The 144,179-nt window shown below is 43.6% G+C and overlaps 2 long non-coding RNA genes across 3 annotated transcripts; one reads left to right on the forward strand and one right to left on the reverse strand.

Annotated features, from left to right (window-relative positions):
- The first annotated feature begins 46,092 nt into the window (after positions 1–46,092).
- Positions 46,093–57,367, forward strand: LOC128325327 (uncharacterized). 2 transcript variants are annotated; one of them, XR_008307383.1, is made up of 5 exons: positions 46,093–46,214; positions 49,856–50,058; positions 53,895–53,963; positions 55,753–55,796; positions 57,089–57,367. It is a non-coding gene; the product is annotated as an uncharacterized LOC128325327 (long non-coding RNA). The 2 variants fall into 2 exon arrangements; XR_008307384.1 differs by lacking the exon at positions 55,753–55,796.
- Positions 57,368–74,378: 17,011 nt separating this feature from the next.
- On the reverse strand, positions 74,379–107,583 carry LOC128325328 (uncharacterized). The gene is made up of 6 exons (XR_008307385.1): positions 107,478–107,583; positions 104,708–104,821; positions 102,233–102,302; positions 79,208–79,343; positions 77,457–77,650; positions 74,379–75,437 (listed from the first exon to the last, which is right to left on the reverse strand). It is a non-coding gene; the product is annotated as an uncharacterized LOC128325328 (long non-coding RNA).
- Between the last annotated feature and the right edge of the window lie 36,596 nt (positions 107,584–144,179).

The following is a 144,179-nucleotide window of genomic DNA, read 5'->3' on the forward strand; positions in this document are numbered from 1 at the left end:
TAGGCTAGATGGACCAAGGGTCTGACTCAGTGTAATACAGCTTCCTAAGTTCATATGTTGCTACTCCTATTAAAATTAATGGGACCAGTTATGTGTGACTAATGTGTCCCATTAATTTCAATGGGATTACTCAAGAGTAATTTCACCTAGCTGTCAGCCACTGATTCCTGAACCCAGAACATGATTCCAGTTGCTTATTTCCTTGCTGTGGCTCCCATTATTTGAAAATCACTGAGGCAAAATGCCCACTGTATCCTCCAGTTGCTGAATGAATGCACTGCTTGCTTTCTCCTTCAGTTCTGCAACTGTGCCTTTCTAATCATTTCCCTTATTTGAAATTCAGCAGGACCGTGTCCTTTCCCCCCGCCCCCTTCAGGGAACATTTCAATGCAGTAATATTTTTGCAAAACAGAAAAAGGAGGAAGAAAATCATAAGGGAAAAAAAAAGGTAGGCCACTGAGTTCAAATGCATAAGGAGAATTTTCCCCCTAGGTGCTTAAAGAAAATTTGCTCCATTATTAATGGTGTGACTTACACTCTTTCAAAGTAGGGTGTATTATTTGACACAAAACATTGGTTATTTTCCAGAAATTTGGTGTCAACTATTTAGTTCACATCCTTGCCATAATGTGGCATTGTTTGTATTTTGACTGCTGTTTTGACTTAAACAGAATCATTCTCCATTTAATGGCCAACAAATGTTGAATTTGGAGATAGAATTACATACATTGGAGAAAGACACAGCATACAAATAAATACAGTGTGCTGCTATTTAAGTACTGCTGGTGCAATCTGTTGCCAATTCTTGGAAACATTAAATCCTGCTACTTTACTAAATAATAACATAGGCAAGAGGTACAAGGGGGGAAGGAGGGTGATGTAGCAATTGGAATCAATAGAAATCAAGCATCTAGTCACCAATTTGTGCTGGAAAGTTGCCAGAGTATATTTTAGGGTCTTTTTTTCCTAAACTGCTGTAAAAATCGGCAGATCTTTTTAAAATAAAAAGAGAAAGAGTGTCTAATGCTACATATTACAATAAATCCTAACTGGGTAGTTTTATAGACTTTAGTTTCCACCCCATCCTCGGACAGAATATTATATAGTCATTTCCATCCACACACTGATCATTCTAGTTGCATGCATCCTAGAAGCCCTATTCACACATTAGGGGAGTGCATGGAACTGGTTTGGCTGGTTCTGTTTGAAGCTGAACTGGATTTGAACCGACCTGGCTCGGTCCGGTTCCGTGTCTGCCCATTCTGGGTCCAGTCCGGTTCAACCATCGAACCAGCTGAACCAGTTCAGGGGATATACTTGTAAAGGGGAATCCGGTGAGGATACAGACAGTAGGGGACCTTTTCAGGGGTAAAAATGGGGGAGTGCACTGATTGGGGCCGCAGGGAGGCAGAGTGTTGGAGAGTGGCCATGCCGGCAGCTGCACCAGCCAAGTAAACAGCTTACTTACTTGCCACCCACATTGAGCCCCCTCATTGTGCCAAACCAGTTTGCCTGTGCTACCAAAACGGCCCTGGAGTGATTGGCTAGGCATTCCAGCTATGTTTTCAGGCTGAAGTGGGGAAGTTAGCTTGGATTGGGGGTGCAGTTGTGACATAGTATCACTTTAGCAATTCCGGTGTATTGGAAAGAATGTGGGGAAGCAGGTACAGTTTCAGGGCTTTATTAAGGGTAAAAGTGGGGAGTTAGAGAAGGCAAAAAGAGAGTTTGGTTAGGCATTTCAATAATTTGGCTAAAGCGTTCTGAAAGAGAGTCTTGGTTAGAGGCTTGCAATATAAAGTGCTGGGAGAGTGGGGAAGGAAGCAGGGAAAAGCAGGAAGAGAATTTAGGGAGAGAGGAGAGATTAGTATTACCTGTCCTTCCTGGGCATGATGATTGTATCATGGCTGGGCAAAGGGGCCTCCTCTAGGGTAAAGCATGGGATGAAGCAGGGATGAAGTGCATGGGGCAGCAGCCACAGCTCACAGCATGTGAGTGTCCATAGGATTGCAGGATCCAAACAGAGTCTGAGGCCATGTGGCTCTCTTGAGACAAATATACTGCAAAACATGCCCTGAGGCAACTATTGATTCAATCAGGCGGCTATCCCATCCTGTTTGGTAAGGAGTTTCTTTGCAAAGCAAAAGTGTCCATTTCTAGATGGACTTAGTAACTTTAGGTGGGTCCTTCTTGACAAAAGGTGACAGCAAGCTATGCAAATGTGGCTGTGTGAGGATAATAAAGCAGCATTTGCTTACAATCTCAGACTGCTGTGCTAGCCAGCTTTAATGGGGTGAGAAATGGCCATTTCTGTGCTACTTCTGAGGAGCATTCCAATGGTTATCTCTGAGCAGGAGTGTCTCCTCCCTTAGCATTTGGCTTCTGATGGGGGCCTATTCAGTTAGCTTTCCTCCTTAAGGAGAGGTGGCCGTGTCCTGTTTCGGTTTGCTGACTCTTTTACCTGAAGGCATGCTGCCAACCTTAGCTTGTGCTTAATGGCCAGCTCGTGCCAACCCACAAGGTGAAAAGTTCATGGGGACTATGATCCCATAGCTCTGTACTATTAGTACATCTAGAGGGGTGCTCCTTGTACTAACCTAAAACATAGATCTCTGGCAACACCTGAATTGGACCTGGTTTGGTTCAATCATGGATCAAACCACCCCCAATTCTGTCCACGATGGAACCAAAAAACCAGCCTCTGTTTGAGGTGAACCGTTTCCCACCCCCTGTTACATATTATTTTAAAGAACAAACATTACAGTACAAGACACTCCCAAGAATGAAACACTTTCATATAAAGTTTTAAAATAAAAAGAGAGAAGAAAGAAAAAAAAAAGGAAAAAAGAGAAAATAAAAGAAAGGAAAAGCAAAAATCTGACAAACAATGCATATATATGTAATCACCTTCTAAAGCACATGCAATTCATTAAATTTTGACCATATAGCTTGAAACTCTTCTTCTTTGCCTAAATGGCGGGAAAAAACCAATTCAGATGTTGATAATGAACACATTTCAGTAGTCCAAAGCTGAAGTTCTGGAGTAAATCTGCTTTTCCAATGTTGAATTATAATCTTTTTGGCCACTCCCCAAGCGTGAAGAATCCATAGTAGTTGATACAGTGTTAAGTTCCATATCCTGGGAATATATCCCAGGAGAACATAGCTATCTTTAAAACACTATGATAATTGCAGTGTCTTATTTACAATTTTATGGACTTCATCCCAAAAAGATGCTATAACTGGGCATGACCAAACCATATGTGACAATGTCCCCTAATAAATATTACATCTCCAGCAAACCACGTTCTGAACCCAGCCCTTTCCGAACATCATCTCGGGAGTCCAGTAAGAGCAAAACAAAAGTTTTTGCTGGACAAGTCTTAATTTAAGATATACTGTTATCCTTAATGCTAATAACCATTGATCTACTGTAATGGTATATAAGAGATCCTGATTCCATAATACACAAATATAATCATATCAACTTTCTCTTTCTCTTTAAGTTTTAAATAAAATGAAACTGTAGGTTTAGCTTGTTCTGGTAGATGTTCCAAATCTAGTATTAATGATGGAGTTTCTGAAGCAGCAAGTGCATCATGTCCAAATAACTGTGTTAAAAGGTGCCTTAATTGTATATATTGCCAACTGGCATTCGAAAGGATATTAAATTCATTTCTCAAAGCATCAAAAGATTAAAAAACTTCTTCTGAGATAATTAATTGATCTAAAGTAATAATATTAGAAGTTGCCCAATTGGCCCAATAGAAATGTTTCTGCCCAATCTTCAAATCCGGGTTCATCCATAATGTAAGCTTTGCGTGCTTAAAAGGATCAAAACCATACTTAAGGCCTAAACTCCTCCATATACGTCTAGCTGCCTGAACTGCTGGTAGTTTACCGGAAGAGTGAATAAATAACGAACCCAATATGTGATAAGCAGATAGTGGAGCTAAATAGTAACTCTCCAGTCGTGCCCATGGGGTATCCAAAATGTGGGGCTCAGCTTTCCATCTCAATGTTGAAGAAAGAATAAAAGCCCAGTGATAAGCTTGGAAGTGGGGAAAATTAAAACCACCCTTTTCCACCGGCAATTGGAGCGTGCCAAGTGAAAATCATGGTGGATGACCTTCCCATATAAACCTGTTAATTATCTTGTAAACTTGTTTAAAATAAGATAAAGGTATAAAAACTGGGAGGCCTCTTAAGATATACATGAGTTTTCGTGTTATATTCATCTTAAGCACATTTATCTTTCCCCAAATACTCAAGGCATCGATCAAAATCATTTTTCATCTGAATCAAAAATTTAGAGAAATTTAAATTTACCAAATAATAAAGATCATTTGGAATCACCATACCTAAATACGCAAGAGAATCTGGGCACCACCTAAAACCCCATGATCTACAATTAGCAGGGAGGCTTGCAGATCCCCATGATATCAGTTCTGATTTTTCCCAATTTATAGAATAACCAGACAACTTGCCAAATTTACGTACCATTGACACCAAAGCAGGTATTGAATCCGTTGCTGTAACCACAAAACATAAAATATCATATAGAATCAATTTATGTTCAATTCCAGCCAATTTAATGCCCCCTATCTCATCTAATTCCCTAACTGCAGAAGCCATGGATTCTAATACTATATTAAAGAAGAGAGGGGAAAGGGGACAACCTTGCTGTGTCCCCTGCTTCAATTTAATCAAAGGAGATAATATACCATTAGTAATAACCCGTGAATAGGAGTCTTATAAATAAGATTAACCCAAGTCAAAAAAACTAGAAGTAAAACCAAATTTGATCAAAGCTTGCCTCAAAAATCTCATATTGACCATATCAAAAGCCTTTTTGGCATCCAAAGAAATTATAGCAGCGGGAAGATGTCTTTCTGACGATAAAGCTATTACATCAATCAATAATCTAATATTATCTGATGCTTGTCGTCCCAATATAAAACCAGTCGGAGTTGGATGTATTATAATGGGAAGCATAGTCTGTATTCTACGTGCCAGTGTAGCTGATAAAATCTTAATGTCGACATTTAGCAGAGATATAGGTCTATAACTCGAACATAATTCTAAATCTTTAGCAGGTTTAGGAAGAACTGTTATATAAGCTTCATCAAATGAGGGAGGGAACTGCTGATTTGAAAAAGCTTCATTATAGACTTCCAATAAAATTTGAGCCAGAAAATTTATATATTTCTTATAGAATTCCACTGGAAAATCATCTGGCCCAGGTGACCTGGAAGTTTTCATAGATTTAATTGTGTTCACAATTTCTTGCAAAGAGAGGGGTATAGATAATAATTTAATTTAGATTTAATTGTTGTAAAAAATTGTTTACATCCGTATCTGTTACTGAATTAAATATCTCATCACTATATAGTTTAGAGTAGAACAAGTACAACTGATGATTGATTGACTTAGAATCTGTATAAAGCTTACTTAGAGCATTGCGAATAGAGGAGATAATATAGTACATTGCTTCATCTGTTTCAATCGCGAAGCCAAAAGTTTACTAGATTTTTCTCCCCTTTCCTGTTATCTTTGCTTAGTACAATTCAAAAGAAACTCAGTTTCTAAGGAATAAAGCTTATTTAGTTCATATTTAGCTGTGAGTAAACTTCTGCATAACTCTGGAGAGGGGTGCATTGCATAAGAGGTTAATAGTTCTTTGACCCGATTTCCCAAAAATACAAATTGAGCTTTTCGCTGTTTCTTTTAAATGAAGAATAGGCTATAAGTCGACCTCACATGAACCATTCGTGCACACCCCATCACACATTATGTTTAGTGCATGTACATCGTGTACAGTATACTGATTTATTTAATCATATTTATATACCACCTGATATGTGTGTGTGTGTGTGTGTGTGTGTATGGTGTACACAATCCAAATTACAATATAAAAACAAAACAAACAAAACACTTTCACAGAATAAAAATCATTAAAAACTCATTAAATTTACTGAGTGAGACAATTAAAATAATTCCATAGGATAAAAGGATAAAAACAAACAGTTTAAAATTAATTTTAATTAGAAGCCTGAGCAAGCAGGTGTGTCTTAAGGAATCAGAGATGGAGAAGCTCTTCTTTTGACAGGGGAGTATATTCCAAAGCCCTGGGGCAGTCACAGAGAAGGCCCAGCTTCAGCCACCACCAGATGAGCCAGCGTCAATGATGATCTCCAGATGATCTTAATAGGTGACAAGGTTCATGACAAAAAGCCTTAAGTACCCTGGGCCTAAGCCCTTCAGGGCTTATGAAGGCACTTCCTATGCTTAGGAATGCACTCCCTATATGCACGGACAGATCTGTCTGCATATGTATGTATGTATGATTCCCCTCCTTTTTCTATGTAAACCGCGGCTTGGTTCTGGGTTGCCACCAAGTCAGCCACAGCAACTGGACTTCTGATGATCTCAGTTGGGGTGGGGTTCATGACGAAGGAGGCACTTTCTTAGATAACAACATGGGCCCAAAGCTGTTGTGGTATTCACATGTCATGAAAGACACATTCAGGACTACCTTTCTGATCTGTAACCTGCATTTGAGGAGGGTTTGTTTTTAAAATGAATGCATGGACAGTCATCCACACAGGAACAGACATCTTCAGTGCAATGGCTGAACAGAGCTAGAGAAAAACATGGTATAGAACTTCCTCACCAAGGCTACCTCATATGCTACTTCTGCAGCTCACCCAGAGGATCAAACAGCCTGGTGCTATTTTGCCTTCCTTCTTCTGCAGGTCATCCATTAGGGGGTTGTTGGGTGGGCTGCCATGCTGCTCCTGAGAAATGGCCCACAGTCTGCTGCTTGGAGTGGAGTGGCCTGCTTCATTGTAGGACTGGCCCTAATCTCAACAATGGTGTTGGCCTTCTAAATCTCATACACCCTGGCCAGACTGACATTAGTGAGTGCTACTTTCCAGACAGACTGGTGGTAGGCCTATGAATGGTCTGTCCCTGGAGGTCAATGGCTCCAGATGGCTCACAGCTTTTCCAGGTGGAATGACCAGTGCTTCTGTCAAAGCTCTAATTGCTTTGTGGGAGAGAGAGATGACTCAGGTGGTTGACACAATGGGGCTATTCTCACGATCAACGATCGTGTAAACCACTGGGCTTGCAGGTGAGCTTGGTGGCTTACAAGCGGGTAACCCACTCAAGTGACCCTTCCTAAAGCCCGGGTTTGCAGAGCGATCGCTCAGCAAACCTGGGCTTTCTGATCGTGAGTAGCCACGGCTCGGCTCTGCGCTGTGGCTACTCATGAGGAGACCCCCGGAGGGGACGTGAAAAGCTGCCTCCCAGCTCAAGGGTCTCACCAGCATGCCCTGCATGCTCACACAGGGCATGCTGGAGCAGCCCCCACTCCCCCCAGCCCCTAACGGCTCCATCACAGAGCCAGCAATCGTGTGGGTGGCCGATCGGTCCACCCAGGGCTCCTGCTGCGATCGTCTGCGGGGAGAGCGGGCTTAGCCCGCTCTCTCCACAGTTTCAGCAAAAGCGGGTCTCACTGATCGTGAGAACCACCTCAATGACTCCCAGGCAAGCACCTCATTTCACTTCATTGGCAACTTGGTTTTTCATGGAGCTGGGCGAGATAAAGCAGAGTTGATGATTGCTGGAACATAACTGACAGAAAGCCCAGCGTGGGTATGGCAAAATACAAACAAGAACCGATTTTAGGTCCTAATGTAGTGACAAAGAATGCAACCTTTTCTGCCACTATTGTTTATATGCAGAGACGTAAAGGCAGTTCAGACGGGTAGCCCTACTCAGGCTTGTGAAGAACTGGGGATCGAGGCTGATCCCGATGCTGCCCTGCTGGGTAGCCCAAGCAACAACAGACAGCCCAAGCAGACACAGAGTGGGGCACCTAGAGTGCCTGGCTCATGGGGAAATCCCCCAGTGTACCTTGCTCCTTGCACAGTGCATTGCAGGATTTCTGGAGGCCAGGCTTTATTTCCCAGCCTCCGGAACGCTGCACTGCTCACCGCAGTGGCGCTCATCTGGGAATGTGGTGTGGCAATGGGAGCGGCCGTGTTGCTCATGTGTGGGAAGGCAAGAGTGATCCTGCCTTCCCCCAGCCCTCCCTGGCTCCGAGAATAGGATGTTGTGTGTATGGCCTCATTATGTCTTGTGGAGGTTTTTCAAGTGGTTCAGGGTAAAACAGGAGTTACATAGGAAGTTTCCTTATACCAAGTCAGATCATTGGCTTAGTAATGTCTACACTGACTGGAAGCGGCTCTCCAAGGTTTTAGGCAGGAGTCTCTCCCAGCCCTACCTGGAGATGTCAGGGAGTGAACCTGAGACCCTCGGCATACAAGCATGCAGATGCTCTTCCACTGAGCTATGGCTCCCTCCCCTAAAGGGAATACCAAAGACCAGGAAAAGTTGCCAAGTCAAACCAATACAAAAGATCAGGAAAAGTTGCAATATGGTCCTAACCTAGGACCATATTGCAGTTTTCCCTGATCAGTTGTATTGCTTTGCTTTACCTTTTGGATCAGGTTCATATCCTACTTTGTTTTGTGTATCACAATATCTTACAGTCAACCATCCAAATGCAAACCAAGGTGGACCCTGCTTAGCAAAGGAGACAATTCATCCTGGCTATCACAAGACCAGCTCTCCTATCTGAAAAGAGACCAGTGTGTGCTGAAGGTCAATGTGGCTGGGGATGATTGGAGTTGTAGTCCAACAAAACGTGGGGACCCAAGTTTGAGAACCCTTGGGGTGAAATAATGCAAACTTGTGTAATCACATCCCAGATTATAGATCCTTAGGTTGTTTCTAGTTACTTGTGAATACCAATCAACCCTACTATTTTTCTTATTCTTTAACTTGGGCATTCTGTAGCAACGTATGAGCAATGCAAATGCTAACCTTTTTTTTTATGGGGCTGCTGTTAAAACTTTTAACATTATGAGATTCATTAAACTGAATAACACGGCTAATCCTGAAGAGTCTCTTATCCAATGAATGATTTATAACAAAAGAGTAGTCTACTTTATTAAAAGGTTCTTGTGCTCTAGAGGCTGTCATGCTCAAACAGATAAGTGGTGCCACTCTTGCAGTGGAAGAAATATGGCTTTCAGTGGTCCAAAAAAAACAACAACCCCAAATGTCAATCTTGTTTTATTCTCTTGATTTGGCATTGTTAACACTGTAAGTAGAGCTCTAACAATGGAAATATGCTCGAGCTCTGTAGAAGAGCATCTGCTTTGCATGCAGAACATCGCAGGTTCAGTCCCCTGCATCTTCTGATCAAGGTGGGAAAGAGCCACCTCTAACCCCAGCTAACTGCTGCTGGTGAGGATAGTGTAGAGATACAGGTAGTATCTTGTACTTATTCAGGGAGAGAGAGGTAGTATAGAGATACAGACGAACCTCATCATCCGTGGGGGTTCCATTCCTATAGATTACCGTGGGTAATGAAGCCACGGATAATGAATAATTGAGTCTATGGGAACACAGGGGTTAGGTTCCCAGACTAACACACACACACACACACACACACACACACACACCACCACCACCACCACCAACAGAGGCCAAATAAAGTGCCCTACCATGCTCCGTGGGTCTCCTTGCATCCAGCAATGCCCCCCAAATGCCCAAAGAAGTCAGAATGGCCCCCCAAATCATGGATTCCCCCCATTATTTGGCTGGAAAGAGCCACAAAATGGCTCCCGGGGACAAAATGGCAGCTGGAAGTGACCTCTGCAGTCTCTTCTGGCCTTCTAGGAACTGTGGATTAGTGGGTTTTAACCATTTCATATCTGCAGATATTGAAATATGTGAAACTGCAGCTATACAATCAGCATATAACCAAGTTCTCCTGTTGATGGAGCAATGGTCTGAAGGCCAGTGTAAAACTTGCTTACATGTGTTCTTAAAGAGGCATTGTTTAAGGACAGATGCACCTTTTCTTTAACAACAGCAGCAGCCACAGAGGCCCAATCCTGACTGGGATCACAGCATTCAGGGAGAGGGAAGTTAATTCTTTCTCACTGCAGCATTAGATTGCCAGAAATCCCTCTCCAAAGATGCTCTTTGACCCCAAAGTGGTTGTTTGGCAGTGTGTGTAGCAGGGGTGTAGCTAGGGGAGAGGGGGCTCGTGTTCACCCATCTCCCCAGCGGCCCATTGGAGTGAGTGAGATAATGAGAAAAATAGGAAGGGGTGGGAGCCCTCAGGAGCTGCGGGGCCCGGGTTCTTTGAACCTCAAATTATAGCTACACCCCTGGTGTGTGGAGAAACAAGTTAACCTCCCCATTCTTATGCTCTACGGTCCCAGTCAGGATGAGGCTCTCCAGTGCCTACTTTTTGTCAAAGAATTGGCACACTGGAATTTGATGGCTATCTGCTTGTTGGTACTACTGTGGCTGTTCAATGACTGTAATAAGAAAGCTATCTATATGTCTTTCAGTTTAAGCATGCCTCTTTAAAATGTGTTTAAGTGAAACATATTTCAGTCAATTTCATATGTACTTTTGTGTGTGCGTGTGTGTATGTGTGTATATAAAAATCTACACACACACACACACACAACCTTGTTGGTGATTGAAAAGAGTGGAGAGAATGGGGAGAAAGACCCATGCATCATCCCGCTTCCATCTGTGAGTACTAATTGCTTTCTTTCCTACAGTTTAGGAGCCCTGTTTTAAGAATTTACAGATGCTGCTTCTGCCTGGACTATTTTGTCTGCCTGCTTAGATAAATAAAAAGAAGAGGAGCGCCACTGCCTTGTAGGGGGTTGGAGAGAGAAGAGAGAAGACTGAGGACTAGGGATGAGCACAAATCATTTTTTAAAATTCGATTTGTACCCCAAACAATTCACCCTTGATTTGTTTTGCAATACCAGGGGATAGCAGAATGGAAGAAAAAGCAATACCAGGGGATAGCAGAATGGAAGAAAAAGAAATAGAAAAAATGACCAAATACAAAAATCTACAAATTGAAATTGAAAGGCTGTGGCAGAAAAAGACCAAAATAATCCCAGTGTTAACTGGCACCCTGGGTGCAGTTCCAAAAGACCTTGAAGAGCACCTCAACACCATAGGGGCCACAGAAATCACCACCAGCCAATTACAAAAAGCAGCTTTACTGGGAACAGCCTATATTCTGCGACAATATCTATAACAATTGACAATAAAATTCAGCCATCCCAGGTCCTTGGGAAGGACTCGATGTCTGGATAAAACAAACCAGTCAATAACACCTGTATGACTGTGTAAACAAGATAATAATAAATAAAAAGGTGACAAGTGACAACACCCCTCCAAATCCTTTGCATTTTGGATAGCTGAGATGCAGCAGTTTAAAAACAGACCCTTAAAGCTAGAAAGCAATTGTTGACTATAAGTTGTTCTTTGCCATCAGATAACATACTTATAATTCTTGATGTACCTTTAAATATTTTTAAAACTTCCAGTATATGCTGATGTTCATGGCTTATAATGGCAGAATGTTGAAACGACTCCTCATCTTAACTATACTAGGGTTGTGCGTTTTGTGTTTTTTTCTGTTTTGTTTTTGGCCCAAATCCAAAACACCCCCGTTTTGTTCTTTGTTTGAAATCAGCCAATCCGAAACACCCCAATTTTGTTCTTTGTTCGAAATTGCAAAATCCGAATCCAAAATGTTTTGGATTTTGAAAAATGGCCCCAGAGAGAAACTAGTGCATGGGGTTGGTAGTGCCCAATGGGTGGAAACTACCACCCAAATTTCAGAGGAATTGGGCAAAGGGCTGATTTTTGGTGAATTTTTGAATTATAGGATTTTTCCCATAGGGAAGAATGGAGGTTTCAGCAAAAGTATAGCCTCATGTTGGGGGGAAAGGGGTGGCCCAGAGCAGAGTAGGGTGGGTGGTAGTGCCCAGTGGGGGAAGGGAAGCTGCCAGAATTATTTCAAAGGAATTGGGCAGAGGGCTGATTTTTAAAGATGTAATGGAGTTTGGGCATCTGTAAAATTCTTCCCCATAGGGAATGATGGACCTCCATAATTCCTGCCCCATAACTGCACTTGGGGGGCACCAAGGTGGCCCAGAGCGAGTGGTGGTGTAGAGCACATAGGGTGCCAACCACCCCCAAGGGTTGCTAACCCATGGGGTACTGGGTTCTGTTGTTTCTGAGATGTTTTGAGTGTAGATTCTCTGGTAGCATATGAGAGTGGATTCATGGTTTGTCATTGAAAATCTCATATGCTACCAGAGAATCTATACTCAGAACACCTCAGAAACAACAGAACCCAGCACCCCATGGGATAGCAACCCATGGGGGTGGTTGGCACCCTGTGTGCACTACACCACCACTCATTCCCAGCTATCCCAGTGCCCCCCAGGTGGAGTTATGGGTCTTCTGAAACCTCCATTATTCCCTGGGGGGGACCTTAAAGAAGCGTTAACTTCAACAATTCCTAAGAAATCAGCCCTTTGCCCTATTCCTTTGGAATAGGGCAAGTGGCAGGCACCCCTTGGGGCACTGGCACCCAACCCACTGTTTTGCCCCTCAGGCTCCCTTTCTGCCCTAAATCTGCCCCAAAGACATGTCAACTTCAGAAATTCTTTAAAAATCAGCCCTTTTCCAATTCCTTTGGAATCTGGTGGCACCAGGCACCCATTGGGGCACTACTACCTGAACCACTATTCTGCCCCCAATGCCCCCTTTCTGCCCCATATCCACCCCAAATAACATCAACATCACACATCAACAACAGCAGAGCTTTGGAAAAAAATCAGGCAGATTTCCAAAGGTCATGCACATCCACATCCCCCCACCCCAGAAATGCAATTGATCTACACACAACAGTGTGAAACAACAACAATGAAATGCACACTGCTCCACTGGGCAATGAGGGTAAATGCACACTGCCCACTAGCCAATGAGGGTAAAATTTACCCTTAAATTTGCTTAAAAGGAATAAGGATGCAATTGCCAGCAGATCAACCCATGCTTTCACTGGCCAGTCTGCGGGCTGGAAGCGCTGGAAATTCAAACAGATGTCAAAACTCAAAATGGAGACTGAAGGAGAAAGACTTTTTGTGATTGCAAAATGGAGTTCCAAAACAGCCGAAACAACAAAACATTTTGTATCCGAAACAGGGACATTTTGTTTTGGCTACAAAATTTTCTGTTTTGAGCATTGGGTGTTTTGTTTTGGCTACAAAACAGCCGAAACAGCCTGTATTGCGCACAAAACGTTTTGTATCCGAAACGAAACGCACATCCCTAAATTATACTAGCACTACCGGGGCCAGTATAATAGCAGATAACTAGAGCACCACTTTGGAACATCTATTCTGACCTGGGCACTCCTCCTGCTCTGTTCCCTGCTCAGCTTGCCTCAGGTTCCAGGGGAGGGGATTCAAAGGCACCCAGCTCTTCCTCCCTCAGAGCCAGGCATTGCAGTAGCCTTTGAGTTTTGAAAAGTGTAGCATAGGGGTGCGGGAGAAAAAACTGGCAGATGAGAGTATGGAACTGGAAGAGTTCTCCTGGGCTTGGAGGTATTTGCATACATTATGTATGTTGTGTAGAAATAGTTACTTCAAAACTTCATAAGTATTCAGATAATCAGAGGTTCTATTTGTGGCTTGGAAAGATTTCACAGGGTTACCATAGCCAAAAGAAGCAGTTATGGGCTGGAGTAAACACCATATATAGTATAATAATTTAATGGTTCCAAATGACCTGGAAGATATCCAGAATATTCAAAATATCTCTGAAAGTGAGAATTTGGGAGTGCTGTCCCCAGGTTTATATTGGGGAAGTATAATCTTCTGTATGATGTACACTTTCCTTTCCATATAAAAATGTGGATTGATGGTTTAGCGATGTTCCATCCAACCTAAAAGCAACACAAATGCCTTTGTTTTATACATTTATGAAATATATGAAAAATAATTACTGCCATATATTACTCTGGATTTCATTCAGAAACATTTCCTGTCTATGATTACAAGGAACAGAGTGTTGCAGGAAAATACAGTGTAATAGTGATCAGATGTTCTTTCTGGAAAACTTTTGGGTATAAGGGCGCAGACACAATCTGTGTTCATGTGTTTACATAATATTCATTCTCCTGTTCTCTCCCCCCAACCCTGCATGCTTCTAGTTAAGCACAGCAGTATGATAGCAGATGTTGGTTATCTTTAGTTTGATCATTTATATATACATATAGAGCCAGTTCAGACATACAGTTTAACTGCAGTTAAAGCTAACAGAACTTTTAATTGTAGTACGCCTGGACTCGGAAAACCTCTTTTAAGGGTCTAAAGCTAACTCAATTTTGCCCCAACATACTCTGATTTGAACCTGAGCTTTTCTCCACGGTTTGCCACCAATAACTGTGGTTATGCCACCGAAGCATTACGCCCAAAGGCAGACCCGTTCCTAAACACAGTTAAGCACCCATTTCTGAACTCCAATCATAGAGGCGGCAGTGCAGACCTGCCCAAGGACGCGGCTGCTCCATGCACTTCTCACTGTCAGTCGCTTGGAAAACCAGCCCTGCCCTTCCTGTCAGCTGTGCAGCTATGGAGTTGCCAGGCTACAGGGATGCCAAAATGCCCCATCCCAGAATGGCCATCCTGTCAAGCTGTTCAGGGCGAGCAGTCATGGGTGTCCACAAGCACAAGCACACCAAGTGGAAGCACATGCAGGGGGACAAGAGGGGGAAGCTGAGAGGCAGACCCAAGCAGGGGAGCTGGAGCAGCCAAGTTATATTTTTCACAAGGAAAAAGTGGGGGATGGGGGTCCAGCCCCTTCCCGGGGGGGGGGATTTTTCTCCTGAAGTCTTACTCATGAAAAGAACCATCCAGGGGCGTGATCAGAATTCTCATGTGATGCACCTGTGGCATTTAGATATTGCCCTGCCATTACAGACCAGGACTGCTCTCTCATGAGAGTGACAGGCCATGGAGGTACACACGTGGGCCGGAGGGCTGCAGATGCCCAGCCGGGATATTATGTCCCTGAAAGCCCCAGGGAAGGGTACCCTAGCAACACCTTTCCTGGTCTCATTGGATGGTGGACTGCAGGATTACAAGCACTCACCTGCTAGTCAGATCGCCCCACAGAACATATGCATGGGTTTCTCTGCCCACCATGTCCATGTGGCTTGGCAGGGATTGCTGGAAATGCCATCTCCCCTCGCCTGGGGTTCCCCATTGTGGCTCATCTGCACATGCCGCAACAATGGCCCTGGCCCGGGAATTTTGAATGGCTGGAAGGGTCTGCTCCACAGCCCACTGCCTGCACCGTCCATGCAAATGGTTTATATGTGGGTGCCAGGGGCGTAGCTAGAACTGAGCGAAAGGGTTCAAAGGGTTGTTATTGGCAGGGTTTGAAAGGCAGACCCCCAGAAGGGATTCCTGAGCAGCCAGGTTCTATTTTTCATCAAGTAAGGGTGGGGGAGGGGCCCAGCCCCTTCCCCCAGGGGGGATGTTTGCTCCCTAAGACTTACTCATGAGAAGAGCTGTCTTTTGGGCACCTATAGAAAGTTTCCATGATGGTATGTGTGTTGCAGGCGGAACCACCAGCCCATGACTCCATAGATTGCAATCTCATGTCAGTGGCAGACTAGGGATGTGCACAAAACCGGTTTCCCCGGTTTGGTTCGAATTCGAACCAGGTTCGAACCAGGAGGGGGTGGTTCGGTTTTGGTTTTGCTCGAACCTCCCCCTGGTTTGGTTTGAATTCGAACCAGTTTGAACTGGTTTGAACCGGTTCAGACACCCAAAGATTGGTAGGATGGTAGCTGGCACCCAGGGGTACCTGCCACCCAAACCCAAAAGCAATCGGACACTCGCATGATTTTTTCTGAATTTAAAAAAAATATATTTCTATTTTTTCTCATAGGATATAATGGGACTCCAACCAGCCCATTATTCCTTATTGTGGAGCACCCATGGGTGCCAACAACCATGCAAACCCCGAAGCAATCAGACACCCGTATGATTTTTTATGAATATTTGAAATATTTTTAATTATGGTGGGGAGAGAAAGAAGGAGAGACCTCTGCACAGAGCATCCACATGGAGCATCTCAAAGATTCTAAAGAAGCATGTGTAGGGAGAACCAAGCACTTTGGGAGCAAAAACACTTTCTCTGGGGTAGAGTTAACAAGCATAGATTTGTGAGATCGGAGACACACTGCACACACACACATTTTATTAATGGTCTTTGAACAAAAGGGGGGGGGAGAACCAAATAATTAAATAAATAAGCTAAAACTTACATAGTTTACAAGAGTTCTACATGATACAAATAGACAAAGAGTTGACAACTAGCAAAATAGAAGTTCACATAATATATCATCTAATCACCCACATTTTCTTTACACAGTCTGGTGGCTACATAGCAGAAGTTAGCTACTGCATAAGACATTGTTGGAACTTTATCATCCAGTGAATTTTTTACAACAAAGTCATCAGAGTGTCCCGTCATACCATTCATTATTGGCTTGATTAGTTGGTGCCTTGGTTCCTGATAGAATGTACATTTTAATAGTACATGAGCCATATTTTCGACTGCGTCACCACAAGAACATTTCCGTTCTTCATAGGCTAATTTCACATATCTCTGCCAGAAGCACTGCCTATGTTTGTATAAATTGAAGAAGCGTGTAAGTTTTGAACGCTAGCCCTTAAATGTATTTTTGCTCACTTCAGTATTAATTTCCCCCTTAGACCCTACAGCTCACTATTTCTAATTTCGCTTCCACATCTATAAGGTATCGACATGATGTTAAATGTGCTATTGCATTTGTTATTGATTTAAAAGAAAATAGCATCAGCATGAGTGCCCTTAGGACAGCACCAGGGAATCGGGGTTTAACCCTTATCCCCTATTTTTATCAAATCATTATCCTCAAGCTACTACCTGCCCCAGGAAGAAAAGCATATGGGCACCATTTGCAGTTTGCAGTAAGGGAGAGAGTGATTTTCATTAAGAAAACAAAACAGTGTCTGTGTGTGTGTGTGTGTGTGTGTGTGTGGTGGGGAAGGTAACCCCCCCTCCCCACAATGCTGTTTCCCTAGTCTGGATCAGCTGTGGTTTACAGCTGCTATTGAAAAAAGAATCTGCAAGACACTGGCACTGACATGATCAATGCATTTAACATTGTCTAGTTTAACCCTAACTGGAACAATAACTAAGCAAATGTTCTGCACATCTCTAGTAGAAAAGTGCTGATATATACATTTCCCAAATGCCAAACTCATCTTTCTCACATTCAAAATGGGAAAAGTCACCGCAATCCAAAAAGGAATCAGCCCTGCATACACAAGTCTGACTCTCCTTGCTGGATGGAGAACTGTGCAGATGTATATCCAGATGTGTCGTATCCAATAAAATCACCACCTTCCATGCATTCTTCGAATGGATCTGCCTTTCCATTTCTCTTGCAATGCAAATTTGGATATACACCCTTATCCGCTGTCTGAAGCCACAATTTGCATGCAGCAGTTTGTTGCACACTGATCTATTTGGATTGAATCCAGTGTGTGCTGGCTCTTCCTTGAATGTTGGAGAAATCCAAGCAAGTGCACATTGTAATGATTCTTGCAGTGCCTGCCTGCTGCCAAGGCATCATAACTGATTGCTTTATGTATCTTGCATACAAACCTGATTCAAAAATGGGCTGGGGTTTGAATTTCCTAGTCCTTGTGATACTAGGAGTGCAGTTAGAGGAGAGAACTGAAAGTAGTTCATACCACAACATTAATACAACCTACCAGAATTCCTCTGGTCTTGGGAATTCGATGCTCCTGGAGAGTCAGCCCTGTACTAGCGTCTGCTCTAAAGCTCAAGAATCTGTTGTAGGAGCATAGGAAGCTGCCATATACTGAGTCAGACCATTGGTCCATCTAGTTCAGTATCGTCTACACTGACTGGCAGCAGCTCTCCACAGGCAGGAGTCTTTCTAGCCCTACTTTGAGATGCCCACGATTGAACCTGGGAATTCTGCATGCAAGCAGATGCTCTACCACTGAGCTATGGCCCCACCCCCTCAGGGAAGTATCTTACAGCAATGTTCACATGTAGTCTCCCATCCAAATGCAAACAAGGGCAGACCCTGCTTAGCAGAGGGGGCAATTCATGCTCACTGCTGCAAGACCAGCTGCTCTCACAGGGTCAAATGACATGTTACATGGAGCACATTCTTAGTGCTTCTGTACTTGTTTCTTGTACAATAAGTAAAAGCTGTGTGGGGAAGGGGGCAATCTGCTACTGGAGTATGGCATGAGGTAAAGGGAGATTTAACCCTTTGCCCCCCCACAGGGCCCCACCCCACAGCTATTTGTTCCTGAAAGAAACTCCTATTGGTGCCAATGGGCAATGAGCTTTCTGGAGCAGACAGTAGCTGTGGGATGCTGTGGTTGTCATTAACACAATCCTGCATGCAACCTTGCCAGGAGTGGATGCAAAGAGTTCTGGGGATGAGGCAGTGGAGTAGGCCCCAGACCCCTTGGCGACACTACCTTCACTGCACTCACCGTTGCCCTTGTCCTCTGCGTTTGAGGACTCCTCAAGTGCGGACACCACCCTATACCTGCAGAAAAGGTACCTTTCTACCTTCCCCTTTAGGCCTTAGCAGCTCCTGGAAGGTAGGGGAGTAGTGTGTGGCAGGAGTCCCAGGTCAGAACTGTTTGAGATGTCAGTCTGAGAGCTGTTCCTAGAGCTCCTAGTGGTTGCTTGGCCCTCAGCCTGGGAGGTCAGCTACTAATACTGCAGCAAATATTTATATACCACTCAGCCACCTAATGGTGCAGTGGGGAAATGACTAGATTAGCAAGCCAGAGGTTGCCGGTTCAAATCCCCACTGAAACACCTATATCTGTAAGGACCTGTGTTGGCTGACTGCCCAACAGCTGTCAAACCACTCTTTTCAGAGGGGAAGGGAGAGCCGACAGACAGAAACAGAGACAAGCATAGTCACAAACATTGCAAGAAGTCAGTACTGGAGATTCCACCGTCATCAGGAACAGGGGTGAACATGAATTGTGGTCAGTCACAACAAACAGGTCCAGATTTCCAGGTCAAAGTTGCTCACAGTAAGGGCTGGTCACCACAGACAGTGAAGCGGTTCTCACAATCAGTGTAAGCCGCTTGGAGAGGGTTTGCAGGAAGGGTGGGTTAAGCCTGCTCTTCCCACAGAGGAGCAGTCAGTCTGCTCCGGGCAGCTGCAGTGGCCACCCACATGACTGCCGGCTCTGTCACAGGACTAGTGGGGGCTTGGGAGTTCGGGGGCTTGCTGGAGAGACCCCCGAGCCGGAAGGCGGCTTTTCGCCTCCCCTCCAGGGTTCTCCTCGTGTATTGCTGCGAAGCGGAGCCATGCCGCAGCAACTTACGATCAGAAAAAACAGGTTTGCAGAGTGCCTGCTCCGCAAACCCGGTTTAAGTGTTGGGCTACTTAAGCGGGTGACCCGCTTAAGAACCACCGGACTCACAGCCAAGCCCGGTGGTTCTTACGATGGGAGGCTGGCCCGATTTTCTCCCCTCGTGTGCATAGCCTCATTGTTTCCAGCACAGGCCCAGCTTTCAGGCAGCTCTAAATAGGCAGTGTGCTGAGAGTCCCGCCCATCACAGCAGCTGAGCCTTGTCAGGGAGATGCAGCCGGGTCAGAGCTGGGACACCTGTTCCTTCTGGCCAGCCTCTCTGATCTACGGCGTTCCTCCCTCCAAGCCTGTACTCTGGCCAAACGTCACTGTTGGGGATCTGGGGCAGGCACCTTGACTTCAGCAGCCTCAAAGGCTTCATCAGGAGGAGGGAGAGAAGGAGGCAGCGGGGCCTGCAGGCCTGTCAGCTCTGGCTCTGCTGAGCTGACTGGAGTTTCAACCTGCTCCCCCTGCTCTGGGTCTTCATCTGAGGAATCCTCCTCCACGACCCCCATGGGAGTCATCACAATATTGGGCAGCAGCGATATAGGAAGATGCTGAAAGGCATCATCTCATACTGTGCAGGAGGAGGCAATGGTAAACCCCTCCTGTATTCTACCAAAGACAACCACAGGGCTCTGTGGTTGCCAGGAGTTGACACTGACTTGATGGCACATTTTACCTTTACCTTCAACCAAAGTTCACGAAGCAGTTTACATAGAAAAATAAACAACACATAAATAAGATGGTCCCCTGTCCCCAAAGGGGGCTCGCAATCACAATCTAAAAAGAAACAAGGCAGATACCAGCAACTGCCACCAGAGGGATGCTATGCTGGGGCTGGATAGGGCCAGTTGCTCTCCCCACTGCTAAATGTAAGAGAATCACCACTTTTGGTGGTATGCTGACCGTGATTCTGATCTGGACTGTACCTGACCAAATTTGATTGACTGGACCAAACCTGACGTAACCTGAACTGAACTACACTGCACAGTTCTGCTCTGGGTTGTCGGTCACCCTGCATGGGTTCACATTCAGAGCACAACAGTGATCCAGTTTGGGACCATGGTGGTAGCCAATAGTTGAAGCCCCCCAAGCTGGATCAGATCCCTCATGCGGTGGCTACTCTGTATGGTAAAGCAACAACATCAACAACCATCAAGCAGGGAAGTGCTAAATACATGCTTGTCATAACATGTAATAATTTGATTTGCAGTTTAGACCATTCATTGCTGAGGGGAAGACCGCTAGGTTTTCTTTCTTCACTTCCAAACTAATGGCTACTTGCCCCTCTTGCTGCCTCAAGCTGAGGTAGGCTGAAAATGGCCAGTATTTGTTCTGTGTCATCTGAAAACCTCTTTTTGACACTGCACTTCCTTGAGGACTGACTGCACAACTGGGGGACGTGTGCTGCAGTTACACACAACGCATGTGCACACAGACAAACACACATGCGCGTGCACACACACAGGCTGACATGATGTGGAAAACTATTCAAAGCGTCCCCATTGGAATAAAAGGACAAGTTAGGCAATGTTTAACTTGTCCTTCCTATTTCAAAAGGACGGCTGTGAGTAAGTAATTTTTCTCATCATGCCAACCCGTGTGTTTTGACAAGGGGATGAGTTGTGAATGGGAAGAGTTCCAGCGGAACTCACAGCTTCATTACGGGATGATGTGAATTTGCGCTCCCAGTCAGCACTCTGATGTACATAGAGACACTTGAAGTGCAAATCCTCAAACTCTGCACTTCCCTTGCTTTGCAAGATGCCAGAGACAGGAGAGCTCTTAATAACAGCAAGATCAGCATATCCTGTGCACAGCATCCCATTTGCTTAGAAAGCCATCCTCGGTATTTACATATAAACAGATACAGGAGTCGTGATTCTGCAGTGAATGCAGTGCTGCTCTATAAAGTGTTGGAGCAGCATGCCTAGAAGACTGCTAAATGTGTGTGTGTTCTTTTTTCTCCAGTTGCCAACAGCCTAAATTATTCAACAGGTCTCGATCATGCCAAGTTTTTAGTCAGCAGTGGAGATCTTGCCGGAGAGCTAATAATGTTTGAAGTGGGGAGGGGGGGGAAGCAGAGCACTGTTTGTGACAATTAACAGAACTTGCGGCCGGCAAAGAGAATTGGACTCATTTGTAAAGAAAAATGGAAATGATCTGCTTTGAGATAAATGGTCTCATGCAACACATTGCTACTCATTAACCAAAGCTTCTTCCTTTCGCCTTCCTAGCAGATAAACCGAACTGGACAGTCTGAGTCAAAAGTTTTTGGCCACTGTTTGCTAGCACTATAGGTATTCAGGTGTGCTTGTCTTTGGGCACCACAAGCCACAAGCCATTTAGATCCAAATGAATAATTAGCACTGAAGTGGATGAGCAGAATCCCAGCCTCTGTATCCTGACGCTTTCAGACATCAGTTCTGAAAAAATGATCCGACATTTGCCTTTGGGTCAGACCCTGAAATTATTTATTATTTTATTTATTTGATTTGTATACTGCCCTTCCAAAATGGCTCAGAATTTCAGATTTCTTCAGATTTCAATTCCTCCTTGGAGAGGAAGCTTGAAATGTTCTTTGGAATTTCATGGAGAAACTTCATTTCCAACCCTGAAGTTAATATACCTAATTTCACAGCCAAATCAAAAGGGTAGATTGTCCTGCCAGTTTAGAGAAAACCTATTTCAAACTCACCAAAGGATGATGGTGAACTCACAAACCTATTTTTGAAAAAGGCTAATTCCTCACCTCCTATATTTCTTCTCATTTTGGAGTGAAATCAAGATACACTGAGCAATCCTATACATCTGGCAAACATATTGTATTCATTTTACAACATTCTTATTCAGAAACCAGTGTCTATAAATGTGCAAAATCTGAACTAGTCACTGAAAAATAAAAATATGAACTTAGAAATGGTGCTGGTTGGAAAACCTAATAAAATAGGGTAACACTTAGTATTTTGCAGTCATATAGTGGTTGATGTACTGTGCAACATTTCACCTGCCTTTTAACACAGCTTGTATAGAGTTGCACAAGAATGCTCTTGAGCAAAATGCAAGAATTGTGCAAATGCAGTTGTGTGATGGATGCCCATTGGAAAGAGTAGCACAACAGTGTACACATTCTGTTAAAAGGCAGATGGAATGTTTTTCAGTATGTTAATTTCAAATAGAAATTATCTTTCACCTGTGTATACCTTTTGAGGGCCAAACTACAAGTGACATTGAGCATGACTTTAGAACAAGCCCACTCAGTTTAGCCCCCCCAGCTGTTTTTAGACTACAACGCCCATAATCCCCAGCCACAGTGGCCAGTAGCCAGGGATTATGGGAGTTGTAGGCCAACATCTGCAGGAGGGCTGAAGTTGAGCAGCCCTGCTTTAGAAGAAATGTTTTCTCTTCTAAAATTAGCCACAAAGATGGCACGTGTGTGTGTGTGTGTGTGAATCTGGCTCATGGGTGTGTTACATGGCGAGAAGCACAATTTTCATCCCTTCTGAAACAGCAATTTGCCTCAGTGGCAAATTGTCACCTGGGGGAACAATTTTTAGGTGTAAATCATTCAGGGGAAAAGTGTTAACCCTTTTCCCACTGTGAATCACATTACCGGACCAGACTGCCCCCCACCCCCACCTTCTGGTTATTTTTTGAAGAAAAAAGGGCCACTTTCAATTCACTTTCTCATTAAGCACACACATTTAATGTCATCTCTACTTTGGTCCTGAAAGAAAAAGGTTTTATTATGACATTGGAAGGCCAGGTATAAAGGATTAGATGTATTCCCCATAAGAGAGTGTTCCATTGCATAGATACAATCCCCAAGCAAGTCCTGACTAATCTGTGAAGGTGTGGAGGATGCAGAACAGGGCAACCTAAGAAAATGAAAACTTCATGTAGGAGAAGACAGTTCTCTAGCTGGATCATATCTATTGCTTCAAATGGATAAATCTCAGACATTGTACATCAGCTGTTCATCCACTTTTCTGGATTTCATATATAGTTACTTGGTAGATCCTTCACCTCCCCCCCTCCCTCCTTAACCCAATGGACCTAATGTGTTTTAGAAAACAACCACCACATGGACATTCAATATTAATTCCCTGTGACAAACACAAGAGTAGGAGGGAAATGATCAATTTTTAATGGTATATTACTACAAGTGCAGACAGGAGTTTGGTAATCATGCTTTTGCTGTACACAAATTGTAAAATATTTACAGGAACAATGCGATTTGGGTCAAGGCATTAAGTTAAGTAAGAGTTGCTTTATTCAATATGTGATGAACAATATCCATATTAAAAACCAATGGGAAAAATGTGTAAATACGAAAACACACTTGAAACAAATGCATCTGTTCACTCTTCATAAATGTTTTAAGGAATACAGACAAACACATCTTGAAATCCATATTTACTGCACACAATTGAAAGACTAATAGAATTTACTTAATCCAGAGGGAGACGGGCTACAAATTTAACTTTTAATCACCAACCGAAAATATTTTTTTCCTTGGAAATTACCATATTATTTGTAGGCAGCCAAGTTACAATAGGGTTATAGCTCTTCTCTTGGTAAATGAATAATCATATTAGGTCAACAATGATGCAGATAATAAATATTTCCTCCAAGTGCAGAGAAATTGTGAAAGTTCCATAACAAGGTTTTCTGTAGGACAGGTAGACGCAGGAGTGCATATATGAAATATGAATGCTAAATAGATTCTTTCAAGAATATCTTCTTCATTCCATTCTGTGAGCATGCATATGTCTGTTTAGTAGGTTGGCTCACAAAATCTTTCATAGGGTTGGACAATTGTCCTCCTTAAATTCAGGAGCTGTGTGCACTCCTATTTTGTGATCATGTACAAGGCCTGTGCTGTAGGGGTATGCACAAACCAATTCAATTTGAGGTAGAATCAAATTGCAGATGCCAACCCCTTGAACTGATTTGTCAAAAGCAGCCAGCTTGGGTGACTGCCCCGACAAATGAGCCCCAAATCACCCGAATCAATTTGGGTGATTCGTGCACCATTTTGAGGCCCATTTGCTAGGAACCTGGCCTCAAAATGGCGCTCCCCCCCCATTTTTCCTGTTCCAGCTCTCCTGTTTTTCCAGGGAAAGCTGGTCTACCAATTGGGATTGGTGGGTAGACCAGCCCTCCACGGCATGGTCGTCTGCCTCAGAGGACTCGTCTACCCAGTAGACCGAGTAAGACTACCTTGCACACAGGCTAATGATGTCACCACCTGATGTGTGTTTCCAGGTGTGACATCAGTAGCCCACATGCTGGTCCTTTGCCAATGGCAGCAACAGGGAAAGAGGCAGGTGGATGGCTGGGTGGTTCTTCTGGCCATGACCCCATTGGGCTGCCTATTAGTAGATCCACCCCTGACATAATCCTTCTCTGTATCAGATTTTAGTCTGAGTTTAAGAAGAATTCAAGTTCTTTCTTTTCTCACTCACCCAAACCCTAAATTTCCTCTTACCTCTGCATGGTCTTGTGGTAGCAAGCATAAATTGTCTCCTCTGCTAAGCAGGGTCCACCCTGATTTACATTTGAATGGGAGACGACTACTACTACTATGAATATTTACATATCGCTCTTCAACCAAAGTTCTCAAAGTGGTTTACACAGAAAAATAAATAATACATAAACTAGCCAACCCGCACAGAGCATCTGTGCGCTCTTTAGGGGCCTACTGTTCCCCCAGTCCAGCCCCACTCTCTTTTTCCCCCTTCCCCCACCCTCGTGCCCCACACTCTCTTGCCCCCTCCTCCTCCCTCTCCCTCCTGCCCCACTCTCTCTTGCCCCCTCCCCCTCCTGCCATAGACAGGTCCTTCTTACCGGGGTGGTGGTGGCAGGCCAAAAGGTTTCCCTCCCATCCCGGCCTCCGATGCCTCCTGACTCCAGCGGCCAGGCCCAAATGGGCCGCCTCCTCTTCCATATCTGGGATGGCCAGGCCAGGCCATCCCACCACCTCTGCCTCCCGCTTGGTCGGGCCGCCGCTGCCTCTCATACCTGGGATGGCCTGGCCAGGCCAGGCCAGGCCGTCCCACACCTCTGCCTCCCGCTTGGTTGGACCGCAACTGCTGCTGCTGCCGCCTCTCATACCTGGGATGGCCTGACCAGGCCAGGTCGCCCCACCACCTCCCACCAGGTTGGGCCTCCGCCTCCCAGCAACCAGCCAAGGCCACCTCCTCTAGCCGTTTTGTGGCCTGGCCCCACCGTTGCCGTTTTTTCTTTCCCCTCAACTCTTGCTGGGTCCAGGAACTCTCGCAATGTGTCACGAGAGTTCCGCTGCCAAATTCAGGACACGCACCGGCTAAGAGAATTAATTATATAGATAAGATGGTCACTTGTCCCCAAAGGGCCCACAATCTAAAATGTGACTACATGTGAGCACTGTAAGATATCCCCCTTATGGGACCACTCCCTCCCTGGCATCTCTAGATAGGGCTGATAGGGTTACAGATACTCTTGTCTGTAACCTTGGAAAAGCTATTGCCTCTCTGTGTAGACAATGCTGAGCATGATGGATCAATGGTCTGACTCAGTATAGGGCAGTTTCCTATGTTCCTGTGAACCTCCAAGCATTTCCCCACCTTTCCTCCACTTAGCTGCTGGCTCTGGAAGCACTTGTGGCAGACCTCCTGCTGGCATTACTGCCATTGGGACCAGCATCCAGGTAAAGGAATGGGAGGGTGGAAGATTGATGGCAGGGGGCTTGGGGGCTATCTGAGTGAGCTGGAGGATGGACTGGGCCCAATTAGTTTCCTGATGACACCACTGGGGGCATGTCCAATTTGATTGTTACTGGGCATGAAATAAAGCATACTGGCTGACATCTTGACTAAATTACTTAGAGGAAGTCCCATTAAAATTAAGTAGTCCTTTAGAGTAACTCCTGAGAAGTACTATTGAGTAGCTTAGTATGCATGTCATCCACTGTTTTTTGAGTTTGATGTGAAGTTGTTTCTAATGGGGAGTCTATACCATGGTGGTGGTGAAAGTGGTGTTATTGTCCTATCAATATATGTTTGACTATGCCTGGCTATAGAGCACTTACGCTACGTATTACACTTTTTCTTTCAGAAGCTCACCTGACATGAGTGTCGCAGGCAGTTTCCCACTCAGTCAGTAAGGTTCAAATGGCATATTATGTGGTATTGCTTTCAATTTTTGTTTCCGTTTGTTTTGAGTTGATTTTTATTGTATTTTATTGGCAGCTGCTTCAAGTAGCAATGTGCTGGAGGGACACACTGATGTCCATGTGCCTGCCAATGAGGACACATGACACTATATTAATAGAATCGTAGGCAGTTGAAATTGGAACGTACTGTGAAGGTCTTCAAGTCCAACCCTTTGCTTAGTCAAGGATTCTGTTACTAGGGATATGCATGAACCAAGGTTCATGAACCGATGTGCATGAACAGAGGTTCATGCACTGGTTCGGTGCTGTAGGGATGGGAGCAGTGAGCGGGATCTTTTTAAAAAGTGGAGAACAGTCCTTACCTGCTCTCCGCTGCCTTGGTTCATGCACATCCCTATCTGCTACAGCAATCCTAAAGAACTGCATAATTTTTGAATGAAACTTGGAGAGAAGGGAGGCAGAACTGGATTCACTTCAGTATAGGAAAACCTTACTTCAGTCCTAAGCCCATAGTTTTTATACCTGACTGTCAGGTATAAAATGTGATGACTAATGACATCTTGCAGGTAAATGTTGGAAAGACAGAGGTTATTCTAATTGGCATTTCCTGCCAGCTAAAACAACGGTATAGCAGTATAGAATGCTTTCAGCTATATCAGAGAATCCTCTCAAATCACTGCAACAATAGACACACTGTTCCACATACCCTTGAGTTTCTTCAAGAATGACTGGAAACCACAGCTTCTTTAGGCTTCTCAGTCACAGCTTCTCAAGAATTCAGCTTTTTAAGGTTTGATTTCCCTCATGTGCTAAAATATTGCACAATTATATACACTTTGTTCCTGCGCCTTAGACTTTCGTGTAATATATAAGCTGCATTTCAAAACTCTAGAGCAGTGTTTCCTAACCAGGGTTCCTCCAGGTCTTGCTGAACTACAACTCCCAGCATCCCCAGCCACAATAAATTGTAGCTGGGGTGATGGGAGTTCTAGTTGAGCAACATCTGGAAGAACCCTGGTTGGCAACCTGCTCTATACTATTGATATTTGCAAGTCCACATCAGGAGTCAGCATTGTTGTCAGCTGCCAAGGGCCCAGGATCCTCCTAAGGGCTTGCTACTGATCTAATCTCTGAGGCTACCTCTGTGCTTATAATCCTCACGGCACAGCAATTTTCTTGGGGTCTATCCAGGTAAGAGGTATAAGGTAGGAGGTATACCCATTCCTTTTGCAGCTGGAAGACATAGATATACAGCCATGCTGGCAGGAGAGATTTGTATTAACTTATAAGGAAACTTGAAATCTGATTAATTGTGGATTAAGCATTGGGCTCCATGTGAGAAGCATAATCACTGTTTGGACACTACAGGAATTTGCATTACAATGCCACTGAAGAAGGCCTGATATAAGCTGAAACGTGTCTGGCGAAAGTGAATACATTTGGCGAAAGTGAATACATTTGTGGACTCTTATGAACACCAGGGTCCTATAAGACTCAGAACCTATTGGACTATCAGATTCAAGAACCTGAACTTTCTTGTATTCACATTAAACTATTATTTATTGAGAAACTTGCTGTATGAAAGACTGTTTTGCAAGTTCTCATTTTTCTTGTATATTGATATTGGTGGTTCCAATGGTCAGATTGATTGTACAATTTATGTATTTTCATGGATATGATTTGTTATTAGGTGATATGTATTGTTAGTATTTATGCGTCATAAGAGCATATTTATTAAATATCCAATTGTTCCATCCCATATTTTAATGAATATTAGACATTTCTACTATTTGCAGCTTTGACAGTTTTTGCCATCCTCTATGCATATATATCTTTTCAAATTGCAGTTTTAAGGTGGTTTGACAGTGGTGGGTTCTTTTGGTTGGTTTTAGGAAGTATAAGGTTATATTGGGAATAAGACCTTATAGCTGCCAAACCCCTCCACTTACCTGTATCTGGGCTCCATGTGGCACTAACAATGCAGGACAGCTCTGATTGTGTTGGCTGCCCAGATCATGTGCTTACTTCCCATCCAGTTCCATCCAGATACAGGCTTCTGAGGATGTTGGGAATGCTCAGTTTCATATGGGTAAAGGCAATCCCATTTGGGTTGTGTGTTTTTTAAATGGTTAACTCTGGTGTTTTTATCCCTTCTGTTAATATCACCCCATAGCAGTGACTGTCATTCCATGAACATCTTCCTCCCTATGACAACCAGCCAATGTCAACCTACATTTAAAAACCTGATCTTGACTGCTTTGTAATGTGGAAAATGGGAGATGGACTCTTTGATCCAGCAGTTCTCTTCTGGTGTGTGTGTGTGATTAAGTTCTATTTTTAGATGGTGCTCAAATTGGTCTTCCACTTTGGGGCAGTGATCTTCACTATTTTTCAAGCAGGAACCACTTTGGCAAAAAACCTCCAGTGTGAGAGCCCTTTTCCACTGTGCTGACGTCTGCACAGTACTAAGCTTCTCTCAGTGCTGGCAGGGCCATTAAGAGAGATGGAGCCCTTTCTTTAGAGCTTGGTGGGGAAAGTGATGCGAAGGGCTACACTTCCCAGCTTTCAAGATGATGCGGTGGCTCAAGAGGGCTCCATTTTCCTTAAAGCTGCAAAGCACAGCATTGCATGGTGAGAATGATCATCTTGGTATGATGCCAGGGGGACTGTGCAGAGTGTTCAGCTTTGATCAAAGCTTCACATAGACCCAATAAACAACTAGTTAGAGAACCAACTTATGGTTGATGGGGGTCGCCACTGGTCCCAGGGCCTTACAATGAAGAACACCAGCCTAGAACCATTCAGTGTCATTTTTGAAAGCTAGGAGTGTGCACGAACTGTTTGATGCTGAACTGGTTCACCATGAACTGGGCTGGTTCGGTGGCTCAATTGTGAACCAAACCAGGGGCAGTTCAGTCCGTGATCGAACTGGACTGGTTTCAGTGTCAAATGCGTGGCTGGGGGCAACAGTGAGAGAAGTGGTTAAAGGGCTGTCACCAGTGTTCACTCTAACAGGGATTCCCAGATGTTGTTGACTACAACTCCCAGAATCTCCAAGCAAAAGCCATTGTAGCTGGGGATTCAGGGAGTTGTAGTCAACAATATCTGAGAATCCCTGTTAGAGGGAACACTGACTAGCACTGCTGTCTACCCACCCTGCCGCAGCCCAGGCATGCATGAAGCCTCTTTTACCAAGCCACCTGCACAGTGATGGCACAATTCCGGCCTCCAGGCATTCACGGAGTTGCGAACTGTGCTTCTGTGCATATGGCTTGCTAAAAGAGGCATCATGTGTGCTTGGGCTGCACTGGGTGGGGAGAGTGGCCGTGCTGGCAGCCACTCCAGGCAGGTAAGGCACTTTAACCACCTCCCTGGCCATCCCCCTTGCTGCCCCTTAGAGATTCTGAGGAACCCCATCCCTTTACTTGTAAAGGGGAATCATCATTGGATTCCATTAAAAGTAAATCCACACTCAAACCACTGAACTGGTTCAGTCCTACCCACACCAGGAGCTTGAGAACCAGAGGCGTATCTAGGGAAAATAGCGCCTAGGGCAAGCACTGAAATTGCGCCCCCTGTCCAAACATTTGACACCCATCTTTCAGATAACTTTGTATAAAATTGTATTTTGACTCATTAATCTTTTAATATTTCAAAAACTATTTAGCAGTGGACGTAGCCCAACCAAAAAATGCTGGAAGACAACAAATTTCAGTATGCTGGGGCGCATGAAATACCCAAATACTATGTGGAGGTGTACTTGGGAAACTAAACAGAAGTGCCTGTCTAATTCTCTACTATGCATTGTAGCATAACTATTTCATACGTTTTAGAAATAAATGGAGAATTTGACTTTTCCCAGATACTCTGAAAATAATTAAAGGATGTGCAGAGTAAACTGTGTCACCGCTTAGAATATATTCTAGTATTTCAGAAAGACAGTGGAAATGAGAGAAATAGAGCAAGAAACTACCAGTAGGCCTTAATACTAAGGATTTCACACTGATTCAAAGACAAACTCACAATTAATAGCCGTATTATTAAGAGCCATATTATTAAGACATCACATTTTACTCACTTATCACAAGAAGCAAAGTAAGAGCAAATGAATACAATCCTAGCTCATAAGCTTCAGCTCAGTATTCACAAGCCCTGATTCTCTGTACATAGTGCCAATCTGAATATGTGTTCATTGACATATATCTGTGTGTGTGTGTATAAAATTACCTGTAGCCCCTTTGGGGGGCTTCCTAAAGGCCGGGGGGGGGGTCTGCAAAGGTTCCTCCTCCTCCTGCTGGCCTCTAGGGCCTCACAGGGACCATTTGAACATGTGCTGTGGCCATTTTTAAAAATAATTGTTTTTTAAAAAATGGCCACTGAAAACAAAATGGCCACCGCGCATGCTCAAATGGCCTCTGTGTGGCCTGGCATAGCCTAGTACCTCACAGAGGCCATTTGAGCATGCGTGGTGGCCATTTTGTTTTCAGCAGCCTTTTATTTTTAATTTTTTTAAAATGACACCCCCCTTCAAGTGGCGCCCGGGGCACATGCCCTGCCTGCCCCACCCTAGATACGCCCCTTTTGAGCCCCTTTAACCACCTCCCTTGCCACCTTGCTGGCCACCCCTTAGAGATTCCAATGACCCCCACCCCTTTACTTATAAAGGGTAATCCTCACCAAATCTCCCTTTACAAGTACAGGCATGCTCGAACCGCCAAACTGGTTCAATCAAACAGACTGGACTGAACCGACCAAACTGGTTCGGCAACATTTTCTGAATTCAAATCGGAATTTGAACTGAACTGTGGTTTTTGTTTGTTTGTGCACATCCCTAATGAAAGCACCCTTAGATTAATTAAAACTGTGTTTGTTGTTATGTGTTGGGGTCTTAGATCTTTTCCATAAGGATTTTTCCATTAAATTAGAAGATTAAGAAAGAAGGAACAACATGCGAAGACAAGCACATTCAACATATATCTGGTATTTTCAGAAGTTATTTGTCACCTTCTGAGCCATGCTGCAAACTCCACTTAGAAAACCGTTTTGTAAATCCTGCCTTATTAACAGTTGCTGAGGCAGCCTACCATTTTCACTTATTTGGCATCAGAAAAAAAGGTTTCTTGATTTGATCAAGCTGTTTTGAAGGAAGCTGGAAATATATTTGTTAGCTACACAGAAGAGGCAAATCAATAAAGTATATTCCAAAGTGCACCTGAGACCCTTTTGCACAGCTGGTAGCTTCTACCTTAACTGTAAAAGGTTGGTTAGATTAGTGTCCAAATAAGTAAACTTTGCAATGGGATCTGCAAAAAAAAAGAAAAGAAAAAAAAAGGGAAAAAAGGGTCTTTCAAAAAATTGAATTTTGGTTGGAAGATAAAACACATAATCGGTCTTGCAGAGTGATAGAATTGGCTAAATATGTTGCACTTTGCATTTTTAAAGAGCTAAGTCCAACAGAAGGCTCACAGATAGACAGCATCTTAGAGGTGCTTTAGATGCCCCTTTTATCCATGCTGTCCACATTGCAGATCCTGGAACAAGGCTTAACTCTGAGGCCTTTAGGGCTTTCTCACACTATTGCTGTTACTACTCAATTGTTCTTTGTGCTGAAGATATAGCAGAGTATTTGTAATATACAGTAAATGAGCATTCTAGCCAATGTAGTGTTTACAATCACATTGCAAATAGGGATACGCATGAACCTGTTCAGAGGCCCTTTTACGGGCCTACGAACAGGTTCGAACACTGGAAGGTTTGAAGGCTCGGAGGCAAGGTGTTTGTGTCAGACTTTAAGGGTGGGGGAGGGTGCACTTACCCCTATCTGTCCCCTCTTTGGCCAGAAGTACCTGGTGTGCATGCCTGCCCAACGTGCATCCGCGCATGCTTGAGAATAAGCATTTTATGTGGGGCTGCCTTTGAAAATGGTCCAGAAACTGCAGCTGGTACAAAATGGGGCAGCAAGATTATTAACCAGGATTGGATGTTTTGAGCATATTATGCCAGTGCTTTGCCAGCTGCACTGGCTCCCAGTCCGTTTCAGAGCCCAATTCAAAGTGCTGCTTTTAACCTTTAAAGCCCTAAATGGCTTGGGACTGGGTTGCCTGAGAAAGCGCCTTGTTCCGTATGTCCCTACCCAAACCTTAAGATCTTTTTTGGATGCCCTCCTCCGGGTGGCTCTGCCAAACCAAGTGAGGCAGGTTGCTACCAGGGAAAGGGTCTTTTCGGTGGTGCACTCCATTTATGTAATAGCCTTCCCAGTGAGGTTCGCCTGGCTTCATCACTTTGTTCTTTAAGATGCCAAGTAAAGACCTTTTTGTTCACCATGGCCTTTTATATTCTGGTTTTCAATTTTGATTTGTTTTCTAATTAATTTTAAAATGAGTTTTTAAGCTGCTTTGTATTGTATTTTGTGTTTTATTTTCACCTTTTTTTGTCTGATGATTTTAGATTGTGAGCCCTTTGGGGACAGGAGACCATTTTTCTTTGTAAACCACTTTGTGAATTTTGGTTGAAGAGCAGTATATAAATGTAGTAGTAGTAGTAGTAGAAGAAGAAGAATGTGTTATTTGTTTTTATTGTATGTTTTAACCTCTGTTGTGAGCCACCCAGAGAACAATTTGTTATGGGGCGGCTAACAAATAAAGATTATTTGTTTGTTTGTTTATTTATTTATTTATTTAGTTCCTTTCAAACATTCTAATTAACATTTGGGGAGGGATTGATGCTCACATGCTTTGCATGCAGAAGGTCCCAGTGTTAACTCCTGCTATCTTCAGATAGGCCGAGTTGGTGTATCTACCAAGGCAGGGATGTGGAAGGGGCATGGATCTTGGACACCTCCAAAGAGTCAGGAGCTCAGCTGGCTCCAAACTGGAATCTACAAGAGTTGGGTTTAGCAACATAGGGCAGGTGTTGCTCCAGCATCCTTTTGAAGAAGACTGCCATTTTTTTAAATGGCTGCTGCCCGGCAGAGTGAGTTCACCTCTCCTCTTCCCTAAGAAAGGATCTGTTTCTTAAAGGGACCATGCTTAATATTTTAAGTGCTGGCTGTGGCAGCACTGAGGGGGCCTCTTCTAAAGTTGTAAGTTCTAAAGTTGGTAAGTCCTCCAAGGCAGAGAATGAAGGCAGTGTTATGTCCCTGGGTTTTGCTGCAGCTGCTGGTTCTAGTTGTGTGGGGAGTTCTGGTAGTGCATCATCATCTAGGGTCTGGGTTATGGGGTCCTCCCATCTTGTCTCATCTCCTGGATTGTCTGCCTCATCCTTCAATTGTGGGGTCCTGGATCTAGTGTCATAACATCAAGCAGGTCTGGGAAAGACCCTTGTCTGAAACCCTGACTCAGTATAAAGTAGCTTCATGTGTTCACATGGAGAGGAAGGCTTGTAGTGTCAGACTTCACTCCCAGATGATGTTCATTTGTTAAAGCTTCCATACAAAAGCAGGGTTCCTGATCATTCTGAAAGAACTGTCAGGCTTTTTACGGATGCTCTAATGCATACACAGAGGCTGAGAGGTGGAAGCTGCCACAGCAATGCCATTGCTCCTGCATGCATTGATTCCACCCATCTTGAACATATTTAAGGGCCTTCTGGCTTCTTCCTCTTATGGCCAACCCTCCCTCTTCCTATGGCATCAACTGCCCACTATAGATGTGAGTAATTGTGACCTGAGAGATATGTGGTGCAATATAATATCCTTATGTTCATGCACCTGACTTATTAGAGTCAGGGTTCAGATATGGCATGCCGTTATGGAATACAAATGAGAATAAATGCGCAGATGAATTGTTATATTCTCTCCAGCTCTGTCAGTGAGTCAATAAAAAAGTGGAGTGTCTTGACTGCCCTGCATTCAGAGGGGGGAAGTTTAATTAATCACAAGTCTGTCCCAGAGGGTGTATTTGGTCCTGAGGGGTACAAAGGAGATTTCTATTAAACATTTTGCTTAATCTCCTTTGTGCATTTACTTGACATATTAAAAGCCTTGGTGGACCCAGGCGAATTTGTCATTGCCACCCAATGCAAGTTTAAGTGCCCTGGTTGCACAAGGAAGTATCTCATGTAAAATGGTTTCCCTGATCATAAACGTATTAAATCCTTGGAAAATAACCGCACCGATGCCACTGACATGTAGAATTCTATCAGCACTCACTCTCCAACCCTGCCTCCTGCAGCTGTAATAAGATACACCTTCCACACATTTGGATTGCCCTGGATCTATTGACCTGAATCTCCCACAGGCCTAGCAAAAGAATCAGGAAAGGGATGCTGGCATGATGCTAGTTGCACCATTATTCCACCTCAAAAGCAATTTAACTGCGTTGGGACAAGTGCTGTCTGCTTGCAACTGTTTGCCTGTTCTTGGACATTTTGCTTTCCTTGCCCTGCCCCTATGTAAACCTTTCCTTTGGTCTGAAACCTGCTCTGGATTCCTTCCTCCAATTCCTTCCAGTTTGCTTTTCTCTTGCCCGTCATTCTTCTCTGGGTGTTTCTGAATACAGTTCTATCTTGCCTCTGTTTTAGTCGACTGTCCTTTGCCTCCTGCTTGGACATGTCTGAGCCATAGATCAGTTCCTGCCATGCCTTCTCCCCAGCAATCATCCTGTAAAGGATGGCTTCACATATCATGCCGAACCTTGGCTTGGCAAAGTGGCCAGGGGGCCTGGGAATGCATTCATGCCCTACTTCCGGTGTCAGGAAGGCTATGCTGAGAATGGGATCAAACTCTGTTTAGAGATTCGGGAATTTTCTTTCTTCTGTTACTTATGGTTGGACTCTTATCCAAACCCCTGGCTATCTTATGTAAACAACAGAATAATGCAATTGGGACTGTCTCCTTCTGAACTACTTACTCTGAAGAATAATAAGGTGAAGAAAATACTGTTTCTATGGTTACATGACATTGAATGTCAGGAACTTACGTCTTCGGCTAACAGGACCTGCTTTCCCCTACATTTTGGGATTCTACCCCCGATGGGAGATAGAGGTGCAAATTATCTAACTACGCTTCACTTCTCCAAGTTTTGGGTTGCGTTTGCTCGGGCTCGCTTAAATGTGCTCCCCTCCTCTCTTTTGGAAAGGAGGTTCACTAAGGATTCTTCAGTTACGGTTTTCTGCCCCTGTGGCTCTGGCCTCCTGGAAACGGTTACCCATGTTTTGTTATATTGTTCTTTATATCAAAGTGTTAGAGAAGAACTTGTTTCTCCCCTGTTAGTTAGATTTCCTGGGAGTTGTGAGCTTTTTTATACACAATATTGACTTGTGGACACAAGCTATGAGATCACAAAAGTGGTGGCCAAGTTTTTTTATATTGCTGTGAGATTAAGGTCTCAATTTTAGGAGTTGTTTTATTGTTTTTTTAAAGTAATCTATCCTGGATGCTTGTATACTGTTTTATTGTGTGTCATTATCAGCCATTATTTGTGTATATTAGTTATATTTGCTATTCTGGTTTTTTATCTTTTGGCTGGCCAATGGCTGTAATAAAAACTGACTGACTGACTCATGGCCCAAATTTGCCATGAATAGACTCAGGACCAAAATCTCAGGATTGGAGCCTGAGAACAGTAATGGGTGGGTGAGGCCAATAAACTGGAGTTCAATCCAGATAAGAGGGAGGTAATTGTTGAAGGTGGTAGTCAGCCTCTTCTGCAAATATTTTTCCTTCCCCCTATAGGATCATTTTCACAGTTTGACAATGCTTTTCTTTCCATTTATATCACTGGAGACCCAAGTGCATGGAGCATCTTCCACCAGTGAAGATTGGTGCACCAGCTATGATCCCTCCTGGACAATGAAAGCTTAGCTATGATTATCTATTATCTCTCTTTGTTTGGCTTACGGCCGTAAATAAAATGATTGATTGATCTATTCTCTGGTAACATCTGTATTAGACTACATTAATACATTGTATGTAGTGGTACTGCCTTTAAAGACTGCTCAGAAACCACAGTTAGCAAAATACAGCCATTAGACTGTTGACCAGGATTGGTCAATGGGAACACATCTTGATGATGCTTAAAAAGCTATACCGGCAACCCAGTCTGTTTCCAAGGACATTTCATGCTGGTGCTTACCTCAAAAGCTCTACATGGGTTTGGACTTGTGTATCTAATGGATCATCTGCTCCAGCATAAGCTTGCTGATACACTTCAGTCATATTTGGAATCCTTCCTCAGTGTGCTCTTGCCATTTGAAGTGAGGTGGATGGTAGCGACTTTTCAATTGCGGCATCCCATCTATGGAATGTTCTCTCCAGGATGTTTGCCTGGTACCTGCTTTGATGTCCTTTGGCACCAGGTTGCCCCAGGCTTTTAATTTCTGAACACTGTTTTAATGCTTCTGTTTCTTTCCTGCGATTTATTTGCTTAATATTTGAAAACTATTTAGAAACACTACTTAAAATCCATTTGTTATCTTCTATGGGAATTTGGATTAGATATTTGAATATTCAAGTTTAGATTACTGACTCAAAATATATATAGCAATTTGTGTTTGGTCTGCATAGCTTGATATGATTTATTTCAAAAATGATATTTGAAACCCAGTTTTTATAGCTACTATAAAACTTTGAGTATCATTGTAATTTTGATATTATAAAAATAAATATCAAAATGTGACTTTCTTCTTCTTCTTCCAAAATCAAATATTAAAGCATTAGATTTTTCAATCAAGATCTTTGCCAACTGTAATGTAAAGCTATTGTTTTTCCTTACAAACATTGTCCAAAATTCATAACATTTTACTAACACAGCTCATAAAGTATAAGAACATTGCCCATTGAAAGGATGATCTTATCAATGTTGAGATGATTCCATTAAGAAATGGATAACATTGGATAACAGGGAAATTGCTGTTTCCCCTTCCAGCAGGCCTACCACTTCTTTGCTTTTTGAGAGCAATGCCACCCACACACCCACAGAACCTCACCTTATTACTCTGTAATGCCAGATCAGTTGAAGTCCATGACTTGATTATGGCTGAAGGAGCTGACCTGGTATATATTACAGAGACCTGGTCAGGAGAGGCTAGTGGTCCAGTTTGGTCCCAGCTTCTCCCAGAGGGTTACCCCATGGTACAGCAGGTGAGTTGATGTGGGCGGGGGGGTAGGGTGGCTGTGGTCTATAAGAATGCAATCTCCCTTACCAGGATCCCTGTCAGGGATTTGGCCTATACTGAATGTGTATACCTAAGCCTAGGGACTGGGGATAGACTGGGACTTCTGCTGGTGTACTGATCACCCCGCTGCCCAGCGGAGTCCCTAACTGAACTGATGGACCTGGATGCTGAGTTGACATGGGAGTCACCCAGGTTGTTGTTGGTGGGGGACTTTAATGTTAATTTTGGGACTGGATTGTTGGGAGCGAATCAAGAGTTCATGGTGACCATGACGACTATAGGCCTATCCCAACTGGTCTCTGGTCTGACACATGATGTTGGTTACACACTTGATTGGGTCTGTTGCTCTGATCAGGGAGGTGTTCCGTGCGGTGGGGACTCCTGTCATCTCCCCATTGTCATGGTCGGATCACCATCTGGTTAAGGTAGTACTTACAGCCACATCCACCTCTGCAGGGGTGAAAGACCTGTTAGATTGGTCTGCCCATGGAGGTTATTGGATCCAATAGGATTCCAAAAAGCCATGGTAGGGTTTAGGGTTGGCTCTGCTAATGATTCTGTCAATGCTCTGGTACAAAGATGGAATAATGAACTCACTAGAGCAGTAGACAAAATAGCTCCTAAGCATCCTCTATGACTTGCTTTAAAGACAGCCCCATGGTATTTGGATGAGTTATGGGAGCTTAAGTGGCAAGGTAGACGATTAGAGCACAAGTGGAGGAAGACTCGGCACGAGTCTGATCGGGCAGAACACAGCACACATTTGAAGACCTATGGTCTGGCAGTGCGGGCAGCAAGGAAGCATTTCTTTTCTGTCCACATTGCTTCTGCAAATTCACGTCCAGCCGAGTTGTCTAGGATTGTGAGGGTGCTAGTATGTACCCCCTCCTGCTTGTTTTTAAATTTGGAACCATCACCCACTCGCTGTGATGTTTTAAATGACTTTTTTGCGGATAAAATCTCTCAGATTTGGGCCGAGCTGGATTCCGCTGTTACTGCAGAGTCTACTGAGGAGGTGTCAAGTAATTCCTCTTATGAGATTAGATTGGATCATTTTCAATTTGTGACTCCTGAGGAAGTGGACAAACTGCTTCGGATTGTGCTCCCTTCAACGTGTTCTCTTGACCCTTGCCCAACTTGGCTTATCTCATCTGATAATCATATTATCGGAGAGGGTTCGGTAAATATTATAAATGCTTCTCTGAGGGAGGGCAGGGTGCCTCCTTGTCTTAAGGAAGCTATTATTAGACCACTTCTGAAGAAAGCTACACTGGATCCCTCAGAAGTAGCTAATTACAGACCTGTTTCTAATCTTCCATGGTTGGGTAAGGTGGTTGAACGGATGGTGGCCTCTCAGCTCCAGGCAGTTTTGGATGATGCAGATTATTTAGACCCATTTCAAACTGGCTTTCATGTGGGCTAAGGGATTGAGACTGCCTTGGTCAGCCTGATGGATGATCTCCACCTGGCTATCGACAGTGGGAGTATGACTCAGCTGATCCTTTTGGATCTCTCAGCAGCTTTCGATACCATCGACCATGGTATCCTTCTGGACCACCTGAGGGAGGTGGGATTGGGTGGCACTGTTTTACAGTGGTTCCATTCCTATGTCTCTGGTAGATTTCATATGGTGTCACTTGGAGATTGCTATTCTGCTAAGAAGGAGCTGAAGTGTGGAGTCCTACAAGGCTCCATACTGTCTCCAATGCTTTTTAACATCTACATGAAACCACTGGGAGAGATCATCAGGAGGTTTGGTGCTGGGTGTTATCAATATGCTGATGACACCCAGATCTACTTCTCTATGCCAACCTCACCAGGAAATGGCATATCTTCCCTAAATGCCTGCCTGGAAGCAGTAATGTGCTGGATGAGGGATAAGTTGAATCCAAATAAGATGGAGGTACTGAATGTGGGGGGTTGGGACCCGAGAGATGGTTTAGATCTGGATGGTGTTACACTACCCCTGAAAGACCAGGTACATAGCTTGGGAGTGCTCCTGGATCCAAAACTCTCCCTGGTTTCTCAGGTTGAGGTGGTGGCAAGGAACTCTTTTTATCAGCTTCTGCTTATATGTCAGCTACATCCATTTTTAGTGTTGGATGACCTCAAAAGAGTGGTACATATGCTGGTAACCTCCAGGCTTGACTACTGTAATGTGCTCTACATTGGACTGCCTTTGTATGTCGTCTGGAAACTACAATTGATACAGAATGTGGCAGCCAGATTGGTCTCTGGGAGAACATGAAGGGACCATATAACACTGGTTTTAAAAGAACTACACTGGCTGCCAATAGGTTTCCGGGTAAAATGCAAAATGCTGATTATTACCTATAAAGCCCTTAATGGCTTAGGTCCAGGCTGTTTGAGAGAGTGCCTCCTTTGTCATAATTCTTGCCTCCTGTTATGATCTTCTGGAGAAGTCTGGTTATAGTTGCCACTGGCTTGTTTGGTGGCAACTCATGACCCAGCTTTCTCTGTGGCTGCTCCAGGGCTTTGGAATATCCTCCCTGCATCTCCTTCTCTGTTTGTTTTTAGGAAGAATCTCAAGACTCACCTATTTTCTCAGGATTTTAATTAGAATTAATTTTAATAATTTTAAAAACTTGTCTTAATAATTATTTTATTCTGTTGTTTTTATTGTCATGTATTTTTATTTGGGACTTTTAAATATTTGAAATTTTGTACATCGCCTAGAGATTTATATATCAGGCAGTATAAAAATACGATAGATAGGTAACATCTGTTGGCCGAAAAAGGCTATTCATGCAACAATTAAAGTTGGATAATAATGTGCAACATTAAATGGATTTTGGGTAGAACCAAAACCTTCAAAGGAGTTAGGTGTTTTCATTTGGCATCCTGGCACATTTATTCTCATTCTCAAGTGCTGAAATTTAAGTGATCAACATATTTTAATGGATGAACAAAAAAAAAAGTGATATCTTACTCCTTTTTCTCTGTTAATGCTTCCTTGCAGTTATTCTCAGATTAAGAATCAAAGGCCACTGATACTGGAGCCAAGATCCTGACATATTCATAACAACTGAAAGTCAAACCTTTTGACATAATCTTCTACCTAATCATCACTTATGTTAAAAAATGTGACTCTAGGAATATAAATGGTTCACTATATCAGCTGGAAAACCTCACCAAATCACTTAAGGTGTAGCTGCTGCTAACAGAAGCAAAATGGAAACAGAAGCGATGTACAAAAGTTCTGATTTCATTACCAACATATTTTGCATGTTTCAGACATTATCTATAATATTTAAGGGTTTGATTAAAAAAATACTGCCTTCTAGTAGGAGATGTTATTTTGCCAGTGGGTATACAGTATATAATATCAACTTGAAAATTTGCTAATGGCTACCATCATTGAAAAAATTGTAACATACCTGATTTTGTTATTTTGGAATTGCCCAAATGGTGATCATTCAGCATAATGCTAATCTAGTGACCTTCCAAGAAAGTTTCTCAGAAGCAATATATATTTTGGGGGGGCGGGGGGAGCAGTATATTTTTTCCAGGAAACCTCATTCTAGGAGGACCAAGAACTCCAGCCTTGACTTATGGAGTTGGGACGGTGTTGTTACTTCCCTCTTGATTCCCTTTTTATGATCTTTTAAGGCAAAAAGGGAAAGAGTGTACAGGTTATCAATAATAATATATTAGGTCTGTTCACATGACCAGTTGGGGATAGGTGTGAGGTTTAAAGAGTTCCTACCTTAGTAGCATCACGTGATCTCTTTTGGTCAGCAAAAACAGGAAACACATGTGTAAGTCAGGCGAGGCATCCATTGCTGAAATCAGGAACCTCAAGCACGGAAATTTCTCTGAAGGCCTAGCAAGGCTTCCCAGCATGCTTTGCACTGCCAGTAGAATGGAAGGCCTCATGAATAATTATGTCAGTCAGCAGCTGCCCTTGAACTGGCCATGAAGGAGCAGGAGGCGGACCTAGCCCCACTGAAGCTGCTCCAAACACAGGATCATGGAGTGTGCTTTGCAAAGTGGCACATCCATGGACCCTGTAGCCAGAACTATACACATGACCAGAAAAGCAAGTTAAAAGAGCTTGATCCACATGGACAGAAAAGCAAGTTAAGAGAGTTATCCTCTCCTCCTACCTTAGTTAAGAGCAAGGTAAAAAAGCTGGGCTACCTTGCTTTGGGCAACCAGAACTGAAGGGATTAACGTAAGTTCACATAAACATGCAAATCAGGGTAGAATGACTCCTACCCTTTTGATGATGATGTGGCCTACTATCTATCATTCTAACCCATCTCCTAAATCTGAAATGCATTCTGTATGAGCTACTTATCTCATATAAGCTTCAAAGACTAGGTAGAGATGGATTCCATATATCAATGTAGAAGAAAGATGGTTCTAGGCTGATAGAAAGAAAAGAGATGGAGAAGAAGGGCGGGGGAGAGGATAAGTGAAATGGGGGAATGACCTCCATTCTTGAGATATGAATGAATGGTTTCCAATGAATAGTTTCATGGGTTCTGCATAAAATATGTAATGTTCTATTAGCATGTGATGCAACAACAAGCATATAGGGATGCATTCATAAAGATGATTTGGAGTAGTATTATATTCCTAAATACCAGCCCATGTGATTTTTCTGAATTACATTACATGAAAAATCCTAGATGCTTCATGTATCATATGAAATTTTAAATGGCAATGATTTACACTACTTTAGTGTGGAATTGAATCATGAACAACCAGTTCTCCATCTTTATTATTATAAGAGTCATATTATTTTTGTTAATTTATTTTTGTTGATGTCTACTGTATAATGAGTTTCCAGTCAAAATACAGTCTCATTCATGCCCAACTGAAAGCTGCTATTAAATTTACATTTGTATAGGAGTTTCATCATATTGTATGATCCAGGCCACTCTTATTTTGATACCCCCCCCCCAATCTACACATATATAGAGGCAAAGGGTATATGATTGTCTTCATTGTTTAAAGGGGAAACATTCTTTTCCCCTTTAAGTATGCTTGAGCAAGGGGTTATTGTGTAGTCTTCTGTCAATGTCACCAACACTCTAATAACATTTTTAAGGATGACTTCTTTCCCTGCCCCAGATATTATTCTTCGCTGTTTCCATCCAGCAGCAGACATGACATTAATGAATGCACTACATACTGAATGGCAAGTGTACTGTTGGATGCAGCCTGATTCAGAAATAAAAAATAGTTAGGCCAGCATACACTACATGCCAGATGGCTAACTCCCATGGGTTAATGAGTGTACCCAAATTCTAGATGATTTAAAATGTCCTGCGGATATTTCTTTACATACAAGGTCTGCTGTCTGTTAATTTACATGTGTACTGTAGTTCTGCCTCTCCCTTTCTATTGATCTCCAGAGAATTGTGGTGTTCTCGCTCCCCCCACCCCCCGGTAAAATGCTAATATATCTATTGCCTTTCCTTCTTGATGCTTCAACTTAAAACATTTGTTTTTATTGACTACACCATTTGTTTTCACAGGATTCTCTTATTTTATCAATTCATTTCCCTGACAAAAAGCTAAGAAGTCAGAATTGAACAATATTTTCTTTTCATTTTGTGAGAAATATTTAGATGCTTTCCCCCAGGTGTCCAAAAGCAGATGATTTCCATAGACATGGAGGTATTTTGTCACGTAAGCAAAAGAAAGTACCAACCGCAATCCCTTGCCTTTGGGAGTGATACATTAAAACTGTACTGAACCATATTAAGGGAAAGATTATCTTTCAGTAGGAGAGTGTTTTGTGCAGCGTTAGCACTCATAATGAATCACAGTAGGTTCTTTGAATCGCTTCTTCCTGATATGAAAAGGGATTTGTAAGCACAGCTACATTAGAGAATGAGAAAGGAAGACTGTTCACATGTGCGGATGAACCCAGCCTAGGGCAGCCCAGCCTGGGTTAGGCTGCACATGTGAAGCGTTGGGGTCCTGGCACTACCAGCCCACCTAAAGCGCCCTTAACCCCACAGCTGGGATCATGTGTTTGCTCAGGCTGCAGGCAGCCCAAGCAGACACAGAGAGGGGTGCCTAGAGCGCCCATCACACAGGGGTATCCCCCAATGCACTGTGGAACATAGGAAGCTGCCATATACTCAGGCGAGTCTCACGATTAGTGAGACTTGCCGAAATGAGGTCTCACGATTAGTGAGACTCGCTGAAATGAGAAGCTGGTGGGGGCTGTGGGGATCGGGGGCTGCATGGCCCCCAGAATGTCCAGGATGCCCCACGTGAGTGTGTGGGGCATCCTGGAGAGACCCCCAGGGCTGGGAGTCTTGTTTCAGCCTTCCGGCGGGGGTCTCCTTCTGTGTTGCCGTGGCGTGGAGACATGCTGCAGCAATACACGAATAAAATGGGGTTAGCAGAGTGCTTGCTCTGCTAAACCCATTTAAGGGGAGGGGTATTTCAGCAGGTCACCTGCTTTAGAGAAACTGGGCTCGCCTGGTGGTTCTCACGCTCGGCTGAAATCGGGCTAGGCTGCCTTAGCCCAATTTTGGCCGATCGTGAGAATCGCCTCACTGAGTCAGACCATTGGTCCACCTAGCTCAGTATTGTCTAATGTCTACACAGACTGGCAGCGAATTCTCCAAGGTTGCAGGCAAGAATCTCTCTCAGCCCGATCTTGGAGATGCCAGGGAGGGAACTTGGAACCTAGATACTCTTTTCAGAGCAGCTCCATCCCCTGAGGGGAATATCTTACAGTGCTCACATGTAGGCTCCCTTTCATATGCAACCAGAGGAGACACTGCTTAGCTAAAGGGACAAGTCATGCTTGCTTCCACAAGACCAGCTCTCTGCTCATTGTGTGGTGCAGTGTGGGAGGTCTGGAGGCCGGGACACATTGTCCTGGCCTCCAGAGATCTGTGCTGCTGCTGCTTGGAACAGTGTGGATTGTCTGGGAGCATGATCCGCACTCCTAACAGCATTCTCCCGATCTTCTGGGGGAAAGGTACATTCTCTGCAGCCTTCCCCCTCCCTCCCTCCCTCCCACCTGGTCGTGTGAATAGCCTTAAACTGTTTTCATGTGAGACAATATTTTTATCACACAGAGGTCTGGCTGCCTGCACCCTTTGTAGTATATGAAGTACATCAGAATATAAAGCTCTCTGCAAGAACGGAGGAGCTTGCCTGTGGAACAGAATGCAGGCAGCCCAAGAGTTTGAGAGAAAGAGTTCGCTGTCCATTTTTAAAGTAGCCATTGGAGGAGGGATCACACTTTCATTTTAAACATGCGTTGAGAGACCTTGGGTTTTTTAATATGCCCCCTAGCAAAGAAAAAAGAATATAAATGATTTAGCTAAAGGAAGGAAAAGATATAATGAACAAAAGATACATTATATTTTGGCTGAAGCTGACTTAAAACTCCCCAGAATATTGGCTCAACACACCCACTGTAATCCACTGTTATACAATACAGTGCTAGTTCTGAATTCGGGCTAAACTTGGTGTGCATTTCTATTATTTTTAGGACTCACCCAGATGACCGTTTCCTTTTGCTGTGGTGTCATGTCCTTAACTTTGACCCCACTCCCCACCTCGATGCTGAAGCCACCTAAAGGCACAGTGGGGAAGTGGCTTGCCTACCAAGCAGAGGTTGCTGGTTTGAATCCCTGCTGGTATGTTTCCCAGACTATAGGAAACACCTAGATCAGGCAGCAGTGATATAGGAAGATGCTGAAAGGCATAATCTCACACTGCATGGGGGGGAAGGCAATGGTAAACCCCTCCGGTATACTTCCAAAGACAACCACAGGGCTCTGTGGTCGTCAGGAGTCGACACCGACTCAACTCCAATGGCACAGCTTACCTTACCCACCTCCACAAAGGCTGTTCAGATGCTCGGCCTACATATCAAACATTTAAGAGTGAAAGCAGAACTGCACCTACTGGTCATTCCCCTCGGGTGGCTCCTGCCCTCTGTATGTTCAGAGGAGTGTCAGAAGTGGTGGTGGTGGGAGGTATGCCTGTACATCCATGTGCTTGTAGGCTCTCTGGGCTAGTGAAGCTGTGCAGGGTTTCCACTGTTGTGGAGAGCCTACGCGCATATAACTGTGTGCATGTAGGTGTCCCTTTTTGATGCTCTTTGGAATACGCAGACACTGGGGTGGAACAAGGGATGAATCAGCTTTGGGGGTGAGCAGGAGGCATAGTCCCACTTCTCCCTCCACATGTACATTATATGCATGCGGGTGAGACCCTCTGAACATCCCTCCAGAATTATTTGTTCTCTAAGGTACTGTGGCAACATAGCAGCCTCCCTGTGGTGACCCAGCCTCACCAGACACAAGAGAGTTAATAGGAAGTGAACCCCTGTCTTGGCTGATAGGCTGGTGACCCCCAGGTCTTGACCAATCAGTCCACCAGGTGGGTGGGACATGAGGGCTGCTGCTGGGGCTTCTGGGATGAAGAAGGAGGAAGTTGAAGGAGAGTGTGGAGAAGCAGGGAATCCAGCATGGAGTTTGCTCTTGCAGTAGGACTCTGCAGATCCTTGCAAGACAGGATTGCAGGAGGCTTGGTTCTCATCAGGCGTTTTGGTGAGTTTTCAAGGGAAAGGAAACTTTTCAAGTGAGTTTTCAAAGGAAAGTTTTCAGGGCTTTTTGGATTTGAGAATCTAGCATATGGAAAAGTTTATTTAGTCAGGCTTTGCGTTAGGAATTTATTTTGCTTTCTGTGTGTGCTTTGCATTTCCAGATATCTGTTTCTTTGCAACTAAGATTTCATAGTGTGCCACCTAAGAAAGAACTGGGAGTTTTGAAATACTCTTGTAACCAAAAAGCTGAAACATAAGCCAATTATTTTTGAAACAATTTAATAAATCATTTTATTTTCTAAAAAGCCTCACAGAGTGTTTGATTTACTCTGGAAGGCTAGAGTGCGCCTCTAGTGCAAACAGTTCCAACAGGACCACTAAAGCTAGTTACCTTGCTTTCTCACCATGTGTAGGCATACACATGGAAGGTTTTTATATTTGCCCAACAGCAAGATAAAGAGAGAAGTCTAGGCTGTGGCACTCCAGTCTAGGCTGTCCAGTCTCTGATATAAGAGTGTCTGGTGGCAGCATTCTAATCTATCTAAGGTCTAAAGTAAAAAAGTTTTTTTTAAAAAGGGTAGCCCACTCAGGTAGCTCAGTAGGGGTGATTCAGCACTCTTTCCCCTCAAGGGAGCTCGTTCTGAGTCAAAGGCTTTATTCCTTACGCTCCCCCAAACCATTTCTCCATGGCAGGGATTGTTCCAAGGTATTGTGGTACCTGAGGTGTGGTACCACATGCTGCCTTGCCTCACAATCCTGAGAGGGGCCAGCCTCCTTTCAAAATAGACTCTTGCAAGCCTTGAAACTGGCACATGGGGTGGAGAGGATGGCACGTTGCCAGCAGCTTCCTTTTCGCTCTTCGTGCTTCTTGCAAGCTTTGCAAGAAGCATGAAAAGAAGCACCCCATACAAAGCCTGTGAGGCCCAGAAGTGCTCCAATGGCAGCAATGGTGGGGGGCATTTGCTGACCTCCTGGTAGTCTGCTGCCTGAGGTGACCACCTCACCTTAGCTCATGAAAGAATGGCCCCTGCTTCATGGTCAGCGCTCTCACGTCACCTCCTTATTCCCTTGATTTATTTTTTAAGAAATAAGAAACTCTCAGCTAGGAACTCTGCATTCACTGATTGTTTCACTTACTTCAAGAGCATCTCCTCTCTAACCTTAACAGCTCAGATCTCCACTCTTTTTGATGGTGGCATTGCGCACAAGAAGGAGTAAGGGGCTGCTACTGAAAATGCGCCACCCCATTGGCTGACTGGCAGCAGTGAAGAAACTCAGAAGCTATTCACACGACTGTGCAAAAGTGAGCTAGTGCAGCCCAGCCCGCTTTCATGCAGCCGTGAGAACCACTGGGCTTGCAGGTGAGCCCGGTGGTTCTCTGGCAGCTAGCCTGCCTAAAAACCCCTCCACTTAACCCAGGTTAGCGTAGCATTTCGTGTCGTGAGACTCCGCGGTGCGTCACTGCACCATGGTGACTCATGAGGAGATCCCCGATCAGGAGGCTCCATCAAGCCTCCTGGCCTCGGGGGTCTCACCAGCATGCCTTGCACACTCGTGTGGGGCATGTTGGGACTCCGGGTGCAGGGTGGCCCCCGATCCCTGCCACCCCTACTGGCTCTGTAAAGGAGCCGGTAGTCGTGTGGGTGGCTGATTTGGCCGCCCAGGGTGAGCACTTTGCTCGTGCGCGGGGAGAGTGGGCTAAGCCCACTCTCCCCACAGTATCCCTCCCAGCACTTCACACTAAACGTGTGAAGCGCCTCACTGTCTAATGTTAACATTGTAATATGTATTATGGCGAGGAAGCCAGGAGAACTTGGCAATGATGCTGCCGTTTTCAATGGTGCTGCCATTTTCAACAGCAGACTTGTGAATTTTTTTTAAAATGACATGTAGTTCTTCTTTTAGATGCATGATAACCACTTGTCTGAATGACCACAGGGATGCCTTGCTGGCTGTTGCCTGGGCTGGCCTTCCTGATTCCTGCACTTAGTGCCTGCTCTCTAAGGCTGTGTTCTCACAATCACGGCAATCCTGGTTAAGGAGCTAACTAGGGTTGCTGATCCCCACTGAGCTGGTTGGGAGAATGCAGATTTCCCTGGTCGTGCCATTGTGGTTAAACTGCATAGACCCAGGAGCTTTCCCAGACAACAGGCTTTACCGTAGATTAACTGCGAGACTTTACTGTGAGTTTGGGGCATATCGGATACTCTGATGCAAAAGTGGATTTTTTAACCCCAGACATAAATCAGGCTAGGTTCCAATATGCAGGGAAAACCCAAATCGTGTATGGAGTGCCCTCTGATATGTCACATGGACTTGGGGGTAAAGTTGGCCAATATGTGAACGCCCACCCTCCCTTCCAGTAGAGATGCAAGCTAAAAGCCCCATCTGAGAAAGCTCCAGGGAAGATAACCAGGATCTGATTCTGGTGATCTCTCCTGGTTACATTTAGTTTAATCACAGCAGTTTGAGCAGGATTGCCCTGGAAACCTGAATTCTCACAGCCGGTTCCATGCACTCAGCAGTCCTGGTTAACTTTAACCACAGTTGCCATGATTGTAAGAACACAGTCTAATTCATTGTTATAGCCTGTTGATCGTGTCTCTATCAAGCTCAGTCCCCCCGCCCCACCTCACTCTTACCTGTCTCAGATGGGGAAAGGTCACAGCTAAAAGTCAGAGCACCTGCTTTGATGAAGAAGGCTTCAGGTTTGTCTCCAGCCAAAACGATCTCCATTAGCAGAGAGGGACTAAGACATAACACTGTCTGAGTCCTTGGGGAACCAATCAGATTAGACAACAGTGGGCTAGAGTGACAAAAAGTCTCTTTGGGTATAAGGCAGTTTAATACAGGAAAGCCCTCTTTATTTGCAGGGGTTACGCTCCCGCCAATTAGCACGGAAATGGAAACTGTGAATAAAAAACCCTTACCCCTACCCTATAGGAAGCCAGGTGTTAAGTTCCTTACGCTGAAGAAAACACAAAAAAGGCAGGGGGAGCAGAAATAAGAGCAGTAACTCATAGTACCCTGCTCTCCAGGTTTCCAGCTCTCTAGGAATGCCCCTCCAATCTTCTGATTTTTCACTTAATTTTTAAAATTATTTAAAAGAGTCACAAAATGGCTCTGTGCTTCATAATGGTGGCTGGAAATGACATCAGATGTCATTTCCAGCCACTCAAGAAATGCAGAGAGGTGCGATTCGCCTCTATTTCATGCTGCCAATAACGAAACTGGGTCCCTAAGACCATCCATGAATACAGGAAACCACAATCCGTGAAACCATGCATAATGAGGATCTCCTGTATATTCATGTTCAAACATGTCCTCCCCTCATGAAATGGGATATCTGGCTTCTCAGCCATCACATGGGCTCTATAGTTTCCTCCTGCATCCTGAATTGCTCTTTTTCAAGCTTGGCCCTGCATATGACTGAGTCACAGCTCCCCTTAGGAACCTGAACATGTAGGGACATGTGGCCCAGCTCCCTAGCAGTAACTGAAGATCTTTGGCTTCTGATCTATATCTGTCTAGGATAGAGTGATTGCAATTCAACACATGACTCAAGATGAAGGGAATTTATTGATTGTTTTTAAAACTGCATTACAATTTTTTTCACCACTGTGTCCTTTCTTATTCTTCACACAGCCCACATTTTGTTTACAATTCTTTTCCCCTCGAAACCATGGCTGGATACTGAGCAGAGATTTTCTTTGAGCTATCAACAGTGACAATTGGATCTTTCTCCTGAGAAATCACAGCTAATTTCAAAACCAGCAGCATGTGAGAGAGGAATTCAAAGTTTTCTTTTTACTATGAATTGTAAGACTCCTTCCCCACGGATGGTGAAGGTAAGCACATGTACTACACCAAGGCACAAATATAATTCAAACATCTGTACAAAACAGATTTCAGTGGACTATATGTTAGGCAACAGAAAAACAACCAAGTACCACCAGAGCACTGCTAATGTTGGCTGACAGTAGGAAAATTACTCAAAGTAATCCCATTGAAATTTAAAAACCTAATTTGTCCTTTTGATTTCAGTGGGACTACTCTGAATAATTTTCCTCATCATGTCAGTCATTTTATCATCTTGAAATGTTATCTCAACATAGCTATTATTCAATTGTCTGGAAAAACACTTAAAGTACTGGTCACCTTCGGATGTAATGTGGAACCCCCCTCCACTCGCTCTCCTATCTGCATTCAGACATATTGGCGATTGTCCTTTGGTGGGGGAGCTGGCTGTGCAGGCTTCCTTCTTTAATGAAAGACAGCCTGCATAGCCAATAGCAGCCGGAGCGAGGGAGGAGCTTCTTTCCTCAGCTCCTGTTGGGGAAAAGGCTAACTGTGGTGCCAACATTCGGACGTAATGCTGGCACCACTAAACCAGAGGTACATGCAGAGGAACCTGATGCAAACCAAAGGTACAATTCTCTGTTCAGGGAAGAAAACCACGGGTCAATTTTTTTTGTTGAAACTGTAGTTGCCTGCTTTCAGATGTATAGCTTGCGATACCAGAGGTGGAGGGACATCCAGTTTCGTGTCATGTACAAATGCGGCTCTAGAAACCTTGCATGATATACTGAGGCCCTCATCACATGGGTCCTTCATGAAGCAACCAGATGGATCTCCTGTGTCCTTGCAATCTGATTGATACCCCACCAGGAGAAAGGGTGCTTATGATTGGCTTGATTTGTGTTTGCTTCTTGTTTCTAGACATTTGCTGTAGTTACAAATAGTTTTGTATTTGGTGAGATTTTGCCTTTGTGTTTGCATGGGATTTTTGGGGAACTATTGCCACAATAGGAAAGAAGTAGTTCTGTGCAACGATCAGCATTTTTCTAGCTTCAGTTGCTTATCAGCATTAACTATATCTGATTTCTTACCTTTAAAAACCTAAGTGGCTGATATTTGAAGGACCACCTTCTCCTGGAAAAATGTCCCTGTATGCTTAGGTAATCATCTGGGCCCTACTTAAGATGCCAGGCTTGCCAGAGGTTCAGCAGGCATCCACAAGAAGCAGGTCCATTTTGGTGGTGGCACTGGTTCTTTGGAACACCTTTTTTAATGGATGCCTTGGATCCATAGAATTTACCTTTAGGCATATGGTAAAGACATGGCTTTTAAAGGTAGTTCACACTTCACCAAAACCTATATGAAGTGATCACTTCAGCTGGTCACTGTTTTTAGCTTTGCTGCTGAATTGTTATTGTTTAATTTTGATTCTTGTTTCAAACTGGACTTTTACTGTCTTCTTCCTTGTTGTAAACGGCTTTGGGCCCTAAGGGAGAAAGAGGGTATATCATTTTTTTCAAAATAAAATAAATTTCAGATCATGCTCCAACTCTTTGAAGCCACCTTTCACCTCATATTTGTGGCTCTGTTACAGCTATGCCATTTGATTTGACACAAGATGAAACTGACATCAAGATGAGGCTAGCTAATGGGATGAGAATAGAAAGGCATGTCTAAGCTAGAAAAGAGTTAGAGGAAGTGAGGAGAAATTTATTGAGCTTATTGGTAGTGTAGTAGGACTGAGATGGGAAGCAGTTTTAATTTGTAGTTTGCCAAATGGTGGTGCTATGCATGACTCATCTCAATATAATGGTTCACCTGAAAATCTCTCCCACAATTTTGTTTACTACTATCCATTTTTTCTGTAGCCATGGGGCATGTGGCAGGTGAGTGGTGTTAGGTGCGTTTTAGGAGGTACTCCCTGTTGTTATTGTTATAATATTTATACACAGTCTACCAGTTGTTATTGACTGGATTTGGTACTTTAATTATCGGGCCATTTCCAAGGGTCTATGATAACTAAAGAAAAATTAAAGATAGCATCGTAGTATTTGTGCTGTCCTGAGTAGTGTGGCCTTCTGTAGTTGATATGTTGTAATTTTATTGATACCCAAGGTGTCATGATGGTGTTCAAGTTCTTTTGGTACTGCACCAAGGGCACCAACAACTATTGGCACCACTATTGTTTTCTTTTTCCAGAGCCATGCAATTTCAATCTGAAGGTAACAAATAATAATTTCTCGATTTTCTGCTACTGTATACTTTCGAAGTTGAATTTGTTCTTCGGTAGCTTTACAGTCTGCAGCTCTGGTTGCTCAGCTGAAGATCCTGAGTCCTGTAACCCATTTTTTGACAAGTGTCCAGGTACTCTAGCACTCGATGCAGCCCTTGTTGACCCGGGCGACAACTGATCCGGTATAGAATTTGTTTTTCTTGTTCTCACCATGGTTATGGGATTAGGCACATTTAGTCTGACTTCTCAGCAGAGGCCTGTCTGGTTTGGGTGACCCTCCAACATAGCCCTCTGCATCCTCAAAGCTCACGATTCCCTTCACCTCATCAAGGTAGTGCCTGGCAGAGTGGTTATTATTTCTTGTTTACACAGTCAGACAGGTGTTATTGACTGGTTTGTTTTATCCAGACATTGAGTCCTTCCCAAGGACCTGGGATGGCAGAATTTTGTTATCAATATTATTGTCATTATTATAGATATCATCGCAAAATATAGGCTATTCCCAGTAAAGTTGCTTTTTGTAATTGGCTGATGGTGATTTCTGTGGCCCCTGTGGTGTTGAGGTGCTCTTCAAGTTGTTTTGGAATTGCACCTAGGGTGCCAGTTACGACTGGGATTATTTTGGTCTTCTTCTGCCACAGCCTTTCAATTTCAATTTGTAACAACAACAACAACAACAACAACAACAACAACAGGTCCTTGGGAAGGACTCGATGTCTGGATAAAACAAACCAGTCAATAACACCTGTCTGACTGTGTAAATAAATAATAATAATAAAAAATTCAATTTCTCTATCACCTTTCCAAAAATGGTTCACATAAGGCAAATATCAACAGACAAGACCATCACTCTTAATAAACTGGGAATTCTGAGCTTTCAGAATATTCCATCATCCTTAGAATTCTCTGAAACATGCACATTTGTGGTAATGGGGTCACGGCTCACTATTAGAGCATCTGCTTTGTATGCAGAAGGTCCCAAGCATCTCCAGGTAGGGCTAAGAAAGATTCTTGTCTGAAAACTTAGAGGGTCACTGCCAGGCAGTTCAGACAGTACTGAGCTAGATGGACCAATGGTGTGACTCAGTATAAGGCAGCTTCTTGTGTTCCTTTGCAGATCTGGAAGGTTCCTTGACAGACAAGTTAGTGTGAAAGGGATCCCCTGGAGGTAGAAATTTCACAAATTACTAGTCTAATCCTTGAAAACAGATGTGACTATAAATTTGTTAGTCTTTAAGGTACCAGAAGATTTTTTTTTGTTCGGGGTCCCTCTGTTTCTAGGACAAACTATGGACAATATACAGAAATAATTCTACAGCTACAATATAAAGCTACAGAAATAATTTGGACCAACATAGATCTGCATATACAAAGTGGCACAGAAAATCAAGAAGATATGTTATTTTCTGCAAAATTTATTATTTTCCTAACAATGTGTAGAGTCAAATCATTAATGAGGACCTTCTAATAGCATCCTCCAAATAAGCAATATTGTGAACAGCATTAAAAACCTTTTAAATTACCATTAGCTAATCTGAATCATTGTTCAACAATCATTATCTTTTATTAAATGACCACTGAATCTGAATGCTCATATTGCTTTTCAATTAAAATGGAAAACAGTCACAATGACTGAATAACATGTCTTAGCAGAATTGCTTCCATCGAGGCAGCCATCACCAGGAGGAAAGTGACCACTGAAGGATGCAAGTTAACTTCTTGGTAAGTTATTTATACCACAGTAATTCTTGGGCTGTGTTCTCACAATCATGGTGAATGATCTTAGTTAACAACTTAACCAGGATTGGTGAGCTCCATGGAGCTGGTTGTGAGAACGTGGATTTCCCGGGCAATCCTGGTCAAACTGTGGTAGTTAAACTTCATTTAACCAGAATAGATAACCACGAGTTATCTAACCACAGTGATTTGACCAGGATTGCTCAGGAAATCCGTGATCTCACAACCAGCTCTGTGAGGCTCAGCCACAATCCTGATCCAGCAATCATCTATATACATAATAAACAATTAAATGGGGGTGGGGGGACATGATAAAGTATTAACACATGCCAAGAAGCAGTTGTACAACTATGACTGCCCTCGAGGAAGTCATTCACACAGTCAAAAAATGTGTTCTACCCATGTTTGGGAGCTGTGTGTGCTTCCAATTTTCATTTGTGTGAAAGCAAGGTAGGAGGAAAACCTGGGTAGAAGTGATTGTGTAGAAGTTAGGTAAGAGGAAACCCTTGGTAGCTTTTCTTCCTAGCTTGTTTCCACACAATCACTTCTACCAAGGTTTTCCTCTAACCTTGTTTCCACACAACCAAAAACTGGGAGCACACACATAGCTCCCAAACCTGGATAGAACACAGTTCTTGATTGTGTGAATGACCTCGATGTCTGCTTAAACTTTAAAAAAATGTTTTAACACAGATATTGTTACAATGGTCCTAGGCAAGCTTGTATTGGGAGCAGTGGTCCCTCTAATTTTTTTCATCTCTATGCGGAATGAGTTTTGTTTTGGGCAGCAGTATCAAGGCAGTGTGCGAACACATGCATTCAGAGTGGAGCTTTCCTGATAAAACCTAAGCGGGATCTAAAATGAACTGAGCGGGCATCCAAAAACTTGTGAGCGCATGCATGTGTGCATGCCTTAGAGGGAACAGTGATTGGGAGGGTGGGAGTTCCATAACTGAGGTGCCACGATCAAGAATCAAGATGCCCTGTTCCACAATCAAGATGCCCTGTTCCACAAGCTCATACATTTTACTGTTCTGGTAGATGGAATCCTAAGTTAGGCCTCACAAAGTCATCAGAGGCATCATGCCTCTCAATACCAGTTGCAGGGGAGCAACAGCAAAAGAGAGGGCATGCACATACCTCTTGCCTGTGGGCTTCCCAGAGGCATCTGGTGGGCCACTGTGTGAAACAGGATGCTGGACTAGGTGGGCCTTGGGCCTGATCCAGCAGGGCTGTTCTTATGTTCTCACCTGTAGATACTAATGGAGGTGGGAGATTTAACCCTTTCCTCTCACTCCATGGCAATGGGCCGTGTGTGCACTCTTCTTCCATTGGCTGGGAGTCTGGCCGATGGAAGGACGAGTCCAGCCAATGGAAGGAGGTGGCTCAGAATTGGGCCAGCTGCCAAGGGAGGTGGTGGTGGTGAGAGAGTCAGTGGCTCTTCCGGATGCTCCACAGCTCTCCAATTCAGGGCACAGCGGGTTCTTTGAACTTGTCTGCTCTATTACAGTTCCACCCCTGTTTTGCATTTTCATAACCAAAACTTTAAAGCATATATAAATAACACCTGCAAATAAACACAACTAACAGAAATGCCAAAACAGTCTCTCCCTTAAATCACACAGTCTCTCCCTGAAGTGACACAAGCATACATACCATGATTATTCAACACTACTTCTGTCTGTATGTGTGAACTGACTCCAGTGAGGAGCTTTGTGTTTCAGATGATATGAAAGTTCTGTTTGACTTGTATTTCCTCCCCGCACACAAACAGGTCACCACTTGACTCTCTAGTTATCAAAGGATGAACATGCATATGTGAGTCAACCTTCTCTGTTTTGGCTATACCGGATGGGAGCATCAGTGTTGTGTGATTGCTGTGCTATTTGAATCAATTGGTATAAGCCACTCATATAACATTGTTTGGGAGGCTTCAAGACCAGTGCCATCACTAGAAGCTTCTTCTGTGAGCAGAAGGAGCAGATGGGAGGAGAGCTGGTCTGGTGGTAGCAAGCATGAATGGTCCCTTTGCTAAGCAGGGTCCATCTTGGTTTGCATTTGAATGGAAGACTACCTGTGATCATTGTTAGATATTCCCCTTAGGGGATGGAGCTGCTCCCTTGGGGGTGGAGTTTCCTCCCTGGCATCTCCAGATAAGGCCTATAACCTTGGAGAAGCCACTGCCAGTCTGTGTAGACCAGTTACTCTCAACGTTGGGTCCCCATATGTTATTGGACTTCAACTCCCATAATCCCCAACCAAAGGCCACTGGGGCTGGGGATTATGGGAGTTGGTCCAATAACGGTTGGGGACCCAATGTTGAGAATCCCTGGTATAGACAATCCTGAGCCTGATACCAATGGTCTGACTCAGTATAAGGCAGCTTCCTATGTTCCTGTGTACCAACATTTGCAATCATGCAAGGAATCCTTCTAGCAGTGGAACGATCACTTGGGTGAGTGCAAGACTTTCTGTGAACTAGAGGAGTGTCCAGCTACAGTGCGCCGCTGCACCAAAAGTTTGGATGCCATATTTGTAATTGTATCTTATGTATATGAAGTTCTTACTATCTGGACACTGTGATGTTGTAGGGATACGTGGTAAATCAGAACTCCAAGACAATCCTGTGTGGCCATGCCCTTATTAAGCAAAAGAGCTTATTTAATATAGCACTGGAAATCTGAGAATCTAGGCAAGCAAGAGTTAATCACCTTATAGGAAACAGAAACATGTAGTTAAATGTAGTTAAATACTACATCACACATTACCATTTTTATGTCACCACCCCATCATGACTCTAGCCTAACCCATCTCTATATTCACACTCATTAAGATATAATGCATATTCATGGTTCTGATTATATAGCCACTTTCTTGACTTGTTTTAATTGTGCATAAAGACACTGTGAGACAGGATACCTGACCTTTTCAAGATCATTTTCTCTCCATTACTCTCCATAAAGCTATTAACTTGTCGCCTTCCATAAGACTGTAATAATTTATTTCCCATTAATAAAAAAAAAATTCCTGGTGCCATGCAAATTAAAATTTATTCAGCAAATAGAATTCTTTGGATTATTTTCTAATGGCTTTAAATACTTCCATTTTAGGAAGAAAAATAATATTAATGGGTACAGGCTGAGTGGATAATTGCAGACATTGGCGAAAAACGAATATGCAACTGATGCAGCCGCTTGCCGCACAGCAATTACTTCAAAGTGTTGCTTTACTTAATTTTTTTTTTTTTGGTAAAAGAAATACTACATAATTTATATCTGAGAATATCATTAAAATATTAGAATGTTCCCCATTGTGTAGCAAGTAGAAACTTGGTTACCCAGTATACAAACAACAATAATAAATAAAAATCACATGCTGGGGGAAAAATACTCTTGAGTCATGTCAGGTTATTTCAGGGTAGAGGTCGAACCACAAAATGGATGCTGAACAGAGGAATAATGTTATTATCAACTTCAGTCAAGAACAGCAGCGCTTACACAAGAGACTGGCTGACAATCCCCGTGATGGTCTGACAGTGGAAGGAGCCCTGTGGGGATGCAGACAACTCAGGAACTAGTTGTATGTCTTCTTTCCTCCACAGCCCAGCAGCAGTGGAGTGGTGAGTGATCCTTAAAAGACGGAGGGCAGAGACACATTCCTGCAAGTGAATAGTCCTTTAAGGAGGGAGGGGAAAACAGCTAAAATTGGATCACCCCTCTGTTGCTGTTACCTACAGAGGTAAGAAAACATGCATCTAGCTCCTGAGCTCTTTCCATCCCAGGCTCCTTCTCTTGATGGCTGACCTACGGGAGGAGAGCTGGTCTGGCAAGCAAGCATGACATGTACACTTAGCTAAGCAGGGTCTGCCCTGGTTGCATATGAATGGGAGACTAGATGTGGGAGCACTGTATGATATTCCCCTTAGGGGATGGAGCCGCTCTGGGAAGAGCATCTAGGTTCCAAGTTCCCTCCCTGGCATCTCCAAGATAGGGCTGAGAGAGATTCCTGCCTGCAACCTTGGAGAAGCTGCCGCCAATCTGTGCAGACAGTACTGAGCTAGGTGGACCTATGGTCGACTCAGTATATGGCAGCTTCCTATGTTCCTATGGTGTTGCTCCTGGGATCTTTGGACAATCAATCAATCAATCAATCAATCAATCAATCAATATTCCCTAGAGATGAACATATCAGGCGGTATAAAAATATGATAGATATTTGTGATTCTGCTTTGTAACATTTCTCTAATATCACTCTAAACCTCACAACTCTAACTAGTCTATTCCTTTCCTGCCCCTTTTTAGCCTATTTTCCAGTAGGCTTATGAGATCACCCGGCTTTCTGTGTGTGTGTGTATCCGTGTGTCCCGCCCCCCCGATCAACTTCACAATACCTGCAGCAATATGAACCAAATCGGGTACAGCTGTAGGGACACACAGGGACACATCAGTGGCGGAGTCTGTGATGATGTCATCCACCATGATCCATGGTCGCGTGAACGTCTGAGGCGCAAGCCACCTAATTTATGGACTGTCTAACCCATTTAAACCAAATTGAGGACAGTTGCAGTGAGTGACACACAAGGACACCTCAATGGCATAGTTTGTGATGATGTCATCCATACTAATTCAAGATGGCGGATGCATAAACTTTTGAGGTGCAAGTCGGCTAACTTGTGAACCGCTTAACCTATTTGAACCAAATTTGCTGCAGCAGTAGGGACACATAGGGCCACCTCAATGGTGTAGTTTGTGATGATGTCACCTACCCCAATCCAAGATGGCAGACATGTGAATGTTTGCGGGGCAAGTGCACTAACTTGTGGACAGCCTAACTGATTTTAACCAAATTAGGTACATTTGTAGTGATTGACACACAGGGACACCTCAGTGGTGTAGCTTGTGATGATGTCACCCACCCTGATTCAAGATGGCGGAACCATAAACTTTTGAGGCGTGAGTGAGCTAACTTGTGAACTGCTTTATCAATTAGTACCAAATTTGCTACAGCTGTAGGGACAAATAGGGACATCTCAACGGCATAGATTGTGATGATGTCATCTGACCCAATTCAAAATGGCTGACACATAAACCTTTGAGCCGCGAGTGCACTAACTTGTGGACAGTCTAACCAATTTGAACCAAATTTGCTATAGCTGCATGGACACATAGGGATGCCCCAATGGTGTAGTTTGTGAAGATGTTATCCACCCTGATCCAAGATGGTCAATGTGTGAACTTTTGAGGTGCAAGGGCACTAACTTGACGACTGCCTAACTGATTTGAACCAAATTTGGTACAGTTGTAGTGAGTGACACACAGGGACACCTCAATGGTGTAGTTTGTAATGATGCCATCCACCCCAATCCAAGATGGCGAATGCATGAACATTTGAGTTGCAACCCTAACCCATCCCTGTCAATCAACAGCATTATTTGCTTTATTTCCAAAACCATCTTAACATTAGCAAACATTTTAACAGAAAACCACAAACAAAGGAAACATTATTGTCCATGTTGTCAGTTATTGAACATGAAAAATAAAGTCTAAGTTCCTGACACTGTCAAAGTCTCATGGATTTCACAAAAAGCATGCAGACATTGTCTGGATTGCACTCATTTTAATGTTTATACCATTCCTTTTCTATTCACCAACACACATATAAATCATTAGCCTTAGTGGCTAACAGGTTAACCCTGCTACCTTGGCAAAGAGGCACATTTTAATGTGGTGATTCTCTTTATTGAGCAGGGGGAGAGTAACTGGCTCTATCCACCCCCAGCACAATACCTCCAGTGACTGTTCCTGGTGTCTATCTTGTGTTTCTTTTTAGACTGTGAGCCCTCTGGGGACAGGGATCCATCTTATCTATTTATTATTTCTCTGTGTAAACTGCCCTGAGTCATTTTTGGAAAAGCAGTATAGAAATCAAATAAATAAATAAAAATAAATAACATACTGCACATGGTAATCAGCCTAGTAAAGCTGTGTGCACACAAGTTGCATAAATGCAAATATTTTCTGGGTCATGCTACTCAGGAGTAAGCCCATTTCTAATGGGCTTATGCTTGTGTCATGTCTTTTGCATTTGTGCAACTTGCATGCATGCAATATTACTAGGCTGATGTACTGATGCTCGGTATGTCAGCTGTTATTTCTAATGGATTAAGCCCTATCTTAAGCCCTATTCAGCTGTTGGTATAGTTAGTATAGTCAACAGGCAAAGGGACAGTGGGCCAGGCCTGAGTTACCTGCACACAGCCTTGTGTGGGTGGGATCCAAAACACAAATGCTCAATAATGTATGATGCTTCATGATCAAAATCAAAGGGTGGGGAGGAGGTAATGTGTTATCAGGCCGACGTACATCAGACATGTGTGAGTCAGTTACACTTTACACACATAACCTGGAGACAAGTGCTGTCCTGTTACCCAATTGCACATTGATTAGATGTACTTTGCCAGCCATGTGTGATTAGGCTTTTAGTGATTAATGGATATATTCATACAGCATTTGATGAGATTATATTTATAGAGCACAACCTTAATTTCAGAACTTTTTATGTATAGGAATTCCACCCCCACCACCCCCACCGGAAAATTATTTTCATTTATCATTAATGACCAAGTACAGTCTTTCCCATGAAGAATCCATACACCAATATCCTCATTTCACAGTAAAACATGATTATACAGTTTCCCATCAATAGACATTTTGCAAATAGCTTATTGAACAGGACATGGTATCTACCTATGTACTATCTGAAGATCTCTAGTAATGTACTGATACTACATTATCAAAGGGTTATCATTAAAAGCAAGTATGGTACCAAGTGGGAAAACAGACTTATATTGCAATTACTTTCCTATTAGCTACTGCCTATTGCTCCTGACAGGTATAAATTAGATCTCGCTAGGTTGCCTACAGATTAATGAGTTCCAAAATTGGCATTTAATTGTTTGGGAGTGAGAAGCTGAAAGAGAGGTATATGCACACACACACAAAATTCTTTATACACCTGTGATTAGAAGATATTTTTCCTTTCTTTTCCTTCACTCTTGGCATAGCTTGGGTGATAACTGACACTTCTATCAGAGGATTCCTTTCGACACAGCAGAAACTTACAGCTGAGGCAAGGCCAGAATTAATAATCTGCGTGAGCAAACACACAGCTGCTGTTTGTGGAGAGAGATTCTATTAACGAACAGTGAATTCTCATAATTAGCTGAGCGGTTTCTGCAGCTGCCCGCCTGACCCCAGACTACACAAATTGTGTGTGGTGTTCGGCCTGTAAATCAATCTTACCTAATTACTATAAGCATTTTCCTCCAGTCTTAATGACTGGAAAGGAAAAAAAGAAAGACATTTCCTTTTCCATTACCCATTCACATGCGTCTCCTCTTAGAATCTCCTTTGTGCCAAATTCGTACCTGTGTATTAGCATTTCTAAGGGAATACAGGCGTGGTTACAAATCTCAAGTGCCCAAAATATCATTGTGCTTGAGGAAGGACACTGGGTGTATGTTGCAAAACGTGTGCCTGTCAGAAGCTGCTACCTACCTTGCTTCAGTTCACGGATTATTAGTTCATATACTGCATGTTCATGTCTGGTCTGGAGTCATTCAAAACTCATCTTCCATTCCCTTCACCCCAGATAAAAGGTATAAAACAATAAAGATGCATCCACACAAAAGGAGGATCATATCCCCTTGATACGATCCACACATCATATCAAGAGGATCTTGACTTGACACCCTAGCATCTCATAGGAAGCTACCTTGTACTGTCAAGTCTTTGATCTATCTATTATTTATTTAATTGCTTACTTTTCTATAACCAATGGAATACCTAAGATAGCTATTAAAAGCATCAATTCAGTATAACAGCAAATTAAAAACATAAACCAACATAAAATAATAACAGAAACAGGGAAAAAAAAGAAAATGTTCTTTATATGGGGATGCTGGGAATTGAATCTGGGACCCTAAAAATGCAAAGTATGTGCTTTGACACTAATCTATTTCTCCCTGCATCACCAGCAATAGCAAAGATTTTAGCATATTCTGTTATTTCTTTTTTCAGTTGGTGTAAGAGACAGTGGTTGACCTGATGATGAAAATTATTCAAAGTAATCCCATTGCACTTAGGCAGTTCAGATGTACATGTTAACTGGAGTTAAGCATGGCCAAGGTTTCAATTCTTAACTCCAAATTGTGCTGCAGATGTTCTCCAAACCTTGGCTAGCGAAATTCCAGTTGAAGGAGCAGGGAGCCCCTCCCTACTGCCAAGCTGCCAAGGCACAACTGCTGCCTCTGTGACTGGAGTTTGCAATAGGCACAAAACTGAAGTTATAGCTGAGTCTTCAGGTGTAACGCTTCAATGGCAAACCCTCAGTTGTCGGCAGCAAAACCTAGAGATAACCGAAGGTTCTAACTGGAGTTTGGTGAGGCAAACCGGAGTTAGCTTTTGCCCCCTAACCACGGTTTCATGCCTTCAGGCATACTGCAGTTACAACCTCGGCCAGCTATAACTGTGGTTATCCTGTATATATGAACTCAGTCATTGCCTAACATGTCCTTTAATTTCAATGGGGCTACTTTGAGTAATTTTCTTCCTCATGTCAACCAGTCAGATTTTGAAGCTCTCCCCATAGTGGTTCAGAATGTCAGCCATCTGTCCTTCTAAAATCCATAGATATAGATATAGATATAGATATAGATATAGATATAGATATAGATATATTGCTATGTGACATCCAAAGTGGCCTCCAGATATCATGAAGGTACACTATGCACTTCATTTGCATTCCAAATGGGGAAGAAGCAGCATGCACCCAACCAGGGAAAAATGAACTGTGACACCACTGGCTAACATATTGCGCAACAGTTCATCATCCTAGTAACATTGCATGCATGCAAGTTGTGTGCAAATGATGATATATGAAAGTAATTCTATTATTTCCAAGAGACTTACTCTTGTGTAATGTCATTTGAACAACTTTTGTGTTTGCACAACTTGTATAACTTGAGCAACCTTTGTGCATGCCAAACTATAAACCCCTATCTATTTTAGTACTCTGGGATCAAGCCAAGTAACCCCAAGAATAGGCAGATGGATCACCAGACTTATGGACTTTGATTACAAGGTTTCCATGTCTTTGGAATACATGAGAATACATGTATTCTTGGAATACATGCAGATAGTTTATCTCGACTTCCACTTCCAGGCCAAGAGGAGATATCAGAAGAAGAGGATGAAGGAGTAATTATTGCACACATAGCTTCATCTGCTCATGGAATGATCATAACTTCTGATGGAAAGTGACTGTTCAGTGCTGATCCAGGCCTTACTGAAATTAAACCTTACATAACTAATGGATGGTCATGCAAAAACAAGATACCTACACATCTTCAACCATACATGAACAAACCTCCTTATAAGCAAAACTGATAAAAATTGCCCACGAAGGTCACGTGGGTGTTTTTCACACAGCAGGCTTTACCGTGCGTTTACTGCAAGGCTTTACTACAAGTTCCAAGTTCCCCCCAACAAATGATGCAAAAAGTGGATTTTTAAAAAAACCCTGGATATAAATCAGGCTACACTCTAACACACAATGAAAAACCCGTGAAGTGCTCCCCAATAGTTTGGAGGGACTTCGGGGTAAATCTGGCCGATATGTGAACGCATTCCATCCATTCCGGATGAGATGCGAGCTAAAAGTCTTGTGTGAAAAACGCCCTGGGCATGAGCTTAATGAAAAGGCAAATCAGAGAAAGTTTCTGGTAGCCAGGTATGGACAAACATATTGAAGATGAAATCAGGCACTGTATGGTTGTGCTATATGTGACAAATCACAGAAGACTTTTACCACCCCTTTGACTCCAGTAAAGTATCCGAAAGGTCCTTGGGGAAAACGTGCTCTGGGGCCATTTGATAACCAACCTACAAAACAAAGATTTGTTACAGTGATGGCGGATTACTATTCCAGGTGGCCAGAAGTCTCATTTGCTGACAACATTACTACAAACAAGGTGATCCAGTTCATGGCTGCAGTTTTTGTGAGAGAAGGTCTTCCTAAAGAACTAGTGACTTGCAATGGGACAGAGCTTACCCCATTTGACATTATGAGGCTGTTCACATGAGCAGCAAAGACTGGGATTAGGCAGCCAAGCCTGATTATTGCTGTGCATGTGAACTGCCAGGAGCTGTGCAGCTCCTGGTAGAGGCATGGCAGCAAACTCTGTAGGGACTCCCCAGCTGCTAGCCAGGGTTAAGGGCACGAGCGCGCTCTTGCCCCTGGCTAACGGATCATGTGTCGGTGCCACACAGCTCTGCGCAGCACCTACACAAGAGTAGCCTCCTGGCCTGTGTTGGGAGGCTCCCCATCATGCACTGTGCACTCACACAGGGCACTATGGGAGTTCTGGGGGCCTCCCAGCCACCAAACCTCCATTGTACTGGGAGCAGCTGACGGTTGTCGGGGTGGGCGAGCTACCACCCAGCAATAACAGTGAGATCGTCTGAGGGAAAGGTAAGCATTTCAAGGCTTCCTCCCCTTGCCGCTTTTGAACCCTTTCTCCCGATCTTGAGAAAGGATTCTAAGAGGCGAGTCTCACGATCAGTGAGTCTCACCGTAAGGGAGTTTGCAGGGAGAGCAGGCTTAGCCCACTCTCCCCGCAGATGATCAAAAGGGAGCCCCGGGCAGCCAGATTGGCCGCCCACACGACACAGAGCCAACGGGGGCTGTGGGGATCGAGGGCCACATTGCCCCGGGAGGTTCCAGGATGCCCCACGTGAGTGCACAGGGCATCCTGGAGAGACTACCAAGCCGGGGAGTCTACTCGTGTGTTGCCGCCCCCCACAGTGACACACAATCAAAAAGACGAGGTTAACAGAGCGCTCACTCCGTTAACCTCGGCTAAGGGGAGAGGTGCTTTGGGAGGTTTACTGCCGAAGCTGCGCAGCTCCTGTTGCAGCACACAATCAGCCAAAAGTGGGCTAGGCTCCCTGAGCCCGCTTCTGGCCAATCATGAGAATCGCCTCTAAGTGTTTTATTCTGTCTAGCAGTCCTTTGTGTTTTGTTGGTTAGAAGTTTGTCCCAGTGGGGATCCTGTACAGAGTGTGTGGGGGTGGAGTCAGAAAGAAAAGAGAGGGGAGGAAGGAGAAGGATAGCATGGAGTTGTTTCTGGAATAAAATCTTAGTTAACCAAACATAAGATTGCTTTGTATTTATGAGGGAAGCAGCTATAAAACATAGTTGTCTCACAGAATTCAGTGGGATTGCTGATGTGAGTAGGGTTTACTTCTGGCTAAGGTAACCATGATTGGTCCTAGGAGAGTAGCACAAATAGGACATAAGCTTCAAGAGACTCAAAGTAGGTTAATGCCATGACTAGCTCATTCCATGGACCATTTAACCAGAGTGCCTGGAATTGTGCAGCCATCACTGAACTGCCAGGAACACAAAGTAATTGCTGCTGCAATTATGAACATTTACACTTAAATTCTGTTACCTTTGCTACCGTTACGGGTCTTGAATTAAATAGTTCAGAAAGCCAAGGACATCTCATGAACAGGTCAGCAGCTCTTTTTGTAAAATGTAATTACTTTGCTTAGAGTTTACAGGGAAACTTCCCAAACCTCTCCTTTGTTCACATACAGCCTTATTTGGTGTGCTGTACCTGAAGTCAAAAGCCACTTTGGAAGGAAAGCTCTTCCTAATTTATATGCTACATGGATTCCCTAGAAAGATAAGACAGTGGCGTTAGAGGACTTTAATTCTTCATCTGTTCCTGCTGCAAGAATTATAAAATGGCAAATGCAGTGTGAATGTTCGCTACTTCATTCTGCCTGCCTTCTTTTTTTGGTTCAGTTTTTCTCATTCACTGGCTCGCTTACTGCATGTAATACATTCATACAAATGAATTAATTCCATTATATATAGATACTTTAGGTCAGAAAAAATGAGGGAAGGAGAAATATATATATATATATCAAAACAAGCAAGTTCCTAGTTCCTAGTTAAGAGATATCAACAATGGCTTACATTCCGAAAAGTCAGTGTAAGAGAGATGTGCCTGCCTGGATTGCTTGAGAGCAGCACATGTGTGCAGTTGTGGAGGTGAGCATCTCTTTGCCTACTAAGGGTCGCATAATTGCTGTTTGTTTGTTTGTTTATTACTTTTATATACAGCAATGGCTCTGGGCGGTGCACAGCAGCAAAAACAAAACTTGTGCCAGTTGTTTTAAAAACAATCAATACAAAACAATTTTAAAAACAATTAAAAAACCATTAACAATTAAAACATTAAAAACAGTTTTAAAACCCTGGAAGGCCAGGCCAAAGAGAAAGGTTTTAAGGGCTCTCTTGAAGGCCAACAATGAACTCAAGCTACGGATTCTTGCTGGGAGTGCATTCCACAGCCCAGAGGCAGCTACAGAGAAGGCCCGCCCCTGAGTCGCCCCCAGATGTACCGATGGTAACTGGAGGCAAACCTCCTCAGATGACCTTAACATGTAGTGGGGATCATGCAGAAGAAGGCGCACTCCAAAGTAACCCAGAATTAAGCCTTTCAGGGCTTTAAAGGTAATAACCAGCACTTTGTATTTTGGAAGGACAGGATCGGAAGGACTTAGTAAACTAATCAATATTTCAATGAGTACACCTCTGAGTTTCTATCACCCACTTAGCTTTCTTCTGATAGGAAGGGAGTTACACCGCAGATCCTTATCTGACTGCCCTACCGAGGTAATTGATTTTTAGCTCATTTGAGGCATCTGTGGAGGAGAGGTAGACCACGAGGGGGTCAATCTTTGTGCAGAGAGAGACCTTGAATGAAAAGTTAACTTTGTGAGCTAACTCTAGAGTCTACTGTCCCACTGCCTGCTAAGTCACTGGTCCCCATGTGCCAACAAACGGAGAACTCACAATCCCATGAAACTCCTGAGCATGCCAAGAGTCAGAATCCACAAGCCTGTGGTCTCAAGCATAAGCAGAAATGCTTTGGGAACCCCACAGAAGAGCAGTGGTAGCAAAAACACAGTCACCTCTACATAGATTTTCCTCCTACCTTGCTTCCACACAGTCACTTCTACAAAGGGTTTCCTCTGACCTTGCTTCCACACAACCAAAAATTGGGAGCACACACAGCTCCCAAACCAGGGTAGAGCACAATTTTTGATTGTGTGAATGACCTCTTAGATTTGGGTAAATGTGGTACTTCTCCCCACCCCACCCCAACCCACCCAAACTGGTCTATGTGAGTATGAAGGCTGATGTAACAAGAATGCAACCATCCTGTTATCTTACACAGACATCTTGATCAGGAGTGTTCCAAGGTTGGAGTGGGCCCAGAGACAAGATTTACAATGGCTCCCCACTCACTGAAGTTCAGCTCATGAAGTAAAGAAATCTTAAATGAGGCTGAATAGTGGTAACAAAAAGCATAGGAAAATTTATTTATTTATTTATTTATTTATTTATTTATTTATTTATTTATTTATTTATTAAATTTGTATACCACCCCAAACTTTCATCTCTGGGTGGTTTACAATAACATAAAACCAGTTAAAAACATATACAAAAACTTAAAAACACTTTAACAATTTAAAAATAACCAGAAATTAAAACCCCAAAATATTAGGAAGCTGAGAAAGCTTGGGCAAAAAGATGGGTTTTCAAGTGTTTTTTGAAAATTGCCAGAGATGGGGAGGATCGTATCTCAGCAGGGAGAGCATTCCACAATCTCGGGGCAGCAACTGAGAAGGCCTGTCTCTGTGTAGCCACCAAACAAGTTGGCAGTAACTGGAGATGGACCTCCTGAGATGACCTCAGTGGGCGGTGGGGCTTGTAATGAAGAAGATGCTCTCTTAAATACCCAGGGCCTAAGCTGATTAGGGCTTTGTAGGTTATAATGAGCACTTTGTATTTTGCCCAGAAACTTATCAGCATCCAGTGTAGCTCTTTTAGTATAGAACTACTATGGTTTCTTCGAGATGACCCAGAGACCAACCTGGCTGCCACGTTTAGAACCAACTGAAGTTTCCAGACTACGTATAAAGGCAGCCCCGCATCAAGCGCATTACAAAAGTCAAGTCTGGAGGTTACCAACAGATGTACCACTGTTTTAAGGTCGTTGATCTCGAGAAATGGGCGCAGCTGGCATATCAGCCGGAGCTAACAGAAAGCACCCCTGGCCACCGCCTCAACCTGAGAAACCAGGGAGAACTGTGAATCCAGAAGTACTCCCAGACTGCGAACCTGTTCCTTTTGGGGAAGTGTGACCCCATCTAGAACAGGCAGTTCAAGATCGTCTCTGGAGTTCTGACCCCACACAATAAGTACCTCCGTCTTATCTGGATTCAGTTTCAGTTTATTCTCCCTCATCCAGCCCATTACTGCTTCCAGGCAGGCATTTAGGGAGGATATGCCAGCTCCTGAAGAAGTTGACATGGAGAAGCAGATCTGGGTGTCGTCAGCGTACTGGTAACACCCAGTTCCAAATCTCCAAAGTTATATATATAACTTATGTGCCACAATAGATCATCCTAAATTATTTTTTAAAAGGTTTTGTAAATTGTGGAATGATGCAAGCCATTTAATGGTACGAGAGAAAGATATGCTGTTCTGGTAGCTCCAGGTCTTAACACTCACATCAATTTTGGAGGATGAATACAACTGAAGGAAGCCCGGGTGGGTGTGTGGCTGGGGGAGTCAGTCATGTGACTTGCCTCTGAGGGGCCCCCCAGGGCAGTGGGCCCCCAGACAAGTGTCTCCCCTTGCCCTCTTATAGTTACACCCCTGATCTTGATGTTCTCCTGGCACCTTCCTTTATCGTGTTCAAGCTGGTTTGCCTGAACTGCCACCCTGCATGCCACCAACCTTCTAGCTTAAACTCATATTTGCGTTGTTTGTAGATTGGCAGTTTGGACACATTGCACCCTCCCCCCGCCCCCTGCAGTGAAGAAATGCACTAGGAGGATGCCAGGACATGTGGCAGAAATGTAAGGACATGCCTCCTCTCAGTCTACCTGCTCTTTTAATTGCATGGGCTCATTCAGGAGGGAAAGTATTTACTGAACTGGCCCCCAAATACCAAACTTCTGCTCTTCATTATAACTGATGTACTCTGAACACCTTCCTGGGAAGAAATGTATAATAATTTTATAGCATTTAAATTATAATAGTAATACAGTTCATTAAATCTGTAAAGGGATAGAAGATTGTAGCAAATCAGTCTTTATCGTGATTTTAAGTCTAAAGGAAAATAGGTCTCTCTTACCTGCTTTAAGTTCCCCTGAAGAGGAACATGGCTTAAAATGTATACATGACTGTGGTTGGTTTTTCTAAAAGCAAGTTCAAGCAATTCTTTGCTGTCCTGTCCCTGCCCTAGATTCTTTCACCCTTGGTTTTGTGCTGTATCCATACAGAAGAAGGAACCACAAAATTGACCAGTTGGGGAGAGGAAGTCCAGAAATAACAAACCAATGGTGGGCAGAAAAGCCATTGCAAGTGGAGAATGAATAACACAACAACAGCTCCATTTCTCCAAAACCATATATATACTGTATATATAACATGAGAGAAATCCATTAAGCCCTACGATGAGTTTACCACCTTTCTCTTGGAATATATTTCAACCCAGAACCCACAGGCTAATGAGCACTTATTGATTAAATTCCACTTCGCTGTAGCACTACAATGTTGTGTAGCATTTCCTGGAATCCAGACTCAAGGGGCACAGCTAAGGATCTGATTTGTTGGAATGCTTACTTACAGACCCTGCTCAGGCGAGTACAGTGCTATGTTACAAATTTTGTAACCAAGAGAACTTAAGAAGTGGCATACCGGATTTGACGAAGGGTGTATCTAGTCCAGCGTCCTTTCCCCAACAGCATCTGGCAGCCAGATTCCCCTGGAAAGCTCTCAAATACAACATTGCAATAGTCATTCCCTTCACTTTGTTTCCAGGATTGGAGAGTTGGGTTAACTTCTGGACTTCCCCTCCCCAATTGGTCAGTTCTGTGGTTCCTGTTCACGTGTGAATGCAGCACAAAGCCAGGGGTAAAAGAATCTAGCAATGGGACAGGAAATAAAAAAAATTTCTCAGAACATGGAGATTCTATTCTAAGCCATAGAGACCCCTTCTCCATTAATCTGTCTAATGCTTTTACATGGCCATCTCAAATAGTGGCTAATTCTGTATCTTTCTAATTCTTATCTGTAACTGAGACCTTCATTAATCCTGACCACTACTCTCTGTGACCTTGCGTGCTTCTTTCTCAACCTGTTGGCTGATTCTTTACAGATCACTAGCTAGGTTGACAGATCTTTACAGAGATACACTAGGATGTCTATGTCCTCTTCTTTACCTCCTAAGGATATTGACCCTGCAGAATTCATACCATTCACATCCTCTTTGTTTCGGTGTTCATGACTGTACTATTCAAAAGGGTAAATTACAAAGTGATGTAGACAGAATGGATGTAATCCAGAATTCCACAGACACAAAATGCATGAATTCGCATTGGAGCCAAGGTGCATCCATTCTTTTAGTGTGTGCGCATGCACACCCCCCCCCCCAACAAAATGTCCAGAAGTCATCCACCAAAAGTGAACATGGGACAGGGCTTAAAAACAAAAACAAACCAGGGACAGATAACAGAAAATTGGAACTGTGCCTGATAGATAGAGGCAGTTGGAACATACATAGAAGCTATTCTCACATGCAACCTTACCCAGGCAAGGGAAGCCCTGCCTTCTCTAACCCTACTTTTTGCCCCGGCATTTAGCCAGGGTTATGGGTGTGAGTGCGCCTTTAGCCAGGGTTAAGGGCACAAGTACACCCTTAAGCCCGATGCCAGGGTTGCGTGCATGTTCGGGCTGTATGCAACCCAAGCATACACCAAGCCAGGTGGCAAGAGTGCCCGGCTGATGGAGGATCTCTTAATGCACCACGCTCCTAGAGCAGGGCATTGAGGGATGCTGGAGGACCTCCTCCTCTGGCTCCCTGCTCTGCCACTCGCCATGGCACCGATCGTGTGTCGGGCAAGTGGCAGAGCCTGTAGCCCAACAGCGATCATGTGTGGGGAGGCAGGCAGGAGCCTGCATCCCCACCAGCCCTCCACCCCGCCCTCGGTTTAGGTCATGTGTACAACCTTATTGTCTAGCCTCAAACATTAGCTTTTTGATTAATGGAGATGGGTCCATAGCTCAGTGGTAGAGCGTCTGTTTTGCATGCAGAAGGTGCCAGGTCCAATCCCTGACATTTCCAGATGGGGGCTGGGAGAGACTTCCGCCTGAAACCTTGGAGAGCTGCTGCCAGTCAATGCAGACAATACTGAGCTAGTGGATCAATGGCCTGACTTGGTATAAGGCAGCTACCAATGTCTATTCCTTTGCAAGACCTGGAATTGCTGGCAGTATATGGGAAAGTGTGCACAGAATTGCAGACAAGATGTCGAGAAAGAGCGAAGACATACCACTAGGAGATAATGCTTTAATTATTCCCTGTTAGGCAATAAAGTGTTCTTTTGTTACTTTGCAACATACAAGGAAATAAAGTGCAACTTAGTTCATACAGAAAGAATGATGCAGAAATAACCAACACTGGAGTGAAAGGCTTCTCAGAATTGATTAAGAATCATAACACCCGAGCACTAGATCCATCAAGTCCAACAGCGCACAACCCAATCCAATAATCATCCTCTAGGTATAATATTTTTGTTGTTGTTGGTAGTGTGTATCCGACAGCTGCTCAGAGCCCACAGCGACCCCATGGAGAGGCTATGCTGCTGACCTCTGATGCTTTCATTCCTCTGCATGCATATTTTAACATTATTACAAAAGGTTTCATTTACAATTTACAGGCTGAGTTGCAGCGAGTACATTACGTAGAGGTCAGCCTCAACCATTCCTTCTAGTGATGGAATTATAGTTTAAACAGCTGGAGTGCAATCCCAGGAGGGACACTGGGAGATGGTTCCTCTACAGCAGAATAAATCCATCAGACATATTTCACGTGCCTGATAACATTAATAGATAGCAGGGCTTCTTAATATTTAATGAAGTCACTTGAGATTGTTTACTATTGGCGGTGGGGGGGGGAGTGATCAAGAAGGCATGAGTACATCCTTTTGATAGATAATAGCATTGGCAAAAGCCATATTTTCTCTTTGAGTTTATGTTTACTCCGCTCTTCCCACCCAACAGGCACACTGTTAAAGGAATTTGGCCAGCAAATGACCTGTTTTGTACATAAGCGTGTTTTTAGTTTAGCAGTTCAAAAGTTAATCATTTCCATTTTCTCTGTTGATCACAATTTAACAGAGGTGCCAGAACTTTTCAAATCGCTTATGGTTTTACTGATGGAGAAAACAGGAGAGGGAAGACAATTGGAGACACTGAATGCCAACAGCATACCTTTAGCACAAGCCAGAATGATCCTGGGTTGTTCTGGCAAAAAAGAATGCTTTGCCCATTAAGAAGAAGGTACTGAACTGTGTTTGGCAGTGTGCATCTTTATTCATGGCCTCTAATACGTAGTAGAAATCCTTTTTTGAAAACCCATCACAAACCTCAGCCTTGTATCATATTATGAAGAGTTTCCCCCTCCATTAAAAAAAAAAAATAAGCCGGAGCAGGACAGAGGAATGGTGGACGTATGTATGCTGCTTAAGTCCTTTCCCTGAAGTATTTTTGCCTGCTAAAAATCACTAGCTGAAATACAGAACAAGGATGCACCAGTGCAGCAAGAGAGCGCTGAACTTCCCAGCTAATTGTACCAGTGTGGCAGCAATTTTTGATGACTTCCCCCTCCACATGAAGTTCTCTATGCTGCCCAAAAAATGTCCCCGAGGGTTGTGCAGCCCTCAGGGACACATATTTGGGTGGCACAGAAGGCCTTCCAGAGAAAGAGATGCTGTCAAAAATTGTCGCTTCCCTCTTGCACCGGTGAAGTTAGTGCCTGTCAGTCAGTCTTCTCAAGCTGTTTATGGAGAAGATTTAGGGACCACATATATCTTCTTTATGGTGAAAAAGCAAGTTGGAGAGGATAGTTTTAAGGTGGGAAATGAACAGGGCCAAGTAGCCTTTTTCCATTCACCCTTTCTCCACTAAAACTCCACCTTGTCTCAGCTGAGTTTGACTTTTTAAAAAATCTCAGTGGGGGGACCTCTGGAGCTCTGCATAACATGCATTTTAGCCTAATATTTGTGTGTGTTTTTGATTGTTATTAGTTGTTTTTTTAGACTGAGGTGCGAATATTAACAATCTCAGATAAACTTTGCAGAAAACCTGAAAATAAATGTTTATTTCCTCACTTTATACACATGCAAGAGTAAATATAATTTAGGAGGGCATCAACCTTCATTACTCTGACTGACATGCAGTGCAGCCTTACAAGGGCAGAGCAAGAGCAACACTCAAAATTAAAGATGGTGTCTGCACATCCTCAGATGCCATTTCCTCTCTGATGCTACCTAAAGGCTGCTGAGAACAGGGAACTTCCTGTTCCCAGCAAGATGCAGCCGGGCAGACAGAGAGCCCGGCTACTGTTGAATACAAACAGTGCCGCTTGGGGGTGGTGGGGGGCAGCGGAGGAGGAAGGGAGGGGAAGGTAAGACCTGCTTTCCTCCTTTTAAAGTGCCCAATTCCCCCCTGCCCACCAAAACAATTTAGCTGGGGCAACTCAGTGTTTCAGTGCCTTGAAACAGAGATGCTGAAACACTTTGAGCACATCCCTACCAACAACACAGAATTGCCCCAGTGACATAGAGAGAGTAGGGTGGGAGTCTCAGAGGTACACAACTAAGATGTGTACAAGTCTCCCTCCTGAATATGTCTTATCTCCCCATAGGCTCTCTCCATGATCACTTTTTTGTCTGCTTAGGTCACTTCTAGTATTGGCATTTAACAAAGGAGAAAACATTTTATGGAGGCAAGGGAAAACTGCTAGAAAGTAAGCTGTGGGCAGGGGAAAGGGCATTGCACTACTCACCCACACAACCTTTTTCCTATCAAGGCCCCCTAAATATCCTTCTTTCTTCAAGACTGGTACAATTCTGGTTTTAAATACATGGAGGTGCCATTACTTCCTCTGGGTCAGCCCATGAGTTTAGGGCATTCACAGATTTGTCTGGTACTGCCAACATTCACTTATGAATTCTGAGAATCACCAAATTTTGGATACTAATATAATATAATTAATATAATATATAATTAATCTAATATAAATCAAACTATTGTTCATGAAAAGCAAAACAGGGTATGACTTGTGCAATCAGTGAAGCTGCGTGGATAGAAGACCAAATATGTGAAAGTGTGTGAGAGAGAGAGAGAGAGAGAGAGAGAGAGAGAGTTTGTTTTTTCCTCCAACATTCTTATCCAGGTTTATATTGGCTGTTTCTTTAAAAGTCAAGAAGGCAGCAGATGGGGGATTTCCTGAGTGCACATTGCTGCTCCACTGATGAAGTGCTGTCATTGACAGAGATAAAAATCTCCACCACCCTTCACCCTTTAAAACAAATCATTTTCAGGTAAAACATATTTAAAATAATTGAAAGCAAAACGTTAAATTGGGAGCAGATGTTCCAAATTGACCCAAGAACGTTTAACCACTTTTGCAACTAATACAAAGAGTCTGCATTTTAGAAATGCATACTGGATCCCTGTCTTCTAAAGGATATACTTTAATATTTTCTACTTCTTTCCCCTTTCTTCTGGTGGTACGCAGATACAAAGATTAACTGATTGATCAATGACAGCCTCAGCAAAACAAATCACCCACAATGTGGAACAGAAGACTCAGGTAAACTGCAAAATATAATTAGGAGTATTCAGACAGGAAGTTAACTCTCACAGGCAATGCCCTCTGTAATCCTCTCTTTAATCGTCCCACTCTTTTTTTATTTCAAGATGGTGATTATACTGTACAAAATATGTCCCCTTGCATCTGGTAAGTCAAACACTGCTTTCATCTCTGAATCCCATTACAAAGCTAAGAGACTATATGTAATATGCAGGTTTATTTGAATGTAGCAAAAATGCAGATAATGCCTTTCAGTCAATGTGTTGTCCATTAATTGTTAGTGATTGTCAAACCCATTCCATGAACATTTTTAAACCACAAAAAATGAGAGGTCCTATTAGGAAACAGGACTGAATGGGTAACAACAACAAAAACCCAAATGTGGACATTTCCAGAAACAATAAATTACAAGAAAAATACTATAAATTACAATAGTTCCAAGATTTCCATAATTCTGGCTAGTATATTTATTGCACAGCAGACATAGAAGCTCTTTTGGAAATGCTACCATTTCTTTTTGACTGAAGGAGTTGGATGTATTTCCTCTGAGGCCACTAATGGCCTTTTTGCTAGCCTTGTTGATTAAACTTTGGCAATGCCTTTTCTTCTTGCATCACTTCTTTAATAGTTATACATTCTGTTAATCCTCACAGCTTCAGAACAAAAAAAAGAGAGAAATAAATATTAAGTGAAAGTGATTGGGGCCAGATTGTTACATCCTTGGACACAATTGTCATCACCATTCCTACTAATAGTACCCAGAATGTTGGGGGGCAATATGCTAAATCATTGTAAACCGCTTAGAGAGCTCCGGCTATTGAGCGGTATATAAATGTAAGTGCTATTGCTATTGCTATTGCTAATAGTGATCCTTGTGGTCCTGAGCACTGACCCAAGGCTACCCATAGACAAGGCAGTGGTTTTGGTATAGTCTGGGACTCCTCAGGTATGCAGAAAAATATACACTTGTAAATTTTTTTAAAAAACAAACAGAAAAGGGGGTGGGGGTGGGGAATGCAATGAGGACTGAGTATGCTCATTACCCTCCAGGAGGCATGAAATGCAGAGAAATTCAGTTGAGGGGGAATTAAATAAAATATGGGGTGGAGTGTACTCCCCAGCTATATTCTGGAGAAAGAGTGAGGGATGCTGGGCACTAGGCAGCTATCTCCTGAACCAGGATCCAATCAGCTTTTAAGGCTCCAACCTGTTTGAAGCTAAAAGAAACCTGGAAAGATTTATTAGGATCGGAGGAGAAGCTTTTCTTCCACTCCTAATTAATTGCCATCCCTCCCCTCCTGGACTTCTTAGGGAAACAGAGCTTCTAACAACTTAAAGTATCCTAGAATGGGAAGTGAAAATAGGGTCAGGGGATGTGTTCTGTAAGATGTGCATTCTTTGACCCCTTTTCCTCAAACGATCCAATACAAAATAGGATGGAAAGGTAAAAAAACCCCATCCGCACAGTGTACCCACACATTCAGGTCTGGAGCTAAACCAGCAACTTTCCTGCTCACTGAGCCCTGAACTCCAACAGAAGAACAAGGATGGGAAGAATCCTTCTGAGAAATGTTTCTGAAAATTGTCCCTGGGAGGAACCCTGACATTCAGTAAGAATTTCCACCAGGAAAGGAGGGAGGCCAGTGGCAGCTTGGGTTCGGCCGCTGCAGTGCACCCCCCCCCAGACCTTCCCCCTGTGACTGATGTCAGATGCAGGGGGTGTTTAGTCACACCTCCATGTCTGACGTCAGATGCGCGCAGCCCCGTCTGGGAGTAAGATCAGCCTGTGCTGCATTGGAAGCATGGGCTGGAGCAACTCTCCCTGCCTTTTAAAGACAGGGAGAGTCACTCTGGCCATGCTGCCAACACAGCATGGGCTGATTTTGCTCCCAAATAGGGCCGCGCGGAGCGAAATCACACACACCCCGTGTCTGATGTCAGATGCGGGGTGGGGGTGAGGGACGGAAGCCCAGTTCTTTCAACCCATTCACCCAATAGTAGCTCTGCCCCTGATTTCCACTTTGGAGAATTTTCTCCACAGGATTAAACAGGGTTACTGTATTATACTGCTGAGGTTCTACCTTAGGAAATTACTTACATAGCTCATGTAGCTGGTGGCTCCCCTTTCTGTGAGAAGGGGTTTCCCAAATGGTTATTTCCCGCCCACAGGAGCTGGGGGCGAATCAGCATGTGTGAGGCCTCCTTTACATTTCATATCATTACAGAATCATACTAATTGATGACATACAGTGTAAATAGTGTGAGTGAGGTTTTTGGACATGCCCAACCAACTTGGACACATAGTGCATTTCTGAAGAAAAATAAAAAGCACAACACATGCTTCACAGTTCTCACAGGCCTTCTGGGTTGCAAATCACCTTGAGCATAGTGCATTTTAAAATAAATATGTATTATATATTGTTTGTTCCAGAAGTCTTTGTAATTTTCTGCCATGAAACAAGCCACTTATAGGACATTTTTGGTGGGTTTTTTAAATAAAAAAAATTTAAAAGCCAACAATTTGTCCAATCTACTTCAATTTAAATATAAACATTCCTCCCACCCTGCCCTACATTGCTGCTCAATACCAAAGCCCTATGGCAATCCAATCCAATCCCTAAATATTCAAGTCAGGTGGGGGGGATAACAACATAAAGGAAATCTCATCATACCTCCATTATTAAGGCTGGGCTGGGCAGAGGGTCTGCAGAGAGTTGTGGTGGGCAAGGGCAGCCAGCACTGGACACTCTGCCTGCCTGCCTGCCAGCCTGCCTCCTTCCTTCCTTCTTCCTTCCTTCCTGAGCTTCAGGCTTTGGCGAGGCCTGCATGGAGACCTCTCTGGAAGCCCCACCCGCCCGCCGAAGAGCTGAGAGGTGGACAGAGAAGGAACTCTTAGCAGCTTGCCTGGGAGCCTTTCAAGCCTGTGTGCTGCACATCCAAATATCAGCTCCGACTGGGCTGCGCTGGAGGGAAAGATGAGTGGCTGGGGCTGAGACTGGGGGGGAGAAGAGGGCAGGCTGCACTACAGTGCGGGGTCTGTGCCAGCATAGGGCTGGGAGCAATTACCCCGGTTGCCCTGCCCCTGCCTGCCCGCCGCCCACAGTTCCATGCAAATCCTCAACTTGTTCCCTCTAATACTGGTTAGATCCTGTACCTATTTGTTTGGAAGTTGAATCCCCCTCCCCCCTCACAAATACAGTAATGGTTTTTGCATACTCAGAGGACTTCTCAAATGTGCAGAAGTATATTACTTTGAAGATGGAGAGAGAAACATTGTACCACCTCACTACGCTAAAAAGAAAAGTCCCGGAAAGGATCTATGCACAGTGGAATGCTGAGGGCATTTTTGCTACTGAATGTCGACAGAATGGATATGCAAATCGATTCAGGTACAAATTGCTTTGCACTCTAATCTAGCTGATTCGGGCGATTTCGAGACAGAACAAATCACCCCTGTGGTCCATTGGCTAGATTTGGGCGAACATTGAATCATGCCAGATTTGATTCAAATCGATCCAAGATTTTGATTCCCCCTATTAATTTCCCCAGATTCCCAGCTTGTAGAAATGGAGTTATGGAGCAAAATGTATGGTCACTATTTTTGAAGTGTTTGGATTCTTTGGTGTATAATAACTTTTCCTCATAGAATCCCTATAAGGATTCATTACACACCTTCATTGCTTTTATTCATTTTGACTATCTTTGGACAGTGCCAGCTGTCAACTGCCATGTGCCAACTACACCTCCCTTCCACCCGCAAGGCAGTTGGGATACTACTGGCATTCCTATGCTCTGGAAGAGTCCCCTCCCATTAGTGTATAACAAAAAAGCAACATTCAAGAATATAGGAATTATTTGTTGTGATCTTGCACACCATGACCTGCAATGTATATGTCTCCATTGTATATGTCAACATCATATAATGCCACAATTCTGCCTTAATCTTTTCCAAGATTCTGTAGCACTACCTGAAAACCACAGTTCTTTAGGGGCATTAAATGCTCCATCATTGGAGCTCCGCCTCTGCTTCACAGCAGTTTTCTTCCTGATCACAGCTGGCTTGAGAACCCCACTCTTGGTACCATGTTATGGTACCACATGAACAGATGGACCAGCTGTCTGCAACATAATTGCCTTTAGTATAACACATTGCAATAAATACCCTTAGCAAGCTTTCTAAGGTCCCTTCTAGTTCAGCTGGCCCACACTGGTCAGAATCAATTCTGTATTTTTAACACAGGCCCAGTCCAGGCACAATAACCAACTATGATTTGTTACCAGGAGAGCTGAGGCAAACCTTGGGCTCACATGCTCTTTCCTATCCATCTGTGCATGAGAAAAGGAGTTTAGAAGCCTCTTACTTCCAGCATGCATAAAACCACAAACTAATGAATTTAATGGACTGACTTCTGAGTTAACATACATAGACTTGGGTTGTCGGTATTTAGTGTAGTGAGTCTTGGGTGTACATACTCTTCTTCCCCGCTTCATCATACATGAGGGGAGGAAATTGAGATCTTCCATTTGCCACAATCTGAAGTTTTCTATTTTGTCCATGTCTGTTAAAAAACAAAAGATTGGTCACACATACCACAGTTTGCTATATTTGGGTGCAATGGGAAAGTACAGTTTACTACAAACTAGAAGTGAAATCTTCATATACCTTCTGTGTGAGAGGGATGGGAGAGGGGAGGAGGGTGCACAACCTGGAGGTTTCCTTTGGTTTGTTTTTGTAACAACTAATTGAGGTTATTCACACAATCAAAAACTGTGTTCAACCTGGGTTTGGAAGCTGTGTGCGCTCTCAAATTTTGGTTGTGTGGAAGCATGGTAAGATGAAAACCTGGGTAGAAGTGATTGTGTGGTCGAAGGAAAAGCTACCCAGGTTCTCCTCCTACCTTGCTTCCACAATGGGGCTATTCTGACGATCAGCAAAAACTGGGCTAGCCTCCGCTAGCCCTATTTTTGCTGACCGTCAGAACCACTGGGCTTGCAGCCGAGCCCGGTGGTTCTGGAGCGGCTAACCCGCTCTGGAACCCCTGGTAAAAAGCAGGTTTGTGGAGCAAGTGCTCTGCAAACCTGCTTTTTACAATTGTGAGTAGCCGCGGCGTGCCTTCGCGCAGTGCCTACTCATGAGTAGACCCCTGCCCAGGAGGCGAAAAACCGGCTCCCAGCTCTGGGGGTCTCCCCAGTATGCCCTGCGCGCTTGCGCAGGGCATACTGGGGCTTGTGGGGGCCGCGTGGCCCTCGAGCTCCCCAGCCCCCACCGGCTCCATCTCGGAGCCGGCAATCGTGCGGGTAGCCAATCCGGCCGCCCAGGGCTCCCTGCCCACTTGTCTGTGGGGAGAGCGGGCTTAGCCCGCTCTCCCCGCAGTTTCTAAAAAAGTGGGTCTTATGGATCGTGAGACCCGCCTCAGTCGCTTCCACCCAGGTTTTCCTTTAACCTTGCTTCCACACAACTGAAAATTGGGAGCAAGCACAGCTCCCAAACCTGGTTTGAACACAGTTTTTGATTGTGTGCATGACCTCATCATGTGTTTTCATATCTAAATCAAGCTATAAACTGTCCCTCCTAAATAGACTAGCGTCTTTCACATCAGAATCTAGAGGTAGTTTGAGGGGGGAAAGACCTTTTACCCCATTCCTGACAGATGAGTGGAGTTTTCATTTGTCTCTGCAAACCCTGCACCCAGATGAACATGGCAGCTTGAAACAGAGAAGATCCTCCCAGGACCAGGAGAACCTTCCTGGCATGCATTGCACTGCCAGGAGAAGAGAAATCCTCATGACACTGTCAGACACCCTCTGATTGGCCATGAGGGGGCAGGAGGTGGGCCCAGCCCTATTCAAGCCATTTTGACCAATGGCTTGTGCAGAATGTCACATTCAGAGGTGGCAGCCTCTGTAGCTGCAGCACTCTATTACAAACATGGCAGCTGGCTGCTGGGAATACAGAGAAACGCCAAATGCTCACACTTGATCAAAACTCTGAGGCAGGGAGACTCTTATTCCTGCCCTACATCCATTAAGGGCTGGTAGAGGATCTGGATTACCCTAGGTTTCAGGATCTGGGCTCAGGGAATTTCCACGGGTTCTCATGTCCATAAATCCCTGGATAAACCCACTTTTTCATGGTCGTGTACACAGGCCTACAGTCTACTTCTCAACAGGGGTTTCTTTTTCAAAGGGGAAAAGTGAAAAACAAACAAACCCACAGACAGTCAAATCCTATGCATATTTACCCATTAAATTAAATTAAATTAAATGGGGCTTACTCTCAATTAGATTTCTATAGAACTGCACCTGAATGTACAGCCAGCATGGTGTAGTGGTTGGAGTGCTGGACTAGGACTGGGGAGACAAAGAATCCCTTGGCTTTTGTACCTTAAGCAGATAACAGGATGTCCAACTAAACCAGAACATACAGTAAAACCAGATCTTCAACTGTTTGAAATTAGGAAGTATCTATTGCTTGACATAGTTTGAAATTATTGTTACTATCCTCATTCAAGGACTCATTTCCTCCAGGAGCAGGTTTTTGGCTAAGAAACGATGACCACATCTCATAAGAACATAAGAAGTCTCCTAGTATATATATTATTATTATTAGCAAGTGTTTCTCATCTTGTCATTGAGAAATAGTTCAAGAGCCAAAAAATGTTTTCATTTCCGCAAACTGTTGCCTTGTTGGTAAGTCTGTTGCAAGTAATTGCCTCTGAGAGGTGGGGATTGTTCAGAGGGATCACCAATTCATTTCATAAAGGCCAGGTACCTTACCAAAGGTTGTTTCGCTCCTGATCTGCATTTGAACCTTTGACCTTGAGGCAACGGGGTTATGAGATTCATTACTTCAACCTCCTGATCTTTCAGCCTGAAAGGCACTCTCATTTTTCAGCTACAATAACTCTGGCTAAGGACAAGCAACATTTCTGTATTGTGAAATTACACATCTCAGTTCTTTGAATCCAAAATAACGATCTTGTTTTTCAAAATAAATATGGATACAAAATGAGGAAAGGTTTGTTTTAGTTGTTTAGAAATCTTATTAGTACTACGAATATTTATACACCACTTTTCAGCAAAAGTGCCGAAAGCGGTTTACACAGATAGATAGACAGATAGATAAGATGATTCCCTGACCCAAAAGGGTTCACAAGCTAAAAGGAAATATAAGGTAGATACCAGCAACAGCCCCTGGAGGGATGCTGTCCTGGGGCTAGATAGGACAATTGCTCTTCCCCTGATAAATACAAGATAATCACCACTTTAAAAGGTGCCTCTTTGCTACTTTTCTGGGGTTTTGTTTTGCATCCATTGTCTCCCTGATCTACTGGTGCTTTATCATGATTTTTTAAACCTGAAAGGGCTTCTTCATTGCATGAAAATGGTATTATTAATTATTACTATTAGTTGTTGTTGTTCTCCTCCTCCTCCTCTGACGAAAATCACGAATCATGTAGTATGTAATGATAATGATGTTACCATGGCATCATACAATATACTTGGCTTAATGAAATAAAACTGTTCATTGCTCAATTAAAGTTCTTGTACATGTGAGCTGGGGGTTTAAATATGGGGATGCTCATGGTGCAGCGGGGAAATGCTTGCCTAACAAGCAGAAGGTTGCCAGTTCAAATCCGCGCTAGTACTTATCAGGCAGCAGTGATATAGGAAGATGCTGAAAGGCATCATCGCCTACTGCACGGGAAGAGGCAGTGGTAAACCCCTCCTGTATTCTACCAAAGAAAACCACAGGGCTGTGTGGGTGCCAGGAGTCGAAATTGATTTGACAGCATACTTTACCTTTACCTCAGCTGAATGCACATCCCTTTGAAAGCAAAGAGCACGTGGATATGCATCTGGATGAACATCCCATAAAAAGTAATGCACAGCATCTGCATTGGGATAAACATTTGGATGCTTATTCAATTCCTAAAAACAAGTTTATCCATGACTCATTGTAAAATTTCCTCCAATAGCCAAAACAATGGGGTAGGGGTGTGTACGGAACCGGTTTGGCCAGTTTGGTTCAAATCCGAACCGGATTCAAACTGACCTGGCCTGGTCTGTGTCTGTCTGAACCGGGTCTCGTCTGGTTCGACCACCAAACTGAGTCGAACCAGTTCAGGGGATATACTTGTAAAGGGGAATCCAGCTCGGTAAAGCAGAGGGGAGCTTGCTTGCCACGCTGGGAAAGCAAGCGGTGGCACTGGTATAGAATGTAAGCCAATGTAAACAATGCTAGAATGCAGATAATAAAATAATTATTATGTTGTAGTTTAAGGGCAGAGGCCTACACTTCACTGTAAAACAATGTCCATTTTAAATAAATTGAGAAGTTGCCCTGTTGATACTCATAAACACAGAGGTCCATGTCCATACATGTACACACAGCAGGGGAAAGTGCCTATGTTCTCTCTCTCTCTCTCTCTCTCTCTCACACACACACACACACAACACACACACCACTCAGATATGCACATATACACAAATGTACTAAAGCTGTTTCCCACTCCATCTAATAAGAAGTGCCTTTTTGGCTTGTCTGTACTATCAGAATGTAATTAAGTCCATGAAGATTCAGGTAAGTACACAAGATGTGCATTTAATTAAAAATGAAAATGAGGCTTTGAGTATCAATTGAAGCTCTATTCAATTATCAGAGAGACTTTTTTTTAACCTCTACTAGTTCTGCTTTATTTAAACACACACACACAGAGCATATGAAATTTACATTTGCACATGACACAGTTATTGTCACGTAATCCTGAAATGCATGGGTAATTGGGGAGAAGGCATGGAAAATAAAACATTTGCATAAATTCATGTTGGACCTCCCCCCAGCAAAACCCTCCCAGAACACAGAATCAATGTATAGCTCACATATGGAAACAATGACATGATTGTTTACTCACTGGTTTTAATGATATTCACTTTCTCCTAATCGTAATGTGGAAAATGTGAGTGCCAGATGTTAAGCTTTCAGCATATAAGCAATGAACACTGGAAGGTCTATTGAAAGAAATGTCTCCTGACACTAAAATATAATGTGACTCTTCAGTTTATTAATGCTGTGTATCTCTCTCTCTTGCAAGAAATAGTTTTATTTGCAACTTAGATTTCCATATTTTAGAGCGGTTTAGCAACAAATTTACATATTTCCTGGAATCTGCAGATATAAAACCGGTAAAACACGCCGAGCGTTATTAGACGGTAGATTATAATCCATTACTATTGTTTCAATTAGCAATGTAAAAGTGACCTGCAGTGTTCGCGTGACCCACTAATGGATTTAAATGCTTTCAAATATTAATGCAGGTTTTCTAAAGATGAATCCCAAACCCATTATTCCTGGAATAACTAGGAGCAGAAAAGCTGGCAATGAATGTACATTATATGGAAAGGCTCATGGTTAATTAAATGAATACCTAGCATTACACTAGTCACTCTAGTGCTACAAAATTATTTCTCATTGATTTTTACATTCCAAGTCCGTGATTCAATTTACTTCTGCAATTTGTGTTGTTGTGTCAATAAAAGAGAGCTTCTTGAAGATAGAAGCATTAGAGAGGGATAAAGACATTAACGTCCAATGAAAGCTACGCTTTTCTTATTTATTTTTTTTCATTCTATTGAAATATCATTTGTAGGCAGCACTTTGTTATGTATTATTAATACAATTTTTGTTTGCTTCCATCTGCTCTCTTCATTCCTTTTTATAGCCAGGGACTGGAATGTTAGTGAATGCTTCAGGGTGAGTAGCTATTCCCTCCACCCGCCCAGTAACAACTACTTTCACTATCAAGAACAAAATACCATCAACACTCCTCTCTTATTTCAAGTTAAATAAACTAGAAGGGACACATTCAAAGATAAACGAGGTAGTTGGAATCAGGGCAATGCATTATAATTCAACCCCTCCCCCCCCCAATATTTCATAATCCATATATTAAAAAAGAATCTAGAGAAGTGTTTCTCTTTTTGTTGTTGTTTATAAAAATGATGTCAATACGATTTTCTGTTTTTGTTTCATTGGCATGGATTTTAAAAAATCTCCATTTATTCATATGGAAAGCACTTCTACTGTTGTGCCCTGGGATCACTGATCACCCCCGACCCTGCCCCACATGCTCTCAAAAGGCATTTTGGAAGTCTGGAATAGTAAGTGATGTGGATTAGGGGGCGGGGGCTGAAGTAGGGAGAGTGGAAACAGTGGAACTCCCCCTGCACAAATGGTTGTGCTTTCTGCTCACACACAGATATTTTTGGATCCAAGCCATAGGCTGTTCCTAGACTCGTGTGGGATTCTGTCTCACAACTGATATCTGCAGACTGTCCGTCTGCAGTTGCCACCGGCTTGTCTGGTGGCTACTCAGGGACAGGCCTTCTCCGCTGCTGCCCCGAAGCTTTGGAACTGAAACAAGAGCCTCCCATCTCTGACAACTTTTAAATATCTGACATTTTTTCAAAAGCAATTGAAAACCCACCTCTTTACCCAAGCTTTTACAGCTTTTTAAATTTTTAGGTTTTAATCTGTTTTTGAGTCTTAAATTGTTTAAATTGTTTTAAGTTTAGTGTATGTTTTTAACTTGTTTTATGTTATTGTTAACCAGCCAGTGACGAAAGTTTGGGGCGGTGTACAAATTTGATTTTTTTTAAAGCCTTTAAAGACACATCTGTTCATCCAGGCTTTTAATTAAATATTGTTTTAATAATTTCAACATTGTTTTGAAATATTATTTATAAAAAATTTAATTGTTGTAAATGTTTTAACTTTTTCTGTTATTTATTTTATTTTAACTAACATTTTAACTTTTCTGCTGTTTATTTTGCTTTGTTGTAAACCGCCCAGAGACGTAGGTTTTGGGCAGTATAAAATATGTTAAATAAATAAATAAATAAATAAATAAATAAAATATCAGCAATGGTCTTTGTGGTCATAATTGATCATCTTTGCAATCCTTCTGTACTTCCAAATGCAGTTGTGGTCCAGTACTCCACACAGTTCAAAGGATTTTGTCCCCTTGGTAGAGGGATATATTATATGAAGGGTGGTTCAGTGCACTGAAAAAAACCTGTGCATGTTATTGCTTTCTCAAAACCACTTAATGGATGCTCAGTTTATGCACTTAGTATATTCTCTCCACACAAGTGGAATGATAGACTCCTTCTGTTTTATGAAATATAATTTGCTTATCAGCTATGGCCTGCTATGTTTGGATCAAAGGAGACTAACCAGGCATCACCTTTTCAATTTTAGAAAGACCAAGGAGGTAGAATATTGCCTGCCATAGACAAGGAGCTACCTTTCATCTGCAACATGGAGGAGGATTTCAAAGCAAAACAATATGTCCAACAAGATGCAGAGGAAGATAAGGGTGAATACTTGAACTAGCCTTCAGGCAGCATCTTTGTGAATGCAACTGAATACAGATTTTTTTTTTTATTTATTTATTTATTTATTTATTTATTTATTTATTTATTTATTTATTCATTCCAGATTACAATTTGAAAAAGGCTAGGATAAATTTTTAGCATGGAGATTTGGGGGAGCAAAGAGTTACGTAGGCCTAGATAAAGATAGGGAAGTCCCGGACCTTCTAAGAAATGTTGCTCATCTTGTTAAGAACACTTTTTGCTTCCTTTGAAAATGCCTTAATATTCTCAAGCAGAGGCCTCCAAATCTGCCTTGACATTTCAGTTTAGGCAAAACAGAGCAGTAATATAGGGTATTAGATAATGCAGGACAAACAAAGTAGTTCTACAGAAACCAGCAGTAGCTTGTTTCATAAGGTCTTATTCCCTGTTCACACACTGTTGCAAGCTTCCATGCTACTTCCTGGCACAATCTTACTCCGTATGCACAAGTCAGGCAGGGACCTTGGGAGATTTTTGCAGTGCCACCTGCAGTTTTTACATTCTGAGAAAAACCCACCTATTTTCTGCTGGCGACCAGTATGGGCGGATTGGGAGGGGGCAGTAAACAATCCTCAAGTGAGGTTCATTCTCACTTCTTTTGCCCAGTCCTGGTTGCCTCACTCTGCCTTGCCACACCTGGCTGCCGCATTAAACTTTTGCACACAGGCTTGCTCGGCTTCTCAACCCGGCAAACAACCAGCCTGTGAACAAGAGGTTAACACCACAACCAGGCATTGCAAGGGAGCCAGGATGGGGCAAGAGGAGTGAGAACAAGCCTCACCTGAGGTTTATTCAATGCCCTCCCAATCCACCCATGCTGGCCGCCCCCACCTTTTCATTGCTACTTTTGTGGCAACTAGAGAAAAAGGGTGTGTTCTTCTCAGAATGCAAGAGCTGGCCAGCAGGTGGCGCTGTGAAAATCACACGACATATTAGCATATGTCTGAAAAATATTTCTGAAAAATCCAGATACCGTCATAAATCATGACTGTAACTAATATTTACTTTAAACTTACAAAAAGAAAAGAAGAAAACTTAGAAAAAACCAATCATGCTGGATGAAAAAGTTGGGTTACATTGTGTGCTTCAGATGGAGAGAAGAAAGTCAGTGTATGTGCTGGAATGCAAGAATTAATTAACACATCAACCCCCCCGCCTTCAGGAGCTAATTACAAGTAAATGGAAAAGTTAATACTTTACTTTCTGGCTAGAAATAATCAATTCCTTTCGCAATTCCAACATGAAGTCCCAGCTTGGCATGAATACAGGGGATACGGTGGCACTAGGAGATAGTGTGGAGCAGCAGCATGTGCTTGGGAAGTAAGACTGTCCTTAAACTTGTTTGAAAGCTTTGAGAAGTTTATTCTCAACTGGGCAATAAATTCAGTGCCAGCTGATGGCATGAAATAGAGCACAAAATGGCACTCCTCCCCTCCCTTTTCTTTTTTCTGTTACAATTGCAACCGCATTCCCTTTCATTCTTCAAATCTCTCTCCTTTCCTCTCTCTTTTATTAGGAAGGGAAGAGAAAATGCAGTGCGGTGCTATTTCATCTCCCTCCCTCTGCAGGCTATTGCTCGTGGGGTGCCTGGATGCTGAGTGGGATGTCATGCCCTCCCTGAGAAGTGGCCCATAGTCCGACGGCTGAAGCAGCCAGCTTCACCCAACTCCCTGTGTCTGAGCTGCCATTTAATGGCCATTAGTACTGGAACGTAGCATATCTGTGTACATGGGCAAGAAGAGGGATGTTGCCCACTTGCCCTGCCCTTGAGCTCCATGCTTTCAGCTGTGGACCACCCCTGCTAACTGGGCAAAGAGGCACCTTTTTAACATGGTGATTCTCTTTATTTAGCAGGGGGAGAGTGCTCAGAACACCTGAGACACTGAAAACAACAAAACTCAGTGCCCCATGGGCTTGTGGGTTTGTTGGCACCCTGTGTGCACTACACCATCACCTGCTCTGGGCCACCTTGGTGTCCCCCAAGTAGAGTTATGGTGCTGCTGAAATTCCCCATTATTCCATATGGGGGGAAAGCTTAATGACGTGCAAACTTCAGAGGGGGGGATTAAAAGCCACCCATTTCACCAATTTATTTGAAATCTGGTTGATAGCAGGCATCCATTGGGGCACTACCAACTGACCCACTCTTATGCCCCCCAAACCCCTTTTCTGCCCCAAATCTGCCACAAAGACATGCCAACCCCCATTGTACCCAGCCAAAGGCCATTGCAGCTGTGGATGTTGGGAGTTGAAGTCAACATCATCTGGAAGTCCCTGCTAGAGGGAACACCGTTTATGGGAGACAAGATGAACTCATATGGACACTTGACAAAATAGTTCGGAACAGCTTATCACCAAGTGCTGAGGAGGAGAGCTGGTCTTGTGGAAGCAAGCATGACTTATCCCCTTAACTAAGCAAGGTTCCCCCTGGTTGCATATGAAAGGGAGACCAGAAGTTTGAGCACTGTAAGAGATTCTCCTGAGGGGGTGGAGCCGCTCTGGGAAGAGCAGAAAGTTCCAAGTTCCCTCCCTGGCAGCATCTCCAAGATAGGGCTGAGAGAGACTCCTGCCTGCAGCCTTGGAGAAGCTGCTGCCAGTCTGTGTAGACAATACCGAGCAAGATGGACCAATGGTCTGACTCAGTATATAGCAGCTTCCTACGTTCCTATGTTCCAACTTCATTTTTTTTAAAAAAGCGACCCCTTTGCCCAATTTCTTTGAAATATGGGTGGTAGGTTCCTTGCACCCATTGGGCACTACCACCCACCACAACCCACTCTGGGCCACCCTGGTGGCCCCCACCTGGGGAGTTATAACTAAGGCTGCTGAAATCCCCATTATTCCCTATGGGAAAAAGCTTAAAGACCTGTGAACTTCAAAAATCTTTTAAAAAACAGACCATTGCCCAATTTGGTGGTAGCTTCCTTGCACCCATTTGGCACTACTACCCAACACAACCTGCTCTGGGCCACACTGGTGTCCCCCTGCCCCCACATGGCACTATAAGGCTGCTGAAATCCCCATTATTCCCTATGGGAAAAAGCTTAAAGACCCGTGAACTTCAAAAATCTTTTAAAAATCAGACCATCGCCCAATTTGGTGGTAGCTTCCTTACACTCATTTGGCACTACCACCCAACACACCCTGGTGCCCCCACCCGCCCCACGTGGAGCTATAAGGCTGCTGAAATCTCCATTATTCCTTATGGGGAAAAGCTTAAAGATGTGCTAGCTTCAAAAATTCTTTAAAAATCACCCCTTTACCCAATTTATTTGAAATTTGGGTGGTAGCTTCCACCCATTGGGCACTACCACGGAACCCACTTTGGCCACAAAATAGAGGTCAAACTCTCTGAATTTTTCAGGTCCAAATCTGGGGTGATTTGTTTTGTACCTGAATCTGGGCAATTGACCCCAGGCATTATTTGTTTTGTCTACAAATCACCCAAATCAGCCAGATTAGGGTAAAAATCATTTTGTACCCAAATCATTTTGAACTTTCCTAGCTTGCAGGGACTTTTTTGCTGACCTGGAGGTAGGAATATCCTGCAACAGCAGCAGAAGCCATGAAGAGCTCTAGGACTGCATGCCTAAGATTGCAGCTTGAAAGCAACAGCGATTTAGGAAGAGGAGACCTGGGGATCTGTCAGGGGGCTGGCAAGTACTCCAGGTATCACATTGACTGAGCAGGGACATGGCCTATTTTACGACACTATCCTCAGTTAAATCTGTGGGTCCCCTGACCAGAGGTGCACCTAGGTAATTTTGGAGCCTGGACCAAAAGGTCCTTGGAGCCCCACACCCCACATAGGAACACAGGAAGGTGCCAGATACTTGAGTCAGGCCATTGGTCTATCTTGCTCAGTATTGTCTTCACAGACTGGCAGCGGCTTCTCCAAGGTTGCAGGCAGGAATCTCTCTCAGCCCTATCTTGGAGAAGCCAGGGAGGGAACTTGGAACCTTCTGCTCTTCCCAGAGTGGCTTCATCCCCTGAGGGGAATATCTTGCAGTGCTCACACATCAATTCTCCCATTCACATGCAACCAGGGCAGACCCTGCTTAGCTATGGGGACAAGTCATGCTTGCTACCACATGACCAGCTCTCCTCTCCTAAAAGGTGACTCATTCTTCAGAACTGCTTAGGAAAATAGGAAACTGCCATATACTGAGTCAGACCATTGGTCTATCTAGCTCAGTATTGTCTACACAGACTGGCAGCGGCTTCTCCAAGGTTGCAGGCAGGAATCTCTCTCAGCCCTATCTTGGAGAAGCCAGGGAGGGAACTTGGAACCTTCTGCTCTTCCCAGAGTGGCTTCATCCCCTGAGGGGAATATCTTGCAGTGCTCACACATCAATTCTCCCATTCACATGCAACCAGGGCAGACCCTGCTTAGCTATGGGGACAAGTCATGCTTGCTACCACATGACCAGCTCTCCTCTCCTAAAAGGTGACTCATTCTTCAGAACTGCTTAGGAAAATAGGAAACTGCCATATACTGAGTCAGACCATTGGTCTATCTAGCTCAGTATTGTCTACACAGACTGGCAGCGGCTTCTCCAAGGTTGCAGGCAGGAATCTTTCTCAGCCCTTCTGCTCTTCCCAGAGCAGCTCCATCCGCTTAGGGAAATACCTTACAGTGCTCACACATCAAGTCTCCCATTCATATGCAACCAGGGTGGACCCTGCTTAGCTAAGGGGACAAGTCATGCTTGCTACCACAAAACTAGCTCCCCACTGTAGGTTAAACATCATTTTTTTTTAACACATAGGTTCTTGAGGGCACAAACCACACCACCCAGGACAGACTAAAGAGGATTTGGGGTCCCCCAGGGGGTGTGGAGGCCCTGGAGATCAGCCCTGAACTTTGAGGTAAGAGCACCTCTGCCCTTGATGATAGAGGGAAAAGTGACAGAAGTAAGACAAGGAACTGAGACTGTTTGTTGAGGATGGAGCTATACCTCTCTGGGAGAGAGGATAGGGACCACTAGGGAACCCACAAGGTAATTTTGGCATACCGGTAAAAAGCCCTTTGTAAGGGTGTATGGCATGCAAGCCAGAGGTTGCTGGTTCAAATCCCCGGCGCTATGTTTCCCAGACTATGGGAAACACGTACATTGGGCAGCAGCAATATCGGATGATGCTGAAAGGCGCCATCTCATACTGCGTGGGAGAAGGCAATGGTAAACCCCTCCTGCATTCTACTGCACGGAAGGAATGGTAAACCCCTCCTGTATTCTACCAAAGACAACCACAGGGCTCTGTGGTCACCAGGAGTCGACACCGACTTGACAGCAGCACACTTCACCTTTATGCAAGCAAAGTATCTTGCATACACTGGCCCTATCAGAGCTTTAACAGGTTCCTGTTATTTTTGATCTGCTCCCTGTTTACATTGCCTAACCTGTTTAAAATGACTTGGCACAAGTGTGTGGGCAAAAGTACATTTGCATAATATAAATAATCTGTGCTATTAAGATTATATTTAGTAACTCCATTAGAGCTCCATCACCAAGCAGGTAGTAGAACATATGGGGTGAAGTTTGTGAGCAACTTATTAAACATTTACATCAAGTGCATTTTGATTTAACTTGCATAAATAATTCAAGGGGGGTTGGAGTTTGTTGTATCCTTTCTCAGTTTCAAAACCAACACCTTTCATGCATGCTGTGCTAAAAATAAAGTGTTACTGCTAGTGGGCCATGGCATCATACTCAATCAGTCTGACACAACTGGAGAACTAGTGTAACAAAGTGACTAAAAAGGTGTAGTCCACGGCACTCTGACCAGGGAGTAAGCCCCTCTGAGCATAATGGGAATAAACATTCACAAGTATGCATTGTAAGAGATTAAGCTGTGCACTAAATATCACCTCTGCTATGACCTCATAAAGGGGGCCTTAGCCAAGCCACTTGCTGTATTTCCCCAGCTTCCTCTTCATCTGCAACATGGGGATAATACTGACTCGGTTTATAGGATTGTTGTACATGACAATGGCAGACATCCAGATTAATGCAGCACAGGCACAACAGGATTTCCCAACAAGTGAGTCAGGGGTGCACAATTTGGCAATTCACCTTTCCCTCCATACAGAGGTGTATCTAGGGAAAATAGCGCCTAGGGCAAGCACTGAAATTGCGCCCCGTCCGAACATCTGACACCCATCTTTCAGATAACTTTACCATAATATCAGCTCAAAAATACAAGTCAAGCTCGTATTTCGCTTTCCTTTCACTGTCTCTACATCTGTTTCACTACATCTGGGCTAAATTTGGTGCAAATCAAGGTCCACAAGTTTTTGCACCTCAAATGTTCATGTGTCCATCATCTTGAATTGAGGTGGATGTCATCATTACAAACTAAATCACTGAGTTATCCCTGTCAGGTGATCTCATAAGCCTACTGGAAAGTAGGATAAAAAACAACAAAGTTAAAAATAGCAGCAGCTTAAGCACCCTATTTAAAAAGCAGTTATTTAAATAAGTGTTTGCTGGAACAAAACAGTTTTCACAGTCCAGGAAAGGAGAGCAGTAATGGTGCCAGGGGGGTTTTCACACAGCAGACTTTACTACAAGTTTGAAGTTGCCCAAAAAACACAATGCAAAAAATGGATTATTATTTTTACCCTGGATATATATTGGGCTACACTCTAACACACAATGAAAAACCTGAATCATTTGTGGAATGCTCCTCAAGAGCTTGCAGGGACATTGAGGTAAATCTAGCTAAGATGCGAATGCATCCCCTCTATTCTGGAGGAGATGAGAGCTAAAAGCCCTGTGTGAAAAACACGCTGGTGTTCTCAGGTTCATATGGGAAGAGATCATACTGGAGAGGAGAGCTGGTCTTGTGCTATGGGCTCCTTGGAAGGAAAGCGGAATATAAATGTTAATTAAGATGATGATAATGACAGGAACCAGTGATGTAAATCACATGAAATTCTTAAGAAAATAGTTTTTAAAAACCCCTCAATTGTTGCAGTACAGAATAAAAGTTCTAACATTTCAATGCCAGTCTAAATAAATATCAGACCAGCCACCCAAACTTGAGAAGCAATGAAAATTGTTTTTTTTTAAACTTGCTTCAAGAATTAATATAGAAGAACAGAGGTTTTCCTCTCAGCAAACTGAAGGTAAACAAATAGTGTTCTGTCTCCTTAGAAATGGTTCTGTCTCCCTTTCCCAGACGGGGAGAGAAAGGAAGAATAGATGCTTTCAGGCAGGAAGCCCTGCCTGAAATGAGCCGAAGAGGTTGCTCAGGCTCTTCAAAGCTTGAGGCCACGCCCCCTTTGGAATCACATGCAAAGAGGGCGTGGCCTCGAGCTCTGAAGAGCCTCAGCAAGCTCTTTGGCTCATTTCAAGCAGGGCTTCCTGCCTGAAAGCATCTATTCTTCCTTTCTCTCCCTTTCTGGAGGAAGAGAACGGGGAATAGATGCTTTCAGGCAGCAAGTGCTTGCTAGGGGGGTGCCTCTCCAATCACAGTTGGGGGTGGGGCACGGCAGGCACTTTGCACCCCCTGCAATGGCGCCTAGGGCACATGCCCTGCCTGTCCCACCCTCATTACACCACTGCCTCCATAGTGGACCGGACCTCCCAAAAATCTGTCCTCGAAGTCTGGGAGATCCACGGGGACATATGTTTGTGAGGCACAGGGAGCTGCAGTGGGAAGCAAGAAATCACTGAAAGGTGTGCCCCTTCTTGTAATATAGAAAATGCTATTTCATTGCCACAACATTAGTCTGGATGTTAGCCAATGTATGTGAAGCACTTTGGGCATACTAAACTGCTATATGGATGCTAGGCAATAGGCATTGTAATTATGATTATTCAGTTAGTTTCTTGCTCCCATTTACCAAAGCTGGCCATCCAGGAAGGCAAAACCTGGCATTCCTATATAGGTCCAAACCTCAGGAGATCCTGAGGGACCTGAAGAGGAGATTATCCATCATCTCAGAGGGATTTCCAGAAGAGACTGTTCCTGCAGTTCTGATCAGCACGCATCCTTTTAAGTCCACAACGGCAGCAGAGGCTCAGAGGCAGACATGATGGAATGAGCCGTCCCGATTATTTCCTACCACCTTGATCCCCTTCAGTGCTCTGGGAGTAGATCCATAAGCAAAGTGATGATACAATCCTGTCTCTATATCAATAAAGCATTAAGTCAGGTCATTGCACTGAGGTGCCTTGAGATGTCCACTTTTGACTCCTACAATGTTGAACTTTCTTCCCGGGGCCAGATGCTGTCACGATCATGTTGGGCCAGTCACTGCCTTTCAGTCTAATCTATTTTACAGAATTGTTGTGAGGATAAAATGGAGAATGGGAAAACCATGTATAGTGACTGTCACGCACTTGCCTGGGGCCACAGTCTCCAACTGCCTCCCTTCCTCTGCTTCTGTTCATAGGCTGCTGAAGTGGCTTCAGAAGTGCTGGGGAGGGGAATTAATTGTCACCCTATTCCTCCACCAGCTCTAGGGCCATATCACTCCCATCTCTCCAGACCTCCTCATCCCTGGCCATCCAAACCTTAAATAAAGCCCTGCAATCAGGGAAATCTGAATCACCCTCTCCTGACTCTGCCTTCTCCAACCTAGCTGCCTGTATCCTCTCTCCTTCAGTTGTTGCCTGTCTTGCCAGCTGTTGAGGCCCTGCCTTCTCTTCTTTGTTACCAGAAGGCAACCTGCTGGTCCATTCTGGCCCACCCACGGTCTGTTGGTTCCTGGGTGTCCTGGTTCTCCCTGGCAACGGGGAAGGTCCCAGCTGGCTTTGCTTGTACCCAGGAGCTGTGTGTTCTCTGTCTTCTCGGCCCATGACTGGGTGAATAGTCACGTCCTCCTGCGGCTGGCGGAAACGTCCAGCAGTGACCCTCTTGAAGGACGGGTTGGATATAAATATAATAAATGAGAATTGTGTTTTGCATTCCAAGCTAAAGAAGGACTTCTTGGGAAACTGGCATGAGATCATTACAATCAAGCACCAAGACCTGGACAAATGTATATACCTACCCAGGAATTCCCTAAGGAATTCAGCAGCAGCCTTAATATGGGTTTCCCTGCTAGCCAGCAGGGAATTACTTGCTATTTTCTGCCTCTGTTGAAGCCAAGAACCAGGAGAAAAGGGGAGAAGGTAAGCACCTTTTAAGTTCACTCGCCAGACTAATGATGTACCACTAGTAGCTATGTGGGAAAGAACTGCATATTATACATTTCATTCCTCATCTGACATGTCTCTGCATACAGCCTTCTTCACAGTTTTTTTCAGTATTGTGATTTTAGGATATAACAAGGTGTTAACAAGAAAAACATGTTTTCACTAAAGCTATATACGCACTGTACCTCATGCCCTGAGTCCTTCTGTGTGTTTATTTCCCCCCCTAAGGAAGTCTGTCTCTAGAATGCATAAACACACTTTTAAGTGTACGGGGGTGATGGTTGGTTGGGAAAATTCCTCTAAATGTGCATCGCTCCCCTCTCCATATTTTTGGCACAGAAAACAAAAATGTGAGTCACTTCATACCTGTTGTCTTTCTTTCTTTCTTTCTTTCTTTCTTTCTTTCTTTCTTTCTTTCTTTCTTTCTTTCTTTCTTTCTTTCTCTCTCTCTCTCTCTCTCTTTATGCACAGTGGAACACAAAGTAGTACTTTGGTTTACTTGTGAGTAGTAGGGATGTGCAAGCTGGCTCAATTTGAGCTGAAGTTTGAATCAAGCCTGCCTGGTTTGGCTATTTAAACTGTTCCGAGTTTAAACCAGCCCGGACCCACAAAGGTGCTGGTCTGAGTTCGAACGGGACCGACCCCGGTTCTAAGAATCAGTTTGTGGGCTGGTTCAGGGATACTTGTAGAGGGGAATCCTTTTCAAGTTTCCAACAATATGAGCACACCATGAGCACTTTCCCCCTCTCGGGATACAAGGACACTGTTCATTACTTGTTCTACTGGTGCAGGAGCTACAAATACTGGTCAACATACTGCACAATGTTACAACAGTGTTGCAACATAACATTCATGCAGTTGTACAACAGCACTCTTGCTCTGCAATGCAATAATTGTGCAAACACAGTTGTGCAACTGATGACTATTGGAATGTATAATTCTTGCATTTAATGCAATGACATTTTTGCACGACTGCATGAATGTCACATTGCAATTCACATAGAACGTTGAGCAGTATGCCAGCCATTTACTGTATATATATCAAAATTTGGTGAATCTCAGCATTCACATGTGCACTCATATATGAATGTAGACAATCCCAGACAAATGTGAATGTCCTAAAACTCAGAAATGCATGATGAATAATTATCAGTCACCTAAATGTGACTGATCAATACTCACAGGTGTTTGCAGGCATTTACCAAATTTTGAATCTTTGAGGTAACATTCATGTATCACTTTATTAGTACAATCTTCTATTTATGAATGTGCACAGAATATAATAGCTGACTTCATGGTAATTCTTATGGCCAGTTCAGTCTATTGCATCACCCAATTGCCACAGGAGGCTTTATGGAGATGGCAGAGCAGTGGCACATAGTGGGGTGCTTTCGCAATGCTGATCCCTGCCGCCGAGTCAGCATGATGCGGTGGGGTTGTGCCCTCGGCATGTGAAGGCAGGCACGGTGCCACCATCTTGTCCCCCCTGCACATGGCCAGCATTGGCCAATCAGGGAAGGGGCCGGGTCCTTTACCGCACCAGCCAGCCTCTATTGAGACCAGTCAAACTCAGCTCACCACTCAGAGTTCTGCAGCTTGGGCTGGGGTGGGCTGTGTCGCCCTCCCCTCAGCGGGGGGAAAGCCTCATGGGGAGAGGATGTCAGGACCTGGTGCCTGACAGAATCAGCACCTGGTCCTTCGCCCTGGTGTGAGAGGGCCCTCCTTAGGTGGCTGTCTCACATGGGAGGAGTACCCACACTCTAGTTAGTTAAGTACCTCGTTGCAAATCTTATTTCTGCTGTACATCAATAAAGTGGGCCTATCTTACTCCATTTAAGCATGTCTTGTCTTCGTTGGGGCCTGGGCGTGCAATCAACACTGCCTATCCTTTTGAGATGGGAAAATGGCTTTAGCCACTGCTTTGGAAATGCTTTTCTCAAATATTTCTTGTAGTAATGGGATTAGGCTTCCCATGGACATTATAATCTAATGTCATTATTCACTTAAACATTTCTGTGAAATATTCCATACACTATAAACCACACTTGACCAAGTTAATAGTTCAAGTTTGAATTTTTCAAAATTTGGAGCTGTCAAATTTCAAAGTGAGACTGATACATTTGTGTGTCCAGAGCTATCCCCTCCCTTGGAATTTAAATTTTGGTGTCAATTTCCCATTGAAATGACTAATTCCATCATGCCTGACATTTGGAAATATTTACTTTGGAAATTGAAATTTAGATTTAAAAACTGTCAGGCATTTAAATTAAAAATTAATTTAGATTAATTTTAAATTTTAGATTTTAAAAGTATCAGGGATCTCAAATGCAAATTTGATATATTTGGATTTAAATTCAGAAATATTTCAAACTTTTTTTCACTCTGCTTGTCTGGAACAGTTGTTGTTGTTGTTGTTGTTTAAATGTTGCAGTCTCACCAGAAGAAATAAATTGGGAAGAAAACCCCATTCAGCCTTTTGATCACAAATGCCTTAAACTCTATTTGATTTGGTTTTTCAAAAGCCAAAAAATAAAAAAATAAAAAAATCATATGTACATAAACCTATTGGATTCAATGCAAGAGTGCATTATCCCAGAAATATTTGCAACTGTGGAACTAACTACAGTTTAATGGCATTGGGGATCATATGTAGTCTGTTCCTATGCAATCAGGAAATAATGCATGCTGTGTTCAGAACAGTAATGCCAATTCACTTCCTCACACACACAGGTTATTTGGAACTGAAAATATGGTCTACCTCTTGAGATATACTGCCTGTTTGCAGATGGAACAAAAATGACATTCGTTGCAAGAATAATTGTTGTGGGTACAGGATGTGTAGCTTTACCTGTGCTTACACTACCTGGCAACAATCCTTATCATCTGCTTGGAAAGCATTTAATTTGACATGGAGGAATTAATGAATCCAGAGAGTGGAATCAAATTGAGAGCTATGTAAGAAGGTAAGAACCTAGAGAAAAAATGAATTTTTTTGCTAGCAAACATGAGTTAGCTATGAGCTAGATGAGGTCTCGTTTGCATTTAAAATCTCACTGCTGCTTTCCATATCCACTTAGCTGGAAACTTTTTATTCAGCAATTCAGCTGGGAAATGTTGATTTATTATTACTATTGCTATTGTTATAATTTATTTATATTTTGTAAACCACCCAGAAAAATTAAATAAATTTACTTTCAACAATACCCTGTATATTAGCCTTCTCTTCTAGATCTGACAGTTTTGGCACATACATGACTGCATCAGTCTTGCGTAAGTCTAAAATAGCCCGAAACAGATTCTTTACTAGAGCCAAATTAATGAAATGTTGGGAGACTTTATCAGTCCCTATGGGTTTTTTATTTACTGAAATGCAGTCATGGGGGGACTAATCTGATCAGGGAGCTTCACTCTTTCTGCTTGGGCTGTTTGCTTAAAATTACCACCCCTACCCCACCTTCTTTCTCAGGCCCGATCCTGGCAGCACCATGGCGGCAAAACCTCCTACGGAGCCACCCTTGAGAGCGAGTGCTCTCCTAACCCCGTTTCTTTGATTGTGTGACAGACTCAGGGAGGGGAGGGGGGATCCCCATAATGCCCCCCACACTCGCTCTATGCATTATTGGAGCTCTGGGGGCACAGGGCCGACCCTTGGAGCTACTGGCAGCAGCCGGTCCTCGTGTGGGTGGGTGATTTGCCTGCCCAGCGATGGTGGAATAATCATCTGCTTCCTCCCTGCAAACCCGGCTTCCTTTAGGGCTTCTTTCCTGCAAACCCGGTAGCCCTTTCTCACTGCTCATGAGAAAGGACTGTGTGTGTGTGTGTGTGCGTGTGAGAATCTCCTTCAGTGTATGATTTAAGTAAAGCTGGAAACAATCAGTGGATGCCAGCTTGGTTCTGGGGGTGAGGAGCATGGGAGCCAAAAGAGTAATGGATATTCCAGTCACCAACAGCTACAAAAAGTATAGGCACATTTTTGCCGGGACTTGTCTGATTCTCAGGACTTTCCAGCTGAAGCCTACCCAATTCCTTCTAAGATCTTTGAAGAAGCACTTAAGCAGGTTTTTGTTATGAACCTAAGAAGTTGCTTTGATTGAAGGATTCCTAAAGGTGTCCTCCCCCACTCTCAGGAATGACTGGGTAGGTTCCACCAACAGAATCAGCCCTAAAGCATGCACCCTTGGGAGTGCTGTGGTTTCCCCCCTTCCCATGAGTGTGGTGTGCTGTGTTGCCACGAAAGGCAGCCAAACCACCCGTAGGCATGCTGCTCCTGTATGCTCACTGAAACCAACCCAAATGAAAGTCTTGATGCATGTTGGCTTTATAGTCAATCCTCTGTCTTCCATTAAGCCTTTCTGATGTTATTCTTGTTGAAGGTTAGCAAAACATAAATGACTTAAATCAGGTATTCTCATCCTTGGGTCCCCAGATGGTGTTGTGGACTTCAACTCCCATCATTCCTAGTCACAATGGCTGGAGGACATTGTTGGGAATGATGGGAGTTGTAGTCCAACAATAAGTGTGGATCCAATGTTAGGAACCCCCATGTAGCTGTGGGGTCTGATAGCTTTGCTATAAAAGCGACAGAAGAATATGCAATTAAGATGCTCCTGTAAAAGGAGCTCTTTATTTCCAGGCCATTGCATTAGTATCAGCATGATTCTGCATATTACTTGTAGCTTGATCAGGTGTTGCTTCACAATATAAATTAAGCTACTTGAAAAGGATCAAAGATGAGATCCAAACTGTCCTAAAGGGATACTGTGGAGCTGCAAGAATAATAGGACAATGTCTGTATGCAAAATATAAAAAGGCTGTGTTGTGCTTTTTTTGCCTGTGTGTGACCATATGTCGATCACAATTGGTGTGCATATGGACAGAGGACATTCTCAACTGTAATCTATATCACAGGGACCCAAACTAAAACAGGAGCAAAAGGCTAAAATCATAAATGCTGTTTTTAGAGGGCAAACTAAAAACGTTTGTTGTACCAAAAATATTGGTGCATTAATTAATAGCTTTAGAGCACATTCTGGCATGAAGTGATAAAGAGTGGATTTACAGACTTTTCTTTAAATCCTCTTCTCTTCAAAGCTCAGTCAGTGCAAATGGCTAGACGAGTTTGCATTTTAGAAAAAAATAATTGGCTTCTTCACTTGATACCTGGTAAGAAAAGTCACACACACACACACACACACACACACACACACACACACACACACACTCTTCTTGCATCATTGGTTATTATTTTACAAAGTGAATATATGGGTGGTATAAGACTTGTTCTAGGCCAAATTCAGACGTAACACAAAACCGGAGTTAAACGGGGCAGAAATTGCAACTCCATTATGTCCGAATTTGTGAAGCTGCAGTTTTGAGCTGAGAGTGACCTGCAGTTTGGCTCACCAAACTCCAATTTGAATATTTGGTTTGCACAAAAGTTCACCACTGAGACCTCCAGTTTGGCCACCGAAGGGTTACATCCAAACCTGGATGCCGCAATAACTGTAATTTCATGCCGATTTTGGGACTATAATTATAGAGGTGGTGGCGCAGACCCACCCAGGCACTTGGCTGCTCTATGCACGCTGTGGTTTTCTCTGGCTGGCTTTCGGCCACAGTACCATGCCCCTGCCATCCTCCCCTCTCTTCTCCATTCTGCCTGGAAACAGTGATGCGTTAGGATAATTTAAAGACACACAACCCTTTCGGCTATTCCTAGCTTTCTTCCACTGTCAAGGGGACTGGGAGCTCCCCATCCAGTTTTTTGGGGGGGGAGGAGGGGCCAGAATGGTGGGCAGTGGGGAGGTACTCTCTTCCGCACCTGCGCATGTCTTGCCACTCCAGCCAAGTTGGCAGCCATCCATGAAGAAACATGGGTGCGCACCACACAGCACTGTGCTGCAGCACCCCACTCCACCAGGGCCCACTCCAATCCATCACAGCACTCAACAAAAAATTTCCTTTGTGCTTTTGTACCGAACACATCTATGCCCCTCATGGGATGACTCATGCCGTTGTCCTACCCACACCCAACAAAGGTGGCCTTGCATAGGAAAGGTGTTATCTGCTGCACAGGTGTGCACCAATAGCAGTCACTGTTACTGGGGTCTCGGGCAGATGGAAGGTGGAGGGCAGAGAGTGCCAGTGCAAACCCACAGCAAGGGCTCTCTTCTCCAGAAACAGAGCAAAAGACTATGCTGCTGTGTAGGGCCTGGGGGTCGCCCTTGCTCTGGTCCCCCTGCAGCATCTCCAAAACAGTTTGCTGCTGTAAAAATGCCTCACCTGGCCAAAGTGAGGCAGACGAATGCCAGCGGACTGCTGCCATGCACAGTTTAATTAGAACACACCCACCCTTCCCCTCGCAAGCTAACTTTACAATTGGGTTTATCTCGGCGTTTGCCGTAAATAACATAATGGGGAGGGCACATTGTCCTCCCCATGCAGGAGGAGGATAGGAGTTGTAGTTCAGCAACATCCGGAGTACCACAGGTTGGGAACCCCTGTCCTAGCCCAAACAGGAAGCAAATTATAGCTCTTTCTGCCTAGGAGGGGCCAATTGCCATCCTGGGTTGAGAGCCAGCCTGGTGTAGTGGTTAGAGTGCTGGATTAGGACCCGCGTTCAAATCCCCATTCAGCCCTGAGACTTGTTGGGTGACTCTGGGCCAGTCACTTCTCTCTCAGCCTAACCTTACTTCACAGGGTTTTTGTGAGTAGAAACCTAAGTATGCAGTACACCGCTCTGGGCTCCTTGGAGGAAGAGCAGGATATAAAATGTAATTTAAAAAACAAAACAAAACTGTGATCAACCCATGGTTCTGGTGCTTACCACACACAGCATGTGCACACTGACCCAAGGGCTTCTGGTTCCAATTCCAATGACTTACCATTTTTGTGAAGAGAGCTGGTCTTGTGGTAGCAAGCATTACTTGTCCCCTTGGCTAAGCAGGGTCCACCCTGGTTGAATATGAAAGGGAGACAAGAAGTGTGAGCACTGTAAGATATTCCCCTCAGGGGATGGAGCCGCTCTGGGAAGAACATCTAGATTTCAAGTTCCTTCCCTGGCTCCTCCAAGATAGGGCTGAGAGAGATTCCTGACTGCAACCTTGGAGATGCTGCTGCCAGTCTGTGTAGACAATACTGAGCAAGATGGACCTATAGTCTGACTCAATATATGGCAGGTTCTTATGTTCCTATGTTCCTAAGACTTCAGCTGATGAAACTCATTTCATATTAAAGACTGTTCTGTAACCCCAAAGAAGAAAGATACTTCTTGGGATGTGGGTCGCAGCTATTTCAACCCCTATGGGTCAAAGCAGCACTATGAAGAGTGGGAGACATTTTAGAATGTTAGGGACAGGGCTATTCATGGAGGACAGGGTTATCAATGACAACTAGTCTTGATGGTTATAGGCTACATCCCCCACTGGATGCCTCTGAATACCAGTTGCAGGGGAGCAACTGGGGGAGAGAGGGCATGTCTTCATCTCTTGCCTGTGGACTTCCTAGAGGCATCTGGTGGGCCACTGAGGATGCTGGACTAGATAGGCCTTGGGCCTGATCCACCAGGGCTGTTATGATACTCTGTGTTCCTAAGGCAATGCAGGTGCTGCATTGCCTCTACAGTCAGTTTGGATTATACAGTCAGTTTGGATTATACAGTCAGTTTGGATTATACAGTCAGTTTGGATTATACAGTCAGTTTGGATTATACCACCTGACTGGCCCATCAAATCATGTGAGGAGGACCAAGTGTATGCATATCTCCTCCTACCTTGTGTGCTGTCCCACAGCCCATAATTTTAGGCAGGACTGCTCAAACCCCTCTTACTGGGTGATTTTTAAATACTGATTTTAAATGGTACTTGTTCCCCGTACTGCACATTAAAAGGTCCAAAGGACGGTATGGAGGCGTATGTGAAAGCTTTACTGCTGAAGCTGAGTGGCACTGCCTTTGCACACTGACTAGATGCAACACACCTGGGAACAGGGGCGTCACTATCATAGGGCCAGGGGAGACAGTTGTCTGGGGGCCCACTGCCTGGGGGGGGGGGGAGAGCCCAGAGGCAGGTCACATGACTGACTCCCCCAGCCGCGCACCCGCCCGGGCTTCCTTCAGTTGTATCCATCCTCCAAAACTGATGTGAGTGTGAAGACCGGGAGCTACCCGAACAGCATGTCTTGCTCTAGTACCAATAAATGACTTGCATCGGACGTCCAAAATTTACAAAACCTTTAAAAAAACAATTTAGGATGATGTTTTATTGTGGCACATAAGTTATACATATGTATAAATTTTTCTGTGTTTTTTGTTACCACTATTCCGCCTCATTTAAGATTTCTTTACTTCATGAGCTGAGCTTCAGTGAATGGGGGGCCATTTTAAAATCTTGTCTCTGGGCCCACTCCAACCTTGCTACGCCCCTGCCTGGAAACCAAATGTAAGCCTTTTATTATTTATTTTTGCAACACACCTGAGAGAGAGAGAGAACAGGGTACAAGTGTAATAGATTATGAAGGAGTCAACTTTTGTCTGTTGACTAGTTATGGGATTCCTTAATGCTTTTTGCAAGAGATGCTGTTGATGGAATTAGCCACTGTTAAGTATTAGTAACCCCCTAGCAGGGACAATTACATTGCTATCCCATCATATGTTTTTCTCCCTCCCTTTGGTTGCATAATCACAACAATGCTGTGATCAGGTGAGCAATGGTGACTGGACCAAGATTGCCACGGGAGGATCATGGGGATTTGAACTCAAGTCTCCCCAGTTCTAGGCCAGCACTCTAGCCACTGCCTCCCACAGGATCATTAAGACTAAGAAAGGTAAAACCATACTACTTTTAAAAATAATTATGAAATGACTTCCTGGGGGAGGGGTTAATAGTACCTGCCATCAATGGTCTCTTACTCCACCACATTAAAGGTACATTGAAAAGTCCTTTGTACTCTGAAACTGATACTGTAGAATGACACCAAATTAGGAAAGGACAAAAGGATTTTTATGGCAGATCAGAGCTGTTCCCTGAATATTAAAGGACACTAGAGAGATCTGCTGCTGTTAATATATGCACAGTAACTTGCTGCCATAGAAGAGACCCAGATTTCTCCCCCAGAGAGATTAATCTTCTCATAGATGAGTCATTCGAGCATGAAGAAATATTCTTTAGACATGGTGCTTTAAATGGAAGGGCATACATCAAGCAATGATGGTGTATTATAGCGAGATATTAAGGGGAAGGGATCACGCAGGCTGGATGTGGCATTTTAAAGATATAGAAAAACAAGTAATGTAAGGATAATCAACACAGAAAAATTATGTTAATGACATTATGAGTTATGAGTAAAAAATAATGTCTCACCTTTATGGGTTTCTTGGGAGGGGTGAGTACAATTTCAAGGGAAGCTGTTTGTTCTCGTTATTGTCCATTTGGATCCACGTTTCTTATCTAGTTCATGCAGAAGCATGCCCATTTCTATATGATAAAATAATGAATCAAAATTTTCCTAGGGAGATTTGCACAACTGGAATTGCTTTATTTGTAAAATCCCTTTCCAGATTCAAGCTGAGTGTTCTTAAAAAAATCCTATTGCCATATTTATGTGGTTACTTTTGATAATTCTGAAGACATCAAACAATTAAATAATAAACTATAATAAATAACAGTAAACCAGTATAGGCAATATACAGCTATATAAGCAAGGGGTCTTTTTTCCAGAGGATCAACACCTTAGAATACAAGCTGTAATCTCTAAAAAGTAATGTTGTGCTGTCAAATTGGTGTCAACTCATGGCAACCCCAGAGCCCTGTGGTAATCTTTGGTAGAATACAGGAGGAGTTTACCATTGCCATCTCCTGGGCAGTATGAGATTATGCCTTTCAGCACCTTCCTATATCGCTGCTGCCTGATATAGGTGTTTCCTATAGGCTGGGAAATATGCCTGTGCGGATTTGAACCAGCAACCTCTTGCTCCCTAGGCAAATTACTTCCCCACTGAGCCATTAGGCGGTGTAATCTCCAAAAAAGTAAACAACAACAAATATTTGCATTAGGAGTGCTTAAAATGGGTGTTAATGTTAAAATGAATATTGTCATTAAAAAGTCCTACTAATGCAGCATTTGCCAGACTTAGAAACTTCAGTCAATTCTGAGCCTAACACTCTAAGAACACAAGAAGATAAAAGCAGCCTTGCTGGATCAGGCCCAAGGCCCATCCACTCCAGCATCCTGTTTCTCACTGTGGCCCACCAGATGCCTCTGAGAAGCCCACGGGCAAGAGATGAAGGCATGCCCTCTCTCCTGCTGCTGCTCCCATGCTACTGATATTTAGACAGATCTTACTCTGAAGCTGGAGGTGGCCTTCAGCCATCAGACTAGAAGCCATTGATAAACCTGGCCTCCATGAATTTGTCTAAGCACCTTTGATTGATTAATTGATTGATTGTTTGATTTTTATACTGTCTTTCATAAGGCATCCCAAGGCAGTTTACAAAAGTTAAAATACAATAAAACTCCATAAAAATCACATTTAAAACTTTACAATCAATTAAACAGTAAAAACCATAAAACACACACATAACAATGATAAAAAAAGACAAAACAGTAGCAGGAGAGCTGAGGGACCTGGCAGCCTCTAAGGGTAAAAGCCTTAACAAATAAAAAGAACTTTAGAGTGCTTTATTAAAGCAGCCAAAGATATCAAAGAGCGGACATTCACTGAGAGAGCACCAGCTAGTGGATCATGCCCAATTATTTCTTTTAAAACATGCAACATTTTCCAGAATGTTTTCGGATAGCTTCTTACTTTGGATCATTTAAAGTAAGACTCTGCTAACTGAGCAAAGAGACACCTTTTAAAATAGAGATATGCACTGACCGTAGAGGCGCGGTCCGATGCCGGGTGTGTGTGTGTTGCTTTAAGGGCGGGTGGCGGGTTTGTACTTACAGATCCCATCACTTTCCCCCCTCCAGTGCCTCAGTTTTAAGCAAAATCTTCGGGGTGGCAGTAGTCCTCCCTGCAACCCCTGCCCCTTTGTTGTTTGCAAAATGTGGAAATAACTCCCGCGCATGTGCCTGCTGATGCGCGTTGTGGTGGCGGGCACATGTGCAGGAGTTACTTCCGCATTTTGCAAACAACAAGGGGGCAGGGGCGGTAGGGAGGACTGCTGCCGCCCTGAAGATTTTGCTTAAAACTAGAGCGCCAGAGGGGGGAAAGTGGTGGGAGGGGTAAGTACAACCCCCGCCTTTAAAGCGACACCACCCCCCAGTGATGGTCCACCAGACCACCGGACCAGTGAACCGGTTCGCAGGCATCCAACATGGCCTGCGAACCGGTTCATGCACATCCCTATTTTTAAAGTGGTGATTCTCTTTATTGAGCAGGGGGAGAGCAACTGGCTATTCTCACAATCAGCCAAAATTGGGCTAAGGGACCCTAGGCTGATTTTGGCAGCAAGCGAGAACCACCGGGCTTACAGGTAAGCCCATTTTCTCCAAAGCGGGTAATGCGCTAACTTACCCCTCCCCTTAAACGAGTTTAGCGGAGTGAGCGCTCCACTAACCCCATCTTTGTGATCGTGTATTGCTGCTCCATGTGGCAGCAACACATGAGGAAAACCCCGCTGAGAGACTGAAACAAGCCTCCCAGTCCTGGGGGGTCTCTCCAGGATGCCCCGCACACATCCTGGAACTTCCAGGGGCTGCACGGCCCCCGATCTCCACAGCCCCCGCCAGCTCCATGACTGAGCTGTCAATCGTGTTTGGCTGCAGCCTGAATCATCTTCAGGGAGAGCGGGCCAAGCCTGCTCTCCCCGCTGACCTCATTTCAGCGAGTCTCACCGATCGTGCGACTCGCCTTGGTCTGTGGGGAGGAGACCTGCACCACTCCACTCAGCAGTGTTTCTTTGAAGAGGCAAATGCCATAATTGTAATAGTGAGTGTGTCCATGATCAGCAGCCTGGATCTCCCCAGGCTGCCAATCAGGGAAATACCCATACCATCTCAGTTATTTTTGCCAGGTTCAGATGTAATGGGGAACTGGAGGTATAGCAGACAGATGTCTCCAAACCTGAACATCCAAATGCGGGTGACTGCAGTTCAGATCCGAACTCAACCCGAGGGTTCACTCACCAAACTCCAATTTGAACCCTTGGTTTGTAGTAAGGTTCACTGCTTTGAATTCAGTAATGAAGGCAGCCTTCACCAGGACTGCAGTTGAGGGAAGGAAGCTCCCCACTCTCTCTGTCCTGATTGGCTGCAGTGGTTGTCCATCAATCAAAGAACAAAGCCAGTAGCCAGTTCCCCCTCCTCTCTGCAGTCTTTCAGAGAGGAGTCTTACAGACTGCAGAGAGGAGGCCAGCTCTTACTTCCGAATTCAGACAGGTAAGCAAGTGAGAGCTTGGAACAGAACTGTGGGTCCATTGGACCCTCGGTTCTGTATTACATCTGAACTGGGCTAGTGTTTGCCTCTTTAGATGAACAATGTTGTAACTGTGGGCAGCATGGTGAGGGGGCAGGGTGTGTGTGACGCGCTAGTGCGGGACTTCCAGATCTGCTTTTGGCTCCGTACCCAATTAGAGTGGGTTAAGGGGAAAAAAGGTCTGAATAGGAACCCTCTTTTTATATTACTGATACTGATATATTCTGTATTATTAATTCCTGTAGATGGACCAGGAGGATGTGTGGGGATGTGGCAAGCCCCGCCCCACTGCAGCTGCAACCAATGGCGGGCACACGGGGGAGACACACGCAAGGGTGGAAGGGAGGAGAGTGCGCCAGGAGGTGGTTGGCAAGACTCCATAGGGCTTGCAGTTGAGGGAGGTTGTGGCTGAGGGAGAAGAACAGTTGAGCAGCTGAGGGAGGAAGGTGACGGCTAACTGGATGAAGCAGAGAGGACAAGCTGAGGAGGAGGACGGAGGAGGACGGGTGGCGGGTGAAGTCCTGCTGCCCTTTGGAGGACCAGAATGGGTGGCGGGCGAAGCCAAGGAGGAAGACAGAGGGCTGAGATGGAGGGGAACGGGTGGTGGGCGAAGCCCCACCACGCGTTGGAGACTGGGGCAGAAGGTGGAGTAGAGGGCAGGAGAGACTGGGCCTGAAGGTGGGGGGAGTGTATTGTCACACAGATGCTCTGTGCAGGGCCAGCTAGTTATTATTATTTTATGTTATTATAATATTTATATTATTGGAGCCTGGGCAGCCCTTCCATGAGGTGAGGTGGTTGCCACAGGCAGCAAGGCAACAAAATGTCCTCCTGCCCCTGTTTTTAAAAGGGGGGGAGGAGGGTGCATTCATGGGAGCTAGCATTTGTTGCCCTGCCTCAGACACACAGAGATCTTGAGCCACCACTGAGTTGGTGCCCACAAAGAACTGCCACCTTCACATCTAGTTTGGTCCTATATGCCCTGAAGGAAACCTGGTTCCTTATAACACATCAGACTGGAATTAATGGGTAATTGCAAACTACTTTCCATTTTTAGTCCTTGTATCTCAGACAATTAGATTTCTGTCCCTCCCAATAAAGTCCTTCATTTTAAATTCACCTGTTTCTTCCAAAATCAATTTCCTCTTACTTCGGTAGATGTGATGCAACTTTAAACATTCATTTATATTTTATGTGGAACATGCATGGAATGTTTGATACTGGTCCATTACTGACTTTGTATTACACTCCCAATTCTCTACAGTTTCAGTGTAATTGCTGGCCTGAATTTCAGAGAGCCTGTTTTAGTGGACTGACTTGCTTGTACAATTGGGGAAATCCCATGCACCTGACTGGAGTAACAAACAGATTTCCAAAACATGGAGAGAGAAAATATATTCAAGCTGAAAATCCCACAGTCCCAGAATCTGATGTTTGCCTAAAGTGGACTGAAGATAGCTCAACATGTTATGTCTGTTAAAATAACTTTAGATCTCCTTGAAATATTTTGAGATGTTGTTTAGTTTTCAGAATATTTGTAAAATGTAAAGTGTGTGCGCGTGCTGAGATTTTGTTCAATTCTTTTTTTAACTAGGGTGGAAGATTGCTAGCTATGATTTCACTAAGCAGAGACTTATTTAATGGTTTCAACAGACTGTGTTGGGATTCGTAGCTGTCCTGACATAAGGAGAAGAAATTATTAGAATTTGGTTTCAAAAAAGAACATAAGGGAATACATGTAATGCACGTCTGCTATTCCGGCTAAGTACTGTGTGGAACAGAAGCTTAGCAGAAATGGGAATGTGGAGCAGCATGATGTGTGCAGGATTAAGGAAGAATAAGCATGAGAGCTAAGAATTATGTGTCATTCTCCCATGCCCCCAATACACAGGATGTCTATACCATTTTGCTGAAGGCTTGCAAAATACAAAGTATTTTACATCCATGCTTACTTTCTGTTTCCTCAACATCTTTTGGAAAGTGAAGAATTTGGGTTGGGTTTGGCAGTATTCAAGAAATATCTATCTATATAATACACTAAGGTCGTATGTGGCAAGCCGCGCCCACATAGTGCTTTCCCAATCGGAGGTAACAGAACAGAAGCACTGTGGTGATTGGGCAATGGGGATTCCATATGCAGATAGGGGAGCGGGAAGGGGTGAGTGAGCAAGTGAGAGTCAGGGAGGGGGCGAGTGACTGAGTGAGCGGCAGGGAGGGGATGAGTGAGAGTGGGTGACTGAGCGATAAAGCAGGGGCTGTGGCAGAGGCAAGGAGAGCAACAAAGTCCTAGCGCACAGATGATCTGTGTGGGTTCAGCTAGTTTTAGATATTCTACAAACTTTTTCACTTGGTAGAGATTGAAAAATTCCACCTTATCCATATGATATGATTGGGAGGGCCTTCCATGAGGCGAGGTGAGGTGGTCAACTCAGGCAGCAGGTTATTGGCATGCCAGTGAGGTGGCAAGATGTCCTCTTGCCCCACCCCAGGTGCACAGAGGTCTTCAATTGCCACTGGCCCTTTAATTTTGCATTAAACCCAATCCCCCCAATATCTTATATTCCTTCTTTTAAGAGGCTGAATCTTTAGCAACAGTAACCTCCCTGTCTCGGCTGGCAAGTGCTTTGCTTGGCAGTTGGGCGCTTCCTTTCTTTCCCTTGCTCAGTGAGGAGGAGAAAAGAAGCACCCAGCCAACTGAGAGAGGGAAAGCAGTGGTATGGCCAAGGTCCATGTTGTGTTCTACCAGTAATATTTATGTTCTGTTGTGTAGAAGTTTGTCTCAGTGGGGATCCTGTAGAAAGTGTGTGGGTGGGGGTGAGGTGGAGTGAGAAAGGAAAAGCAAAGGAAGGGGAAAGGAGAAAATGGAGTTGTTGTGGAATAAATTCTTAGTTAAATCTACAATAAGATTACTTTGTGTTTGTGAGGAAAGCAGCTATAAGTCCAATGCCGACCATAACCTCTGTGTTGACACATTTTGGATGTTGGCACTAGGGATGTAGCCAGTTCCAAACCATGGAAGCATTCATTGTCTGTCACCGTTTCCCAGAAGTAGGCAGTGGCAGGGGGCACCAAGATGGTGGTGGAATGCGAGGCATAGTGGGGGAATCTTTCACCAACCTTTCTATGCCCTTGAGAACATCCCCATTTGTGCACCAGGCAGGCAAGTCACCATGTGGTCAACACGCAGGACACAAACCCATTTCTCTATACCTCTAATGATCAAATCACCCACTACAAGGAGGCCCGCACCCCCCAGAGGAGTATCCCCTGTGCGAGAGGATATGGGCTCATCATCCATGGAAGGGGTCCCTTCTAAAGGAGCATTTCCCGCTTCCTCAGACCAATGTCCTCCTTGCCCAAGACTTTAATTCTCCCTGACAGCAGAGGAGCTACCAGCCCTGGAGTGGGATGCCTCTATCACATCTCTGAAGGTCTTGTCCACATGCCTCTCTGTCTCTCTGAACTTCTCCAGATCCGCCACCTTGGTCTCAAGGGAATGAATTTGTTTCCTGAGAGCCAGGAGCTCCTTGCACCAAGCACACACCCATGGAGCAAATAGTCATACATGTGGCACTCTGTGCAATACACTGGGAAGTGCCCCTTCCCCTGCTGACTTTCTGTCTTCATACTGTTTTTGTTGGCTGTTTACAGTATTTAGAAATAGTTTATTAGAAGTAGTTTATTATCTGTTTATTATTATCTGTTTGTTAGTTTATTCGAAGGATAGGTCTCAGCTGTAATGTTCAGCTATTTAACTGTCCAAACAGCCTTTCCCAAGGACATGAGGGAGGGATTTGTACTTAAGTTCTCTTCTCCACCAGGCTCCTTGTGATCACAGGGGCTTGTTCTAGGCTCCCCCACACACTTCCCACTAAACTCCTGCAAAACTCCTATGTCCTGTTTGCTATCACTGTTCGCTATGCTCTCGGGCCTTCACCTCTTATGTAGAGAGTAGTCTTCCAACTGAGACACAGGATGTGAGTCAAAGGAATGTCAAAGGTATGTGGGGCCTCCCCCAGCCCTATCTGACTCCACCCCCTCCAGGCAGGGACAAACTAAAACACTGGAGTTTGCTAGCCCTGTTTAGCAAATTTTAGCCCTGACAAATCATACACACACACACACACACACACACACACACACACACACACACACACTAATACTTACCCCTTAAAGAGAAACCAGCCCCTGAAATTCTCCCCTCTTCCTGTTAGTTAGTTTGAAGAGGAAAAGGCTAGATGTTTAGAAAAGCTTGCTCACCTCCTCAGCTGTGTCTGATCTTCACAGAGTAGTCTTCCAACTGACGGTACCATGCACTGTTTGCCTGAATAGCACAAGGATCACAATCTATAGCCCTGTTTAAGCATTCTCGTAACTATGTACATGCACACATGTACAATGCCAATTAAGGCCCCCACCCCCATGCAATGTTGCACAATGTGTCAGCCAGTGCCCTGTTCCTAAATGGTCCAGATTCTAAACAGAAACGCAGGGTAGACACCAGCAACAACCTCTGGAAGAACATTATGTTGCAATTGAATAGGGTCAGTTGCTCCCTGCCTTCAAAATACAATAGAACCAAGGTGCCTCTTTCCCAGGTGCCTCTTTCCCAGTTTTAAAGGTGCCTCTTTCCCAGTTAGCATCTCCTTTTGTGAGTCGTACTGGCCTAACTATAGATATGCCTGATAATGAATTCTTGCCTGCTGCTACTGCAGCTTTAAGACGGTGGCCATGGAAGAGCATCATTAGCGATAAACAACATCTTGCTTATTCAGTATTTTAAAATGTTTTAATCCATTCATAATCTGTTTTCATTTCATTTCTTTCCAGATTGCTCAATGTACAGGAGGCAAAACAGACCGATATCACTATTCTTACTATGACAATCAATTTAAAGATCTAGCATGTTGTATTTGTAACCTCCATTTTTTTTCACACAAAAATGAAGTTTTGTCATAGCTAATAATTGATCTGACAAAAGTGTTCACAGTGACTTGAAGGGTGCCTTTGGTTACCAAGACAGATTTTTATAATAATGAGTCTTTTTCCTGTGGGGGGCTGTGAACTGCTAATTAGCATCTATGACCCAATATTCGCAGCAAATAAGAGTAATAGCAGTAATTTCTAGCTTTATGTAGAGTGGAAGTCTAATATTACCAGCACTTCTGTTGCATTTGTAATTAACTGCAAGCAATTATTATAGTCAAGGAGTATATCCTAATGCTCCTAGGTAATAAAAAAAAAAATTGCAATGATGTTTGTAAAACTCATATGTTCCATGCTGGGTGCACTGATTTCTTTCACAGTGCTGTGATTATACACATAACTATTTTTTTTTAATCCTCTCCTATGTGTCTGCACATTGTTATCATTCTTAATGTTTATGGGCAACGATATTGTCCTCGTCTAATTCCCTGTCGTTCCCACCCCCGGTGGTTTTTAATTAATATTTTGATTTCCAGGATGCTGTGGAATACAAATGCTGGACATCTGGCCAAAGCATAAACTGTAGGAGGCATTGATAGAATTTGTTTTCGCCCTGCTTAATTAAATGGTTTACTTTTGGTCGAAGAGCATAATGAACTTTAAACCATGAGTCACAGTCAAATTGGCGTATGTATCACAAATTAAATTGCAAAATGGAGTGGTGAAGGGTATTTTAATAAGTGAACCTTCTGCCATTGCAATGCAAAAAATGTTCTGAGCTGAGGATTTCTTACAAGAAGGGCTGGGAGAAAGGGACTTGGAAAATCTTCCCGTTGAACACGGATTGAAACATAAATGAATGGGTTGGGTGGTTCAGGGCAAGGGAGATAAATAGCCCTTCTCACAACTTACCTCCCACATTCACTGAATGTATGGAGGAGTAGAAGTAGAAGAGCAGTGTGCTGCTGGCTAGCCATGCTTTCTACACTGATGCATTCACTAGTCATGCCCTTAGCACCACCATCTTCATTGCCAATCTGCGAAGGGCAGCACTGAATGGAGAAAGAGTTCCTCTGCCTGCTTTAGAACCCTGGCCACAAGAGTGCCTGGGGGAGTGGCCAGCAGGGCATGGCTAGTTGGCGCACTCCTACACTCCACCATCATTGGCTGACATCCAGACTAGCACTGTGCTGGTGCAACATGCTTATATCCTGACTACAGCTGTGTCGTTGTGCAAGTGGGGACAGGCAATTTCCTTTTGAAGCTCATTCTGCCTTCCAAAAATTTATCCCTGAGGGCTGTGCAACCCTCTAGGACATATTTTTGAGAGGCACAGTGGACTTCAGAGGGAAGGAGAGAGTTGCAGAAATCACCGCTTCCCTCTCTGGTACAGCAGGATGGTAGTCTGGATGATAGCCAATGGATGAAGGGTAAAGCCAATGAAGGGTAACTCATAAAGGAGGCTAAGAAGTGCTCAGGAGGACATATTGAGGGGAACTTGGCACTTGGCTCAACCAAATGGAGCTCACAGTTGTGTAATGATCAGTGATATTTTAAGGCTCTAAAGGTATAGCACACATGTAGAACACCCAGACAAAATCACCAGGGATATTGAAACAAACAATTACTTTTAGTAAGGACATAGAAATATAGCTATATACACCAAAGAAGGTAAATTACAGTTGTTTCTGTGTGAGTTGCCAAAAAGTAAATGCATTCAGAGTTGCAGCAAGTTAGAGCATGTATGTTACCTTGAGAAGTAAGCTTGAGAAGTCTAAGAGCCAGTAACCAATTTTCAAGTCCCCGGGCAACCAAATCCTTTTCGAGACTTAAGTAAATGAATCATGCACTGGAATACCCAGCCCTAACATCTGGAAGGATAGATATATCACAATAACATTTTTACACCCTCAGGTGGATGCCTCATATTAATAAAATAGACAGAATTTGAGGAGGATTAGAAGATTTTACATTAAGAACCCTGTGGACTCAATACCCTGCCATGTGTAAATGGCCTACATGCAGAGGGATTCCTATGTGGCATAACAGTGTTTTCTTTCCTAGTGATGTGGGTTTTCTTGAAAGTATCAAATTGGATTTGGGGGTGGGGATTTGGATTTGGGGGTGGGGGTGGGGATTTTCCATACAAAATTTTGTCCTCATTTACATACAATTTGCGTTAAAAATTTCTTTTTAAAAAAACTACGCCAAATTTTCTGCCACCTAAATAGACAGTGCTCTGGTTTGTCATGTAGTCTGCTGTGATGTGGGGAGGAAAATGTGTTCCACAATAAAATCTTCTACCTCACATCACTGCCCTTTCCCTGCCTCACCCTCAGTGTGTATGCAGGTGCCACAAAAGGTCTTCTAAGTGAACGGGAAGCCTGTGTGCAACCCGCCCCCCATCTACATCTAGCTCTACCCCTTGCTCTGTGCTTGTGCTCCTTGACAAAACAGAAAGCAAACAATTGGCCTGGGATATAGGAGACAAGCACTGGCCTCTCATATGTTGTAATGGGCTGGCAGCCTGAGTGCCGTTGTGTGTATGCCACAGAGTGGAAGGAGGAAAGGAATACTCTGTTGCATAGGGGCCCTATGCAAACTGTCATAGCATATAGTTGATGGGCAACTATACACAGAATGTATGATGCTGAAAAACAGTGATGAGCAGTAGTTAAATTACTAATTAAATTACTTTGCATGCAGTTGCATAATAAACACAACTGCTTGAATAAAAGCAGTTCCAACATAGTTAAACTATTTCTGATAGTAGTTAAACTATCAGAGTGTGCCATCAAGTTGATTTCGACTCCTTGCGCCCACAGATCCCGGTGGTTTTCTTTGGTAGAATACAGAGGGGTTTACTATTGCCTCCTTCCACACTGTATGCAGTGATGCCTTTCAGCATCTTCCCATATCGCTGCTGCCCAATAGTCTGGGAAACACACCAGCAGGGATTCAATCCGACAACCTTCTGCTTATTTGTCAAGCATTTCCCTGCTGCGCCATTAGGTGGCTGTAGTTAAACTACTGAACTTTAATTACTAACAAATAAAAATCATAAATACTTCCATCTATTATAGGAAAAAGGTATTTGAATAATTCAATATTTATTAACACACTGAAATCTCCATTAAAATATTGGTAGAAATACCAAATCAGACATGAAGAAGAATACAAGCATACTTGGAATTATCAGCACCCCTTGTTCAGTTCCTGCAGCAAGTTGCTAGGTGCTTGCACAATGTGTAGCATTTCTAAAAGGGCTGACTGCACTTAGAACGTTCTAGAATTTCTAGGCTTGGCCCATAAAAGAGAGCAGAGGTGGGAGCCTACCATAGAATTTGCTTTTTACAACTCTGCTTTGTCTATTAACAGGGACGTGCTAGTATCGGAATCTTAACTAGGGGTCCTTCCAAAAGGAAAATAGAGAAAACTGTTTCGCTTATACGAATGGTTAAATATTGAGTGGCTTTGATTAGCCTTGTTATGGACCTTGATGGGGCATGCTATGCATAAATTATAAAAAGAAGAAATTAAAACTATTGATAGTTTAAACTGTGTAGCAACTTTCAGGCTATAATCTGGCCATCTCCTCTATAAATCCAAGAGAACGCGAAGCCTTTTTGCTCAAGTACACAATCATTTTAAATTTATTCTCCAGTCTCTATCCTGAATCATCCGGGATTGTCTACTGACAATCACAGATGATTTGCTATCCCAGGAAAATCACAGATCTCAGCCTGCCTGCTCCATATGCATTAGAGTATGCATATGTATTAGTGACTGAGTTTTCTGTCTTTTCTACTTGTGTGTCAAGTTATTGGCTTGAGGAAAGTAGAAGCTGGGGCTTTAGCACCTCTTGGAGATCCCAATAGCAGCATTGTTCATGGGAGACATACAATGCCAATGTGGTGCAGTGGTTAGAGTGCTGGCTGTTTTAGTGAGCTATGCCCCCTGGGTTGCCAGACCACGTCCCCACAGGAATGTCCCTGTTTTCATCTGTGAAATGTTAAGTGGGAATATTTAAATTCACTGTTGCTCATTCAGTTCCTAGAACCCCCTGTCAGTGAGTGATACTGCAAGTAATACTGAGAAAGAATAAAAAGTAAAACATTAGCCTCAGCTAGAAACAGCATCGTCCCTTTTAACTTTCCTTAATCTCCCCCCCCCCTTTAAAGTCATAGGAACATAGGAAGCTGCCATATACTGAGTCAGACCATTGGTCTATCTAGCTCTGCATTGTTTTCACAGATTGGCAGCGGCTTCTGCAAGGCTGCAGGCAGGAATCTCTCTCAGCCCTATCTTGGAGAAGCCAGGGAGGGAACCTGGCACCTAGATGCTTTTCCCAGAGTAGCTCCATCCCCTAAGGTGAATATCTTACAGTGCTCACACTTCTAGTCTCCCATTCATATGCAACCAGGGCAAATCCTGATTATCTAAGGGGACAAGTCATTCTTGCTACCATAAGACCAGCTCTCTTCCTCATACAGTCCAACTCATACAGAACAATTTCTAAGGGCTACTTGAGTAAAATTTTAAAGTCCTAAAATACCATAAGTTGTTGCTTTTGGAGGAGACAAGAGATGAAGTGGTTAAAACAACTATGATAAAATGGGCTCAAGATGTGGGGCATAATATAGATATGGCTGCTTGGGAAAAATTATGGAAAACTGATTTAAAGTTTACTGCATGTTATGCAGTATGAGCCAGCATGGTGTAGTGGTTAGAGTGCTGGACTAGGACCGGGGAGACCCGAGTTCAAATCCCCATTCAGCCATGAAATGGGCCAGTCACTTCTCTCTCAGCCTAACTTACTTCACAGGGTTGTTGTGAAAGAGAAACTCAAGTATGTAGTACTCTGGGCTCCTTGGAAGAAGAGCGGGATATAAATGTAATAATAATAATAATAATAATAATGATACTTTAAAAGAAAATCATTATAAGAAGATGTATAGGTGGTATCTGTCACTGAAAAAATTAGCATTAATGTATAAAAATGTTTCAAACAAATGTTGGAAATGTGGACAATGTGAAGGAACTTTTTTCCATATGTGGTGGTCATGTGGGAAGACAAAGGCTTTTTGGGATATGATATATAATGAGTTGAAGAAAAATTTAAAAATGACATTTCCTAAGAGGCCAGAATCCTTCCTCCTGGGAAAAACCCAAGGAGAGTTTTCCAGAAGAAATTTAACATTTTTAATGTATGCAACCACAGCGGCTAGGATAGTATATGCGCAGAAATAGAAAGACACTAAAATGCCCTCAAAAGAAGACTGGTTGATAAAATTTTTGGAATATGCTGAGATGGCAAAGCTTACAGCACTTAAAAGGGATGAAAATTTGGAATCTTTCAAAGAAGATTGGGAACCATTTTTACTTTACTTAAAGAACTATTTTTCTAATATGGACTTTTCAGCAGGGTTTGAAATATAATAATAACAGCAGGTTGGGTTGGGTAAAATCGAGTAGTAATGTGGGGTATCTATGTTTTGAATTATTATAGCAATGGTTTATATGAATAGTTAATGTGTACCATGGAAATAGGTAAGCGGGAAGTCAATATTTACTTAATTGTAAACTATTGTAAAAGCCAATAAAAATTTAAAATGCAAAAAAACCCCAAAAACAAAAAACCAGCAAACTGTTTCGTTTTGTTAGTGCTTTAATTTTGATCCAAAGGACAGGGTAAAGTCATTATTAAAAAGTAGTTGAAACGACTGAATTACTTTCAGTCCCTATTACTCTTACTAAAATGTATTTTAGTAGTTCCACTATTTCTTGGGCAGTAGTATGTTGCTGAAGTTAAACTACTTTAAAAACTATTGCTCGTCCATGCTGAAAATAGGGGGAGAGGGGGGAGCAAGTGTGACCGATACAGTAATATTCACTTTCTGTACATAATCACTGTATTCACATGCAAATGGAGCTGCATGAATAGCAATTCGGTTAGCATTATAAATCTAAGCAGGTCTAGTTTTGTAAGGCATGCTCTACAGTATTTGCAATTGTGGAGTCGATTTAAATGAATGGACGTTTTAGATCAAAACTTTTTATATATAAAAGACATTGGCTGACATCCTGACTAAGTCTGTGCATGTGCAACAGAAGAAGCCTGCATGCAGCTGCTACAAGCCCCCTTCAGCAGCGTGGATGCTTGGGTGAGGGGGGATGCAAATTTCGCTGATCTCCCCTTCCTTCTTATCACAAACAGAATTCCTTCACATTTACAGCATTTGTCTCTGCAGACAAGCTCTGTACACATGTTCAGTGTGGGGGTGAGGCTTCTGAGTGCATCAGCACTGGGGTGGGCTCGCTGGCTTGTGTACATGGGTATAGTGTCCCCCTCCTTTTTATAGCCTTTGAAGAGAATTATAGTGCCCACTACCACTATATCATCCACTGATTGGTAGAATGTGCTCTGTCATACAATGTTATTACCTAGATATCATGATTAAGGTGGAGGGATGATAATATTGTGCTAATTAACTGGGAAAAGAAATCTGTGTGGCTTTTTGTGATTTCTCTATCACTACCAATATTCATTTTTTTGACCAACTGCACTAATTATCAGAGACAGAAGTACGATTTCAGAAATAACCTTAGTTGGCAGGCAACAGTTCTTTCCAATATTGTGCTAGACATGTCATGTGTTTTGGGTGATGCATTGAACCCCCCAAATATGGCTAACACACGTACACATTCGTGTGTGTGTATATATATACACACACGCCATGGACTCAGCAAACTGATTACCACTTTGGGAATCTCCAAATGGCTAAACAAAGATGAAGACATTCCCATGTCTTCATCTTTGTTTAGCCATTTGGAGATTCTCAAAGTGGTAATCAGTTTGCTGAGTCCATGGCAATATCAAAATATCATAGCAAGTTTCAGACATCTGTGTTATTTTGATTAGGGGATTATAATATTAGTATTATTAAATTATTATTTTATTAAACTCTTCAGCAGGTATAAATTAGGAGATATTGTCCATCATGTGCTAACCTACCACTTGCTGAAAATTCAGGCCCAAGAAGCTGGAAAATTCAGGCCAAATATTTGGTAATGCTTTATGACTTAAGCAATGTTTTCCATACTTTTCACTATGACCAAATACTAGTTCAAACACGTTATAAGGACATATACGTGCTGTGAATGTGCACATCCTCCCAAACTCCCTAGTTTAAACTAGTATTTGGGCCATGTATACAGGAGTGGCATAGATGAACCAGCACCTGATTAGGGAAAGGCATCCCCAGTGTGCTGGGAAGGTGGGAGACCATGGACACTCACTTCATGCACATGTCCTTATTATTAAAGAGACATTACTTATCCTCCTGAAACGTAATTGTATGGGAAGCAATTTTAACTGAGAAACAAGTGTTTGATATTGATTACTAATTAAAACATAGGTTAAGAAAACAATAAATGGACTAACGGTGAGGCTAGTCTCACGATGGGGCGAAACTGGGCTAAAGAAGCCCGGTTTTTCCCCATCGTGAGAACCAGCAGGCTCACGGGCGAGCCTGGTGGTTCTCTGGCGGCTAGCCGGCCCAAGTAGCCCTCCCCTTAGCCCAGGCTAGCAGAGCGAGCACTCTGCTAACCCGGGTTTTTGGATCATGTGCTGCCACGGCGTGGCTCCACACCATGGCCACACACAAGGAGACCCCTGCTGGGAGGCTGCAAGCAGGCTTGGGGGTCTCTCCAGGATGCCCTGTGTGCTCGCAAGGGGCATCCTGGAACTTCCCGGGGTTGCCGCCCCTGTCGGCTCCGTGACAGAGCAGGCAGTTGTGTGGGAGGGCATCCAGCCGCCCAGCGATGAGCGGCTGCTCATCTGCGGGGAGAGCGGGCTAAGCCAGCTCTCCCCGCAGAACCCTCTCTGGCGCATCACCAATCTGCCTGCACAGGGAACCCCCTTGGATTGTCTGTGGGGAGGGTAAGGTAAACCCTCCTTCCCCGCAGTCAACCCTGGCAGCTCTCCTCACTGATCATGAGGAGAGCTTAATTGTGTGTGGCGCATAGGAACATAGGAAGCCGCCTTATACCAAGTCCGGCCATTGGCCCATCTAGCTCAGTATTGTTTGTCACTCTACACTGACTGGCACTGGCTATTCGAGGTTTAAGGCAGGAGTCTTTTCCAGCCAGGGAGTGAGCCTGGGACCTTTCAAAGCAGATCCCCTACCACTAAGCCAGCTCTCCACCCCAGAATCATGTAGTTGGCTGGTGGACAAAATATCATTCGGACCAGCCCATTAATTACTGTGAAACAAAGTAATTAATTTAACAATGAATTACTGTGAAACAAAGAAACAAATCAAATGATAGTATGTTTGTTTTTTAAGATTGCTGCTTGCACCTTTCCCCAGAGGCATCTGGTGGGCCACCGTATGAAACAGGATGCTGGACCAGATGGGCCTTAGGCCTGATCCAGCAGGGGTGTTCTTATATTCTTAGTTGGTGTGCATATGAATTAATACTTGCCTTCACAAAGCACACTTTTGGCCCTCAGGAAGCAGGCAATAGAAAAGAAACAAGATTTCCCGTGTTTGCAAGAAGATGTGCTCCCCTTACCACCACCTGACACTCCCAGATAATTTCAGCTTGCAATGGTCCCTCCTTTCCATCAGTTCTCAAACGATTTGTGAAGTGTTTCCATATAGCTACCATTTCGCAGTTTCAAGATCAGGGTCTAAAAGATGTGCCGACAATGCATTGTTCGAGAATCTCCTGGTAATCAAATTGCGGGGAAATGGTTATGAGTCTTTGCTCATTCCGAATTGCTGAGGAAGAGGCAAATGTGGAAATTATGAGTAATGCAATTGATGGACTTAAAGCTTTTAAATACCAAGACTCTCCACAATTGAGATGAATGTGAGTTCGGAATCTAATAAGTAGTAAATACAATAGTTTTCAATAAGATGTTTTTTATCAAGTGCTCTGCCTCGCTTTTCACTCCCTTTCGCTTTTATGGGCAGCATTAGCATCTAATCAGCAGACAAGCTGGAAAATTTTATTGTGACACATAATCATTTTCAGCTCATCATATTTCTTCTTTCATATGCCCTTGCTCTGGATTTGCTCACAATGCACACACTTTCCAAGCTGTTTGTCCCCCATTTATTTTTAACAGAATTGTATTATCGCTGGATGTTTATTGACAACATATTTACGGCAAAGTATTGCAGGTACTTGTATAAAGCACCTACCATGCTAGTGTACTAAATTTAAACATCTAATGGAGTTTTGAATGTCCCTTGAATTACAAATCTCTTTAGGTAATTTGGGCAGGCTGAAGTTCAGTGCAGGGTTTTATAGTGTACTACCGCAACTGAACAAAAATGCACCATTCATTTGAAAACGGATTTTATTTTCGTAAGGCTTGCAGAGCACTCATATTGGTAGACAATGCTTAAGCAAAAATTCTGTGTGTTTTGTCAACTGAGGAGGGGAAATCAGATTAATGTAGAAGCAAATCTGTGGAATGTTTGCTTATCTTTAGTAATGGTGTACTACTCAAATTTCGCTATTGGATTTTAGTGGGGTTTCCTATCGAATGAGGCAACTTGGCAGTTGGTGGATAAGTTCTCAACTTGCACCAGGAAGAAATGGGTGTGAATGGGTTCAGTCACATTGTTGACTGGGTGACTTTGGCAAGTCACCTTCTCAGGGAATAATGAAATGAGATAACCCCATGCACGCTACCCTATCCTTCTGAGAGGAAGCAAATCACTAGTTAGATGAATACAAAATTACTATATTTACATCTTTGATATATAATCCACTTAGCAGAGCCTCAAACATTTCTCCACATTAAAATTTTCAGCAAAACTAAATGTAGTTGAGAGGATCCAGGCAGCATTTGGTCCATCTCATGAAGAATGCATATGATAGTTTACAATTCAACTCACATTGACCACCACACTTTTCAACCAACTTTCAACTAATTCATAGTGGCTCACTACCTATGGGTAGAGTTGCAAGCTAGGCAAATAATGAAGCAATCACTGACCTGCTTTATTTCATGCAGCTCTCTGCACAAAATTCACAAGCCCTGTTCAGACTTTATGTTGTTTGTGCATATAGGTGTCTGTGCACATGAACATATTTTTGTGTGAATGACTGTATGTGCATTTACTTCAAAAGTGAACTAGGGTACAGACCCCCTCAAATGAAGGGTACAAATAGGAATTGTACTACTGTATGTGTATTGAATGAACAGATCTATGACAGAACAGACATGTGTACTACCATCTGTGGTACACAGATTGGACTGTGATGCCCATAATGTGTGAATAGGGTTATATTTTCAATGTGACCATTTCCATGTATGAATTAGTTTGAGGTGGGCCCATAGCTCTGAGGACTTTTCAGTAGAGGGTCCAGGCTGCAATCAGTTAGCAGGCTGCAACCAGTTAGCAAGATCTTAGATAGCTGAGCAAGGAAAAATCTCTCTCTGAGACTTTGGAGGGTTCCTTCCAGTTAGCATAGACCATAGTGCTGAAGATGGACCAAAAGTCTCATTCAGTGAGCCCTTTCTCACAAGTAGTGTGGAGTTGCCCTTTCTCCACAAGTAGTGAGAAAGGGCAAGAGTGTTAGCAGGGAGGAAGGCCTAAAGAGCTTCCCTCCCGGCAGATGAGTGACAGTGACCTCTTTGGCAGGCGGATTGCCCATCCAGACGACTACTGGTTGCTGCTGGTATCTCAGAGGGCCTGGGTGCTGGGATGCATTGCTCCATTTCGCCCTGCCCCAGGAGCTCCAGTAATGCACTGCGCGAGTGCATTAATATGGGGATCCCCCTCCTCCTCTCCTCGAGATCTCCTCAGTCTGTAAGCGGCCACAGCTGGCAGATGATCACCGAAACAGGGTTAGGAAAGTGCTCGCTCTCCTAAACCCATTTTGGAGGGTGGCTGCCTAGGCGGGTTTGCCACCAAGGGGGTCCTGGGATCGGGCCCTATCCTGGTGGTGCACACGTGCAGGCAAAACTGGGCTGGGCTTCCTTAGTGTCACAGTGTCAGCTCAATACATTAATTTGAGTCAGGGGTTCCCAACCTTGGGTGCCCAGATATTGTTGGACTATAAATTCCATCAGCCTCAGCCACAATGGCCATTGTGGCTGGGGATTATGGGAGTTGTAGTCCAACAATATCTGGGGACCCGAGGCCAGAGATCCCTGATTTAAGTGAATTAAGGGCTGAATTAAACATGGCTTGAATAATGCCATTGGCGTTAATGTCATTGGCACTTTTGTAGTAGTAGTAGTACTAGCAGCAGCAGTAGCCGTGGTCATTGTAGTCGTCATAGTCATAGTCATCATCATAGTAAATAACACATATGAGAGACCAAGTCAGAATCCCACTTGCACATGCCATGTCCCTCCCGCCGTTGAAAAAAAAATGCCTTCTGTTGGTCCATTGGGAGAAAAGAGTATGCCAGGGCCACTGGTGTGATTAAAGTTGTATCTAGTTTGGCCCTTAAAGCATGTTCTTAATATTGCATAAGTGATGCCTTTGAATTTAATGTAAACTTGTCTTATTTTGAGTCAAGATGCAATAATATCACAGTGAGCAGACCAATCTGCATTGCTTCTCTGCTCCCTGGTTGTGTTTGTTAGCCTGGCTTCAGAGCTGAGGAACAGACAATAGTGCATGTCTTCAAATGAATTAACATTTGCAAAGGGGCAGAGAGGAGCTCTCTGGGTTAGGTAGCAAATTCAGCCACTTTGTGCAGTAAACGCCTAGGTTATAAAATGCCCAATTGAGCTAATAACAATAATGATTATGATGAAGATGATGCTGAGATAGGAGCCGGGGGTGGGGTGGGATCTATTCTCTTTTGCTTACCCGCCTGATCATAACTGTATTTTTGCAGTGACAAGAATGAAAGCAAACGGCAATCTCTTGGATGCAGAATTGTTTTTCCATGGATGAGGGATTACTGATTGGCTTTTTAACTTAGGCTTTTCCAAATAGTTTTTCAGTTATTTAATTTACTCTACATGGAGCCTATTGATTATTCAAGTTGGCAGTCAATTTTATAGGGCACCCCGCTGTTTCTTTGCTTAATGTAGTCAATGATAGTAATTGCTTGATCAGTGCAGCCCATGAAATAGGTTTTGTGTCTTTTTTTACAATGCATTGATGGCTTTATCTGATGTAGTCTTGGCAGGCCCTGGGTTTTACAGCACTATCCGGAACTCCCAGAGGTCCCTAGATTAATGGCAATGGCTTTCGGTTGGAGCTGCTGATACAGCTCTCCAGAATGTATTCACACATCTGGCATGCCACACTTGGCACGGATGCCAGCTTTTTGTTGTGCAGTTACCGAATGGCTCACCAGTGCCTAGTTAACTGTTTTCACTAAGGGAATGAGATAAAAAGCCGTTCGTGGAGATCTTGGCACCCTCTCTCTGTTCTCTGGTAATTACAAATTTTTAATTTTTCCATTGCACTTTTTATGGAGACAATTGACAGTTAGAAACAACTCAATGTGCCAAATAGTTGTGTTGCAAAGACGCATTTTGGTCTCATTCCCAAACTGATGGGGTTTCCCTGCAAAGTTGTTGCTTTAATTCCCTTATATCAGATAACGCATTTGACTATCATTTAATAATAATCCTCCTGCCACGTAAACATACCTAAGCTCATTGAAATCAGGGGTTTTTAAGCAAAGATAACTGGACTCAGGGCTTGAGTTTGCAGCCAATAACACCCATTTTAAAAGAATTACACTGGCTGCCAATAAATTTCCAGGTGAAATACAAAGTGCTGGTTATTACCTATAAAACCCTAAACTGCTTGGGTCACAGGTATTTAAGAGACCATCTTCTTCATCAACCCCACCGCCTGTTAAGATCATTTGGGGAATTCCGATTGTGGTTGCCACCAGCTCGGTTGGTGGCGACTCGAGATCGGGCCTTTTCTAGAATTGCCACAGGACTCTGGAATGCGCTTCCTAACAAAATTAGAGTTTCCCCTTCTCTGAATGTTTTTAAGAAGGACCTAAAAACATACCTGTTAGGGCAGGCTTTTTAGTTTATAGTTTTAAATCTTTGGTTTTAGCAATAGCAATAGCAATAGCAATAGCAATAGCAATAGCAATAGCTCTTACATTTATATACCGCTCTATAGCTGGAAGCTCTCTAAGCGGTTTACAATGATTTAGCATATTGCCCCCAACATTCTGGGTACTCATTTTACCGACCTCGGAGGGATGGAAGGCTGAGTCAACCTTGAGCCCCTGGTCAGGATCGAACTTGTAACCTTCTGGTTACAGGGTGGCAGTTTTACCACTGCACCACCAGGGGCTCTTGAAATGGTTTTAGCATTTTTATTGTATTTTAAATTGTTTTAATTATGTTAATGATTTAATTGGTTTTATATTGTGACCCGCCCAGGGACTTTTTTGTATAGGGTGTATATAAATATACTATAAATAAATAAATACATAAATAAGCACAGCCTTTTCAGATGTCCACTTGGTGGGAGCAAGTAACAATTCTTTCGGGCTGATATTTCTTGAGAAAACACAGCACTCAAATCACCCTGTAATGCAAGCAGTGATATGAGGTAGCAATTTTTTATTTGGAAATGTTTCAAAAATTGGGTATTTCCCTATATTTTCCTGAAAATTTTCTTCTATCAATTTTTTCAGCATGAATTTATTTCTCTATGGAAAAGTCATTGTTAAAACCTAGCGCCAAGTGAAAATAAAATGAAAACTAATGTTGTGATTATTTTCATTTTCATTTTCATTTATTTTCATTTTCATTTTCAAATAGGTGAAAATGAAACCAAAACCATACACACAGTAGTATGGTGTATTTACCTGAATCCAAGACTAGTTTTCTCCTCAAATTGGGGGTTGTCGTAAATTCAGAGTCCTCTCCTTTTTGGTAGATACAAGTATAACCCCTATTTAACCTAATTTTTAAAAGGGATTGTCTTCAATTCAGAGACATCTTGTAGAAGTCACAGATGAACCCATCCTTCAAAGATAGACAATATGGCTTTAACAGTTCTTCTGAATCAGTTCTGCCTCAGTTTAAACAGGAATTATTAGGTAGTGCAAGTACTTCTACAGACAGTGGGCAACATTCAAACTAGTTAGTCATGACTAAGCACTATTGAAATCAGTAAGGTTAGTCATGACAAACTAAAGACCCATTCATGCCAACGAGACTGTTAAGACTAACTTAGGTTGGTTCACATGGTCCATGGCATGTTTGGCTGGTGGGAAACTCTGGATCCTGTGAGCACATACTCCCAGTGTGAATCGGGACTTCTGCCTATTTCCACGTCATGTGAACCTGCCAATGTTGGGTTCCTGAGCAGCACTTCCCTATGGGAATCCATCATCTGTAACCAACTTCACATTTTGGTTACAAATGTCAGGTTCCCAGAGGAAAATGCTACACTGGACCCAACATTAGTGGGTTTGCATGAAATAAAATGGGTGGAGGTATTGGCTTGTGCTGGGAGTGCTCCCAGAACGGCCCCCTTCAGACACAACGGCAAACTGCAGGTCCAGCAGACCCATGCTTTCCCTCCACCCCCATCCCACCCATGTGTGCTCCCAGATGATTACATTCTTAAGTCTGGGAACTGGCAAAGGGGACAGGACTGGTTCTGCAGGCTCCCTCCGGCCCTGGAAGAACATCTCGTGTCAGCCAATGGGAAGTAAGCCTGTGGGAGGAGCGAACTTGAGGTGAGGTGAGTTCACCTCTGGTTTGGTATTAAGTGCAAAGGGGGCCTACATCCCCCACTGCACATAAAGCTACAATCCTTTTTAAACAGTGACCCATTTATTCTAGAGTAAGTACATCCCACTAAATTTGGTAGAACCTACTTGTCATCATGCATGACACTGAGCTATTAATCTGCAATCCTGTATACATTTACTTGGGAGTACATCCTACTGAACTTGGAAACATTTACTTCTGAGAAACACATTGAGAATCACACTGCACATTCTTTTAAGATTGCATCCTAAAATGCTGTTGGACTCTTAGAAATATCAGATTTTACGCTTTCTTTATAATCTGAATTGTATTTCTATAACTGTGAGGTGTAATCCAAATAAGATGTCCAAGAAATGCAATGAAATGTGCAACACAGGTGCATACATCCACAGACAATGTAATTGCAGAGTGCACACAGACGATTTACAATGCCTATGGTGACATCCTGCCAAAAATGTAAACCTGTGATGGATTCTGGACCAGCTGTGATGTGAACCGATTTTCCTCAGCTGAGTTTGACAAGAGAATCTGGACATGTGCAGTCCCTATATTAATTCGTTTCTCTCCAGGTAGTAAACTCTAAATGCATAATGCATCTTTTGGTAGTAAAGGTCTACTGAGAAGACATCTGGAATTCGCTGTTTAAAATTCCTGCTCCGTCTTTAGCATCAAAATCCCAGTTACAGTGGGAAATAATGCATGAATAGCATAGCTCTCCATGCAATATTAATGACCCATGTGCTTTTGTGTTTAGGATAAATAGCCTTAATAAAAATCTTACTGGAAGAAAATTACAGGAATAACACAGCCTGCTCTTCTTGGTCTTCAGATTGTATTATCATTGTATCAACATAATCTTTGGAGTGTTTGACATTTCCTCTTCATTTGAATTGCATTTCCAATGCAAGACTCTGTATTCCCTACTTAAAACTGTTATGCATCTGGGAAAATTAATTGCTGCAGCTAGTTTATGAATTCACATCCTTGAATGCCACCAAGAAACACTGAAATTATCCTGTATGAATCAAAAGAGAAACAGAAATTAGGACTGGACCATATATTTACTAGATGGTTTTGAAAAATTCACCATCTATGGTCCCTTTCACATGTTCAGTGAATGCATGTTGGTCAGGCAGTAGAATCATGGTGGCCACTCCTGATTCAAGATAAAATATGTTCACATTTTAGAGGAAGAAATACAATCCCCGTCTGCCCATCTGTACATGCATAGAACTCTCTCATTGCAATCCAGAACCCTAAAAGGCACCTGTGAACCCTTAAAAAAAAACCCTGCATTCGCCAGGGTTGCCAGTGGTTGGCGAAAGCCCCACAAGTGTACAGTTGTATATGTGTTGACCCTGAAGCCCTATTCAGACATTATGTTCTATGTGTGTACAGGTGTCTGTATACTTGTACATGTTTTTGTGAGAATGACTGTATGTGCATCCATTCTAAATTAACCTGAGATTACAGATAGGAAGTGTATTACAGCACATGCATTGAACATGATGTATGAATAATTGCACGTGAATACAGATCAGTACATGCATACACTATACACAGAGAGTATGAGTATGTGCATTGAACAGAATAACATATGAATAGGCTAGACGTCATGTAGACATTCGAGTGAATGTGCTTGGATCAGGGCACAGCCTCCTACTGAGATTCTGCTCCTCTCTTTATATAAGGGTTCTCCAGGCATTGGGACTGGGAATGATGGGCGATGTAGTCCAACATCATCTGGGGACCTAAAGTGTAGCACCCTGGCTTTCTATGCATTCACTCATCCTGGATCGCACATGAGAACAGAGCTTGTAGCCATGTGACAGAGGTACTACCAGGTTGCTGAGCCTTCTGCCTACAAAAAGAAAGTGGGCACAACAATTAAGCTTAGGGAGAAGTGGACATCAGAATACCTACTGCCTTCCTTGCCCAACATACATATCCAATCCATCCTAACCCATATCTATAGCTAGGGTGGGCTAGAGGGTTGAGACTACCTTGGTTGACCTGATGGATGATCTCCAACTGACTATCGACAGAGTGAGTGTGACTCTGCTGATCCTTTTGGATCTCTCAGCAGCTTTCAGTATCATCAACCATGGTATCCTTCTGGACTGCCTGAGGGAGGTGGGATTGGGTGGCACTGTTTTATAGTGGCTCCGCTCTTACTTCTCCAGCAGATTCCAAATGTTGTAGCTTGGAGACTATTGTTCTGCTTAGCGAAAACTGAAGCGTGGAGTCCCACAGGGCTCCATACTGTCTCCATTGCTTTTTAATATCTATATGAAACCACTGGGAGAGATCATCAGGAGGTTTGGTGCTGGGTGTTATCAATATGCTGATGACACCCAGATCTACTTCTCCATGTTGACCTCATCATTAAATTGCATATCTTCCCTGAATGCCTCCTGGAGGCAGTAATGGGCTGGATGAGGGATAACAAACTGTTGGGGGTCGGGACCCAAGAGATGATTTAAATCTGCCTGTTCTGGATGGTGTTACACTCCCCCTGAAAGACCAGGTACATAGCTTGGGAGTGCTCCTGGACCCAAAGCTCTCCCTGGGTTCTCAGGTTGAAGAGGTGGCCAGGAGTGCTTTTTATCAGCTTCAGCTGATATGTTAGCTACGTCCATTTCTAGAGGCAGATGACCTTAAAAAGTGGTACATTTGCTGGTAACCTCCAGGCTTGACTACTGTAATGTGCTCTATGTGGGGCTGCCTTTGTATGTAGTCCAGAAACTACAATTGGTACAAAATGCAGCAGCCAGATTGGTCTCTGGGACAACCCAAAGGGACCACATAACACCGGTTTTAAAAGAACTGCACTGGCTGCCAATATGTTTCTGGGTGAAATACAAAGCGCTGGTTTTTACCTATAAAGCCCTTAATGGCTTGGGTCCAGTCTATCTGAGAGAGCACCTCCTTTGTCATAATCCCTGCCACCAGTTACGATCTTCTGGAGAGGTCTGGTTACGGTTGCCACTGGCTCGTTTGGTGGTGACCCAGGTCCGGGCTTTCTCTGTGGCTGCCCCAGGGCTTTGGAATATGCTCCCTGCTGAAATAAGATCATCTCCTTCTCTGTTTGTTTTCAGGAAGAACCTCAAGTCTCTCCTGTTTTTGCAGGCTTTTAGTTAGAATTAATTAATTTTAATAATTTTTAAAACTTCTTTTAATAATTTTTTTCTATTGTTTTATTGTCATGTTTTTTAATTTGTGACTTTAAAATATTTTAAATTTTGTACACCACTTAGAGATGTACATATCAGGCGGTATAGAAATATGATAAATAGATAGATAGATAGATAGATAGATAGATAGATAGATAGATAGATAGCCTATGGGAGCCCTTGTGGCTTGAGCTAAGCATGCATGTACTAGTTATGGCTGCTTGGGAAAGGTTTGGCAAAATAAAAGGTTGCCTTACCCCTTACTATTCTTTCTGAGACAGAAATAGATGCAGCTTGTGCACCAGCCAAATCTGGGTAAAGGTTCTCTGGGACACGGAAGTCAGCTGGGTTTAGTGTAATTGGGATGTTGGCATACAGGGAGCACAGGATTACCCAGTTAGAAACAGAAACACATCAAGGACATTTCAAGTGAATTTCATTCTTTCTTTTTTTAAAAAAATAGTCTTTTAAAGCCTGATTTTTGAGGCTCAAGCTAGGATTTTGAGCATTTAGCGTTGATTGAGGCGGTTCATGATCACTAACTCCATCATTCCATTAGAAATCTGATTGCAGTGTGTTAATTCTATTTTTCCTACGTTATTTGATTCTCAGCTGAACCACATACTCATAAGTAGGTATTTGTTTATGCAACCGTAGTGAATAAATATGCTGACTGGCTTGCAGTCATACATATTCTAATGCAGCATCTGTCTTTGTTTAAACTGCAGTCATACTTTGAAAAGTGACTCTGTACAAATTGCATCAAGGTTATTGTATCTTGATTGGCCTCCGTATCAGATGTGCTCAGTTTACAGGTGGAAGATGATTTTAAAAATTCTGAACCTTGTCACGCATCCTGAGCTGTGACAGAAGTTCTTCTGTCCAGATTATTTCCTCAACTGGACTTGTATGCACCCCCATGTCTAATTAATTATACCATCAATGGTGCTTAACCAAATCTAATGATGTCATATAGTTGAAATCAGGCTTCGCTCCAAAAGCGTGGCAAGGTCATCCAAGTGCTGAAGCCCCAAGAGTAACAAAAAAGCACCCACTACTCCAATAGTAGTCACCTAATGGGGCAGCAGGGAAGTAACTTGCCTAGGGAGCAAGAGGTTGCTTGTTTGACTCCCCGGTGGTATGTTTCCCAGACTATGGGTGAACACCTATATTGGGAAGGCATCATCTCATACTGCGCAGGAGATGGCAATGGTAAACCCCTCCTGTATTCTACCAAAGAAAACCACAAGGCTCTGTGGTCACCAGGAGTCGACACTGACTTGATGGCACAACTTTACTTTACTTTACTCAGTAGTATGGCCATGCTCGCCTTTTGCAGTACAGTTGTCTCTCACTAACCACGAGGGTTCCGTTCCTGGAAATCCTTGTGGTTGGCAAATTCATGGTTGGCAAGGCATAGGATTACATTGTAAACAGGGGGTTAGGGGAATTGCAAGTGCCAAAGTGCCTAAAATCCACAAAAATGGTAAAAAAATCTCCCCCTGGAAAAGGTCCCCTGACCCAAAACAGATCCCCTAACTCCCAGGAATGACCCGTTGACTCCCTAAATGACCCTGAACCCCCATTAATCAACCATAACTCCCAGAACCAGCTCAACCCCCCCAAATCACCCCTGACCCCCCCATAAATGACCTCCTGACCCTCGTGAAAAAAATGGCCAATTCTTTTTTTTAATGGCACCAACCACGCATACTCAAGTTATGGTTGGCGAAGGTGTGTGTGACAGTTTGCTGATTGCGGATACTCAAATCCTCAGTTGACAAACCCACAGTTGGTGAGGGACAACTGTATACTATCCAAGAAGATCAGAGAAATTATCACAGAATTCTATGAAGCTATTCAATGTGGGGCGAAGCACCTGGCACCCTGACCGTTGGAGCTATCAGCAGCAGCAGGTAATCATCCAGGTGGGCAATCCGCCAGCCCCAAGGGAAGAACTTGATCGTCTGCGGGGGCTAAGCTTTTTAAGTTTTCCTCCCCACTAGCTCTCTTGCCTTTTCTCACTACTCATGAGAAAGGGCTCTAAGACTACATGACTCACCTCTTCTAGGCCTCACTAAGCGTTACTTGGACAGGACACGGATTATAGCTCTCGTGGATATGGATCCAGCAGATCTGAAGCCCTCATTTTTGAGCCCACTCTGTCTCTAGAAATATTGGATGCAGACGTGTAACTATGGTAGGGCAGGCAGGGCACGTGCCCTAGACACCAGGTGAAGAGGGTGCAAAAGTACCTGCCATGCCCCCCCCCACGCCTGGCACCCCCCCACCACAAAACATACAAATTTCTTTCCAATCCCCCCCCCCCAAATTGAATCGGTGGGTGCCTAGAGGGCCAGCGTTTCCGCCCCCCGCCCCCCCCGCACAGGCACAGCAGCCAGCACCCTCACAACTTACTCACGAGTCACGAGAAAGATCTCCAGTCTAGGCGGGCTGCGTGCAGCTGGGGCGGCTTGTTAGTTATTGCAGCAGGTGCTCATTGGCTGGCAGCGTCCCCCTGCCGGCCAATTCAATGAATCAATGCTGTGCCACACATGCTCCTTGCATGACCACGTGGATCGGGTCTTGGAAGGAGAGAGAGAGCAGCAACTGCTGTGCTGGCCTGGCTATGGGTTGGGCGTTCGCGCTGTGCCTGTGCTGCTGCTTGGTAGACAACAGTACTGCTTGCTTCCTCGTGTGTGTGCCTAACCCATTTACAAGTAAGTAAAATAAGCTACTGCTCTCAAAAATGATCACTGACTCTGCCTTTCGATCCTGTAGTGTTTGCTTCTGTTCTGGATCCGCCCCCCCCCCTCGCCCACATGTAAAGACTAAGAGTCCTTGGAGGGTCGGTGGGGTCTGGGCTGGGGTTTGCTGCTTGAATTGGGGTCTGGGGTGGGTGCATCACGCACTTAAATTTCTGCCTTTAATTTGGTTGCCTCCCTCCAAACGGAAGCTGAAGTGGGGAGCGGTTTCTTCATTTTCCACAGCGCTCAAGCAAGCAAGCCCTCCCTGCCTTGGGTGTGTGTGTTTTGGTGCTACTTAGGGCAGACAAAATCCACTGTAAGTCCTTGTTCTTCATCTTCTGGGTCCGGAGCCCTGTGTGTATGTGTGTGTATTTTCCCCTCCACATTGCTTCCCCCAGAGCCTTCCTTAGTAAGAGGCTGCTTCCTTAGCCCTGTGTGTGTGTATTTTCCCCTCCACGTTGCTTCCGCCAGCACCTTCCTTAGCCGTGTGTGTGTTTTTGTGTATTTTCCCCTCCACGTTGCTTCCCCCAGCACCTTCCTTAGTAAGAGGGGAGCTGCTTCCTTAGCCCTGTGTTTGTTTGTTTGTTCGCCCCCCACCCCTTAGCAAAGCATGGCTTCCTCTCCCCAAAGTTTTGACTACACACAGTGATTTCCTTGGGAGCTGAGGGGAAGAAGGTAAGAAGCTGGGGGCCCAATCTCAAGCAGCTATTGGGGCAGCTGTGCAAGGAAGGGAGTGGCAGCAGCAGGTAGGCTCCCACCCTGAGCTACCGCACCAGAGTGATAAGGCAAGGTTTCCGATTTCTATGCTGCCAACACACAGTAGAGAAAGATGAACTCACAACTCTTTCCTGCTCTGTCTGCTGTTGTCCCAAACAATAATCTTATGATACTCGAGCTTTTATGTAACTTTTCTGTGTTGTTAGATTTACATAGCTTTTAGGTGGAACAGCTTTGTCTCTTTTACCCATTGTATGCTTAGAAGCATATCTATTTCTTTGCCCTTGATTTTGGAAGCCCTTCAACTAGAGCAGGGGTTCCAAACCTGTGGCACTCCAGATGTTGCTGCACTACAACTCCCATCATCCCTAGCTATACTTTTTGTGGCTGGGATGATGGGAGTTGTAGTTCAGCAATGTCTGGGGTACCACAGGTTGGGAACCCCTGAACTATGGTAAAGTTATCTGAAAGATGGGTGTCAGATTGGACCGGGGGGGGGCGCAATTTCAGTGCTTGCCCTAGGCTCTATTTTCCCTAGATACGCTTCTGACTGGATGAGATGTTGCATAGTAGAATGTGGGCAGCTCCTGTTCTGAACTGGGCATGCTGGTACAATTACCTAAAAATTAAAAAAAAAAGTGGTCTTGCACAAGAGCACTATTTCACAAACTGTTACTTAAACTGTGAAATCACACTTCCAAACTTCTTAAACTATTTCCAATGCAAGTAGTAGAACACAATTGCAATTGCACCAGTCTAAGTATTTGGGTAAGAGCCCTCTCACATAGGACAACCAGGACCAGGTTTTTTAGGCACTCACAGCAGTGTGGGTGGTTCAGAACCATCCATGGACCATAACAACAACAACAACAGCAACCACTTTGTTTGTTGGCTGCCCTAACAATTGTCCTCTGGCAAGCAGTAGTGACTGGTGAGTACTGACCTCTACTGCTCTTTTGCCGGTCTCTACTGCTCTATTGTTCTGGGAGGGTTTTAAATGGTGGCAAACTTACCCACCACCAGTACCCAGAATGCTTTGTGCGATGGAGGTGCCCGACCTGGAATCCTACGGGGAGGCTGCCCTGCTCCCACAGCTCACAAACCTGCCGCGCTAACCCTGCAGATGGCCTCAGCTCATGAGTGGGTGCCATTTGAAGTAGTATTTTCCCTCCCTCACCCCCAGTTATTTTTTGCCCTCACCCCCGGCCATTGATTGGCTGTCATTCTCTTTTCTAGGTATAAAGTAATTTACAAGGTCTTGAAATACAGAATCATTGAGGACTGGATATGGGTATGAAATGAGTGCTATTATATAGAACTCTCTGAGGCTATTCACACGATTGTAGAAAATCGGGCTAGCCTCCACTAGCCCAGTTTTCTACAACCGTATGACCCACCGGGCTCGGCTGCGAGCCTGGTGGTTCCTGAGCAGGTAACCTGCTCAAATAACCCTCCCCTTAAACCTTTTTTTAAAAAAAACTCATGAGTTGCCATGGCACGGCTCAATGGCGTGGCTACTCATGAGTAGACCCCTGGCTAGGAGGCTTAAAAGCAGCCTCCCGGCTCGGGGGTCTCTCCAGCGGTCCACGAACTCCCCAGCCTTGGCCGGCTCCATGACGACGCCGGCAGTTGTGTGGGTGGCTGCTGCAGTCGCCCAGAGCAGACTGGCTGGTCATCTGCGGGGAGAGCAGGCTAAGCCTGCTCTCCCCGCTCACCCTCCCCAGGTCTCTTTGATTGTGAGACACGCCTCTCCCCCCCTCCGTCCCCATCTCCACCCCCCCCCACACACACACACCAGACCCTTTTAAAGGTTCAACACCTCTGTTTCATCCGGGTGAGAGCTGTAGGAATAGTGGCTCATATATACTACACAATGAGCCACTATCTCAGCAACAGGCATACTGACTGCTTCTGGACCCCTTTAAACCCCACCAGTGGGGCTTGCAAAGGCAGAGGGGCTCCGTAGCTACTAAGCAGTGCATCAATACACTCCCACCACTGCTCCCATCATTCCCCATGAAAGCCACTAATTATAATAATATACTTTAGCTAATAATTAATTCCATTCTTGAAGTATGGAGAAGGTATGTAGTTATTAGAATACACAGAAGGCACAATTGTGTGTACAACCATATTAGGAATGTTGGAAAGTTTTCGTCTGGCTATATGATATGTCACCCATCGTGTCAGGGAAATCCCTTGTTTAATGAGGTCATGGGTTAACCACTACTGAAGAAAAGTCCCAGTTTAAAGGGCAACAAATCAACTGACTTTGCTTTTGAAAAACAGAATTAAAGGCTAGATATGGTTGTGGCGCTGGGTCACATGCATACAGTGAAGCGGGGTGATGAATGCTTCTTCTAAGATGGTGGTCCTTCTCCCCAGCATCATCATAGTGTTGCTCTGCTATCACTTCCTTGCACCTCCTCCTGGTGAACTAGATACACCGAGGAGCTCTCATTGGCTATCAAACTGCCACCCACAAAGAGGATGGCATTACAAGACAAGGAACTAGCTTCTCTGAGTTGGAATCAAGAGAACAGTGCCTGGTATCTGGCAGAGAAGAATCAGAGAGGCTATTCCCACGATAGCCACTAAGGCCCCCCACTAAGGGAGGCCCAGCCCGCTTTTGGGTGATCGTGTGCTGCAATGGGAGCCACACGGCTCCTGGCTCCTAGCCTCATTAAATTTGCAGAGCAATTGCTCCGTTGACCTTGGTTTTTTTGCTCGTGTGCCACTGCTGCACGCAGTGACACACAAGTAGACCCTCGGGCTCAGGAGTCAACCAGGATGCCCCGTGCACTCGCGCAGGGCATCCTGGAACTTCCGGGGGCCGTGCAGCCCCCGATTCCCACAGCCCCCGGTGGCTCCGTGATGGAGCCAGCAGCTGTGTGGGCAGCTGATCTGGCCACCCAGCTATGAGTGGCTGCTCATCTGCGGGGAGAGCGGGCTAAGCCCACTCTCCCTGCAGAACTCGGCCAGGTGCTTCACATGTGTCGTGTGGAGCGTGTCAGAGTCTTCTACAGCAATTATGGCCAACTGGTGATCTGTGAGTCACATCTGGCTCTTCATCACCTCCTACAACTTACCTAAACCTACAACTTCCTGTTTCTGTAGAAACCTTGTTAGATGGGGCTTGCCCTGAAGTTTCAAACAAACAAACAAACAAACAAACCGAACACCAAAAAACATTCATAGCAAATTTCAGGGTTCTTCTCAAGGAGGGACATCTGAGATGTTTTAAGAGAAGCCAAATTAGTATTTATAGAAAGGCTCTGGAGTGGAAATTTCTCAAGGGGATTCTGCACACATTGGGGGCAAAGTGCTAGGCTAGGGAGACCTTTTGGTTAGATCCTGCAGAGCAGTTCTTAAAATTCTTATTGGGTCTTTTTTTAAAAAGAGTGTTTTCACTGGACCAGCTTAAAGAAGCATGAATCCTAATACAGGGTGTCTTAAACTAGCTAGCCAGATACAATCTAGTTTGCGGAGACTACTGGGATCACCAGTGAACATTCTGATATCTTTCTCCTTGAGGCAGTTTTAAATTCCTTCTTCAAAGGCAAAATATGAAAGTTCAAATAGACAAGCAAACAGGTGGCAGGGAAAGCCTGCTTTACAACACGAAGACTTTTCTTCACTAATCTAGCCCTGAGTGGCGCTGCACAATTTTGCCTGAGCTTTTGTTTACTCAATGATTTAGTGCTGAAATACTGTGGAGTTGTCAAATATTTGTCTTTTGGTTTCTCCCCGCCTGCTATTTCCCACAATTATTCTGAAACCAGAGCAGAGTATACAACCAGGCCTGTTCTGAGTCCATTGCAGACCATTAACAGGAGTTTAGCCAGGGCCTTTATTACTCAAAGTCCTGAACGTGGACATTTTCTTTCATATGATATATTAGGCATGTCAAGTCTTGGAATCCAAAATTCAAAGCAGTAGTCAAATGTACAAAAAGAATGCTGATCTCTCTCCCTCTCCATAGATATAGATATAGATATAGATATAGATATAGACATAGAAACAGAAACAGAAACAACAGAAACGACAGAAACAGAAACAGAAACAGATATATACACTCAAGACCAACTTTTCCCTATCCTCCCTGCATGGAGTTTTCTAAAATGCAGGGTTTGCTGCTATTAAGTCTATTTAAACCCAAAGTAAATAGAACTTGGGGATCCTGGTTTTCTCAGTTCCTTGTTCTGTTAAATTTTAATTTTGAAAGGGACAGATGCCCTATTCACCCATTATGTTTAATGCACATGCAAGGTACAGTTGTTCATAGGTTATGTTCAACACACATATAGTAGTATACTTACCATCTGTACCCTGCATTTGAGGGGACTTGTACCCAGTTTCACTTTTAAAATGAATGCTGTACAGGCATTCACAGTCACCTTAAGTGGTGCAGTGGAAAAATGCTTGACTAACAAGCAGAAGGCTGCCAGTTTGAATCTTTGCTGGTACTATATTGGGCAGCAGTGATATAGGAAGATGCTGAAAGGCATCATCTCATACTGCGTGGGAGGAGGCAATGGTAAACCCCTCCTGAATTCTACCAAAGAAAACCACAGGGCTCTGTGGTCACGAGGAGTCAAAATCGACTTGACGGCATACTTTGCCTTTACCTTACAGGCATTCACACAAAAACATATATATATATATATATATATATATATATATATATATATATATATATATATATATACAAACACTTGAACACAGACAGAACAGAATAGACCTGTTCACATGACCATTTAGGGGTGGGTTGAAGGGTTAGAGATGAGAGCTCCTACTGCAGTAGCAGCATGTGACCAGAACCTCTGTTTGGGCTAGGAGACACATGATTAAGCCAGGTGTAGAGAACCCTGGAAAACTTCATGATTTCAGCATATGCCCTCTGATTGGCCATGAAGGAGCAGGAGGCAGACCTAGCCCTGCATTGATTTTTATAGTCTCTGCTGATTCAATAAAAGAAACTTGTTTTTTCACCCCCTTCCTGCTGCTGAATGAATCACTGCATGCCCGTGCCTGCTGTCTGTGCTAGGCAGACACCAGTTCCAGAGCTCCTGTGGTCACTGGCCACCTGGTTTCTGAGGTGTTCTGATTGTAGATTCTCTGGTAGCAAATGAGAATGGATTCAATGTTTGTCATTGAATTCAATTTGCTACCAGAGAATCTACTCCCAGAACACCTCAGAAACAACAAAACCCAGTGCCACATGGGCTTGTGAGTTTGTGGGTGGTTGGTACCCTATGTGCACTATACCACCACTCGGTCTGGGACACACCAGTGTCCCCCAAGTGGAGTTATGGGGCTTCTGAAATCCCCATTATTCCCTATGGGGGAAAGCTTAAAGGTGCACAAACTTCAGAAATTCTTTAAAAATCGCCTCATCCTCCAATTTTTTTGAAATCTGGATGGTAGCAGGCACCCATTGGGGCACTACCACCTGACCCACTCTTCTGGCCCTGAAACCCCTTTTCTGCCCCAAATCTGCCACAAACACATGCCAATTTCAGAAATCATTTAAAAATCACCTCTTTGCCTAATTCCTTTGGAATCTGGGTGGCAGCTTCCTTGCACTCATTGGGAACTACCACCTACCATAACCCCGGCCACCCTGGGCCACCCTGGTGCCACCCCTCTGGAGAGTTATAACTCAGGCTGCTGAAATCCCCATTATTCCATATGGAAAAAGCGTAAAGATGCGTAAACTTCAAAAATAATTTAAAAATCACCCCTTTGCCCAATTCCTTTGAAATCTGGATGGTAGCTTCCTTGCACCCATTGGGCACCTCCACCCACCACAACCCACTCTGGACCACCCTGGTGCCCCCCACATGGAGCTATGAGGCTGCTGAAATCCCCATTATCCCCTATGGAAAAAATCTTAAAGATATGTAAACTTCAAAAATTCTTTAAAAATCACCCCGTAGCCCAATTTCTTTGAAATTTGGGTGGTAGCTTCCACCCATTGGGCACTACCACACACCCCACTCTTTTGGCCCCAGGGCCTTTTTAAAAATCCAAATTAATTCAGATTCAGATTCAGAAAATTCAGGTGCAAATAGAAACTGGGGTGATTCAAGGCGGTCAGATTTGGACCCAAAACAAAATGGGGGTGTTTTGATTTGGGTACAAATCGAAACAAAAAAGTTTATTCATGCACACCCCCTAGAGCCCTGTGTACATACCTTGGTATGGGAGAAAGCCTGTGAGGGTGTTGTACGGTGTCTTTGGGATTATGGATCTATGCAAAATGCCTAGTTGGTCCAATATGTTTTATTTGCCTTTAAATAGCTTGTTTGCCTCTAAATAGCTTCTTTCCCCAGCAATTCTTATCTTTTCCAGAATGAGCACCCAGAAAAAAGTATCAGGAAAGCATGTCCAACAGCTTGTCCCCACAAAAAGATGAGGTCAACCAATGTGCAGATGGAGTATGTTTCCACATAACATGCTATATGCATGTCATGTCATCCTTTTTTCATGTCCATATCTCCCCCAATAGATCTCCCCCGCCCCGTCCCTGAAAACTGGGCCAAATAGAACCTCCCCAGTGAGGTTCGCCTGGCTTCATCACTTTGTTCTTTTAGGCACCAGTCCAATCATGGTTTTCTGCAAAGATAAGGGATTTCTCTTTCTGATGTTACTTCCTTTGCCTCTATGCCATACTATTAAGTCTGTTTTTGCTTGTCTGTACACTTGAGCTTAGAATCAGAAATTGATATTGCATCACTCAGATGGAATTTGGACATGTTCATTTCTGAAACCACTAGTGTAACAGCACAAATTGATGAAAATATTGGAGATGGCTTTCCTTTTAATAACATTGCTATTTTAGTCTATTACATTGCAAGTTTCCTTACATGTGAGATAAACTGTTCCCTTTCACTGGAACAACCCTCTAAAACAGGGCTGCTCATCTTCAGCCCTCCAGCTGTTTTTGAACTACAACTTTCATAATCTCCAACCACAGTGTCCAATAGTCAGGGATTATTGGAGCTGTAGGTGAACATCTGCAGGAGGGCCAAAGCTGAGTAACCCTGTTCTAAAATGTAACTATATTGCGACTTGTAGTTTCCAAATATATGTGATGTAATGGCTTCACCAATTAAAAGCCAGATGATTAATCAGCTAAAATCTTTAATTGGTGTAATAATGTAGTGTCAAGGGACATGATCCAGCACAGTTTCAGTATTCTAAAATCAATAGGACTAAATCACACGTAATTACTGTGCACTTGATTGTGGTCAGTTAACCCCTGTTAACTGAGCAGAGGCCCCTTTTAAAGTGATGATTATCTTATATTTAGCAGGGGCAGAGCAAATTATATATGTCCCTATCCATATGATATGTCCCTGTCCAGCACAGCATCCCTCCAGAGGTTGTTGCTTGTGACCAACTTATGGTTCTTTTTAGACTCAAAACTTATTGGAGATAGGGAACCATCTTATTTATTTAATATTTATTTTTCTATGTAAAGCATTCTGAGATCTTTTGTTGAAAAGCAGTAAACACATATTAACTATAGTCATGGTGGGCCAGGAATTGAACTTCTTTCCTCACACTTCGAATAACAAAATTTTGCTGGACTCTTTTCATCATGTTCACAGCCTTTTGTGGTTTATTTGTCCAAAGAAGACATCCTGTTTCTTATTCAGTATTCCTTCTCTCCCCTCCTTCCCTTCCTTTTTTGTACTGAAATTTTCTGTATGGTGTGTTCTCCATTTGCTACAGAACAAGCCAGGGCAGGCCTTGTACGTATGATTCAATATGTAAATCTCATGTCTTGCCTTTCCCCCTATACCTCTCATTTTATATGCAGCCTGGAATCTCTGCTCCACTCCCAATTAGACTAATATATCCAATCCAGCTCCAATTGGGGTGATGGATCGACTGGTGGGGGAGATGGAGGTGATTTTTCTCAGCTCCTCTTCATTCCCATAGGCACGTATCATTTGACAGATTGGGCAGAACTGCCACGGAAGAGTCTGACACAGATGGTGTAATTAGAAAATGCGAAGTGTGAGTGTGAAATTTATCTTTGATCAGCACCTCCTTGCCAGATTGCCATCTATGTTAATATGATGATGGCTTCTTGGAGATAGATAGAAGCAAACAGCAGCCTTGAGGAAGGCATGGGAGACTTTTCTCTCACAATATAGAAAAAGGATATTTTCTGTTTTCATTCTGAAACTCTTTTGGTTTCAGTGGGGGCAAAAAATGAGCTATCATGTGGTTCACGGAAAAAGTAAGTCTAATCTGATGCAGATCTCAGCAACACTCAATATGGCAAAATCATCTTTTCCTTCTGTGGGAAGAAAAAATAGATTAATTTTTAATAGAGAATTAATTAAAAGATCAATTATATGCAAGTGCACATGACGTTACTGACTGACTCATTTCTAAAGGCTCCATATAAAAGGAATACAAGCCAAAGAAATACAAAGGATCATTGCTAGAAAAGTCTAGTTGATTAAATTATGAATAGTTTGAGATATCTTCTTGTAGCTCATGTGAGCTTATTCTTTCTTGCTTTAAAACTTTATATACATATTTAAAACTTTATATACATATTTTATATAGAAGTTTTTCCCTCTCCTCATGAAATATACGTTAACTGAAAATAAGGAACTAATGTAAGGCAATGTACCATGTCATCAGTTTTTCTGGTGCCTTTCAAATCTTTGTGAGAATGTTCTCACAAACAGCCAAGACAGGGCTAAGGCAATCAAGCCCGGGCTTGGGTGCCCATGAGAACCACCAGGATTCACACTGGGTGCTACCCTAACCCTGTTTAATTGACTTGGTGCCACTGCCAGCTCTTTCAACCAGCATGGAGACACTGAGGGGCGCTCACCCATTGCCAAGGGGATACATTCAATGTACTGTGCACTTGAGCATTGCATTGTGGGATTTCCATTGGCCTGGATGACACGTCCTGGCCCCCACAACACTGTGCTGCCTGGGACAGCAGCGGATCGTCTGGGTGTGTGATCCATGCACCCAGCAACTGGGACCCGGTCATCTATGGGGGAGGTAAGCCTTCCTCCCCACATGCCCCCCCCCAGTCCCTGATTGTGAGAAAGGGCCCTATGTGCGGTCAAATTCCCATAGACTAGTAACTCTTACTGTCTCCATATGGTTATGAACTCAAATAGCCGTTTCAATTATCGCAGTAATGAGGAAAAGACCAGATAAGGGTGGAATTGTGCATTATAATGAACACAAGGCTGCCATCAAAAATGGCAACTCTGTGTGGAGTTCTCTCTTCACCTCATAACTTAAACTACAATTTAGCCCATGGTGTTGAGAATGGTGTAGAGCAGGAGTGAGGGAACATACAGCATAAAGATGTCAGAAGATGAGATAAGTTGCCATACATATAATAGATAGGAGCAGAAAACTCAACACAGAGCTGCCCAGTTTCTTATAACATGTAGTTCTGCACTTAGTTTAAAGAAATATCTGAAGTTGTATTTAAGCAGGCTGTATGCTCCTGTTAAAGTTACTTCATGCAGTTGTGCACTTCAGCACACACTGTGCACATGATTCCATCATGATATTGTTTGTGTAGTGTTTTATTGAGATGCAAGAGTGCATGGGTGTATTGATCAAACACTGCACAAAAAGTATCGGGATGTCATCAAATGTATGATTACATCAACCGCTTTTTTGCAGTGGTTTCATACATAAAGCCAAACCAAAGTTAAATGTGGCAGAGGTTGTAACTCCCGTATGTCTGAATGTGTGAAACCATGGTTTCTGCTGGCAAAAGCAACCTCCAGTTTACCTCACCAAACTCCAGTTTGAACCTTCGGTTTGCACAAAGGTTCGCCACCGAGACTTGAGGTTTGACCGCCGAGGTGTTACATCTAACTCTGGACACAGCCATAACAGCAGTTTTTTTGCCATTTTCCAAACCGCAACCACAGAGGTGGAAGTGCAGACCTACCCAGGACTCGGCTGCTCCATGCCAGCAGCACTTCAGTCAGTCAGTCATGTTTATTTACGGTCATAGACCAAAATTTACATACATAATAATACACGTAATAAAGTAATAATATATACATAATATAATCAGGAACAGCCAGCAGCACTTCT

Source organism: Hemicordylus capensis, chromosome 4, assembly GCF_027244095.1.
Source record: "Hemicordylus capensis ecotype Gifberg chromosome 4, rHemCap1.1.pri, whole genome shotgun sequence".
NCBI classification, from domain to species: Eukaryota; Metazoa; Chordata; class Lepidosauria; order Squamata; family Cordylidae; genus Hemicordylus; species Hemicordylus capensis.